Source organism: Lepisma saccharinum, unplaced genomic scaffold (assembly GCF_977018435.1).
Source record: "Lepisma saccharinum unplaced genomic scaffold, izLepSacc3.1 HAP1_SCAFFOLD_129, whole genome shotgun sequence".
NCBI lineage: Eukaryota > Metazoa > Arthropoda > Insecta > Zygentoma > Lepismatidae > Lepisma > Lepisma saccharinum.
In genome coordinates this window covers 893,307-1,037,485 of record NW_028142945.1, presented here as the reverse complement: position 1 = coordinate 1,037,485, position 144,179 = coordinate 893,307, and positions in this window count along the sequence as shown.

Sequence of the window (144,179 nt, the reverse complement as noted above, 5' to 3'; positions counted from 1 at the left end):
GTCGAAAATCTTGATGTCTCCAATCTTTTGTTTTGTACGTTTTTTCCACGTGTCTTGACATCCAATGTATCCCTGCAAAGTTTGGTGAAGATCTGAGTATGTAGTTTTTGACCTTATATGGAACCTCCTATCTGAAAATTTGAAAATTCTTAAAAAATTCGTCCAAAATCTTGATGTCTCCAATCTCTTGTTTTGTACGTTTTTTCCACGTGTCTCGACCTCCAATGGATCCCTGCAAAGTTTGGTGAAGATCTGAGTATGTCGTTTTTGACCTTATCTGGAACCTCCCATCTGAAAATTTGAAAATTCTTAAAAAATTCGTCGAAAATCTTGATGTCTCCGATCTCTTGTTTTGTACGTTTTTTCCACGTGTCTTGACATGCAAAGTATTCCTGCAAAGTTTGGTGAAGATCTGAGTATGTAGTTTTTGACCTCATCTGGAACCTCCTATCTGAAAATTTGAAAATTCTTAAAAAATTCGTCCAAAATCTTGATGTCTCCAATCTCTTGTTCTGTACGTTTTTTCCACGTGTCTTGACATCCAATGTATCCCTGCAATGTTTGGTGAAGATCTGAGTATGTAGTTTTTGACCTTATCTGGAACCTCCCATCTGAAAATTTGAAAATTCCTAAAAAATCCGTCCAAAATCTTGATGACCCCAATCTCTTGTTTTGTACTTTTTTTCCACGTGTCTCGACCTCCAATGTATCCCTGCAAAGTTTGGTGAAGATCTGAGTATGTAGTTTTTGACCTTATATGGAACCTCCTATCTGAAAATTTGAAAATTCTTAAAAAATTCGTCCAAAATCTTGATGTCACCAATCCTATGTTTTGTATGTTTTTTCCACGTGTCTTGACATCCAATGTATCCATGCAAAGTTTGGTGAAGATCTGAGTATGTCGTTTTTGACCTTATCTGGAACCTCCCATCTGAAAATTTGAAAATTCTTAAAAAATTCGTCGAAAATCTTGATGTCTCCGATCTCTTGTTTTGTACGTTTTTTCCACGTGTCTTGACATGCAAAGTATTCCTGCAAAGTTTGGTGAAGATCTGAGTATGTAGTTTTTGACCTCATCTGGAACCTCCTATCTGAAAATTTGAAAATTCTTAAAAAATTCGTCCAAAATTTTGATGTCTCCAATCTCTTGTTTTGTACGTTTTTTCCACGTGTCTTGACATCCAATGTATTCCTGCAATGTTTGGTGGAGATCTGAGTATGTAGTTTTAGACCTTATCTGGAACCTCCTATCTCAAAATTTGAAAATTCTTCAAAAATTCGTCCAAAATCTTGATGTCTCCAATCTCTTGTTTTGTACGTTTTTTCCACGTGTCTCGACCTCCAATGGATCCCTGCAAAGTTTGGTGAAGATCTGAGTATGTCGTTTTTGACCTTATCTGGAACATCCTTTCTGAAAATTTGAAAATTCTTAAAAAATTCGTCCAAAATCTTGATGTCTCCAATCTCTTGTTTTGTACGTTTTTTCCACGTGTCTTGATATCCAATGTATCCCTGCAAAGTTTGGTGAAGATCTGAGTATGTCGTTTTTGACCTTATCTGGAACATCCTTTCTGAAAATTTGAAAATTGTTAAAAAATTCGTCCAAAATCTTGATGTCTCCAATCTCTTTTTTTGTACGTTTTTTCCACGTGTCTTGACATCCAATGTATCCCTGCAAAGTTTGGTGAAGATCTGAGTATGTAGTTTTTGACCTTATCTGGAACCTCCCATCTGAAAATTTGAAAATTCTTAAAAAATTCGACCAAAATCTTGATGTCTCCAATCTTTTGTTTTGTACGTTTTTTCCACGTGTCTTGACACATAATGTATCCATGCAAAGTTTGGTGAAGATCTGAGTATGTAGTTTTTGACCTTATATGGAACCTCCTATCTGAAAATTTGAAAATTCTTAAAAAATTCGTCCAAAATCTTGATGTCTCCAATCTCTTGTTTTGTACGTTTTTTCCACGTGTCTTGACATCCAATGTATCCCTGCAAAGTTTGGTGAAGATCTGAGTATGTAGTTTTTGACCTTATCTGGAACCTCCCATCTGAAAATTTGAAAATTCTTAAAAAATTCGACCAAAATCTTGATGTCTCCAATCTTTTGTTTTGTACGTTTTTTCCACGTGTCTTGACACATAATGTATCCATGCAAAGTTTGGTGAAGATCTGAGTATGTAGTTTTTGACCTTATATGGAACCTCCTATCTGAAAATTTGAAAATTCTTAAAAAATTCGTCCAAAATCTTGATGTCTCCAATCTCTTGTTTTGTACGTTTTTTCCACGTGTCTTGACATCCAATGTATCCCTGCAAAGTTTGGTGAAGATCTGAGTATGTAGTTTGTGACCTTATCTGGAACCTCCCATCTGAAAATTTGAAAATTCCTAAAAAATCCGTGCAAAATCTTGATGACCCCAATCTCTTGTTTTGTACGTTTTTTCCACGTGTCTTGACATCCAATGTATTCCTGCAATGTTTGGTGAAGATCTGAGTATGTAGTTTTTGACCTTATATGGAACCTCCTATCTGAAAATTTGAAAATCCTTAAAAAATTCGACCAAAATCTTGATGTTCCGAATCCTATGTTTTGTATGTTTTTTCCACGTGTCTTGACATCCAATGTATCCATGCAAAGTTTGGTGAAGATCTGAGTATGTAGTTTTTGACCTTATATTGAACCTCCCATCTGAAAATTTGAAAATTCTTAAAAAATTCGTCCAAAATCTTGATGACCCCAATCTCTTGTTTTGTACGTTTTTTCCACGTGTCTTGACATCCAAAGTATCCCTGCAAAGTTTGGTGAAGATCTGAGTATGTAGTTTTTGACCTTATATGGAACCTCCTTTCTGAAAATTTGAGAATTCTTAAAAAATTCGTCCAAAATCTTGATGTCTCCAATCTCTTGTTTTGTACGTTTTTTCCACGTGTCTTGACATCCAATGTATCCATGCAAAGTTTGGTGAAGATCTGAGTATGTCGTTTTTGACCTTATCTGGAACCTCCCATCTGAAAATTTGAAAATTCTTAAAAAATTCGTCGAAAATCTTGATGTCTCCAATCTTTTGTTTTGTACGTTTTTTCCACGTGTCTTGACATGCAAAGTATCCCTGCAACGTTTGGTGAAGATCTGAGTATGTAGTTTTTGACCTTATCTGGAACATCCTTTCTGAAAATTTGAAAATTCTTAAAAAATTCGTCCAAAATCTTGATGTCTCCAATCTCTTGTTTTGTACGTTTTTTCCACGTGTCTTGATATCCAATGTATCCCTGCAAAGTTTGGTGAAGATCTGAGTATGTCGTTTTTGACCTTATCTGGAACATCCTTTCTGAAAATTTGAAAATTGTTAAAAAATTCGTCCAAAATCTTGATGTCTCCAATCTCTTTTTTGTACGTTTTTTCCACGTGTCTTGACATCCAATGTATCCCTGCAAAGTTTGGTGAAGATCTGAGTATGTAGTTTTTGACCTTATCTGGAACCTCCCATCTGAAAATTTGAAAATTCTTAAAAAATTCGACCAAAATCTTGATGTCTCCAATCTTTTGTTTTGTACGTTTTTTCCACGTGTCTTGACACATAATGTATCCATGCAAAGTTTGGTGAAGATCTGAGTATGTAGTTTTTGACCTTATATGGAACCTCCTACCTGAAAATTTGAAAATTCTTAAAAAATTCGTCCAAAATCTTGATGTCTCCAATCTCTTGTTTTGTACGTTTTTTCCACGTGTCTTGACATCCAATGTATCCCTGCAAAGTTTGGTGAAGATCTGAGTATGTAGTTTTTGACCTTATCTGGAACCTCCCATCTGAAAATTTGAAAATTCCTAAAAAATCCGTGCAAAATCTTGATGACCCCAATCTCTTGTTTTGTACGTTTTTTCCACGTGTCTTGACATCCAATGTATCCATGCAAAGTTTGGTGAAGATCTGAGTATGTCGTTTTTGACCTTATCTGGAACCTCCCATCTGAAAATTTGAAAATTCTTCAAAAATTCGTCGAAAATCTTGATGTCTCCAATCTCTTGTTTTGTACGTTTTTTCCACGTGTCTTGACATGCAAAGTATCCCTGCAACGTTTGGTGAAGATCTGAGTATGTAGTTTTTGACCTTATCTGGAACCTCCTATCTGAAAATTTGAAAATTCTTCAAAAATTCGTCGAAAATCTTGATGTCTCCAATCTCTTGTTTTGTACGTTTTTTCCACGTGTCTTGACATCCAATGTATCCCTGCAATGTTTGGTGGAGATCTGAGTATGTAGTTTTTGACCTTATCTGGGACCTCCTATCAGAAAATTTTGAAAATTCTTCAAAAATTCGTCCAAAATCTTGATGTCTCCAATCTCTTGTTTTGTACGTTTTTTCCACGTGTCCCGACCTCCAATGGATCCCTGCAAAGTTTGGTGAAGATCTGAGTATGTCGTTTTTGACCTTATCTGGAACCTCCCATCTGAAAATTTGAAAATTCTTAAAAAATTCGTCGAAAATCTTGATGTCTCCGATCTCTTGTTTTGTACGTTTTTTCCACGTGTCTTGACATGCAAAGTATTCCTGCAAAGTTTGGTGAAGATCTGAGTATGTAGTTTTTGACCTCATCTGGAACCTCCTATCTGAAAATTTGAAAATTCTTAAAAAATTCGTCCAAAATCTTGATGTCTCCAATCTCTTGTTTTGTACGTTTTTTCCACGTGTCTTGACATCCAATGTATCCCTGCAATGTTTGGTGAAGATCTGAGTATGTAGTTTTTGACCTTATCTGGAACCTCCCATCTGAAAATTTGAAAATTCCTAAAAAATCCGTCCAAAATCTTGATGACCCCAATCTCTTGTTTTGTACTTTTTTTCCACGTGTCTCGACCTCCAATGTATCCCTGCAAAGTTTGGTGAAGATCTGAGTATGTAGTTTTTGACCTTATATGGAACCTCCTATCTGAAAATTTGAAAATTCTTAAAAAATTCGTCCAAAATCTTGATGTCACCAATCCTATGTTTTGTATGTTTTTTCCACGTGTCTTGACATCCAATGTATCCATGCAAAGTTTGGTGAAGATCTGAGTATGTCGTTTTTGACCTTATCTGGAACCTCCCATCTGAAAATTTGAAAATTCTTAAAAAATTCGTCGAAAATCTTGATGTCTCCGATCTCTTGTTTTGTACGTTTTTTCCACGTGTCTTGACATGCAAAGTATTCCTGCAAAGTTTGGTGAAGATCTGAGTATGTAGTTTTTGACCTCATCTGGAACCTCCTATCTGAAAATTTGAAAATTCTTAAAAAATTCGTCCAAAATTTTGATGTCTCCAATCTCTTGTTTTGTACGTTTTTTCCACGTGTCTTGACATCCAATGTATCCCTGCAATGTTTGGTGAAGATCTGAGTATGTAGTTTTTGACCTTATCTGGAACCTCCCATCTGAAAATTTGAAAATTCCTAAAAAATCCTTCCAAAATCTTGATGACCCCAATCTCTTGTTTTGTACGTTTTTTCCACGTGTCTTGACATCCAATGTATCCCTGCAAAGTTTGGTGAAGATCTGAGTATGTAGTTTTTGACCTTATCTGGAACCTCCTATCTGAAAATTTGAAAATTCTTAAAAAATTCGTCCAAAATCTTGATGTCTCCAATCTCTTTTTTGTACGTTTTTTCCACGTGTCTTGACATCCAATGTATCCCTGCAAAGTTTGGTGAAGATCTGAGTATGTAGTTTTTGACCTTATCTGGAACCTCCCATCTGAAAATTTGAAAATTCTTAAAAAATTCGACCAAAATCTTGATGACCCCAATCTCTTGTTTTGTACGTTTTTTCCACGTGTCTTGACATCCAATGTATCCATGCAAAGTTTGGTGAAGATCTGAGTATGTCGTTTTTGACCTTATCTGGAACCTCCCATCTGAAAATTTGAAAATTCTTCAAAAATTCGTCGAAAATCTTGATGTCTCCAATCTCTTGTTTTGTACGTTTTTTCCACGTGTCTTGACATGCAAAGTATCCCTGCAACGTTTGGTGAAGATCTGAGTATGTAGTTTTTGACCTTATCTGGAACCTCCTATCTGAAAATTTGAAAATTCTTCAAAAATTCGTCGAAAATCTTGATGTCTCCAATCTCTTGTTTTGTACGTTTTTTCCACGTGTCTTGACATCCAATGTATCCCTGCAATGTTTGGTGGAGATCTGAGTATGTAGTTTTTGACCTTATCTGGGACCTCCTATCAGAAAATTTTGAAAATTCTTCAAAAATTCGTCCAAAATCTTGATGTCTCCAATCTCTTGTTTTGTACGTTTTTTCCACGTGTCCCGACCTCCAATGGATCCCTGCAAAGTTTGGTGAAGATCTGAGTATGTCGTTTTTGACCTTATCTGGAACCTCCCATCTGAAAATTTGAAAATTCTTAAAAAATTCGTCGAAAATCTTGATGTCTCCGATCTCTTGTTTTGTACGTTTTTTCCACGTGTCTTGACATGCAAAGTATTCCTGCAAAGTTTGGTGAAGATCTGAGTATGTAGTTTTTGACCTCATCTGGAACCTCCTATCTGAAAATTTGAAAATTCTTAAAAAATTCGTCCAAAATCTTGATGTCTCCAATCTCTTGTTTTGTACGTTTTTTCCACGTGTCTTGACATCCAATGTATCCCTGCAATGTTTGGTGAAGATCTGAGTATGTAGTTTTTGACCTTATCTGGAACCTCCCATCTGAAAATTTGAAAATTCCTAAAAAATCCGTCCAAAATCTTGATGACCCCAATCTCTTGTTTTGTACTTTTTTTCCACGTGTCTCGACCTCCAATGTATCCCTGCAAAGTTTGGTGAAGATCTGAGTATGTAGTTTTTGACCTTATATGGAACCTCCTATCTGAAAATTTGAAAATTCTTAAAAAATTCGTCCAAAATCTTGATGTCACCAATCCTATGTTTTGTATGTTTTTTCCACGTGTCTTGACATCCAATGTATCCATGCAAAGTTTGGTGAAGATCTGGTATGTCGTTTTTGACCTTATCTGGAACATCCTTTCTGAAAATTTGAAAATTGTTAAAAAATTCGTCCAAAATCTTGATGTCTCCAATCTCTTTTTTGTACGTTTTTTCCACGTGTCTTGACATCCAATGTATCCCTGCAAAGTTTGGTGAAGATCTGAGTATGTAGTTTTTGACCTTATCTGGAACCTCCCATCTGAAAATTTGAAAATTCTTAAAAAATTCGACCAAAATCTTGATGTCTCCAATCTTTTGTTTTGTACGTTTTTTCCACGTGTCTTGACACATAATGTATCCATGCAAAGTTTGGTGAAGATCTGAGTATGTAGTTTTTGACCTTATATGGAACCTCCTACCTGAAAATTTGAAAATTCTTAAAAAATTCGTCCAAAATCTTGATGTCTCCAATCTCTTGTTTTGTACGTTTTTTCCACGTGTCTTGACATCCAATGTATCCCTGCAAAGTTTGGTGAAGATCTGAGTATGTAGTTTTTGACCTTATCTGGAACCTCCCATCTGAAAATTTGAAAATTCCTAAAAAATCCGTGCAAAATCTTGATGACCCCAATCTCTTGTTTTGTACGTTTTTTCCACGTGTCTTGACATCCAATGTATCCATGCAAAGTTTGGTGAAGATCTGAGTATGTCGTTTTTGACCTTATCTGGAACCTCCCATCTGAAAATTTGAAAATTCTTCAAAAATTCGTCGAAAATCTTGATGTCTCCAATCTCTTGTTTTGTACGTTTTTTCCACGTGTCTTGACATGCAAAGTATCCCTGCAACGTTTGGTGAAGATCTGAGTATGTAGTTTTTGACCTTATCTGGAACCTCCTATCTGAAAATTTGAAAATTCTTCAAAAATTCGTCGAAAATCTTGATGTCTCCAATCTCTTGTTTTGTACGTTTTTTCCACGTGTCTTGACATCCAATGTATCCCTGCAATGTTTGGTGGAGATCTGAGTATGTAGTTTTTGACCTTATCTGGGACCTCCTATCAGAAAATTTTGAAAATTCTTCAAAAATTCGTCCAAAATCTTGATGTCTCCAATCTCTTGTTTTGTACGTTTTTTCCACGTGTCCCGACCTCCAATGGATCCCTGCAAAGTTTGGTGAAGATCTGAGTATGTCGTTTTTGACCTTATCTGGAACCTCCCATCTGAAAATTTGAAAATTCTTAAAAAATTCGTCGAAAATCTTGATGTCTCCGATCTCTTGTTTTGTACGTTTTTTCCACGTGTCTTGACATGCAAAGTATTCCTGCAAAGTTTGGTGAAGATCTGAGTATGTAGTTTTTGACCTCATCTGGAACCTCCTATCTGAAAATTTGAAAATTCTTAAAAAATTCGTCCAAAATCTTGATGTCTCCAATCTCTTGTTTTGTACGTTTTTTCCACGTGTCTTGACATCCAATGTATCCCTGCAATGTTTGGTGAAGATCTGAGTATGTAGTTTTTGACCTTATCTGGAACCTCCCATCTGAAAATTTGAAAATTCCTAAAAAATCCGTCCAAAATCTTGATGACCCCAATCTCTTGTTTTGTACTTTTTTTCCACGTGTCTCGACCTCCAATGTATCCCTGCAAAGTTTGGTGAAGATCTGAGTATGTAGTTTTTGACCTTATATGGAACCTCCTATCTGAAAATTTGAAAATTCTTAAAAAATTCGTCCAAAATCTTGATGTCACCAATCCTATGTTTTGTATGTTTTTTCCACGTGTCTTGACATCCAATGTATCCATGCAAAGTTTGGTGAAGATCTGAGTATGTCGTTTTTGACCTTATCTGGAACCTCCCATCTGAAAATTTGAAAATTCTTAAAAAATTCGTCGAAAATCTTGATGTCTCCGATCTCTTGTTTTGTACGTTTTTTCCACGTGTCTTGACATGCAAAGTATTCCTGCAAAGTTTGGTGAAGATCTGAGTATGTAGTTTTTGACCTCATCTGGAACCTCCTATCTGAAAATTTGAAAATTCTTAAAAAATTCGTCCAAAATTTTGATGTCTCCAATCTCTTGTTTTGTACGTTTTTTCCACGTGTCTTGACATCCAATGTATCCCTGCAATGTTTGGTGAAGATCTGAGTATGTAGTTTTTGACCTTATCTGGAACCTCCCATCTGAAAATTTGAAAATTCCTAAAAAATCCTTCCAAAATCTTGATGACCCCAATCTCTTGTTTTGTACGTTTTTTCCACGTGTCTTGACATCCAATGTATCCCTGCAAAGTTTGGTGAAGATCTGAGTATGTAGTTTTTGACCTTATCTGGAACCTCCTATCTGAAAATTTGAAAATTCTTAAAAAATTCGTCCAAAATCTTGATGTCTCCAATCTCTTTTTTGTACGTTTTTTCCACGTGTCTTGACATCCAATGTATCCCTGCAAAGTTTGGTGAAGATCTGAGTATGTAGTTTTTGACCTTATCTGGAACCTCCCATCTGAAAATTTGAAAATTCTTAAAAAATTCGACCAAAATCTTGATGTCTCCAATCTTTTGTTTTGTACGTTTTTTCCACGTGTCTTGACACATAATGTATCCATGCAAAGTTTGGTGAAGATCTGAGTATGTAGTTTTTGACCTTATATGGAACCTCCTATTTGAAAATTTGAAAATTCTTAAAAAATTCGTCCAAAATCTTGATGTCTCCAATCTCTTGTTTTGTACGTTTTTTCCACGTGTCTTAACATCCAATGTATCCCTGCAAAGTTTGGTGAAGATCTGAGTATGTAGTTTTTGACCTTATCTGGAACCTCCCATCTGAAAATTTGAAAATTCCTAAAAAATCCGTGCAAAATCTTGATGACCCCAATCTCTTGTTTTGTACGTTTTTTCCACGTGTCTTGACATCCAATGTATCCATGCAAAGTTTGGTGAAGATCTGAGTATGTCGTTTTTGACCTTATCTGGAACCTCCCATCTGAAAATTTGAAAATTCTTAAAAAATTCGTCGAAAATCTTGATGTCTCCAATCTCTTGTTTTGTACGTTTTTTCCACGTGTCTTGACATGCAAAGTATCCCTGCAACGTTTGGTGAAGATCTGAGTATGTAGTTTTTGACCTTATCTGGAACCTCCTATCTGAAAATTTGAAAATTCTTCAAAAATTCGTCGAAAATCTTGATGTCTCCAATCTCTTGTTTTGTACGTTTTTTCCACGTGTCTTGACATCCAATGTATCCCTGCAATGTTTGGTGGAGATCTGAGTATGTAGTTTTTGACCTTATCTGGGACCTCCTATCAGAAAATTTGAAAATTCTTCAAAAATTCGTCCAAAATCTTGATGTCTCCAATCTCTTGTTTTGTACGTTTTTTCCACGTGTCTCGACCTCCAATGTATCCCTGCAAAGTTTGGTGAAGATCTGAGTATGTCGTTTTTGACCTTATCTGGAACATCCTTTCTGAAAATTTGAAAATTCTTAAAAAATTCGTCGAAAATCTTGATGTCTCCAATCTCTTGTTTTGTACGTTTTTTCCACGTGTCTTGACATCCAATGTATCCCTGCAAAGTTTGGTGAAGATCTGAGTATGTAGTTTTTGACCTTATATGGAACCTCCTTTCTGAAAATTTGAAAATTCTCAAAAAATTCGTCCATAATCTTGATGTCTCCAATCTCTTGTTTTGTACGTTTTTTCCACGTGTCTTGACATCCAATGTATCCCTGCAAAGTTTGGTGAAGATTTGAGTATGTAGTTTTTGACCTTATATGGAACCTCCTATCTGAAAATTTGAAAATTCTTAAAAAATTCGTCCAAAATCTTGATGTCACCAATCCTATGTTTTGTATGTTTTTTCCACGTGTCTTGACATCCAATGTATCCATGCAAAGTTTGGTGAAGATCTGAGTATGTCGTTTTTGACCTTATCTGGAACCTCCCATCTGAAAATTTGAAAATTCTTAAAAAATTCGTCGAAAATCTTGATGTCTCCGATCTCTTGTTTTGTACGTTTTTTCCACGTGTCTTGACATGCAAAGTATTCCTGCAAAGTTTGGTGAAGATCTGAGTATGTAGTTTTTGACCTTATATGGAACCTCCTATCTGAAAATTTGAAAATTCTTAAAAAATTCGTCCAAAATCTTGATGTCTCCAATCTCTTGTTTTGTACGTTTTTTCCACGTGTCTTGACATCCAATGTATCCCTGCAAAGTTTGGTGAAGATCTGAGTATGTAGTTTTTGACCTTATCTGGAACCTCCCATCTGAAAATTTGAAAATTCCTAAAAAATCCGTGCAAAATCTTGATGACCCCAATCTCTTGTTTTGTACGTTTTTTCCACGTGTCTTGACATCCAATGTATTCCTGCAATGTTTGGTGGAGATCTGAGTATGTAGTTTTAGACCTTATCTGGAACCTCCTATCTGAAAATTTGAAAATTCTTCAAAAATTCGTCCAAAATCTTGATGTCTCCAATCTCTTGTTTTGTACGTTTTTTCCACGTGTCTCGACCTCCAATGGATCCCTGCAAAGTTTGGTGAAGATCTGAGTATGTCGTTTTTGACCTTATCTGGAACATCCTTTCTGAAAATTTGAAAATTCTTCAAAAATTCGTCCAAAATCTTGATGTCTCCAATCTCTTGTTTTGTACGTTTTTTCCACGTGTCTCGACCTCCAATGTATCCCTGCAAAGTTAGTGAAGATCTGAGTATGTCGTTTTTGAACTTATCTGGAACATCCTTTCTGAAAATTTGAAAATTCTTAAAAAATTCGTCGAAAATCTTGATGTCTCCAATCTCTTGTTTTGTACGTTTTTTCCACGTTTCTTGACATCCAATGTATCCCTGCAAAGTTTGGTGAAGATCTGAGTATGTAGTTTTTGACCTTATATGGAACCTCCTATCTGAAAATTTGAAAATTCTTAAAAAATTCGTCCAAAATCTTGATGTCTCCAATCTCTTGTTTTGTACGTTTTTTCCACGTGTCCCGACCTCCAATGGATCCCTGCAAAGTTTGGTGAAGATCTGAGTATGTCGTTTTTAACCTTATCTGGAACCTCCCATCTGAAAATTTGAAAATTCTTAAAAAATTCGTCGAAAATCTTGATGTCTCCGATCTCTTGTTTTGTACGTTTTTTCCACGTGTCTTGACATGCAAAGTATTCCTGCAAAGTTTGGTGAAGATCTGAGTATGTAGTTTTTGACCTCATCTGGAACCTCCTATCTGAAAATTTGAAAATTCTTAAAAAATTCGTCCAAAATCTTGATGTCTCCAATCTCTTGTTTTGTACGTTTTTTCCACGTGTCTTGACATCCAATGTATCCCTGCAATGTTTGATGAAGATCTGAGTATGTAGTTTTAGACCTTATCTGGAACCTCCCATCTGAAAATTTGAAAATTCCTAAAAAATCCGTCCAAAATCTTGATGACCCCAATCTCTTGTTTTGTACTTTTTTTCCACGTGTCTCGACCTCCAATGTATCCCTGCAAAGTTTGGTGAAGATCTGAGTATGTAGTTTTTGACCTTATATGGAACCTCCTATCTGAAAATTTGAAAATTCTTAAAAAATTCGTCCAAAATCTTGATGTCACCAATCCTATGTTTTGTATGTTTTTTCCACGTGTCTTGACATCCAATGTATCCATGCAAAGTTTGGTGAAGATCTGAGTATGTCGTTTTTGACCTTATCTGGAACCTCCCATCTGAAAATTTGAAAATTCTTAAAAAATTCGTCGAAAATCTTGATGTCTCCGATCTCTTGTTTTGTACGTTTTTTCCACGTGTCTTGACATGCAAAGTATTCCTGCAAAGTTTGGTGAAGATCTGAGTATGTAGTTTTTGACCTCATCTGGAACCTCCTATCTGAAAATTTGAAAATTCTTAAAAAATTCGTCCAAAATTTTGATGTCTCCAATCTCTTGTTTTGTACGTTTTTTCCACGTGTCTTGACATCCAATGTATCCCTGCAATGTTTGGTGAAGATCTGAGTATGTAGTTTTTGACCTTATCTGGAACCTCCCATCTGAAAATTTGAAAATTCCTAAAAAATCCTTCCAAAATCTTGATGACCCCAATCTCTTGTTTTGTACGTTTTTTCCACGTGTCTTGACATCCAATGTATCCCTGCAAAGTTTGGTGAAGATCTGAGTATGTAGTTTTTGACCTTATCTGGAACCTCCTATCTGAAAATTTGAAAATTCTTAAAAAATTCGTCCAAAATCTTGATGTCTCCAATCTCTTGTTTTGTACGTTTTTTCCACGTGTCTTGATATCCAATGTATCCCTGCAAAGTTTGGTGAAGATCTGAGTATGTCGTTTTTGACCTTATCTGGAACATCCTTTCTGAAAATTTGAAAATTGTTAAAAAATTCGTCCAAAATCTTGATGTCTCCAATCTCTTTTTTGTACGTTTTTTCCACGTGTCTTGACATCCAATGTATCCCTGCAAAGTTTGGTGAAGATCTGAGTATGTAGTTTTTGACCTTATCTGGAACCTCCCATCTGAAAATTTGAAAATTCTTAAAAAATTCGACCAAAATCTTGATGTCTCCAATCTTTTGTTTTGTACGTTTTTTCCACGTGTCTTGACACATAATGTATCCATGCAAAGTTTGGTGAAGATCTGAGTATGTAGTTTTTGACCTTATATGGAACCTCCTATCTGAAAATTTGAAAATTCTTAAAAAATTCGTCCAAAATCTTGATGTCTCCAATCTCTTGTTTTGTACGTTTTTTCCACGTGTCTTGACATCCAATGTATCCCTGCAAAGTTTGGTGAAGATCTGAGTATGTAGTTTTTGACCTTATCTGGAACCTCCCATCTGAAAATTTGAAAATTCCTAAAAAATCCGTGCAAAATCTTGATGACCCCAATCTCTTGTTTTGTACGTTTTTTCCACGTGTCTTGACATCCAATGTATCCATGCAAAGTTTGGTGAAGATCTGAGTATGTCGTTTTTGACCTTATCTGGAACCTCCCATCTGAAAATTTGAAAATTCTTAAAAAATTCGTCGAAAATCTTGATGTCTCCAATCTCTTGTTTTGTACGTTTTTTCCACGTGTCTTGACATGCAAAGTATCCCTGCAACGTTTGGTGAAGATCTGAGTATGTAGTTTTTGACCTTATCTGGAACCTCCTATCTGAAAATTTGAAAATTCTTCAAAAATTCGTCGAAAATCTTGATGTCTCCAATCTCTTGTTTTGTACGTTTTTTCCACGTGTCTTGACATCCAATGTATCCCTGCAATGTTTGGTGGAGATCTGAGTATGTAGTTTTTGACCTTATCTGGGACCTCCTATCAGAAAATTTGAAAATTCTTCAAAAATTCGTCCAAAATCTTGATGTCTCCAATCTCTTGTTTTGTACGTTTTTTGCACGTGTCTCGACCTCCAATGTATCCCTGCAAAGTTTGGTGAAGATCTGAGTATGTCGTTTTTGACCTTATCTGGAACATCCTTTCTGAAAATTTGAAAATTCTTAAAAAATTCGTCGAAAATCTTGATGTCTCCAATCTCTTGTTTTGTACGTTTTTTCCACGTGTCTTGACATCCAATGTATCCCTGCAAAGTTTGGTGAAGATCTGAGTATGTAGTTTTTGACCTTATATGGAACCTCCTTTCTGAAAATTTGAAAATTCTCAAAAAATTCGTCCATAATCTTGATGTCTCCAATCTCTTGTTTTGTACGTTTTTTCCACGTGTCTTGACATCCAATGTATCCCTGCAAAGTTTGGTGAAGATCTGAGTATGTAGTTTTTGACCTTATATGGAACCTCCTATCTGAAAATTTGAAAATTCTTAAAAAATTCGTCCAAAATCTTGATGTCACCAATCCTATGTTTTGTATGTTTTTTCCACGTGTCTTGACATCCAATGTATCCATGCAAAGTTTGGTGAAGATCTGAGTATGTCGTTTTTGACCTTATCTGGAACCTCCCATCTGAAAATTTGAAAATTCTTAAAAAATTCGTCGAAAATCTTGATGTCTCCGATCTCTTGTTTTGTACGTTTTTTCCACGTGTCTTGACATGCAAAGTATTCCTGCAAAGTTTGGTGAAGATCTGAGTATGTAGTTTTTGACCTTATATGGAACCTCCTATCTGAAAATTTGAAAATTCTTAAAAAATTCGTCCAAAATCTTGATGTCTCCAATCTCTTGTTTTGTACGTTTTTTCCACGTGTCTTGACATCCAATGTATCCCTGCAAAGTTTGGTGAAGATCTGAGTATCTAGTTTTTGACCTTATCTGGAACCTCCCATCTGAAAATTTGAAAATTCCTAAAAAATCCGTGCAAAATCTTGATGACCCCAATCTCTTGTTTTGTACGTTTTTTCCACGTGTCTTGACATCCAATGTATTCCTGCAATGTTTGGTGGAGATCTGAGTATGTAGTTTTAGACCTTATCTGGAACCTCCTATCTGAAAATTTGAAAATTCTTCAAAAATTCGTCCAAAATCTTGATGTCTCCAATCTCTTGTTTTGTACGTTTTTTCCACGTGTCTCGACCTCCAATGGATCCCTGCAAAGTTTGGTGAAGATCTGAGTATGTCGTTTTTGACCTTATCTGGAACATCCTTTCTGAAAATTTGAAAATTCTTAAAAAATTCGTCCAAAATCTTGATGTCTCCAATCTCTTGTTTTTTACGTTTTTTCCACGTGTCTTGATATCCAATGTATCCCTGCAAAGTTTGGTGAAGATCTGAGTATGTCGTTTTTGACCTTATCTGGAACATCCTTTCTGAAAATTTGAAAATTGTTAAAAAATTCGTCTAAAATCTTGATGTCTCCAATCTCTTTTTTTGTACGTTTTTTCCACGTGTCTTTACATCCAATGTATCCCTGCAAAGTTTGGTGAAGATCTGAGTATGTAGTTTTTGACCTTATCTGGAACCTCCCATCTGAAAATTTGAAAATTCTTAAAAAATTCGACCAAAATCTTGATGTCTCCAATCTTTTGTTTTGTACGTTTTTTCCACGTGTCTTGACACATAATGTATCCATGCAAAGTTTGGTGAAGATCTGAGTATGTAGTTTTTGACCTTATATGGAACCTCATATCTGAAAATTTGAAAATTCTTAAAAAATTCGTCCAAAATCTTGATGTCTCCAATCTCTTGTTTTGTACGTTTTTTCCACGTGTCTTGACATCCAATGTATCCCTGCAAAGTTTGGTGAAGATCTGAGTATGTAGTTTTTGACCTTATCTGGAACCTCCCATCTGAAAATTTGAAAATTCTTAAAAAATTCGACCAAAATCTTGATGTCTCCAATCTTTTGTTTTGTACGTTTTTTCCACGTTTCTTGACACATAATGTATCCATGCAAAGTTTGGTGAAGATCTGAGTATGTAGTTTTTGACCTTATATGGAACCTCCTATCTGAAAATTTGAAAATTCTTAAAAAATTCGTCCAAAATCTTGATGTCTCCAATCTCTTGTTTTGTACGTTTTTTCCACGTGTCTTGACATCCAATGTATCCCTGCAAAGTTTGGTGAAGATCTGAGTATGTAGTTTTTGACCTTATCTGGAACCTCCCATCTGAAAATTTGAAAATTCCTAAAAAATCCGTGCAAAATCTTGATGACCCCAATCTCTTGTTTTGTACGTTTTTTCCACGTGTCTTGACATCCAATGTATTCCTGCAATGTTTGGTGAAGATCTGAGTATGTAGTTTTTGACCTTATATGGAACCTCCTATCTGAAAATTTGAAAATTCTTAAAAAATTCGACCAAAATCTTGATGTTCCGAATCCTATGTTTTGTATGTTTTTTCCACGTGTCTTGACATCCAATGTATCCATGCAAAGTTTGGTGAAGATCTGAGTATGTAGTTTTTGACCTTATATTGAACCTCCCATCTGAAAATTTGAAAATTCTTAAAAAATTCGTCCAAAATCTTGATGACCCCAATCTCTTGTTTTGTACGTTTTTTCCACTTGTCTTGACATCCAATGTATCCATGCAAAGTTTGGTGAAGATCTGAGTATGTCGTTTTTGACCTTATCTGGAACCTCCCATCTGAAAATTTGAAAATTCTTAAAAAATTCGTCGAAAATCTTGATGTCTCCAATCTTTTGTTTTGTACGTTTTTTCCACGTGTCTTGACATGCAAAGTATCGCTGCAACGTTTGGTGAAGATCTGAGTATGTAGTTTTTGACCTTATCTGGAACATCCTTTCTGAAAATTTGAAAATTCTTAAAAAATTCGTCCAAAATCTTGATGTCTCCAATCTCTTGTTTTGTACGTTTTTTCCACGTGTCTTGATATCCAATGTATCCCTGCAAAGTTTGGTGAAGATCTGAGTATGTCGTTTTTGACCTTATCTGGAACATCCTTTCTGAAAATTTGAAAATTGTTAAAAAATTCGTCCAAAATCTTGATGTCTCCAATCTCTTTTTTGTACGTTTTTTCCACGTGTCTTGACATCCAATGTATCCCTGCAAAGTTTGGTGAAGATCTGAGTATGTAGTTTTTGACCTTATCTGGAACCTAACATCTGAAAATTTGAAAATTCTTAAAAAATTCGACCAAAATCTTGATGTCTCCAATCTTTTGTTTTGTACGTTTTTTCCACGTGTCTTGACACATAATGTATCCATGCAAAGTTTGGTGAAGATCTGAGTATGTAGTTTTTGACCTTATATGGAACCTCCTATCTGAAAATTTGAAAATTCTTAAAAAATTCGTCCAAAATCTTGATGTCTCCAATCTCTTGTTTTGTACGTTTTTTCCACGTGTCTTGACATCCAATGTATCCCTGCAAAGTTTGGTGAAGATCTGAGTATGTAGTTTTTGACCTTATCTGGAACCTCCCATCTGAAAATTTGAAAATTCCTAAAAAATCCGTGCAAAATCTTGATGACCCCAATCTCTTGTTTTGTACGTTTTTTCCACGTGTCTTGACATCCAATGTATCCATGCAAAGTTTGGTGAAGATCTGAGTATGTCGTTTTTGACCTTATCTGGAACCTCCCATCTGAAAATTTGAAAATTCTTAAAAAATTCGTCGAAAATCTTGATGTCTCCAATCTCTTGTTTTGTACGTTTTTTCCACGTGTCTTGACATGCAAAGTATCCCTGCAACGTTTGGTGAAGATCTGAGTATGTAGTTTTTGACCTTATCTGGAACCTCCTATCTGAAAATTTGAAAATTCTTCAAAAATTCGTCGAAAATCTTGATGTCTCCAATCTCTTGTTTTGTACGTTTTTTCCACGTGTCTTGACATCCAATGTATCCCTGCAATGTTTGGTGGAGATCTGAGTATGTAGTTTTTGACCTTATCTGGGACCTCCTATCAGAAAATTTGAAAATTCTTCAAAAATTCGTCCAAAATCTTGATGTCTCCAATCTCTTGTTTTGTACGTTTTTTCCACGTGTCTCGACCTCCAATGTATCCCTGCAAAGTTTGGTGAAGATCTGAGTATGTCGTTTTTGACCTTATCTGGAACATCCTTTCTGAAAATTTGAAAATTCTTAAAAAATTCGTCGAAAATCTTGATGTCTCCAATCTCTTGTTTTGTACGTTTTTTCCACGTTTCTTGACATCCAATGTATCCCTGCAAAGTTTGGTGAAGATCTGAGTATGTAGTTTTTGACCTTATATGGAAACTCCTATCTGAAAATTTGAAAATTCTTAAAAAATTCGTCCAAAATCTTGATGTCTCCAATCTCTTGTTTTGTACGTTTTTTCCACGTGTCCCGACCTCCAATGGATCCCTGCAAAGTTTGGTGAAGATCTGAGTATGTCGTTTTTGACCTTATCTGGAACCTCCCAACTGAAAATTTGAAAATTCTTAAAAAATTCGTCGAAAATCTTGATGTCTCCGATCTCTTGTTTTGTACGTTTTTTCCACGTGTCTTGACATGCAAAGTATTCCTGCAAAGTTTGGTGAAGATCTGAGTATGTAGTTTTTGACCTCATCTGGAACCTCCTATCTGAAAATTTCAAAATTCTTAAAAAATTCGTCCAAAATCTTGATGTCTCCAATCTCTTGTTTTGTACGTTTTTTCCACGTGTCTTGACATCCAATGTATCCCTGCAATGTTTGGTGAAGATCTGAGTATGTAGTTTTTGACCTTATCTGGAACCTCCCATCTGAAAATTTGAAAATTCCTAAAAAATCCGTCCAAAATCTTGATGACCCCAATCTCTTGTTTTGTACTTTTTTTCCACGTGTCTCGACCTCCAATGTATCCCTGCAAAGTTTGGTGAAGATCTGAGTATGTAGTTTTTGACCTTATATGGAACCTCCTATCTGAAAATTTGAAAATTCTTAAAAAATTCGTCCAAAATCTTGATGTCACCAATCCTATGTTTTGTATGTTTTTTCCACGTGTCTTGACATCCAATGTATCCATGCAAAGTTTGGTGAAGATCTGAGTATGTCGTTTTTGACCTTATCTGGAACCTCCCATCTGAAAATTTGAAAATTCTTAAAAAATTCGTCGAAAATCTTGATGTCTCCGATCTCTTGTTTTGTACGTTTTTTCCACGTGTCTTGACATGCAAAGTATTCCTGCAAAGTTTGGTGAAGATCTGAGTATGTAGTTTTTGACCTCATCTGGAACCTCCTATCTGAAAATTTGAAAATTCTTAAAAAATTCGTCCAAAATTTTGATGTCTCCAATCTCTTGTTTTGTACGTTTTTTCCACGTGTCTTGACATCCAATGTATCCCTGCAATGTTTGGTGAAGATCTGAGTATGTAGTTTTTGACCTTATCTGGAACCTCCCATCTGAAAATTTGAAAATTCCTAAAAAATCCGTCCAAAATCTTGATGACCCCAATCTCTTGTTTTGTACGTTTTTTCCACGTGTCTTGACATCCAATGTATCCCTGCAAAGTTTGGTGAAGATCTGAGTATGTAGTTTTTGACCTTATCTGGAACCTCCTATCTGAAAATTTGAAAATTCTTAAAAAATTCGTCCAAAATCTTGATGTCTCCAATCTCTTGTTTTGTACGTTTATTCCACGTGTCTTGATATCCAATGTATCCCTGCAAAGTTTGGTGAAGATCTGAGTATGTAGTTTTTGACCTTATCTGGAACCTCCCATCTGAAAATTTGAAAATTCTTAAAAAATTCGACCAAAATCTTGATGTCTCCAATCTTTTGTTTTGTACGTTTTTTCCACGTGTCTTGACACATAATGTATCCATGCAAAGTTTGGTGAAGATCTGAGTATGTAGTTTTTGACCTTATATGGAACCTCCTATCTGAAAATTTGAAAATTCTTAAAAAATTCGTCCAAAATCTTGATGTCTCCAATCTCTTGTTAAGTACGTTTTTTCCACGTGTCTTGACATCCAATGTATCCCTGCAAAGTTTGGTGAAGATCTGAGTATGTAGTTTTTGACCTTATCTGGAACCTCCCATCTGAAAATTTGAAAATTCCTAAAAAATCCGTGCAAAATCTTGATGACCCCAATCTCTTGTTTTGTACGTTTTTTCCACGTGTCTTGACATCCAATGTATCCATCCAAAGTTTGGTGAAGATCTGAGTATGTCGTTTTTGACCTTATCTGGATCCTCCCATCTGAAAATTTGAAAATTCTTAAAAAATTCGTCGAAAATCTTGATGTCTCCAATCTCTTGTTTTGTACGTTTTTTCCACGTGTCTTGACATGCAAAGTATCCCTGCAACGTTTGGTGAAGATCTGAGTATGTAGTTTTTGACCTTATCTGGAACCTCCTATCTGAAAATTTGAAAATTCTTCAAAAATTCGTCGAAAATCTTGATGTCTCCAATCTCTTGTTTTGTACGTTTTTTCCACGTGTCTCGACCTCCAATGTATCCCTGCAAAGTTTGGTGAAGATCTGAGTATGTCGTTTTTGACCTTATCTGGAACATCCTTTCTGAAAATTTGAAAATTCTTAAAAAATTCGTCGAAAATCTTGATGTCTCCAATCTCTTGTTTTGTACGTTTTTTCCACGTGTCTTGACATCCAATGTATCCCTGCAAAGTTTGGTGAAGATCTGAGTATGTAGTTTTTGACCTTATATGGAACCTCCTTTCTGAAAATTTGAAAATTCTCAAAAAATTCGTCCATAATCTTGATGTCTCCAATCTCTTGTTTTGTACGTTTTTTCCACGTGTCTTGACATCCAATGTATCCCTGCAAAGTTTGGTGAAGATCTGAGTATGTAGTTTTTGACCTTATATGGAACCTCCTATCTGAAAATTTGAAAATTCTTAAAAAATTCGTCCAAAATCTCGATGTCACCAATCCTATGTTTTGTATGTTTTTTCCACGTGTCTTGACATCCAATGTATCCATGCAAAGTTTGGTGAAGATCTGAGTATGTCGTTTTTGACCTTATCTGGAACCTCCCATCTGAAAATTTGAAAATTCTTAAAAAATTCGTCGAAAATCTTGATGTCTCCGATCTCTTGTTTTGTACGTTTTTTCCACGTGTCTTGACATGCAAAGTATTCCTGCAAAGTTTGGTGAAGATCTGAGTATGTAGTTTTTGACCTTATATGGAACCTCCTATCTGAAAATTTGAAAATTCTTAAAAAATTCGTCCAAAATCTTGATGTCTCCAATCTCTTGTTTTGTACGTTTTTTCCACGTGTCTTGACATCCAATGTATCCCTGCAAAGTTTGGTGAAGATCTGAGTATGTAGTTTTTGACCTTATCTGGAACCTCCCATCTGAAAATTTGAAAATTCCTAAAAAATCCGTGCAAAATCTTGATGACCCCAATCTCTTGTTTTGTACGTTTTTTCCACGTGTCTTGACATCCAATGTATCCATGCAAAGTTTGGTGAAGATCTGAGTATGTCGTTTTTGACCTTATCTGGAACCTCCCATCTGAAAATTTGAAAATTCTTAAAAAATTCGTCGAAAATCTTGATGTCTCCAATCTCTTGTTTTGTACGTTTTTTCCACGTGTCTTGACATGCAAAGTATCCCTGCAACGTTTGGTGAAGATCTGAGTATGTAGTTTTTGACCTTATCTGGAACCTCCTATCTGAAAATTTGAAAATTCTTCAAAAATTCGTCGAAAATCTTGATGTCTCCAATCTCTTGTTTTGTACGTTTTTTCCACGTGTCTTGACATCCAATGTATCCCTGCAATGTTTGGTGGAGATCTGAGTATGTAGTTTTTGACCTTATCTGGGACCTCCTATCAGAAAATTTGAAAATTCTTCAAAAATTCGTCCAAAATCTTGATGTCTCCAATCTCTTGTTTTGTACGTTTTTTCCACGTGTCTCGACCTCCAATGTATCCCTGCAAAGTTTGGTGAAGATCTGAGTATGTCGTTTTTGACCTTATCTGGAACATCCTTTCTGAAAATTTGAAAATTCTTAAAAAATTCGTCGAAAATCTTGATGTCTCCAATCTCTTGTTTTGTACGTTTTTTCCACGTGTCTTGACATCCAATGTATCCCTGCAAAGTTTGGTGAAGATCTGAGTATGTAGTTTTTGACCTTATATGGAACCTCCTTTCTGAAAATTTGAAAATTCTCAAAAAATTCGTCCATAATCTTGATGTCTCCAATCTCTTGTTTTGTACGTTTTTTCCACGTGTCTTGACATCCAATGTATCCCTGCAAAGTTTGGTGAAGATCTGAGTATGTAGTTTTTGACCTTATCTGGAACCTCCCATCTGAAAATTTGAAAATTCTTAAAAAATTCGACCAAAATCTTGATGTCTCCAATCTTTTGTTTTGTACGTTTTTTTCCACGTGTCTTGACACATAATGTATCCATGCAAAGTTTGGTGAAGATCTGAGTATGTAGTTTTTGACCTTATATGGAACCTCCTATCTGAAAATTTGAAAATTCTTAAAAAATTCGTCCAAAATCTTGATGTCTCCAATCTCTTGTTTTGTACGTTTTTTCCACGTGTCTTGACATCCAATGTATCCCTGCAAAGTTTGGTGAAGATCTGAGTATGTAGTTTTTGACCTTATCTGGAACCTCCCATCTGAAAATTTGAAAATTCCTAAAAAATCCGTGCAAAATCTTGATGACCCCAATCTCTTGTTTTGTACGTTTTTTCCACGTGTCTTGACATCCAATGTATTCCTGCAATGTTTGGTGAAGATCTGAGTATGTAGTTTTTGACCTTATATGGAACCTCCTATCTGAAAATTTGAAAATTCTTAAAAAATTCGTCGAAAATCTTGATGTCTCCAATCTCTTGTTTTGTACGTTTTTTCCACGTGTCTTGACATGCAAAGTATCCCTGCAACGTTTGGTGAAGATCTGAGTATGTAGTTTTTGACCTTATCTGGAACCTCCTATCTGAAAATTTGAAAATTCTTCAAAAATTCGTCGAAAATCTTGATGTCTCCAATCTCTTGTTTTGTACGTTTTTTCCACGTGTCTTGACATCCAATGTATTCCTGCAATGTTTGGTGAAGATCTGAGTATGTAGTTTTTGACCTTATATGGAACCTCCTATCTGAAAATTTGAAAATTCTTAAAAAATTCGTCGAAAATCTTGATGTCTCCAATCTCTTGTTTTGTACGTTTTTTCCACGTGTCTTGACATGCAAAGTATCCCTGCAACGTTTGGTGAAGATCTGAGTATGTAGTTTTTGACCTTATCTGGAACCTCCTATCTGAAAGTTTGAAAATTCTTAAAAAATTCGTCCAAAATCTTGAAGACCCCAATCTCTTGTTTTGTACGTTTTTTCCACGTGTCTTGACATCCAATGTATCCCTGCAAAGTTTGGTGAAGATCTGAGAAGGTAGTTTTTGACCTTATATGGAACCTCCTTTCTGAAAATTTGAGAATTCTTAAAAAATTCGTCCAAAATCTTGATGTCTCCAATCTCTTGTTTTGTACGTTTTTTCCACGTGTCTTGACATCCAATGTATCCATGCAAAGTTTGGTGAAGATCTGAGTATGTCGTTTTTGACCTTATCTGGAACCTCCCATCCGAAAATTTGAAAATTCTTAAAAAATTCGTCGAAAATCTTGATGTCTCCAATCTCTTGTTTTGTACGTTTTTTCCACGTGTCTTGACATGCAAAGTATCCCTGCAACGTTTGGTGAAGATCTGAGTATGTAGTTTTTGACCTTATCTGGAACCTCCTATCTGAAAATTTGAAAATTCTTCAAAAATTCGTCGAAAATCTTGATGTCTCCAATCTCTTGCTTTGTACGTTTTTTCCACGTGTCTTGACATCCAATGTATCCCTGCAATGTTTGGTGGAGATCTGAGTATGTAGTTTTTGACCTTATCTGGAACCTCCTATCTGAAAATTTGAAAATTCTTCAAAAATTCGTCCAAAATCTTGATGTCTCCAATCTCTTGTTTTGTACGTTTTTTTCCACGTGTCTCGACCTCCAATGTATCCCTGCAAAGTTAGTGAAGATCTGAGTATGTCGTTTTTGACCTTATCTGGAACATCCTTTCTGAAAATTTGAAAATTCTTAAAAAATTCGTCGAAAATCTTGATGTCTCCAATCTCTTGTTTTGTACGTTTTTTCCACGTTTCTTGACATCCAATGTATCCCTGCAAAGTTTGGTGAAGATCTGAGTATGTAGTTTTTGACCTTATATGGAACCTCCTTTCTGAAAATTTGAAAATTCTCAAAAAATTCGTCCATAATCTTGATGTCTCCAATCTCTTGTTTTGTACGTTTTTTCCACGTGTCTTGACATCCAATGTATCCCTGCAAAGTTTGGTGAAGATCTGAGTATGTAGTTTTTGACCTTATATGGAACCTCCTATCTGAAAATTTGAAAATTCTTAAAAAATTCGTCCAAAATCTTGATGTCACCAATCCTATGTTTTGTATGTTTTTTCCACGTGTCTTGACATCCAATGTATCCATGCAAAGTTTGGTGAAGATCTGAGTATGTCGTTTTTGACCTTATCTGGAACCTCCCATCTGAAAATTTGAAAATTCTTAAAAAATTCGTCGAAAATCTTGATGTCTCCGATCTCTTGTTTTGTACGTTTTTTCCACGTGTCTTGACATGCAAAGTATTCCTGCAAAGTTTGGTGAAGATCTGAGTATGTAGTTTTTGACCTCATCTGGAACCTCCTATCTGAAAATTTGAAAATTCTTAAAAAATTCGTCCAAAATTTTGATGTCTCCAATCTCTTGTTTTGTACGTTTTTTCCACGTGTCTTGACATCCAATGTATCCCTGCAATGTTTGGTGAAGATCTGAGTATGTAGTTTTTGACCTTATCTGGAACCTCCCATCTGAAAATTTGAAAATTCCTAAAAAATCCGTCCAAAATCTTGATGACCCCAATCTCTTGTTTTGTACGTTTTTTCCACGTGTCTTGACATCCAATGTATCCCTGCAAAGTTTGGTGAAGATCTGAGTATGTAGTTTTTGACCTTATCTGGAACCTCCTATCTGAAAATTTGAAAATTCTTAAAAAATTCGTCCAAACTCTTGATGTCTCCAATCTCTTGTTTTGTACGTTTTTTCCACGTGTCTTGATATCCAATGTATCCCTGCAAAGTTTGGTGAAGATCTGAGTATGTCGTTTTTGACCTTATCTGGAACATCCTTTCTGAAAATTTGAAAATTGTTAAAAAATTCGTCCAAAATCTTGATGTCTCCAATCTCTTTTTTGTACGTTTTTTCCACGTGTCTTGACATCCAATGTATCCCTGCAAAGTTTGGTGAAGATCTGAGTATGTCGTTTTTGACCTTATCTGGAACCTCCCATCTGAAAATTTGAAAATTCTTAAAAAATTCGACCAAAATCTTGATGTCTCCAATCTTTTGTTTTGTACTTTTTTTCCACGTGTCTTGACACATAATGTATCCATGCAAAGTTTGGTGAAGATCTGAGTATGTAGTTTTTGACCTTATATGGAACCTCCTATCTGAAAATTTGAAAATTCTTAAAAAATTCGTCCAAAATCTTGATGTCTCCAATCTCTTGTTTTGTACGTTTTTTCCACGTGTCTTGACATCCAATGTATCCCTGCAAAGTTTGGTGAAGATCTGAGTATGTAGTTTTTGACCTTATCTGGAACCTCCCATCTGAAAATTTGAAAATTCCTAAAAAATCCGTGCAAAATCTTGATGACCCCAATCTCTTGTTTTGTACGTTTTTTCCACGTGTCTTGACATCCAATGTATTCCTGCAATGTTTGGTGAAGATCTGAGTATGTAGTTTTTGACCTTATATGGAACCTCCTATCTGAAAATTTGAAAATTCTTAAAAAATTCGACCAAAATCTTGATGTTCCGAATCCTATGTTTTGTATGTTTTTTCCACGTGTCTTGACATCCAATGTATCCATGCAAAGTTTGGTGAAGATCTGAGTATGTAGTTTTTGACCTTATATTGAACCTCCCATCTGAAAATTTGAAAATTCTTAAAAAATTCGTCCAAAATCTTGATGACCCCAATCTCTTGTTTTGTACGTTTTTTCCACGTGTCTTGACATCCAAAGTATCCCTGCAAAGTTTGGTGAAGATCTGAGTATGTAGTTTTTGACCTTATATGGATCCTCCTTTCTGAAAATTTGAGAATTCTTAAAAAATTCGTCCAAAATCTTGATGTATCCAATCTCTTGTTTTGTACGTTTTTTCCACGTGTCGTGACATCCAATGTATCCATGCAAAGTTTGGTGAAGATCTGAGTATGTCGTTTTTGACCTTATCTGGAACCTCCCATCTGAAAATTTGAAAATTCTTAAAAAATTCGTCGAAAATCTTGATGTCTCCAATCTTTTGTTTTGTACGTTTTTTCCACTTGTCTTGACATGCAAAGTATCCCTGCAACGTTTGGTGAAGATCTGAGTATGTAGTTTTTGACCTTATCTGGAACCTCCTATCTGAAAATTTGAAAATTCTTCAAAAATTCGTCGAAAATCTTGATGTCTCCAATCTCTTGTTTTGTACGTTTTTTCCACGTGTCTTGACATCCAATGGATCCCTGCAAAGTTTGGTGAAGATCTGAGTATGTCGTTTTTGACCTTATCTGGAACATCCTTTCTGAAAATTTGAAAATTCTTAAAAAATTCGTCGAAAATCTTTATGTCTCCAATCTCTTGTTTTGTACGTTTTTTCCACGTGTCTTGACATCCAATGTATCCCTGCAAAGTTTGGTGAAGATCTGAGTATGTAGTTTTTGACCTTATATGGAACCTCCTATCTGAAAATTTGAAAATTCTTAAAAAATTCGTCCAAAATCTTGATGTCTCCAATCTCTTGTTTTGTACGTTTTTTCCACGTGTCTCGACCTCCAATGGATCCCTGCAAAGTTTGGTGAAGATCTGAGTATGTCGTTTTTGACCTTATCTGGAACCTCCCATCTGAAAATTTGAAAATTCTTAAAAAATTCGTCGAAAATCTTGATGTCTCCGATCTCTTGTTTTGTACGTTTTTTCCACGTGTCTTGACATGCAAAGTATTCCTGCAAAGTTTGGTGAAGATCTGAGTATGTCGTTTTTGACCTCATCTGGAACCTCCCATCTGAAAATTTGAAAATTCTTAAAAAATTCGTCGAAAATCTTGATGTCTCCAATCTTTTGTTTTGTACGTTTTTTCCACGTGTCTTGACATGCAAAGTATCCCTGCAACGTTTGGTGAAGATCTGAGTATGTAGTTTTTGACCTTATCTGGAACCTCCTATCTGAAAATTTGAAAATTCTTAAAAAATTCGTCCAAAATCTTGATGTCTCCAATCTCTTGTTTTGTACGTTTTTTCCACGTGTCTCGACCTCCAATGGATCCCTGCAAAGTTTGGTGAAGATCTGAGTATGTCGTTTTTGACCTTATCTGGAACCTCCCATCTGAAAATTTGAAAATTCTTAAAAAATTCGTCGAAAATCTTGATGTCTCCGATCTCTTGTTTTGTACGTTTTTTCCACGTGTCTTGACATGCAAAGTATTCCTGCAAAGTTTGGTGAAGATCTGAGTATGTCGTTTTTGACCTCATCTGGAACCTCCCATCTGAAAATTTGGAAATTCTTAAAAAATTCGTCGAAAATCTTGATGTCTCCAATCTTTTGTTTTGTACGTTTTTTCCACGTGTCTTGACATGCAAAGTATCCCTGCAACGTTTGGTGAAGATCTGAGTATGTAGTTTTTGACCTTATCTGGAACCTCCTATCTGAAAATTTGAAAATTCTTCAAAAATTCGTCGAAAATCTTGATGTCTCCAATCTCTTGTTTTGTACGTTTTTTCCACGTGTCTTGACATCCAATGTATTCCTGCAATGTTTGGTGGAGATCTGAGTATGTAGTTTTAGACCTTATCTGGAACCTCCTATCTGAAAATTTGAAAATTCTTCAAAAATTCGTCCAAAATCTTGATGTCTCCAATCTCTTGTTTTGTACGTTTTTTCCACGTGTCTCGACCTCCAATGGATCCCTGCAAAGTTTGGTGAAGATCTGAGTATGTCGTTTTTGACCTTATCTGGAACATCCTTTCTGAAAATTTGAAAATTCTTAAAAAATTCGTCGAAAATCTTGATGTCTCCAATCTCTTGTTTTGTACGTTTTTTCCACGTGTCTTGACATCCAATGTATCCCTGCAAAGTTTGGTGAAGATCTGAGTATGTAGTTTTTGACCTTATATGGAACCTCCTATCTGAAAATTTGAAAATTCTTAAAAAATTCGTCCAAAATCTTGATGTCTCCAATCTCTTGTTTTGTACGTTTTTTCCACGTGTCTCGACCTCCAATGGATCCCTGCAAAGTTTGGTGAAGATCTGAGTATGTCGTTTTTGACCTTATCTGGAACCTCCCATCTGAAAATTTGAAAATTCTTAAAAAATTCGTCGAAAATCTTGATGTCTCCGATCTCTTGTTTTGTACGTTTTTTCCACGTGTCTTGACATGCAAAGTATTCCTGCAAAGTTTGGTGAAGATCTGAGTATGTAGTTTTTGACCTCATCTGGAACCTCATATCTGAAAATTTGAAAATTCTTAAAAAATTCGTCCAAAATCTTGATGTCTCCAATCTCTTGTTTTGTACGTTTTTTCCACGTGTCTTGACATCCAATGTATCCCTGCAATGTTTGGTGAAGATCTGAGTATGTAGTTTTTGACCTTATCTGGAACCTCCCATCTGAAAATTTGAAAATTCCTAAAAAATCCGTCCAAAATCTTGATGACCCCAATCTCTTGTTTTGTACTTTTTTTCCACGTGTCTTGACATGCAAAGTATCCCTGCAACGTTTGGTGAAGATCTGAGTATGTAGTTTTTGACCTTATCTGGAACCTCCTATCTGAAAATTTGAAAATTCTTCAAAAATTCGTCGAAAATCTTGATGTCTCCAATCTCTTGTTTTGTACGTTTTTTCCACGTGTCTTGACATCCAATGTATCCCTGCAATGTTTGGTGGAGATCTGAGTATGTAGTTTTTGACCTTATCTGGGACCTCCTATCAGAAAATTTGAAAATTCTTCAAAAATTCGTCCAAAATCTTGATGTCTCCAATCTCTTGTTTTGTACGTTTTTTCCACGTGTCTCGACCTCCAATGTATCCCTGCAAAGTTTGGTGAAGATCTGAGTATGTCGTTTTTGACCTTATCTGGAACATCCTTTCTGAAAATTTGAAAATTCTTAAAAAATTCGTCGAAAATCTTGATGTCTCCAATCTCTTGTTTTGTACGTTTTTTCCACGTTTCTTGACATCCAATGTATCCCTGCAAAGTTTGGTGAAGATCTGAGTATGTAGTTTTTGACCTTATATGGAAACTCCTATCTGAAAATTTGAAAATTCTTAAAAAATTCGTCCAAAATCTTGATGTCTCCAATCTCTTGTTTTGTACGTTTTTTCCACGTGTCCCGACCTCCAATGGATCCCTGCAAAGTTTGGTGAAGATCTGAGTATGTCGTTTTTGACCTTATCTGGAACCTCCCAACTGAAAATTTGAAAATTCTTAAAAAATTCGTCGAAAATCTTGATGTCTCCGATCTCTTGTTTTGTACGTTTTTTCCACGTGTCTTGACATGCAAAGTATTCCTGCAAAGTTTGGTGAAGATCTGAGTATGTAGTTTTTGACCTCATCTGGAACCTCCTATCTGAAAATTTCAAAATTCTTAAAAAATTCGTCCAAAATCTTGATGTCTCCAATCTCTTGTTTTGTACGTTTTTTCCACGTGTCTTGACATCCAATGTATCCCTGCAATGTTTGGTGAAGATCTGAGTATGTAGTTTTTGACCTTATCTGGAACCTCCCATCTGAAAATTTGAAAATTCCTAAAAAATCCGTCCAAAATCTTGATGACCCCAATCTCTTGTTTTGTACTTTTTTTCCACGTGTCTCGACCTCCAATGTATCCCTGCAAAGTTTGGTGAAGATCTGAGTATGTAGTTTTTGACCTTATATGGAACCTCCTATCTGAAAATTTGAAAATTCTTAAAAAATTCGTCCAAAATCTTGATGTCACCAATCCTATGTTTTGTATGTTTTTTCCACGTGTCTTGACATCCAATGTATCCATGCAAAGTTTGGTGAAGATCTGAGTATGTCGTTTTTGACCTTATCTGGAACCTCCCATCTGAAAATTTGAAAATTCTTAAAAAATTCGTCGAAAATCTTGATGTCTCCGATCTCTTGTTTTGTACGTTTTTTCCACGTGTCTTGACATGCAAAGTATTCCTGCAAAGTTTGGTGAAGATCTGAGTATGTAGTTTTTGACCTCATCTGGAACCTCCTATCTGAAAATTTGAAAATTCTTAAAAAATTCGTCCAAAATTTTGATGTCTCCAATCTCTTGTTTTGTACGTTTTTTCCACGTGTCTTGACATCCAATGTATCCCTGCAATGTTTGGTGAAGATCTGAGTATGTAGTTTTTGACCTTATCTGGAACCTCCCATCTGAAAATTTGAAAATTCCTAAAAAATCCGTCCAAAATCTTGATGACCCCAATCTCTTGTTTTGTACGTTTTTTCCACGTGTCTTGACATCCAATGTATCCCTGCAAAGTTTGGTGAAGATCTGAGTATGTAGTTTTTGACCTTATCTGGAACCTCCTATCTGAAAATTTGAAAATTCTTAAAAAATTCGTCCAAAATCTTGATGTCTCCAATCTCTTGTTTTGTACGTTTATTCCACGTGTCTTGATATCCAATGTATCCCTGCAAAGTTTGGTGAAGATCTGAGTATGTAGTTTTTGACCTTATCTGGAACCTCCCATCTGAAAATTTGAAAATTCTTAAAAAATTCGACCAAAATCTTGATGTCTCCAATCTTTTGTTTTGTACGTTTTTTCCACGTGTCTTGACACATAATGTATCCATGCAAAGTTTGGTGAAGATCTGAGTATGTAGTTTTTGACCTTATATGGAACCTCCTATCTGAAAATTTGAAAATTCTTAAAAAATTCGTCCAAAATCTTGATGTCTCCAATCTCTTGTTAAGTACGTTTTTTCCACGTGTCTTGACATCCAATGTATCCCTGCAAAGTTTGGTGAAGATCTGAGTATGTAGTTTTTGACCTTATCTGGAACCTCCCATCTGAAAATTTGAAAATTCCTAAAAAATCCGTGCAAAATCTTGATGACCCCAATCTCTTGTTTTGTACGTTTTTTCCACGTGTCTTGACATCCAATGTATCCATCCAAAGTTTGGTGAAGATCTGAGTATGTCGTTTTTGACCTTATCTGGATCCTCCCATCTGAAAATTTGAAAATTCTTAAAAAATTCGTCGAAAATCTTGATGTCTCCAATCTCTTGTTTTGTACGTTTTTTCCACGTGTCTTGACATGCAAAGTATCCCTGCAACGTTTGGTGAAGATCTGAGTATGTAGTTTTTGACCTTATCTGGAACCTCCTATCTGAAAATTTGAAAATTCTTCAAAAATTCGTCGAAAATCTTGATGTCTCCAATCTCTTGTTTTGTACGTTTTTTCCACGTGTCTTGACATCCAATGTATCCCTGCAAAGTTTGGTGAAGATCTGAGTATGTAGTTTTTGACCTTATATGGAACCTCCTATCTGAAAATTTGAAAATTCTTAAAAAATTCGTCCAAAATCTTGATGTCTCCAATCTCTTGTTAAGTACGTTTTTTCCACGTGTCTTGACATCCAATGTATCCCTGCAAAGTTTGGTGAAGATCTGAGTATGTAGTTTTTGACCTTATCTGGAACCTCCCATCTGAAAATTTGAAAATTCCTAAAAAATCCGTGCAAAATCTTGATGACCCCAATCTCTTGTTTTGTACGTTTTTTCCACGTGTCTTGACATCCAATGTATCCATCCAAAGTTTGGTGAAGATCTGAGTATGTCGTTTTTGACCTTATCTGGATCCTCCCATCTGAAAATTTGAAAATTCTTAAAAAATTCGTCGAAAATCTTGATGTCTCCAATCTCTTGTTTTGTACGTTTTTTCCACGTGTCTTGACATGCAAAGTATCCCTGCAACGTTTGGTGAAGATCTGAGTATGTCGTTTTTGACCTTATCTGGAACATCCTTTCTGAAAATTTGAAAATTCTTAAAAAATTCGTCGAAAATCTTTATGTCTCCAATCTCTTGTTTTGTACGTTTTTTCCACGTGTCTTGACATCCAATGTATCCCTGCAAAGTTTGGTGAAGATCTGAGTATGTAGTTTTTGACCTTATATGGAACCTCCTATCTGAAAATTTGAAAATTCTTAAAAAATTCGTCCAAAATCTTGATGTCTCCAATCTCTTGTTTTGTACGTTTTTTCCACGTGTCTCGACCTCCAATGGATCCCTGCAAAGTTTGGTGAAGATCTGAGTATGTCGTTTTTGACCTTATCTGGAACCTCCCATCTGAAAATTTGAAAATTCTTAAAAAATTCGTCGAAAATCTTGATGTCTCCGATCTCTTGTTTTGTACGTTTTTTCCACGTGTCTTGACATGCAAAGTATTCCTGCAAAGTTTGGTGAAGATCTGAGTATGTCGTTTTTGACCTCATCTGGAACCTCCCATCTGAAAATTTGAAAATTCTTAAAAAATTCGTCGAAAATCTTGATGTCTCCAATCTTTTGTTTTGTACGTTTTTTCCACGTGTCTTGACATGCAAAGTATCCCTGCAACGTTTGGTGAAGATCTGAGTATGTAGTTTTTGACCTTATCTGGAACCTCCTATCTGAAAATTTGAAAATTCTTAAAAAATTCGTCCAAAATCTTGATGTCTCCAATCTCTTGTTTTGTACGTTTTTTCCACGTGTCTCGACCTCCAATGGATCCCTGCAAAGTTTGGTGAAGATCTGAGTATGTCGTTTTTGACCTTATCTGGAACCTCCCATCTGAAAATTTGAAAATTCTTAAAAAATTCGTCGAAAATCTTGATGTCTCCGATCTCTTGTTTTGTACGTTTTTTCCACGTGTCTTGACATGCAAAGTATTCCTGCAAAGTTTGGTGAAGATCTGAGTATGTCGTTTTTGACCTCATCTGGAACCTCCCATCTGAAAATTTGGAAATTCTTAAAAAATTCGTCGAAAATCTTGATGTCTCCAATCTTTTGTTTTGTACGTTTTTTCCACGTGTCTTGACATGCAAAGTATCCCTGCAACGTTTGGTGAAGATCTGAGTATGTAGTTTTTGACCTTATCTGGAACCTCCTATCTGAAAATTTGAAAATTCTTCAAAAATTCGTCGAAAATCTTGATGTCTCCAATCTCTTGTTTTGTACGTTTTTTCCACGTGTCTTGACATCCAATGTATTCCTGCAATGTTTGGTGGAGATCTGAGTATGTAGTTTTAGACCTTATCTGGAACCTCCTATCTGAAAATTTGAAAATTCTTCAAAAATTCGTCCAAAATCTTGATGTCTCCAATCTCTTGTTTTGTACGTTTTTTCCACGTGTCTCGACCTCCAATGGATCCCTGCAAAGTTTGGTGAAGATCTGAGTATGTCGTTTTTGACCTTATCTGGAACATCCTTTCTGAAAATTTGAAAATTCTTAAAAAATTCGTCGAAAATCTTGATGTCTCCAATCTCTTGTTTTGTACGTTTTTTCCACGTGTCTTGACATCCAATGTATCCCTGCAAAGTTTGGTGAAGATCTGAGTATGTAGTTTTTGACCTTATATGGAACCTCCTATCTGAAAATTTGAAAATTCTTAAAAAATTCGTCCAAAATCTTGATGTCTCCAATCTCTTGTTTTGTACGTTTTTTCCACGTGTCTCGACCTCCAATGGATCCCTGCAAAGTTTGGTGAAGATCTGAGTATGTCGTTTTTGACCTTATCTGGAACCTCCCATCTGAAAATTTGAAAATTCTTAAAAAATTCGTCGAAAATCTTGATGTCTCCGATCTCTTGTTTTGTACGTTTTTTCCACGTGTCTTGACATGCAAAGTATTCCTGCAAAGTTTGGTGAAGATCTGAGTATGTAGTTTTTGACCTCATCTGGAACCTCATATCTGAAAATTTGAAAATTCTTAAAAAATTCGTCCAAAATCTTGATGTCTCCAATCTCTTGTTTTGTACGTTTTTTCCACGTGTCTTGACATCCAATGTATCCCTGCAATGTTTGGTGAAGATCTGAGTATGTAGTTTTTGACCTTATCTGGAACCTCCCATCTGAAAATTTGAAAATTCCTAAAAAATCCGTCCAAAATCTTGATGACCCCAATCTCTTGTTTTGTACTTTTTTTCCACGTGTCTTGACATGCAAAGTATCCCTGCAACGTTTGGTGAAGATCTGAGTATGTAGTTTTTGACCTTATCTGGAACCTCCTATCTGAAAATTTGAAAATTCTTCAAAAATTCGTCGAAAATCTTGATGTCTCCAATCTCTTGTTTTGTACGTTTTTTCCACGTGTCTTGACATCCAATGTATCCCTGCAATGTTTGGTGGAGATCTGAGTATGTAGTTTTTGACCTTATCTGGGACCTCCTATCAGAAAATTTGAAAATTCTTCAAAAATTCGTCCAAAATCTTGATGTCTCCAATCTCTTGTTTTGTACGTTTTTTCCACGTGTCTCGACCTCCAATGTATCCCTGCAAAGTTTGGTGAAGATCTGAGTATGTCGTTTTTGACCTTATCTGGAACATCCTTTCTGAAAATTTGAAAATTCTTAAAAAATTCGTCGAAAATCTTGATGTCTCCAATCTCTTGTTTTGTACGTTTTTTCCACGTTTCTTGACATCCAATGTATCCCTGCAAAGTTTGGTGAAGATCTGAGTATGTAGTTTTTGACCTTATATGGAAACTCCTATCTGAAAATTTGAAAATTCTTAAAAAATTCGTCCAAAATCTTGATGTCTCCAATCTCTTGTTTTGTACGTTTTTTCCACGTGTCCCGACCTCCAATGGATCCCTGCAAAGTTTGGTGAAGATCTGAGTATGTCGTTTTTGACCTTATCTGGAACCTCCCAACTGAAAATTTGAAAATTCTTAAAAAATTCGTCGAAAATCTTGATGTCTCCGATCTCTTGTTTTGTACGTTTTTTCCACGTGTCTTGACATGCAAAGTATTCCTGCAAAGTTTGGTGAAGATCTGAGTATGTAGTTTTTGACCTCATCTGGAACCTCCTATCTGAAAATTTCAAAATTCTTAAAAAATTCGTCCAAAATCTTGATGTCTCCAATCTCTTGTTTTGTACGTTTTTTCCACGTGTCTTGACATCCAATGTATCCCTGCAATGTTTGGTGAAGATCTGAGTATGTAGTTTTTGACCTTATCTGGAACCTCCCATCTGAAAATTTGAAAATTCCTAAAAAATCCGTCCAAAATCTTGATGACCCCAATCTCTTGTTTTGTACTTTTTTTCCACGTGTCTCGACCTCCAATGTATCCCTGCAAAGTTTGGTGAAGATCTGAGTATGTAGTTTTTGACCTTATATGGAACCTCCTATCTGAAAATTTGAAAATTCTTAAAAAATTCGTCCAAAATCTTGATGTCACCAATCCTATGTTTTGTATGTTTTTTCCACGTGTCTTGACATCCAATGTATCCATGCAAAGTTTGGTGAAGATCTGAGTATGTCGTTTTTGACCTTATCTGGAACCTCCCATCTGAAAATTTGAAAATTCTTAAAAAATTCGTCGAAAATCTTGATGTCTCCGATCTCTTGTTTTGTACGTTTTTTCCACGTGTCTTGACATGCAAAGTATTCCTGCAAAGTTTGGTGAAGATCTGAGTATGTAGTTTTTGACCTCATCTGGAACCTCCTATCTGAAAATTTGAAAATTCTTAAAAAATTCGTCCAAAATTTTGATGTCTCCAATCTCTTGTTTTGTACGTTTTTTCCACGTGTCTTGACATCCAATGTATCCCTGCAATGTTTGGTGAAGATCTGAGTATGTAGTTTTTGACCTTATCTGGAACCTCCCATCTGAAAATTTGAAAATTCCTAAAAAATCCGTCCAAAATCTTGATGACCCCAATCTCTTGTTTTGTACGTTTTTTCCACGTGTCTTGACATCCAATGTATCCCTGCAAAGTTTGGTGAAGATCTGAGTATGTAGTTTTTGACCTTATCTGGAACCTCCTATCTGAAAATTTGAAAATTCTTAAAAAATTCGTCCAAAATCTTGATGTCTCCAATCTCTTGTTTTGTACGTTTATTCCACGTGTCTTGATATCCAATGTATCCCTGCAAAGTTTGGTGAAGATCTGAGTATGTAGTTTTTGACCTTATCTGGAACCTCCCATCTGAAAATTTGAAAATTCTTAAAAAATTCGACCAAAATCTTGATGTCTCCAATCTTTTGTTTTGTACGTTTTTTCCACGTGTCTTGACACATAATGTATCCATGCAAAGTTTGGTGAAGATCTGAGTATGTAGTTTTTGACCTTATATGGAACCTCCTATCTGAAAATTTGAAAATTCTTAAAAAATTCGTCCAAAATCTTGATGTCTCCAATCTCTTGTTAAGTACGTTTTTTCCACGTGTCTTGACATCCAATGTATCCCTGCAAAGTTTGGTGAAGATCTGAGTATGTAGTTTTTGACCTTATCTGGAACCTCCCATCTGAAAATTTGAAAATTCCTAAAAAATCCGTGCAAAATCTTGATGACCCCAATCTCTTGTTTTGTACGTTTTTTCCACGTGTCTTGACATCCAATGTATCCATCCAAAGTTTGGTGAAGATCTGAGTATGTCGTTTTTGACCTTATCTGGATCCTCCCATCTGAAAATTTGAAAATTCTTAAAAAATTCGTCGAAAATCTTGATGTCTCCAATCTCTTGTTTTGTACGTTTTTTCCACGTGTCTTGACATGCAAAGTATCCCTGCAACGTTTGGTGAAGATCTGAGTATGTAGTTTTTGACCTTATCTGGAACCTCCTATCTGAAAATTTGAAAATTCTTCAAAAATTCGTCGAAAATCTTGATGTCTCCAATCTCTTGTTTTGTACGTTTTTTCCACGTGTCTTGACATCCAATGTATCCCTGCAATGTTTGGTGGAGATCTGAGTATGTAGTTTTTGACCTTATCTGGGACCTCCTATCAGAAAATTTGAAAATTCTTCAAAAATTCGTCCAAAATCTTGATGTCTCCAATCTCTTGTTTTGTACGTTTTTTCCACGTGTCTCGACCTCCAATGTATCCCTGCAAAGTTTGGTGAAGATCTGAGTATGTCGTTTTTGACCTTATCTGGAACATCCTTTCTGAAAATTTGAAAATTCTTAAAAAATTCGTCGAAAATCTTGATGTCTCCAATCTCTTGTTTTGTACGTTTTTTCCACGTTTCTTGACATCCAATGTATCCCTGCAAAGTTTGGTGAAGATCTGAGTATGTAGTTTTTGACCTTATATGGAAACTCCTATCTGAAAATTTGAAAATTCTTAAAAAATTCGTCCAAAATCTTGATGTCTCCAATCTCTTGTTTTGTACGTTTTTTCCACGTGTCCCGACCTCCAATGGATCCCTGCAAAGTTTGGTGAAGATCTGAGTATGTCGTTTTTGACCTTATCTGGAACCTCCCAACTGAAAATTTGAAAATTCTTAAAAAATTCGTCGAAAATCTTGATGTCTCCGATCTCTTGTTTTGTACGTTTTTTCCACGTGTCTTGACATGCAAAGTATTCCTGCAAAGTTTGGTGAAGATCTGAGTATGTAGTTTTTGACCTCATCTGGAACCTCCTATCTGAAAATTTCAAAATTCTTAAAAAATTCGTCCAAAATCTTGATGTCTCCAATCTCTTGTTTTGTACGTTTTTTCCACGTGTCTTGACATCCAATGTATCCCTGCAATGTTTGGTGAAGATCTGAGTATGTAGTTTTTGACCTTATCTGGAACCTCCCATCTGAAAATTTGAAAATTCCTAAAAAATCCGTCCAAAATCTTGATGACCCCAATCTCTTGTTTTGTACTTTTTTTCCACGTGTCTCGACCTCCAATGTATCCCTGCAAAGTTTGGTGAAGATCTGAGTATGTAGTTTTTGACCTTATATGGAACCTCCTATCTGAAAATTTGAAAATTCTTAAAAAAAAATTCGTCCAAAATCTTGATGTCACCAATCCTATGTTTTGTATGTTTTTTCCACGTGTCTTGACATCCAATGTATCCATGCAAAGTTTGGTGAAGATCTGAGTATGTCGTTTTTGACCTTATCTGGAACCTCCCATCTGAAAATTTGAAAATTCTTAAAAAATTCGTCGAAAATCTTGATGTCTCCGATCTCTTGTTTTGTACGTTTTTTCCACGTGTCTTGACATGCAAAGTATTCCTGCAAAGTTTGGTGAAGATCTGAGTATGTAGTTTTTGACCTCATCTGGAACCTCCTATCTGAAAATTTGAAAATTCTTAAAAAATTCGTCCAAAATTTTGATGTCTCCAATCTCTTGTTTTGTACGTTTTTTCCACGTGTCTTGACATCCAATGTATCCCTGCAATGTTTGGTGAAGATCTGAGTATGTAGTTTTTGACCTTATCTGGAACCTCCCATCTGAAAATTTGAAAATTCCTAAAAAATCCGTCCAAAATCTTGATGACCCCAATCTCTTGTTTTGTACGTTTTTTCCACGTGTCTTGACATCCAATGTATCCCTGCAAAGTTTGGTGAAGATCTGAGTATGTAGTTTTTGACCTTATCTGGAACCTCCTATCTGAAAATTTGAAAATTCTTAAAAAATTCGTCCAAAATCTTGATGTCTCCAATCTCTTGTTTTGTACGTTTATTCCACGTGTCTTGATATCCAATGTATCCCTGCAAAGTTTGGTGAAGATCTGAGTATGTAGTTTTTGACCTTATCTGGAACCTCCCATCTGAAAATTTGAAAATTCTTAAAAAATTCGACCAAAATCTTGATGTCTCCAATCTTTTGTTTTGTACGTTTTTTCCACGTGTCTTGACACATAATGTATCCATGCAAAGTTTGGTGAAGATCTGAGTATGTAGTTTTTGACCTTATATGGAACCTCCTATCTGAAAATTTGAAAATTCTTAAAAAATTCGTCCAAAATCTTGATGTCTCCAATCTCTTGTTAAGTACGTTTTTTCCACGTGTCTTGACATCCAATGTATCCCTGCAAAGTTTGGTGAAGATCTGAGTATGTAGTTTTTGACCTTATCTGGAACCTCCCATCTGAAAATTTGAAAATTCCTAAAAAATCCGTGCAAAATCTTGATGACCCCAATCTCTTGTTTTGTACGTTTTTTCCACGTGTCTTGACATCCAATGTATCCATCCAAAGTTTGGTGAAGATCTGAGTATGTCGTTTTTGACCTTATCTGGATCCTCCCATCTGAAAATTTGAAAATTCTTAAAAAATTCGTCGAAAATCTTGATGTCTCCAATCTCTTGTTTTGTACGTTTTTTCCACGTGTCTTGACATGCAAAGTATCCCTGCAACGTTTGGTGAAGATCTGAGTATGTAGTTTTTGACCTTATCTGGAACCTCCTATCTGAAAATTTGAAAATTCTTCAAAAATTCGTCGAAAATCTTGATGTCTCCAATCTCTTGTTTTGTACGTTTTTTCCACGTGTCTTGACATCCAATGTATCCCTGCAATGTTTGGTGGAGATCTGAGTATGTAGTTTTTGACCTTATCTGGGACCTCCTATCAGAAAATTTGAAAATTCTTCAAAAATTCGTCCAAAATCTTGATGTCTCCAATCTCTTGTTTTGTACGTTTTTTCCACGTGTCTCGACCTCCAATGTATCCCTGCAAAGTTTGGTGAAGATCTGAGTATGTCGTTTTTGACCTTATCTGGAACATCCTTTCTGAAAATTTGAAAATTCTTAAAAAATTCGTCGAAAATCTTGATGTCTCCAATCTCTTGTTTTGTACGTTTTTTCCACGTGTCTTGACATCCAATGTATCCCTGCAAAGTTTGGTGAAGATCTGAGTATGTAGTTTTTGACCTTATATGGAACCTCCTTTCTGAAAATTTGAAAATTCTCAAAAAATTCGTCCATAATCTTGATGTCTCCAATCTCTTGTTTTGTACGTTTTTTCCACGTGTCTTGACATCCAATGTATCCCTGCAAAGTTTGGTGAAGATCTGAGTATGTAGTTTTTGACCTTATCTGGAACCTCCCATCTGAAAATTTGAAAATTCCTAAAAAATCCGTGCAAAATCTTGATGACCCCAATCTCTTGTTTTGTACGTTTTTTCCACGTGTCTTGACATCCAATGTATCCATGCAAAGTTTGGTGAAGATCTGAGTATGTCGTTTTTGACCTTATCTGGAACCTCCCATCTGAAAATTTGAAAATTCTTAAAAAATTCGTCGAAAATCTTGATGTCTCCAATCTCTTGTTTTGTACGTTTTTTCCACGTGTCTTGACATGCAAAGTATCCCTGCAACGTTTGGTGAAGATCTGAGTATGTAGTTTTTGACCTTATCTGGAACCTCCTATCTGAAAATTTGAAAATTCTTCAAAAATTCGTCGAAAATCTTGATGTCTCCAATCTCTTGTTTTGTACGTTTTTTCCACGTGTCTTGACATCCAATGTATCCCTGCAATGTTTGGTGGAGATCTGAGTATGTAGTTTTTGACCTTATCTGGGACCTCCTATCAGAAAATTTGAAAATTCTTCAAAAATTCGTCCAAAATCTTGATGTCTCCAATCTCTTGTTTTGTACGTTTTTTCCACGTGTCTCGACCTCCAATGTATCCCTGCAAAGTTTGGTGAAGATCTGAGTATGTCGTTTTTGACCTTATCTGGAACATCCTTTCTGAAAATTTGAAAATTCTTAAAAAATTCGTCGAAAATCTTGATGTCTCCAATCTCTTGTTTTGTACGTTTTTTCCACGTGTCTTGACATCCAATGTATCCCTGCAAAGTTTGGTGAAGATCTGAGTATGTAGTTTTTGACCTTATATGGAACCTCCTTTCTGAAAATTTGAAAATTCTCAAAAAATTCGTCCATAATCTTGATGTCTCCAATCTCTTGTTTTGTACGTTTTTTCCACGTGTCTTGACATCCAATGTATCCCTGCAAAGTTTGGTGAAGATCTGAGTATGTAGTTTTTGACCTTATCTGGAACCTCCCATCTGAAAATTTGAAAATTCTTAAAAAATTCGACCAAAATCTTGATGTCTCCAATCTTTTGTTTTGTACGTTTTTTCCACGTGTCTTGACACATAATGTATCCATGCAAAGTTTGGTGAAGATCTGAGTATGTAGTTTTTGACCTTATATGGAACCTCCTATCTGAAAATTTGAAAATTCTTAAAAAATTCGTCCAAAATCTTGATGTCTCCAATCTCTTGTTTTGTACGTTTTTTCCACGTGTCTTGACATCCAATGTATCCCTGCAAAGTTTGGTGAAGATCTGAGTATGTAGTTTTTGACCTTATCTGGAACCTCCCATCTGAAAATTTGAAAATTCCTAAAAAATCCGTGCAAAATCTTGATGACCCCAATCTCTTGTTTTGTACGTTTTTTCCACGTGTCTTGACATCCAATGTATTCCTGCAATGTTTGGTGAAGATCTGAGTATGTAGTTTTTGACCTTATATGGAACCTCCTATCTGAAAATTTGAAAATTCTTAAAAAATTCGTCGAAAATCTTGATGTCTCCAATCTCTTGTTTTGTACGTTTTTTCCACGTGTCTTGACATGCAAAGTATCCCTGCAACGTTTGGTGAAGATCTGAGTATGTAGTTTTTGACCTTATCTGGAACCTCCTATCTGAAAATTTGAAAATTCTTCAAAAATTCGTCGAAAATCTTGATGTCTCCAATCTCTTGTTTTGTACGTTTTTTCCACGTGTCTTGACATCCAATGTATTCCTGCAATGTTTGGTGAAGATCTGAGTATGTAGTTTTTGACCTTATATGGAACCTCCTATCTGAAAATTTGAAAATTCTTAAAAAATTCGTCGAAAATCTTGATGTCTCCAATCTCTTGTTTTGTACGTTTTTTCCACGTGTCTTGACATGCAAAGTATCCCTGCAACGTTTGGTGAAGATCTGAGTATGTAGTTTTTGACCTTATCTGGAACCTCCTATCTGAAAGTTTGAAAATTCTTAAAAAATTCGTCCAAAATCTTGAAGACCCCAATCTCTTGTTTTGTACGTTTTTTCCACGTGTCTTGACATCCAATGTATCCCTGCAAAGTTTGGTGAAGATCTGAGAAGGTAGTTTTTGACCTTATATGGAACCTCCTTTCTGAAAATTTGAGAATTCTTAAAAAATTCGTCCAAAATCTTGATGTCTCCAATCTCTTGTTTTGTACGTTTTTTCCACGTGTCTTGACATCCAATGTATCCATGCAAAGTTTGGTGAAGATCTGAGTATGTCGTTTTTGACCTTATCTGGAACCTCCCATCCGAAAATTTGAAAATTCTTAAAAAATTCGTCGAAAATCTTGATGTCTCCAATCTCTTGTTTTGTACGTTTTTTCCACGTGTCTTGACATGCAAAGTATCCCTGCAACGTTTGGTGAAGATCTGAGTATGTAGTTTTTGACCTTATCTGGAACCTCCTATCTGAAAATTTGAAAATTCTTCAAAAATTCGTCGAAAATCTTGATGTCTCCAATCTCTTGCTTTGTACGTTTTTTCCACGTGTCTTGACATCCAATGTATCCCTGCAATGTTTGGTGGAGATCTGAGTATGTAGTTTTTGACCTTATCTGGAACCTCCTATCTGAAAATTTGAAAATTCTTCAAAAATTCGTCCAAAATCTTGATGTCTCCAATCTCTTGTTTTGTACGTTTTTTTCCACGTGTCTCGACCTCCAATGTATCCCTGCAAAGTTAGTGAAGATCTGAGTATGTCGTTTTTGACCTTATCTGGAACATCCTTTCTGAAAATTTGAAAATTCTTAAAAAATTCGTCGAAAATCTTGATGTCTCCAATCTCTTGTTTTGTACGTTTTTTCCACGTTTCTTGACATCCAATGTATCCCTGCAAAGTTTGGTGAAGATCTGAGTATGTAGTTTTTGACCTTATATGGAACCTCCTTTCTGAAAATTTGAAAATTCTCAAAAAATTCGTCCATAATCTTGATGTCTCCAATCTCTTGTTTTGTACGTTTTTTCCACGTGTCTTGACATCCAATGTATCCCTGCAAAGTTTGGTGAAGATCTGAGTATGTAGTTTTTGACCTTATATGGAACCTCCTATCTGAAAATTTGAAAATTCTTAAAAAATTCGTCCAAAATCTTGATGTCACCAATCCTATGTTTTGTATGTTTTTTCCACGTGTCTTGACATCCAATGTATCCATGCAAAGTTTGGTGAAGATCTGAGTATGTCGTTTTTGACCTTATCTGGAACCTCCCATCTGAAAATTTGAAAATTCTTAAAAAATTCGTCGAAAATCTTGATGTCTCCGATCTCTTGTTTTGTACGTTTTTTCCACGTGTCTTGACATGCAAAGTATTCCTGCAAAGTTTGGTGAAGATCTGAGTATGTAGTTTTTGACCTCATCTGGAACCTCCTATCTGAAAATTTGAAAATTCTTAAAAAATTCGTCCAAAATTTTGATGTCTCCAATCTCTTGTTTTGTACGTTTTTTCCACGTGTCTTGACATCCAATGTATCCCTGCAATGTTTGGTGAAGATCTGAGTATGTAGTTTTTGACCTTATCTGGAACCTCCCATCTGAAAATTTGAAAATTCCTAAAAAATCCGTCCAAAATCTTGATGACCCCAATCTCTTGTTTTGTACGTTTTTTCCACGTGTCTTGACATCCAATGTATCCCTGCAAAGTTTGGTGAAGATCTGAGTATGTAGTTTTTGACCTTATCTGGAACCTCCTATCTGAAAATTTGAAAATTCTTAAAAAATTCGTCCAAAATCTTGATGTCTCCAATCTCTTGTTTTGTACGTTTTTTCCACGTGTCTTGATATCCAATGTATCCCTGCAAAGTTTGGTGAAGATCTGAGTATGTCGTTTTTGACCTTATCTGGAACATCCTTTCTGAAAATTTGAAAATTGTTAAAAAATTCGTCCAAAATCTTGATGTCTCCAATCTCTTTTTTGTACGTTTTTTCCACGTGTCTTGACATCCAATGTATCCCTGCAAAGTTTGGTGAAGATCTGAGTATGTCGTTTTTGACCTTATCTGGAACCTCCCATCTGAAAATTTGAAAATTCTTAAAAAATTCGACCAAAATCTTGATGTCTCCAATCTTTTGTTTTGTACTTTTTTTCCACGTGTCTTGACACATAATGTATCCATGCAAAGTTTGGTGAAGATCTGAGTATGTAGTTTTTGACCTTATATGGAACCTCCTATCTGAAAATTTGAAAATTCTTAAAAAATTCGTCCAAAATCTTGATGTCTCCAATCTCTTGTTTTGTACGTTTTTTCCACGTGTCTTGACATCCAATGTATCCCTGCAAAGTTTGGTGAAGATCTGAGTATGTAGTTTTTGACCTTATCTGGAACCTCCCATCTGAAAATTTGAAAATTCCTAAAAAATCCGTGCAAAATCTTGATGACCCCAATCTCTTGTTTTGTACGTTTTTTCCACGTGTCTTGACATCCAATGTATTCCTGCAATGTTTGGTGAAGATCTGAGTATGTAGTTTTTGACCTTATATGGAACCTCCTATCTGAAAATTTGAAAATTCTTAAAAAATTCGACCAAAATCTTGATGTTCCGAATCCTATGTTTTGTATGTTTTTTCCACGTGTCTTGACATCCAATGTATCCATGCAAAGTTTGGTGAAGATCTGAGTATGTAGTTTTTGACCTTATATTGAACCTCCCATCTGAAAATTTGAAAATTCTTAAAAAATTCGTCCAAAATCTTGATGACCCCAATCTCTTGTTTTGTACGTTTTTTCCACGTGTCTTGACATCCAAAGTATCCCTGCAAAGTTTGGTGAAGATCTGAGTATGTAGTTTTTGACCTTATATGGAACCTCCTTTCTGAAAATTTGAGAATTCTTAAAAAATTCGTCCAAAATCTTGATGTCTCCAATCTCTTGTTTTGTACGTTTTTTCCACGTGTCGTGACATCCAATGTATCCATGCAAAGTTTGGTGAAGATCTGAGTATGTCGTTTTTGACCTTATCTGGAACCTCCCATCTGAAAATTTGAAAATTCTTAAAAAATTCGTCGAAAATCTTGATGTCTCCAATCTTTTGTTTTGTACGTTTTTTCCACGTGTCTTGACATGCAAAGTATCCCTGCAACGTTTGGTGAAGATCTGAGTATGTAGTTTTTGACCTTATCTGGAACCTCCTATCTGAAAATTTGAAAATTCTTCAAAAATTCGTCGAAAATCTTGATGTCTCCAATCTCTTGTTTTGTACGTTTTTTCCACGTGTCTTGACATCCAATGGATCCCTGCAAAGTTTGGTGAAGATCTGAGTATGTCGTTTTTGACCTTATCTGGAACATCCTTTCTGAAAATTTGAAAATTCTTAAAAAATTCGTCGAAAATCTTTATGTCTCCAATCTCTTGTTTTGTACGTTTTTTCCACGTGTCTTGACATCCAATGTATCCCTGCAAAGTTTGGTGAAGATCTGAGTATGTAGTTTTTGACCTTATATGGAACCTCCTATCTGAAAATTTGAAAATTCTTAAAAAATTCGTCCAAAATCTTGATGTCTCCAATCTCTTGTTTTGTACGTTTTTTCCACGTGTCTCGACCTCCAATGGATCCCTGCAAAGTTTGGTGAAGATCTGAGTATGTCGTTTTTGACCTTATCTGGAACCTCCCATCTGAAAATTTGAAAATTCTTAAAAAATTCGTCGAAAATCTTGATGTCTCCGATCTCTTGTTTTGTACGTTTTTTCCACGTGTCTTGACATGCAAAGTATTCCTGCAAAGTTTGGTGAAGATCTGAGTATGTCGTTTTTGACCTCATCTGGAACCTCCCATCTGAAAATTTGAAAATTCTTAAAAAATTCGTCGAAAATCTTGATGTCTCCAATCTTTTGTTTTGTACGTTTTTTCCACGTGTCTTGACATGCAAAGTATCCCTGCAACGTTTGGTGAAGATCTGAGTATGTAGTTTTTGACCTTATCTGGAACCTCCTATCTGAAAATTTGAAAATTCTTAAAAAATTCGTCCAAAATCTTGATGTCTCCAATCTCTTGTTTTGTACGTTTTTTCCACGTGTCTCGACCTCCAATGGATCCCTGCAAAGTTTGGTGAAGATCTGAGTATGTCGTTTTTGACCTTATCTGGAACCTCCCATCTGAAAATTTGAAAATTCTTAAAAAATTCGTCGAAAATCTTGATGTCTCCGATCTCTTGTTTTGTACGTTTTTTCCACGTGTCTTGACATGCAAAGTATTCCTGCAAAGTTTGGTGAAGATCTGAGTATGTCGTTTTTGACCTCATCTGGAACCTCCCATCTGAAAGTTTGAAAATTCTTAAAAAATTCGTCCAAAATCTTGAAGACCCCAATCTCTTGTTTTGTACGTTTTTTCCACGTGTCTTGACATCCAATGTATCCCTGCAAAGTTTGGTGAAGATCTGAGAAGGTAGTTTTTGACCTTATATGGAACCTCCTTTCTGAAAATTTGAGAATTCTTAAAAAATTCGTCCAAAATCTTGATGTCTCCAATCTCTTGTTTTGTACGTTTTTTCCACGTGTCTTGACATCCAATGTATCCATGCAAAGTTTGGTGAAGATCTGAGTATGTCGTTTTTGACCTTATCTGGAACCTCCCATCCGAAAATTTGAAAATTCTTAAAAAATTCGTCGAAAATCTTGATGTCTCCAATCTCTTGTTTTGTACGTTTTTTCCACGTGTCTTGACATGCAAAGTATCCCTGCAACGTTTGGTGAAGATCTGAGTATGTAGTTTTTGACCTTATCTGGAACCTCCTATCTGAAAATTTGAAAATTCTTCAAAAATTCGTCGAAAATCTTGATGTCTCCAATCTCTTGCTTTGTACGTTTTTTCCACGTGTCTTGACATCCAATGTATCCCTGCAATGTTTGGTGGAGATCTGAGTATGTAGTTTTTGACCTTATCTGGAACCTCCTATCTGAAAATTTGAAAATTCTTCAAAAATTCGTCCAAAATCTTGATGTCTCCAATCTCTTGTTTTGTACGTTTTTTTCCACGTGTCTCGACCTCCAATGTATCCCTGCAAAGTTAGTGAAGATCTGAGTATGTCGTTTTTGACCTTATCTGGAACATCCTTTCTGAAAATTTGAAAATTCTTAAAAAATTCGTCGAAAATCTTGATGTCTCCAATCTCTTGTTTTGTACGTTTTTTCCACGTTTCTTGACATCCAATGTATCCCTGCAAAGTTTGGTGAAGATCTGAGTATGTAGTTTTTGACCTTATATGGAACCTCCTTTCTGAAAATTTGAAAATTCTCAAAAAATTCGTCCATAATCTTGATGTCTCCAATCTCTTGTTTTGTACGTTTTTTCCACGTGTCTTGACATCCAATGTATCCCTGCAAAGTTTGGTGAAGATCTGAGTATGTAGTTTTTGACCTTATATGGAACCTCCTATCTGAAAATTTGAAAATTCTTAAAAAATTCGTCCAAAATCTTGATGTCACCAATCCTATGTTTTGTATGTTTTTTCCACGTGTCTTGACATCCAATGTATCCATGCAAAGTTTGGTGAAGATCTGAGTATGTCGTTTTTGACCTTATCTGGAACCTCCCATCTGAAAATTTGAAAATTCTTAAAAAATTCGTCGAAAATCTTGATGTCTCCGATCTCTTGTTTTGTACGTTTTTTCCACGTGTCTTGACATGCAAAGTATTCCTGCAAAGTTTGGTGAAGATCTGAGTATGTAGTTTTTGACCTCATCTGGAACCTCCTATCTGAAAATTTGAAAATTCTTAAAAAATTCGTCCAAAATTTTGATGTCTCCAATCTCTTGTTTTGTACGTTTTTTCCACGTGTCTTGACATCCAATGTATCCCTGCAATGTTTGGTGAAGATCTGAGTATGTAGTTTTTGACCTTATCTGGAACCTCCCATCTGAAAATTTGAAAATTCCTAAAAAATCCGTCCAAAATCTTGATGACCCCAATCTCTTGTTTTGTACGTTTTTTCCACGTGTCTTGACATCCAATGTATCCCTGCAAAGTTTGGTGAAGATCTGAGTATGTAGTTTTTGACCTTATCTGGAACCTCCTATCTGAAAATTTGAAAATTCTTAAAAAATTCGTCCAAAATCTTGATGTCTCCAATCTCTTGTTTTGTACGTTTTTTCCACGTGTCTTGATATCCAATGTATCCCTGCAAAGTTTGGTGAAGATCTGAGTATGTCGTTTTTGACCTTATCTGGAACATCCTTTCTGAAAATTTGAAAATTGTTAAAAAATTCGTCCAAAATCTTGATGTCTCCAATCTCTTTTTTGTACGTTTTTTCCACGTGTCTTGACATCCAATGTATCCCTGCAAAGTTTGGTGAAGATCTGAGTATGTCGTTTTTGACCTTATCTGGAACCTCCCATCTGAAAATTTGAAAATTCTTAAAAAATTCGACCAAAATCTTGATGTCTCCAATCTTTTGTTTTGTACTTTTTTTCCACGTGTCTTGACACATAATGTATCCATGCAAAGTTTGGTGAAGATCTGAGTATGTAGTTTTTGACCTTATATGGAACCTCCTATCTGAAAATTTGAAAATTCTTAAAAAATTCGTCCAAAATCTTGATGTCTCCAATCTCTTGTTTTGTACGTTTTTTCCACGTGTCTTGACATCCAATGTATCCCTGCAAAGTTTGGTGAAGATCTGAGTATGTAGTTTTTGACCTTATCTGGAACCTCCCATCTGAAAATTTGAAAATTCCTAAAAAATCCGTGCAAAATCTTGATGACCCCAATCTCTTGTTTTGTACGTTTTTTCCACGTGTCTTGACATCCAATGTATTCCTGCAATGTTTGGTGAAGATCTGAGTATGTAGTTTTTGACCTTATATGGAACCTCCTATCTGAAAATTTGAAAATTCTTAAAAAATTCGACCAAAATCTTGATGTTCCGAATCCTATGTTTTGTATGTTTTTTCCACGTGTCTTGACATCCAATGTATCCATGCAAAGTTTGGTGAAGATCTGAGTATGTAGTTTTTGACCTTATATTGAACCTCCCATCTGAAAATTTGAAAATTCTTAAAAAATTCGTCCAAAATCTTGATGACCCCAATCTCTTGTTTTGTACGTTTTTTCCACGTGTCTTGACATCCAAAGTATCCCTGCAAAGTTTGGTGAAGATCTGAGTATGTAGTTTTTGACCTTATATGGAACCTCCTTTCTGAAAATTTGAGAATTCTTAAAAAATTCGTCCAAAATCTTGATGTCTCCAATCTCTTGTTTTGTACGTTTTTTCCACGTGTCGTGACATCCAATGTATCCATGCAAAGTTTGGTGAAGATCTGAGTATGTCGTTTTTGACCTTATCTGGAACCTCCCATCTGAAAATTTGAAAATTCTTAAAAAATTCGTCGAAAATCTTGATGTCTCCAATCTTTTGTTTTGTACGTTTTTTCCACGTGTCTTGACATGCAAAGTATCCCTGCAACGTTTGGTGAAGATCTGAGTATGTAGTTTTTGACCTTATCTGGAACCTCCTATCTGAAAATTTGAAAATTCTTCAAAAATTCGTCGAAAATCTTGATGTCTCCAATCTCTTGTTTTGTACGTTTTTTCCACGTGTCTTGACATCCAATGGATCCCTGCAAAGTTTGGTGAAGATCTGAGTATGTCGTTTTTGACCTTATCTGGAACATCCTTTCTGAAAATTTGAAAATTCTTAAAAAATTCGTCGAAAATCTTTATGTCTCCAATCTCTTGTTTTGTACGTTTTTTCCACGTGTCTTGACATCCAATGTATCCCTGCAAAGTTTGGTGAAGATCTGAGTATGTAGTTTTTGACCTTATATGGAACCTCCTATCTGAAAATTTGAAAATTCTTAAAAAATTCGTCCAAAATCTTGATGTCTCCAATCTCTTGTTTTGTACGTTTTTTCCACGTGTCTCGACCTCCAATGGATCCCTGCAAAGTTTGGTGAAGATCTGAGTATGTCGTTTTTGACCTTATCTGGAACCTCCCATCTGAAAATTTGAAAATTCTTAAAAAATTCGTCGAAAATCTTGATGTCTCCGATCTCTTGTTTTGTACGTTTTTTCCACGTGTCTTGACATGCAAAGTATTCCTGCAAAGTTTGGTGAAGATCTGAGTATGTCGTTTTTGACCTCATCTGGAACCTCCCATCTGAAAATTTGAAAATTCTTAAAAAATTCGTCGAAAATCTTGATGTCTCCAATCTTTTGTTTTGTACGTTTTTTCCACGTGTCTTGACATGCAAAGTATCCCTGCAACGTTTGGTGAAGATCTGAGTATGTAGTTTTTGACCTTATCTGGAACCTCCTATCTGAAAATTTGAAAATTCTTAAAAAATTCGTCCAAAATCTTGATGTCTCCAATCTCTTGTTTTGTACGTTTTTTCCACGTGTCTCGACCTCCAATGGATCCCTGCAAAGTTTGGTGAAGATCTGAGTATGTCGTTTTTGACCTTATCTGGAACCTCCCATCTGAAAATTTGAAAATTCTTAAAAAATTCGTCGAAAATCTTGATGTCTCCGATCTCTTGTTTTGTACGTTTTTTCCACGTGTCTTGACATGCAAAGTATTCCTGCAAAGTTTGGTGAAGATCTGAGTATGTCGTTTTTGACCTCATCTGGAACCTCCCATCTGAAAATTTGAAAATTCTTAAAAAATTCGTCGAAAATCTTGATGTCTCCAATCTTTTGTTTTGTACGTTTTTTCCACGTGTCTTGACATGCAAAGTATCCCTGCAACGTTTGGTGAAGATCTGAGTATGTAGTTTTTGACCTTATCTGGAACCTCCTATCTGAAAATTTGAAAATTCTTCAAAAATTCGTCGAAAATCTTGATGTCTCCAATCTCTTGTTTTGTACGTTTTTTCCACGTGTCTTGACATCCAATGTATTCCTGCAATGTTTGGTGGAGATCTGAGTATGTAGTTTTAGACCTTATCTGGAACCTCCTATCTGAAAATTTGAAAATTCTTCAAAAATTCGTCCAAAATCTTGATGTCTCCAATCTCTTGTTTTGTACGTTTTTTCCACGTGTCTCGACCTCCAATGGATCCCTGCAAAGTTTGGTGAAGATCTGAGTATGTCGTTTTTGACCTTATCTGGAACATCCTTTCTGAAAATTTGAAAATTCTTAAAAAATTCGTCGAAAATCTTGATGTCTCCAATCTCTTGTTTTGTACGTTTTTTCCACGTGTCTTGACATCCAATGTATCCCTGCAAAGTTTGGTGAAGATCTGAGTATGTAGTTTTTTACCTTATATGGAACCTCCTATCTGAAAATTTGAAAATTCTTAAAAAATTCGTCCAAAATCTTGATGTCTCCAATCTCTTGTTTTGTACGTTTTTTCCACGTGTCTCGACCTCCAATGGATCCCTGCAAAGTTTGGTGAAGATCTGAGTATGTCGTTTTTGACCTTATCTGGAACCTCCCATCTGAAAATTTGAAAATTCTTAAAAAATTCGTCGAAAATCTTGATGTCTCCGATCTCTTGTTTTGTACGTTTTTTCCACGTGTCTTGACATGCAAAGTATTCCTGCAAAGTTTGGTGAAGATCTGAGTATGTAGTTTTTGACCTCATCTGGAACCTCATATCTGAAAATTTGAAAATTCTTAAAAAATTCGTCCAAAATCTTGATGTCTCCAATCTCTTGTTTTGTACGTTTTTTCCACGTGTCTTGACATCCAATGTATCCCTGCAATGTTTGGTGAAGATCTGAGTATGTAGTTTTTGACCTTATCTGGAACCTCCCATCTGAAAATTTGAAAATTCCTAAAAAATCCGTCCAAAATCTTGATGACCCCAATCTCTTGTTTTGTACTTTTTTTCCACGTGTCTCGACCTCCAATGTATCCCTGCAAAGTTTGGTGAAGATCTGAGTATGTAGTTTTTGACCTTATATGGAACCTCCTATCTGAAAATTTGAAAATTCTTAAAAAATTCGTCCAAAATCTTGATGTCACCAATCCTATGTTTTGTATGTTTTTTCCACGTGTCTTGACATCCAATGTATCCATGCAAAGTTTGGTGAAGATCTGAGTATGTCGTTTTTGACCTTATCTGGAACCTCCCATCTGAAAATTTGAAAATTTTTAAAAAATTCGTCGAAAATCTTGATGTCTCCGATCTCTTGTTTTGTACGTTTTTTCCACGTGTCTTGACATGCAAAGTATTCCTGCAAAGTTTGGTGAAGATCTGAGTATGTAGTTTTTGACCTCATCTGGAACCTCCTATCTGAAAATTTGAAAATTCTTAAAAAATTCGTCCAAAATTTTGATGTCTCCAATCTCTTGTTTTGTACGTTTTTTCCACGTGTCTTGACATCCAATGTATCCCTGCAATGTTTGGTGAAGATCTGAGTATGTAGTTTTTGACCTTATCTGGAACCTCCCATCTGAAAATTTGAAAATTCCTAAAAAATCCGTCCAAAATCTTGATGACCCCAATCTCTTGTTTTGTACGTTTTTTCCACGTGTCTTGACATCCAATGTATCCCTGCAAAGTTTGGTGAAGATCTGAGTATGTAGTTTTTGACCTTATCTGGAACCTCCTATTTGAAAATTTGAAAATTCTTAAAAAATTCGTCCAAAATCTTGATGTCTCCAATCTCTTGTTTTGTACGTTTTTTCCACGTGTCTTGATATCCAATGTATCCCTGCAAAGTTTGGTGAAGATCTGAGTATGTCGTTTTTGACCTTATCTGGAACATCCTTTCTGAAAATTTGAAAATTGTTAAAAAATTCGTCCAAAATCTTGATGTCTCCAATCTCTTTTTTGTACGTTTTTTCCACGTGTCTTGACATCCAATGTATCCCTGCAAAGTTTGGTGAAGATCTGAGTATGTAGTTTTTGACCTTATCTGGAACCTCCCATCTGAAAATTTGAAAATTCTTAAAAAATTCGACCAAAATCTTGATGTCTCCAATCTTTTGTTTTGTACGTTTTTTCCACGTGTCTTGACACATAATGTATCCATGCAAAGTTTGGTGAAGATCTGAGTATGTAGTTTTTGACCTTATCTGGAACCTCCTATCTGAAAATTTGAAAATTCTTAAAAAATTCGTCCAAAATCTTGATGTCTCCAATCTCTTGTTTTGTACGTTTTTTCCACGTGTCTTGACATCCAATGTATCCCTGCAAAGTTTGGTGAAGATCTGAGTATGTAGTTTTTGACCTTATCTGGAACCTCCCATCTGAAAATTTGAAAATTCCTAAAAAATCCGTGCAAAATCTTGATGACCCCAATCTCTTGTTTTGTACGTTTTTTCCACGTGTCTTGACATCCAATGTATCCATGCAAAGTTTGGTGAAGATCTGAGTATGTCGTTTTTGACCTTATCTGGAACCTCCCATCTGAAAATTTGAAAATTCTTAAAAAATTCGTCGAAAATCTTGATGTCTCCAATCTCTTGTTTTGTACGTTTTTTCCACGTGTCTTGACATGCAAAGTATCCCTGCAATGTTTGGTGGAGATCTGAGTATGTAGTTTTTGACCTTATCTGGGACCTCCTATCAGAAAATTTGAAAATTCTTCAAAAATTCGTCCAAAATCTTGATGTCTCCAATCTCTTGTTTTGTACGTTTTTTCCACGTGTCTCGACCTCCAATGTATCCCTGCAAAGTTTGGTGAAGATCTGAGTATGTCGTTTTTGACCTTATCTGGAACATCCTTTCTGAAAATTTGAAAATTCTTAAAAAATTCGTCGAAAATCTTGATGTCTCCAATCTCTTGTTTTGTACGTTTTTTCCACGTGTCTTGACATCCAATGTATCCCTGCAAAGTTTGGTGAAGATCTGAGTATGTAGTTTTTGACCTTATATGGAACCTCCTTTCTGAAAATTTGAAAATTCTCAAAAAATTCGTCCATAATCTTGATGTCTCCAATCTCTTGTTTTGTACGTTTTTTCCACGTGTCTTGACATCCAATGTATCCATGCAAAGTTTGGTGAAGATCTGAGTATGTCGTTTTTGACCTTATCTGGAACCTCCCATCTGAAAATTTGAAAATTCTTAAAAAATTCGTCGAAAATCTTGATGTCTCCGATCTCTTGTTTTGTACGTTTTTTCCACGTGTCTTGACATGCAAAGTATTCCTGCAAAGTTTGGTGAAGATCTGAGTATGTAGTTTTTGACCTTATATGGAACCTCCTATCTGAAAATTTGAAAATTCTTAAAAAATTCGTCCAAAATCTTGATGTCTCCAATCTCTTGTTTTGTACGTTTTTTCCACGTGTCTTGACATCCAATGTATCCCTGCAAAGTTTGGTGAAGATCTGAGTATGTAGTTTTTGACCTTATCTGGAACCTCCCATGTGAAAATTTGAAAATTCCTAAAAAATCCGTGCAAAATCTTGATGACCCCAATCTCTTGTTTTGTACGTTTTTTCCACGTGTCTTGACATCCAATGTATCCATGCAAAGTTTGGTGAAGATCTGAGTATGTCGTTTTTGACCTTATCTGGAACCTCCCATCTGAAAATTTGAAAATTCTTAAAAAATTCGTCGAAAATCTTGATGTCTCCAATCTCTTGTTTTGTACGTTTTTTCCACGTGTCTTGACATGCAAAGTATCCCTGCAACGTTTGGTGAAGATCTGAGTATGTAGTTTTTGACCTTATCTGGAACCTCCTATCTGAAAATTTGAAAATTCTTCAAAAATTCGTCGAAAATCTTGATGTCTCCAATCTCTTGTTTTGTACGTTTTTTCCACGTGTCTTGACATCCAATGTATCCCTGCAAAGTTTGGTGAAGATCTGAGTATGTAGTTTTTGACCTTATATGGAACCTCCTTTCTGAAAATTTGAAAATTCTCAAAAAATTCGTCCATAATCTTGATGTCTCCAATCTCTTGTTTTGTACGTTTTTTCCACGTGTCTTGACATCCAATGTATCCCTGCAAAGTTTGGTGAAGATCTGAGTATGTAGTTTTTGACCTTATCTGGAACCTCCCATCTGAAAATTTGAAAATTCTTAAAAAATTCGACCAAAATCTTGATGTCTCCAATCTTTTGTTTTGTACGTTTTTTCCACGTGTCTTGACACATAATGTATCCATGCAAAGTTTGGTGAAGATCTGAGTATGTAGTTTTTGACCTTATATGGAACCTCCTATCTGAAAATTTGAAAATTCTTAAAAAATTCGTCCAAAATCTTGATGTCTCCAATCTCTTGTTTTGTACGTTTTTTCCACGTGTCTTGACATCCAATGTATCCCTGCAAAGTTTGGTGAAGATCTGAGTATGTAGTTTTTGACCTTATCTGGAACCTCCCATCTGAAAATTTGAAAATTCCTAAAAAATCCGTGCAAAATCTTGATGACCCCAATCTCTTGTTTTGTACGTTTTTTCCACGTGTCTTGACATCCAATGTATTCCTGCAATGTTTGGTGAAGATCTGAGTATGTAGTTTTTGACCTTATATGGAACCTCCTATCTGAAAATTTGAAAATTCTTAAAAAATTCGTCGAAAATCTTGATGTCTCCAATCTCTTGTTTTGTACGTTTTTTCCACGTGTCTTGACATGCAAAGTATTACTGCAACGTTTGGTGAAGATCTGAGTATGTAGTTTTTGACCTTATCTGGAACCTCCTATCTGAAAATTTGAAAATTCTTCAAAAATTCGTCGAAAATCTTGATGTCTCCAATCTCTTGTTTTGTACGTTTTTTCCACGTGTCTTGACATCCAATGTATTCCTGCAATGTTTGGTGAAGATCTGAGTATGTAGTTTTTGACCTTATATGGAACCTCCTATCTGAAAATTTGAAAATTCTTAAAAAATTCGTCGAAAATCTTGATGTCTCCAATCTCTTGTTTTGTACGTTTTTTCCACGTGTCTTGACATGCAAAGTATCCCTGCAACTTTTGGTGAAGATCTGAGTATGTAGTTTTTGACCTTATCTGGAACCTCCTATCTGAAAATTTGAAAATTCTTAAAAAATTCGTCCAAAATCTTGAAGACCCCAATCTCTTGTTTTGTACGTTTTTTTCCACGTGTCTTGACATCCAATGTATCCCTGCAAAGTTTGGTGAAGATCTGAGTATGTAGTTTTTGACCTTATATGGAACCTCCTTTCTGAAAATTTGAGAATTCTTAAAAAATTCGTCCAAAATCTTGATGTCTCCAATCTCTTGTTTTGTACGTTTTTTCCACGTGTCTTGACATCCAATGTATCCATGCAAAGTTTGGTGAAGATCTGAGTATGTCGTTTTTGACCTTATCTGGAACCTCCCATCCGAAATTTGAAAATTCTTAAAAAATTCGTCGAAAATCTTGATGTCTCCAATCTCTTGTTTTGTACGTTTTTTCCACGTGTCTTGACATGCAAAGTATCCCTGCAACGTTTGGTGAAGATCTGAGTATGTAGTTTTTGACCTTATCTGGAACCTCCTATCTGAAAATTTGAAAATTCTTCAAAAATTCGTCGAAAATCTTGATGTCTCCAATCTCTTGCTTTGTACGTTTTTTCCACGTGTCTTGACATACAATGTATCCCTGCAATGTTTGGTGGAGATCTGAGTATGTAGTTTTTGACCTTATCTGGAACCTCCTATCTGAAAATTTGAAAATTCTTCAAAAATTCGTCGAAAATCTTGATGTCTCCGATCTCTTGTTTTGTACGTTTTTTCCACGTGTCTCGACCTCCAATGGATCACTGCAAAGTTTGGTGAAGATCTGAGTATGTCGTTTTTGACCTTATCTGGAACATCCTTTCTGAAAATTTGAAAATTCTTAAAAAATTCGTCGAAAATCTTGATGTCTCCAATCTCTTGTTTTGTACGTTTTTTCCACGTGTCTTGACATCCAATGTATCCCTGCAAAGTTTGGTGAAGATCTGAGTATGTAGTTTTTGACCTTATATGGAACCTCCTATCTGAAAATTTGAAAATTCTTAAAAAATTCGTCCAAAATCTTGATGTCTCCAATCTCTTGTTTTGTACGTTTTTTCCACGTGTCTCGACCTCCAATGGATCCCTGCAAAGTTTGGTGAAGATCTGAGTATGTCGTTTTTGACCTTATCTGGAACCTCCCATCTGAAAATTTGAAAATTCTTAAAAAATTCGTCGAAAATCTTGATGTCTCCGATCTCTTGTTTTGTACGTTTTTTCCACGTGTCTTGACATGCAAAGTATTCCTGCAAAGTTTGGTGAAGATCTCAGTATGTAGTTTTTGACCTCATCTGGAACCTCCTATCTGAAAATTTGAAAATTCTTAAAAAATTCGTCCAAAATCTTGATGTCTCCAATCTCTTGTTTTGTACGTTTTTTCCACGTGTCTTGACATCCAATGTATCCCTGCAATGTTTGGTGAAGATCTGAGTATGTAGTTTTTGACCTTATCTGGAACCTCCCATCTGAAAATTTGAAAATTCCTAAAAAATCCGTCCAAAATCTTGATGACCCCAATCTCTTGTTTTGTACTTTTTTTCCACGTGTCTCGACCTCCAATGTATCCCTGCAAAGTTTGGTGAAGATCTGAGTATGTAGTTTTTGACCTTATATGGAACCTCCTATCTGAAAATTTGAAAATTCTTAAAAAATTCGTCCAAAATCTTGATGTCACCAATCCTATGTTTTGTATGTTTTTTCCACGTGTCTTGACATCCAATGTATCCATGCAAAGTTTGGTGAAGATCTGAGTATGTCGTTTTTGACCTTATCTGGAACCTCCCATCTGAAAATTTGAAAATTCTTAAAAAATTCGTCGAAAATCTTGATGTCTCCGATCTCTTGTTTTGTACGTTTTTTCCACGTGTCTTGACATGCAAAGTATTCCTGCAAAGTTTGGTGAAGATCTGAGTATGTAGTTTTTGACCTCATCTGGAACCTCCTATCTGAAAATTTGAAAATTCTTAAAAAATTCGTCCAAAATTTTGATATCTCCAATCTCTTGTTTTGTACGTTTTTTCCACGTGTCTTGACATCCAATGTATCCCTGCAATGTTTGGTGAAGATCTGAGTATGTAGTTTTTGACCTTATCTGGAACCTCCCATCTGAAAATTTGAAAATTCCTAAAAAATCCGTCCAAAATCTTGATGACCCCAATCTCTTGTTTTGTACGTTTTTTCCACGTGTCTTGACATCCAATGTATCCCTGCAAAGTTTGGTGAAGATCTGAGTATGTAGTTTTTGACCTTATCTGGAACCTCCTATCTGAAAATTTGAAAATTCTTAAAAAATTCGTCCAAAATCTTGATGTCTCCAATCTCTTGTTTTGTACGTTTTTTCCACGTGTCTTGATATCCAATGTATCCCTGCAAAGTTTGGTGAAGATCTGAGTATGTCGTTTTTGACCTTATCTGGAACATCCTTTCTGAAAATTTGAAAATTGTTAAAAAATTCGTCCAAAATCTTGATGTCTCCAATCTCTTTTTTGTACGTTTTTTCCACGTGTCTTGACATCCAATGTATCCCTGCAAAGTTTGGTGAAGATCTGAGTATGTAGTTTTTGACCTTATCTGGAACCTCCCATCTGAAAATTTGAAAATTCTTAAAAAATTCGACCAAAATCTTGATGTCTCCAATCTTTTGTTTTGTACGTTTTTTCCACGTGTCTTGACACATAATGTATCCATGCAAAGTTTGGTGAAGATCTGAGTATGTAGTTTTTGACCTTATATGGAACCTCCTATCTGAAAATTTGAAAATTCTTAAAAAATTCGTCCAAAATCTTGATGTCTCCAATCTCTTGTTTTGTACGTTTTTTCCACGTGTCTTGACATCCAATGTATCCCTGCAAAGTTTGGTGAAGATCTGAGTATGTAGTTTTTGACCTTATCTGGAACCTACCATCTGAAAATTTGAAAATTCCTAAAAAATCCGTGCAAAATCTTGATGACCCCAATCTCTTGTTTTGTACGTTTTTTCCACGTGTCTTGACATCCAATGTATCCATGCAAAGTTTGGTGAAGATCTGAGTATGTCGTTTTTGACCTTATCTGGAACCTCCTATCTGAAAATTTGAAAATTCTTCAAAAATTCGTCGAAAATCTTGATGTCTCCAATCTCTTGTTTTGTACGTTTTTTCCACGTGTCTTGACATCCAATGTATCCCTGCAATGTTTGGTGGAGATCTGAGTATGTAGTTTTTGACCTTATCTGGGACCTCCTATCAGAAAATTTGAAAATTCTTCAAAAATTCGTCCAAAATCTTGATGTCTCCAATCTCTTGTTTTGTACGTTTTTTCCACGTGTCTCGACCTCCAATGTATCCCTGCAAAGTTTGGTGAAGATCTGAGTATGTCGTTTTTGACCTTATCTGGAACATCCTTTCTGAAAATTTGAAAATTCTTAAAAAATTCGTCGAAAATCTTGATGTCTCCAATCTCTTGTTTTGTACGTTTTTTCCACGTGTCTTGACATCCAATGTATCCCTGCAAAGTTTGGTGAAGATCTGAGTATGTAGTTTTTGACCTTATATGGAACCTCCTATCTGAAAATTTGAAAATTCTCAAAAAATTCGTCCATAATCTTGATGTCTCCAATCTCTTGTTTTGTACGTTTTTTCCACGTGTCTTGACATCCAATGTATCCCTGCAAAGTTTGGTGAAGATCTGAGTATGTAGTTTTTGACCTTATATGGAACCTCCTATCTGAAAATTTGAAAATTCTTAAAAAATTCGTCCAAAATCTTGATGTCACCAATCCTATGTTTTGTATGTTTTTTCCACGTGTCTTGACATCCAATGTATTCATGCAAAGTTTGGTGAAGATCTGAGTATGTCGTTTTTGACCTTATCTGGAACCTCCCATCTGAAAATTTGAAAATTCTTAAAAAATTCGTCGAAAATCTTGATGTCTCCGATCTCTTGTTTTGTACGTTTTTTCCACGTGTCTTGACATGCAAAGTATTCCTGCAAAGTTTGGTGAAGATCTGAGTATGTAGTTTTTGACCTTATATGGAACCTCCTATCTGAAAATTTGAAAATTCTTAAAAAATTCGTCCAAAATCTTGATGTCACCAATCCTATGTTTTGTATGTTTTTTCCACGTGTCTTGACATCCAATGTATCCATGCAAAGTTTGGTGAAGATCTGAGTATGTCGTTTTTGACCTTATCTGGAACCTCCCATCTGAAAATTTGAAAATTCTTAAAAAATTCGTCGAAAATCTTGATGTCTCCGATCTCTTGTTTTGTACGTTTTTCCACGTGTCTTGACATGCAAAGTATTCCTGCAAAGTTTGGTGAAGATCTGAGTATGTAGTTTTTGACCTCATCTGGAACCTCCTATCTGAAAATTTGAAAATTCTTAAAAAATTCGTCCAAAATTTTGATGTCTCCAATCTCTTGTTTTGTACGTTTTTTCCACGTGTCTTGACATCCAATGTATCCCTGCAATGTTTGGTGAAGATCTGAGTATGTAGTTTTTGACCTTATCTGGAACCTCCCATCTGAAAATTTGAAAATTCCTAAAAAATCCGTCCAAAATCTTGATGACCCCAATCTCTTGTTTTGTACGTTTTTTCCACGTGTCTTGACATCCAATGTATCCCTGCAAAGTTTGGTGAAGATCTGAGTATGTAGTTTTTGACCTTATATGGAACCTCCTATCTGAAAATTTGAAAATTCTTAAAAAATTCGTCCAAAATCTTGATGTCACCAATCCTATGTTTTGTATGTTTTTTCCACGTGTCTTGACATCCAATGTATCCATGCAAAGTTTGGTGAAGATCTGAGTATGTCGTTTTTGACCTTATCTGGAACCTCCCATCTGAAAATTTGAAAATTCTTAAAAAATTCGTCGAAAATCTTGATGTCTCCGATCTCTTGTTTTGTACGTTTTTTCCACGTGTCTTGACATGCAAAGTATTCCTGCAAAGTTTGGTGAAGATCTGAGTATGTAGTTTTTGACCTCATCTGGAACCTCCTATCTGAAAATTTGAAAATTCTTAAAAAATTCGTCCAAAATTTTGATGTCTCCAATCTCTTGTTTTGTACGTTTTTTCCACGTGTCTTGACATCCAATGTATCCCTGCAATGTTTGGTGAAGATCTGAGTATGTAGTTTTTGACCTTATCTGGAACCTCCCATCTGAAAATTTGAAAATTCCTAAAAAATCCGTCCAAAATCTTGATGACCCCAATCTCTTGTTTTGTACGTTTTTTCCACGTGTCTTGACATCCAATGTATCCCTGCAAAGTTTGGTGAAGATCTGAGTATGTAGTTTTTGACCTTATCTGGAACCTCCTATCTGAAAATTTGAAAATTCTTAAAAAATTCGTCCAAAATCTTGATGTCTCCAATCTCTTGTTTTGTACGTTTTTTCCACGTGTCTTGACATCCAATGTATCCCTGCAAAGTTTGGTGAAGATCTGAGTATGTAGTTTTTGACCTTATCTGGAACCTCCCATCTGAAAATTTGAAAATTCCTAAAAAATCCGTGCAAAATCTTGATGACCCCAATCTCTTGTTTTGTACGTTTTTTCCACGTGTCTTGACATCCAATGTATCCATGCAAAGTTTGGTGAAGATCTGAGTATGTCGTTTTTGACCTTATCTGGAACCTCCCATCTGAAAATTTGAAAATTCTTAAAAAATTCGTCGAAAATCTTGATGTCTCCAATCTCTTGTTTTGTACGTTTTTTCCACGTGTCTTTACATGCAAAGTATCCCTGCAACGTTTGGTGAAGATCTGAGTATGTAGTTTTTGACCTTATCTGGAACCTCCTATCTGAAAATTTGAAAATTCTTCAAAAATTCGTCGAAAATCTTGATGTCTCCAATCTCTTGTTTTGTACGTTTTTTCCACGTGTCTTGACATCCAATGTATCCCTGCAATGTTTGGTGGAGATCTGAGTATGTAGTTTTTGACCTTATCTGGGACCTCCTATCAGAAAATTTGAAAATTCTTCAAAAATTCGTCCAAAATCTTGATGTCTCCAATCTCTTGTTTTGTACGTTTTTTCCACGTGTCTCGACCTCCAATGTATCCCTGCAAAGTTTGGTGAAGATCTGAGTATGTCGTTTTTGACCTTATCTGGAACATCCTTTCTGAAAATTTGAAAATTCTTAAAAAATTCGTCGAAAATCTTGATGTCTCCAATCTCTTGTTTTGTACGTTTTTTCCACGTGTCTTGACATCCAATGTATCCCTGCAAAGTTTGGTGAAGATCTGAGTATGTAGTTTTTGACCTTATATGGAACCTCCTTTCTGAAAATTTGAAAATTCTCAAAAAATTCGTCCATAATCTTGATGTCTCCAATCTCTTGTTTTGTACGTTTTTTCCACGTGTCTTGACATCCAATGTATCCCTGCAAAGTTTGGTGAAGATCTGAGTATGTAGTTTTTGACCTTATATGGAACCTCCTATCTGAAAATTTGAAAATTCTTAAAAAATTCGTCCAAAATCTTGATGTCACCAATCCTATGTTTTGTATGTTTTTTCCACGTGTCTTGACATCCAATGTATCCATGCAAAGTTTGGTGAAGATCTGAGTATGTCGTTTTTGACCTTATCTGGAACCTCCCATCTGAAAATTTGAAAATTCTTAAAAAATTCGTCGAAAATCTTGATGTCTCCGATCTCTTGTTTTGTACGTTTTTTCCACGTGTCTTGACATGCAAAGTATTCCTGCAAAGTTTGGTGAAGATCTGAGTAAGTAGTTTTTGACCTTATATGGAACCTCCTATCTGAAAATTTGAAAAATTTAAAAAATTCGTCCAAAATCTTGATGTCTCCAATCTCTTGTTTTGTACGTTTTTTCCACGTGTCTTGACATCCAATGTATCCCTGCAAAGTTTGGTGAAGATCTGAGTATGTAGTTTTTGACCTTATCTGGAACCTCCCATCTGAAAATTTGAAAATTCCTAAAAAATCCGTGCAAAATCTTGATGACCCCAATCTCTTGTTTTGTTCCTTTTTTTCCACGTGTCTTGACATCCAATGTATCCCTGCAATGTTTGGTGGAGATCTGAGTATGTAGTTTTTGACCTTATCTGGGACCTCCTATCAGAAAATTTGAAAATTCTTCAAAAATTCGTCCAAAATCTTGATGTCTCCAATCTCTTGTTTTGTACGTTTTTTCCACGTGTCTCGACCTAGAATGTATCCCTGCAAAGTTTGGTGAAGATCTGAGTATGTCGTTTTTGACCTTATCTGGAACAACCTTTCTGAAAATTTGAAAATTCTTAAAAAATTCGTCGAAAATCTTGATGTCTCCAATCTCTTGTTTTGTACGTTTTTTCCACGTGTCTTGACATCCAATGTATCCCTGCAAAGTTTGGTGAAGATCTGAGTATGTAGTTTTTGACCTTATATGGAACCTCCTTTCTGAAAATTTGAAAATTCTCAAAAAATTCGTCCATAATCTTGATGTCTCCAATCTCTTGTTTTGTACGTTTTTTCCACGTGTCTTGACATCCAATGTATCCCTGCAAAGTTTGGTGAAGATCTGAGTATGTAGTTTTTGACCTTATCTGGAACCTCCCATCTGAAAATTTGAAAATTCTTAAAAAATTCGACCAAAATCTTGATGTCTCCAATCTTTTGTTTTGTACGTTTTTTCCACGTGTCTTGACACATAATGTATCCATGCAAAGTTTGGTGAAGATCTGAGTATGTAGTTTTTGACCTTATATGGAACCTCCTATCTGAAAATTTGAAAATTCTTAAAAAATTCGTCCAAAATCTTGATGTCTCCAATCTCTTGTTTTGTACGTTTTTTCCACGTGTCTTGACATCCAATGTATCCCTGCAAAGTTTGGTGAAGATCTGAGTATGTAGTTTTTGACCTTATCTGGAACCTCCCATCTGAAAATTTGAAAATTCCTAAAAAATCCGTGCAAAATCTTGATGACCCCAATCTCTTGTTTTGTACGTTTTTTCCACGTGTCTTGACATCCAATGTATCCCTGCAATGTTTGGTGAAGATCTGAGTATGTAGTTTTTGACCTTATCTGGAACCTCCCATCTGAAAATTTGAAAATTCCTAAAAAATCCGTCCAAAATCTTGATGACCCCAATCTCTTGTTTTGTACGTTTTTTCCACGTGTCTTGACATCCAATGTATCCCTGCAAAGTTTGGTGAAGATCTGAGTATGTAGTTTTTGACCTTATATGGAACCTCCTATCTGAAAATTTGAAAATTCTTAAAAAATTCGTCCAAAATCTTGATGTCACCAATCCTATGTTTTGTATGTTTTTTCCACGTGTCTTGACATCCAATGTATCCATGCAAAGTTTGGTGAAGATCTGAGTATGTCGTTTTTGACCTTATCTGGAACCTCCCATCTGAAAATTTGAAAATTCTTAAAAAATTCGTCGAAAATCTTGATGTCTCCGATCTCTTGTTTTGTACGTTTTTTCCACGTGTCTTGACATGCAAAGTATTCCTGCAAAGTTTGGTGAAGATCTGAGTATGTAGTTTTTGACCTCATCTGGAACCTCCTATCTGAAAATTTGAAAATTCTTAAAAAATTCGTCCAAAATTTTGATGTCTCCAATCTCTTGTTTTGTACGTTTTTTCCACGTGTCTTGACATCCAATGTATCCCTGCAATGTTTGGTGAAGATCTGAGTATGTAGTTTTTGACCTTATCTGGAACCTCCCATCTGAAAATTTGAAAATTCCTAAAAAATCCGTCCAAAATCTTGATGACCCCAATCTCTTGTTTTGTACGTTTTTTCCACGTGTCTTGACATCCAATGTATCCCTGCAAAGTTTGGTGAAGATCTGAGTATGTAGTTTTTGACCTTATCTGGAACCTCCTATCTGAAAATTTGAAAATTCTTAAAAAATTCGTCCAAAATCTTGATGTCTCCAATCTCTTGTTTTGTACGTTTTTTCCACGTGTCTTGATATCCAATGTATCCCTGCAAAGTTTGGTGAAGATCTGAGTATGTCGTTTTTGACCTTATCTGGAACATCCTTTCTGAAAATTTGAAAATTGTTAAAAAATTCTTCCAAAATCTTGATGTCTCCAATCTCTTTTTTGTACGTTTTTTCCACGTGTCTTGACATCCAATGTATCCCTGCAAAGTTTGGTGAAGATCTGAGTATGTAGTTTTTGACCTTATCTGGAACCTCCCATCTGAAAATTTGAAAATTCTTAAAAAATTCGACCAAAATCTTGATGTCTCCAATCTTTTGTTTTGTACGTTTTTTCCACGTGTCTTGACACATAATGTATCCATGCAAAGTTTGGTGAAGATCTGAGTATGTAGTTTTTGACCTTATATGGAACCTCCTATCTGAAAATTTGAAAATTCTTAAAAAATTCGTCCAAAATCTTGATGTCTCCAATCTCTTGTTTTGTACGTTTTTTCCACGTGTCTTGACATCCAATGTATCCCTGCAAAGTTTGGTGAAGATCTGAGTATGTAGTTTTTGACCTTATCTGGAACCTCCCATCTGAAAATTTGAAAATTCCTAAAAAATCCATGCAAAATCTTGATGACCCCAATCTCTTGTTTTGTACGTTTTTTCCACGTGTCTTGACATCCAATGTATCCATGCAAAGTTTGGTGAAGATCTGAGTATGTCGTTTTTGACCTTATCTGGAACCTCCCATCTGAAAATTTGAAAATTCTTAAAAAATTCGTCGAAAATCTTGATGTCTCCAATCTCTTGTTTTGTACGTTTTTTCCACGTGTCTTTACATGCAAAGTATCCCTGCAACGTTTGGTGAAGATCTGAGTATGTAGTTTTTGACCTTATCTGGAACCTCCTATCTGAAAATTTGAAAATTCTTCAAAAATTCGTCGAAAATCTTGATGTCTCCAATCTCTTGTTTTGTACGTTTTTTCCACGTGTCTTGACATCCAATGTATCCCTGCAATGTTTGGTGGAGATCTGAGTATGTAGTTTTTGACCTTATCTGGGACCTCCTATCAGAAAATTTGAAAATTCTTCAAAAATTCGTCCAAAATCTTGATGTCTCCAATCTCTTGTTTTGTACGTTTTTTCCACGTGTCTCGACCTCCAATGTATCCCTGCAAAGTTTGGTGAAGATCTGAGTATGTCGTTTTTGACCTTATCTGGAACATCCTTTCTGAAAATTTGAAAATTCTTAAAAAAATTCGTCGAAAATCTTGATGTCTCCAATCTCTTGTTTTGTACGTTTTTTCCACGTGTCTTGACATCCAATGTATCCCTGCAAAGTTTGGTGAAGATCTGAGTATGTAGTTTTTGACCTTATATGGAACCTCCTTTCTGAAAATTTGAAAATTCTCAAAAAATTCGTCCATAATCTTGATGTCTCCAATCTCTTGTTTTGTACGTTTTTTCCACGTGTCTTGACATCCAATGTATCCCTGCAAAGTTTGGTGAAGATCTGAGTATGTAGTTTTTGACCTTATATGGAACCTCCTATCTGAAAATTTGAAAATTCTTAAAAAATTCGTCCAAAATCTTGATGTCACCAATCCTATGTTTTGTATGTTTTTTCCACGTGTCTTGACATCCAATGTATCCATGCAAAGTTTGGTGAAGATCTGAGTATGTCGTTTTTGACCTTATCTGGAACCTCCCATCTGAAAATTTGAAAATTCTTAAAAAATTCGTCGAAAATCTTGATGTCTCCGATCTCTTGTTTTGTACGTTTTTTCCACGTGTCTTGACATGCAAAGTATTCCTGCAAAGTTTGGTGAAGATCTGAGTAAGTAGTTTTTGACCTTATATGGAACCTCCTATCTGAAAATTTGAAAAATTTAAAAAATTCGTCCAAAATCTTGATGTCTCCAATCTCTTGTTTTGTACGTTTTTTCCACGTGTCTTGACATCCAATGTATCCCTGCAAAGTTTGGTGAAGATCTGAGTATGTAGTTTTTGACCTTATCTGGAACCTCCCATCTGAAAATTTGAAAATTCCTAAAAAATCCGTGCAAAATCTTGATGACCCCAATCTCTTGTTTTGTTCCTTTTTTTCCACGTGTCTTGACATCCAATGTATCCATGCAAAGTTTGGTGAAGATCTGAGTATGTCGTTTTTGACCTTATCTGGAACCTCCCATCTGAAAATTTGAAAATTCTTAAAAAATTCGTCGAAAATCTTGATGTCTCCAATCTCTTGTTTTGTACGTTTTTTCCACGTGTCTTGACATGCAAAGTATCCCTGCAACGTTTGGTGAAGATCTGAGTATGTAGTTTTTGACCTTATCTGGAACCTCCTATCTGAAAATTTGAAAATTCTTCAAAAATTCGTCGAAAATCTTGATGTCTCCAATCTCTTGTTTTGTACGTTTTTTCCACGTGTCTTGACATCCAATGTATCCCTGCAATGTTTGGTGGAGATCTGAGTATGTAGTTTTTGACCTTATCTGGGACCTCCTATCAGAAAATTTGAAAATTCTTCAAAAATTCGTCCAAAATCTTGATGTCTCCAATCTCTTGTTTTGTACGTTTTTTCCACGTGTCTCGACCTCCAATGTATCCCTGCAAAGTTTGGTGAAGATCTGAGTATGTCGTTTTTGACCTTATCTGGAACAACCTTTCTGAAAATTTGAAAATTCTTAAAAAATTCGTCGAAAATCTTGATGTCTCCAATCTCTTGTTTTGTACGTTTTTTCCACGTGTCTTGACATCCAATGTATCCCTGCAAAGTTTGGTGAAGATCTGAGTATGTAGTTTTTGACCTTATATGGAACCTCCTTTCTGAAAATTTGAAAATTCTCAAAAAATTCGTCCATAATCTTGATGTCTCCAATCTCTTGTTTTGTACGTTTTTTCCACGTGTCTTGACATCCAATGTATCCCTGCAAAGTTTGGTGAAGATCTGAGTATGTAGTTTTTGACCTTATCTGGAACCTCCCATCTGAAAATTTGAAAATTCTTAAAAAATTCGACCAAAATCTTGATGTCTCCAATCTTTTGTTTTGTACGTTTTTTCCACGTGTCTTGACACATAATGTATCCATGCAAAGTTTGGTGAAGATCTGAGTATGTAGTTTTTGACCTTATATGGAACCTCCTATCTGAAAATTTGAAAATTCTTAAAAAATTCGTCCAAAATCTTGATGTCTCCAATCTCTTGTTTTGTACGTTTTTTCCACGTGTCTTGACATCCAATGTATCCCTGCAAAGTTTGGTGAAGATCTGAGTATGTAGTTTTTGACCTTATCTGGAACCTCCCATCTGAAAATTTGAAAATTCCTAAAAAATCCGTGCAAAATCTTGATGACCCCAATCTCTTGTTTTGTACGTTTTTTCCACGTGTCTTGACATCCAATGTATTCCTGCAATGTTTGGTGAAGATCTGAGTATGTAGTTTTTGACCTTATATGGAACCTCCTATCTGAAAATTTGAAAATTCTTAAAAAATTCGTCGAAAATCTTGATGTCTCCAATCTCTTGTTTTGTACGTTTTTTCCACGTGTCTTGACATGCAAAGTATCCCTGCAAAGTTTGGTGAAGATCTGAGTATGTAGTTTTTGACCTTATCTGGAACCTCCTATCTGAAAATTTGAAAATTCTTAAAAAATTCGTCGAAAATCTTGATGTCTCCAATCTCTTGTTTTGTACGTTTTTTCCACGTGTCTTGACATCCAATGTATTCCTGCAATGTTTGGTGAAGATCTGAGTATGTAGTTTTTGACCTTATATGGAACCTCCTATCTGAAAATTTGAAAATTCTTAAAAAATTCGTCGAAAATCTTGATGTCTCCAATCTCTTGTTTTGTACGTTTTTTCCACGTGTCCTGACATGCAAAGTATCCCTGCAACTTTTGGTGAAGATCTGAGTATGTAGTTTTTGACCTTATCTGGAACCTCCTATCTGAAAATTTGAAAATTCTTAAAAAATTCGTCCAAAATCTTGAAGACCCCAATCTCTTGTTTTGTACGTTTTTTCCACGTGTCTTGACATCCAATGTATCCCTGCAAAGTTTGGTGAAGATCTGAGTATGTAGTTTTTGACCTTATATGGAACCTCCTTTCTGAAAATTTGAGAATTCTTAAAAAATTCGTCCAAAATCTTGATGTCTCCAATCTCTTGTTTTGTACGTTTTTTCCACGTGTCTTGACATCCAATGTATCCATGCAAAGTTTGGTGAAGATCTGAGTATGTCGTTTTTGACCTTATCTGGAACCTCCCATCCGAAAATTTGAAAATTCTTAAAAAATTCGTCGAAAATCTTGATGTCTCCAATCTCTTGTTTTGTACGTTTTTTCCACGTGTCTTGACATGCAAAGTATCCCTGCAACGTTTGGTGAAGATCTGAGTATGTAGTTTTTGACCTTATCTGGAACCTCCTATCTGAAAATTTGAAAATTCTTCAAAAATTCGTCGAAAATCTTGATGTCTCCAATCTCTTGCTTTGTACGTTTTTTCCACGTGTCTTGACATCCAATGTATCCCTGCAATGTTTGGTGGAGATCTGAGTATGTAGTTTTTGACCTTATCTGGAACCTCCTATCTGAAAATTTGAAAATTCTTCAAAAATTCGTCCAAAATCTTGATGTCTCCAATCTCTTGTTTTGTATGTTTTTTCCACGTGTCTTGACATCCAATGTATCCCTGCAAAGTTTGGTGAAGATCTGAGTATGTAGTTTTTGACCTTATATGGAACCTCCTATCTGAAAATTTGAAAATTCTTAAAAAATTCGTCCAAAATCTTGATGTCACCAATCCTATGTTTTGTATGTTTTTTCCACGTGTCTTGACATCCAATGTATCCATGCAAAGTTTGGTGAAGATCTGAGTATGTCGTTTTTGACCTTATCTGGAACCTCCCATCTGAAAATTTGAAAATTCTTAAAAAATTCGTCGAAAATCTTGATGTCTCCGATCTCTTGTTTTGTACGTTTTTTCCACGTGTCTTGACATGCAAAGTATTCCTGCAAAGTTTGGTGAAGATCTGAGTATGTAGTTTTTGACCTCATCTGGAACCTCCTATCTGAAAATTTGAAAATTTTTAAAAAATTCGTCCAAAATTTTGATGTCTCCAATCTCTTGTTTTGTACGTTTTTTCCACGTGTCTTGACATCCAATGTATCCCTGCAATGTTTGGTGAAGATCTGAGTATGTAGTTTTTGACCTTATCTGGAACCTCCTTTCTGAAAATTTGAAAAATTCCTAAAAAATCCGTCCAAAATCTTGATGACCCCAATCTCTTGTTTTGTACGTTTTTTCCACGTGTCTTGACATCCAATGTATCCCTGCAAAGTTTGGTGAAGATCTGAGTATGTAGATTTTGACCTTATCTGGAACCTCCTATCTGAAAATTTGAAAATTCTTAAAAAATTCGTCCAAAATCTTGATGTCTCCAATCTCTTGTTTTGTACGTTTTTTCCACGTGTCTTGATATCCAATGTATCCCTGCAAATTTTGGTGAAGATCTGAGTATGTCGTTTTTGACCTTATCTGGAACATCCTTTCTGAAAATTTGAAAATTGTTAAAAAATTCGTCCAAAATCTTGATGTCTCCAATCTCTTTTTTGTACGTTTTTTCCACGTGTCTTGACATCCAATGTATCCCTGCAAAGTTTGGTGAAGATCTGAGTATGTAGTTTTTGACCTTATCTGGAACCTCCCATCTGAAAATTTGAAAATTCTTAAAAAATTCGACCAAAATCTTGATGTCTCCAATCTTTTGTTTTGTACGTTTTTTCCACGTGTCTTGACACATAATGTATCCATGCAAAGTTTGGTGAAGATCTGAGTATGTAGTTTTTGACCTTATATGGAACCTCCTATCTGAAAATTTGAAAATTCTTAAAAAATTCGTCCAAAATATTGATGTCTCCAATCTCTTGTTTTGTACGTTTTTTCCACGTGTCTTGACATCCAATCTATCCCTGCAAAGTTTGGTGAAGATCTGAGTATGTAGTTTTTGACCTTATCTGGAACCTCCCATCTGAAAATTTGAAAATTCCTAAAAAATCCGTGCAAAATCTTGATGACCCCAATCTCTTGTTTTGTACGTTTTTTCCACGTGTCTTGACATCCAATGTATTCCTGCAATGTTTGGTGAAGATCTGAGTATGTAGTTTTTGACCTTATATGGAACCTCCTATCTGAAAATTTGAAAATTCTTAAAAAATTCGACCAAAATCTTGATGTTCCGAATCCTATGTTTTGTATGTTTTTTCCACGTGTCTTGACATCCAATGTATCCATGCAAAGTTTGGTGAAGATCTGAGTATGTAGTTTTTGACCTTATATTGAACCTCCCATCTGAAAATTTGAAAATTCTTAAAAAATTCGTCCAAAATCTTGATGACCCCAATCTCTTGTTTTGTACGTTTTTTCCACGTGTCTTGACATCCAAAGTATCCCTGCAAAGTTTGGTGAAGATCTGAGTATGTAGTTTTTGACCTTATATGGAACCTCCTTTCTGAAAATTTGAGAATTCTTAAAAAATTCGTCCAAAATCTTGATGTCTCCAATCTCTTGTTTTGTACGTTTTTTCCACGTGTCTTGACATCCAATGTATCCGTGCAAAGTTTGGTGAAGATCTGAGTATGTCGTTTTTGACCTTATCTGGAACCTCCCATCTGAAAATTTGAAAATTCTTAAAAAAATCGTCGAAAATCTTGATGTCTCCAATCTTTTGTTTTGTACGTTTTTCCACGTGTCTTGACATGCAAAGTATCCCTGCAACGTTTGGTGAAGATCTGAGTATGTAGTTTTTGACCTTATCTGGAACCTCCTATCTGAAAATTTGAAAATTCTTCAAAAATTCGTCGAAAATCTTGATGTCTCCAATCTCTTGTTTTGTACGTTTTTTCCACGTGTCTTGACATCCAATGTATTCCTGCAATGTTTGGTGGAGATCTGAGTATGTAGTTTTAGACCTTATCTGGAACCTCCTATCTGAAAATTTGAAAATTCTTAAAAAATTCGTCGAAAATCTTGATGTCTCCAATCTCTTGTTTTGTACGTTTTTTCCACGTGTCTTGATATCCAATGTATCCCTGCAAAGTTTGGTGAAGATCTGAGTATGTCGTTTTTGACCTTATCTGGAACATCCTTTCTGAAAATTTGAAAATTCTTAAAAAATTCGTCGAAAATCTTGATGTCTCCAATCTCTTGTTTTGTACGTTTTTTCCACGTGTCTTGACATCCAATGTATCCCTGCAAAGTTTGGTGAAGATCTGAGTATGTAGTTTTTGACCTTATATGGAACCTCCTATCTGAAAATTTGAAAATTCTTAAAAAATTCGTCCAAAATCTTGATGTCTCCAATCTCTTGTTTTGTACGTTTTTTCCACGTGTCTCGACCTCCAATGGATCCCTGCAAAGTTTGGTGAAGATCTGAGTATGTCGTTTTTGACCTTATCTGGAACCTCCCATCTGAAAATTTGAAAATTCTTAAAAAATTCGTCGAAAATCTTGATGTCTCCGATCTCTTGTTTTGTACGTTTTTTCCACGTGTCTTGACATGCAAAGTATTCCTGCAAAGTTTGGTGAAGATCTGAGTATGTCGTTTTTGACCTCATCTGGAACCTCCCATCTGAAAATTTGAAAATTCTTAAAAAATTCGTCGAAAATCTTGATGTCTCCAATCTTTTGTTTTGTACGTTTTTTCCACGTGTCTTGACATGCAAAGTATCCCTGCAACGTTTGGTGAAGATCTGAGTATGTAGTTTTTGACCTTATCTGGAACCTCCTATCTGAAAATTTGAAAATTCTTCAAAAATTCGTCGAAAATCTTGATGTCTCCAATCTCTTGTTTTGTACGTTTTTTCCACGTGTCTTGACATCCAATGTATTCCTGCAATGTTTGGTGGAGATCTGAGTATGTAGTTTTAGACCTTATCTGGAACCTCCTATCTGAAAATTTGAAAATTCTTAAAAAATTCGTCCAAAATCTTGATGTCTCCAATCTCTTGTTTTGTACGTTTTTTCCACGTGTCTCGACCTCCAATGGATCCCTGCAAAGTTTGGTGAAGATCTGAGTATGTCGTTTTTGACCTTATCTGGAACATCCTTTCTGAAAATTTGAAAATTCTTAAAAAATTCGTCGAAAATCTTGATGTCTCCAATCTCTTGTTTTGTACGTTTTTTCCACGTGTCTTGACATCCAATGTATCCCTGCAAAGTTTGGTGAAGATCTGAGTATGTAGTTTTTGACCTTATATGGAACCTCCTATCTGAAAATTTGAAAATTCTTAAAAAATTCGTCCAAAATCTTGATGTCTCCAATCTCTTGTTTTGTACGTTTTTTCCACGTGTCTCGACCTCCAATGGATCCCTGCAAAGTTTGGTGAAGATCTGAGTATGTCGTTTTTGACCTTATCTGGAACCTCCCATCTGAAAATTTGAAAATTCTTAAAAAATTCGTCGAAAATCTTGATGTCTCCGATCTCTTGTTTTGTACGTTTTTTCCACGTGTCTTGACATGCAAAGTATTCCTGCAAAGTTTGGTGAAGATCTGAGTATGTAGTTTTTGACCTCATCTGGAACCTCCTATCTGAAAATTTGAAAATTCTTAAAAAATTCGTCCAAAATCTTGATGTCTCCAATCTCTTGTTTTGTACGTTTTTTCCACGTGTCTTGACATCCAATGTATCCCTGCAATGTTTGGTGAAGATCTGAGTAAGTAGTTTTTGACCTTATCTGGAACCTCCCATCTGAAAATTTGAAAATTCCTAAAAAATCCGTCCAAAATCTTGATGACCCCAATCTCTTGTTTTGTACTTTTTTTCCACGTGTCTCGACCTCCAATGTATCCCTGCAAAGTTTGGTGAAGATCTGAGTATGTAGTTTTTGACCTTATATGGAACCTCCTATCTGAAAATTTGAAAATTCTTAAAAAATTCGTCCAAAATCTTGATGTCACCAATCCTATGTTTTGTATGTTTTTTCCACGTGTCTTGACATCCAATGTATCCATCCAAAGTTTGGTGAAGATCTGAGTATGTCGTTTTTGACCTTATCTGGAACCTCCCATCTGAAAATTTGAAAATTCTTAAAAAATTCGTCGAAAATCTTGATGTCTCCGATCTCTTGTTTTGTACGTTTTTTCCACGTGTCTTGACATGCAAAGTATTCCTGCAAAGTTTGGTGAAGATCTGAGTATGTCGTTTTTGACCTCATCTGGAACCTCCCATCTGAAAATTTGAAAATTCTTAAAAAATTCGTCGAAAATCTTGATGTCTCCAATCTTTTGTTTTGTACGTTTTTTCCACGTGTCTTGACATGCAAAGTATCCCTGCAACGTTTGGTGAAGATCTGAGTATGTAGTTTTTGACCTTATCTGGAACCTCCTATCTGAAAATTTGAAAATTCTTCAAAAATTCGTCGAAAATCTTGATGTCTCCAATCTCTTGTTTTGTACGTTTTTTCCACGTGTCTTGACATCCAATGTATTCCTGCAATGTTTGGTGGAGATCTGAGTATGTAGTTTTAGACCTTATCTGGAACCTCCTATCTGAAAATTTGAAAATTCTTAAAAAATTCGTCCAAAATCTTGATGTCTCCAATCTCTTGTTTTGTACGTTTTTTCCACGTGTCTCGACCTCCAATGGATCCCTGCAAAGTTTGGTGAAGATCTGAGTATGTCGTTTTTGACCTTATCTGGAACATCCTTTCTGAAAATTTGAAAATTCTTAAAAAATTCGTCGAAAATCTTGATGTCTCCAATCTCTTGTTTTGTACGTTTTTTCCACGTGTCTTGACATCCAATGTATCCCTGCAAAGTTTGGTGAAGATCTGAGTATGTAGTTTTTGACCTTATATGGAACCTCCTATCTGAAAATTTGAAAATTCTTAAAAAATTCGTCCAAAATCTTGATGTCTCCAATCTCTTGTTTTGTACGTTTTTTCCACGTGTCTCGACCTCCAATGGATCCCTGCAAAGTTTGGTGAAGATCTGAGTATGTCGTTTTTGACCTTATCTGGAACCTCCCATCTGAAAATTTGAAAATTCTTAAAAAATTCGTCGAAAATCTTGATGTCTCCGATCTCTTGTTTTGTACGTTTTTTCCACGTGTCTTGACATGCAAAGTATTCCTGCAAAGTTTGGTGAAGATCTGAGTATGTAGTTTTTGACCTCATCTGGAACCTCCTATCTGAAAATTTGAAAATTCTTAAAAAATTCGTCCAAAATCTTGATGTCTCCAATCTCTTGTTTTGTACGTTTTTTCCACGTGTCTTGACATCCAATGTATCCCTGCAATGTTTGGTGAAGATCTGAGTATGTAGTTTTTGACCTTATCTGGAACCTCCCATCTGAAAATTTGAAAATTCCTAAAAAATCCGTCCAAAATCTTGATGACCCCAATCTCTTGTTTTGTACTTTTTTTCCACGTGTCTCGACCTCCAATGTATCCCTGCAAAGTTTGGTGAAGATCTGAGTATGTAGTTTTTGACCTTATATGGAACCTCCTATCTGAAAATTTGAAAATTCTTAAAAAATTCGTCCAAAATCTTGATGTCACCAATCCTATGTTTTGTATGTTTTTTCCACGTGTCTTGACATCCAATGTATCCATGCAAAGTTTGGTGAAGATCTGAGTATGTCGTTTTTGACCTTATCTGGAACCTCCCATCTGAAAATTTGAAAATTCTTAAAAAATTCGTCGAAAATCTTGATGTCTCCGATCTCTTGTTTTGTACGTTTTTTCCACGTGTCTTGACATGCAAAGTATTCCTGCAAAGTTTGGTGAAGATCTGAGTATGTAGTTTTTGACCTCATCTGGAACCTCCTATCTGAAAATTTGAAAATTCTTAAAAAATTCGTCCAAAATTTTGATGTCTCCAATCTCTTGTTTTGTACGTTTTTTCCACGTGTCTTGACATCCAATGTATCCCTGCAATGTTTGGTGAAGATCTGAGTATGTAGTTTTTGACCTTATCTGGAACCTCCCATCTGAAAATTTGAAAATTCCTAAAAAATCCGTCCAAAATCTTGATGACCCCAATCTCTTGTTTTGTACGTTTTTTCCACGTGTCTTGACATCCAATGTATCCCTGCAAAGTTTGGTGAAGATCTGAGTATGTAGTTTTTGACCTTATCTGGAACCTCCTATCTGAAAATTTGAAAATTCTTAAAAAATTCGTCCAAAATCTTGATGTCTCCAATCTCTTGTTTTGTACGTTTTTTCCACGTGTCTTGATATCCAATGTATCCCTGCAAAGTTTGGTGAAGATCTGAGTATGTCGTTTTTGACCTTATCTCGAACATCCTTTCTGAAAATTTGAAAATTGTTAAAAAATTCGTCCAAAATCTTGATGTCACCAATCCTATGTTTTGTATGTTTTTTCCACGTGTCTTGACATCCAATGTATCCATCCAAAGTTTGGTGAAGATCTGAGTATGTCGTTTTTGACCTTATCTGGAACCTCCCATCTGAAAATTTGAAAATTCTTAAAAAATTCGTCGAAAATCTTGATGTCTCCGATCTCTTGTTTTGTACGTTTTTTCCACGTGTCTTGACATGCAAAGTATTCCTGCAAAGTTTGGTGAAGATCTGAGTATGTCGTTTTTGACCTCATCTGGAACCTCCCATCTGAAAATTTGAAAATTCTTAAAAAATTCGTCGAAAATCTTGATGTCTCCAATCTTTTGTTTTGTACGTTTTTTCCACGTGTCTTGACATGCAAAGTATCCCTGCAACGTTTGGTGAAGATCTGAGTATGTAGTTTTTGACCTTATCTGGAACCTCCTATCTGAAAATTTGAAAATTCTTCAAAAATTCGTCGAAAATCTTGATGTCTCCAATCTCTTGTTTTGTACGTTTTTTCCACGTGTCTTGACATCCAATGTATTCCTGCAATGTTTGGTGGAGATCTGAGTATGTAGTTTTAGACCTTATCTGGAACCTCCTATCTGAAAATTTGAAAATTCTTAAAAAATTCGTCCAAAATCTTGATGTCTCCAATCTCTTGTTTTGTACGTTTTTTCCACGTGTCTCGACCTCCAATGGATCCCTGCAAAGTTTGGTGAAGATCTGAGTATGTCGTTTTTGACCTTATCTGGAACATCCTTTCTGAAAATTTGAAAATTCTTAAAAAATTCGTCGAAAATCTTGATGTCTCCAATCTCTTGTTTTGTACGTTTTTTCCACGTGTCTTGACATCCAATGTATCCCTGCAAAGTTTGGTGAAGATCTGAGTATGTAGTTTTTGACCTTATATGGAACCTCCTATCTGAAAATTTGAAAATTCTTAAAAAATTCGTCCAAAATCTTGATGTCTCCAATCTCTTGTTTTGTACGTTTTTTCCACGTGTCTCGACCTCCAATGGATCCCTGCAAAGTTTGGTGAAGATCTGAGTATGTCGTTTTTGACCTTATCTGGAACCTCCCATCTGAAAATTTGAAAATTCTTAAAAAATTCGTCGAAAATCTTGATGTCTCCGATCTCTTGTTTTGTACGTTTTTTCCACGTGTCTTGACATGCAAAGTATTCCTGCAAAGTTTGGTGAAGATCTGAGTATGTAGTTTTTGACCTCATCTGGAACCTCCTATCTGAAAATTTGAAAATTCTTAAAAAATTCGTCCAAAATCTTGATGTCTCCAATCTCTTGTTTTGTACGTTTTTTCCACGTGTCTTGACATCCAATGTATCCCTGCAATGTTTGGTGAAGATCTGAGTATGTAGTTTTTGACCTTATCTGGAACCTCCCATCTGAAAATTTGAAAATTCCTAAAAAATCCGTCCAAAATCTTGATGACCCCAATCTCTTGTTTTGTACTTTTTTTCCACGTGTCTCGACCTCCAATGTATCCCTGCAAAGTTTGGTGAAGATCTGAGTATGTAGTTTTTGACCTTATATGGAACCTCCTATCTGAAAATTTGAAAATTCTTAAAAAATTCGTCCAAAATCTTGATGTCACCAATCCTATGTTTTGTATGTTTTTTCCACGTGTCTTGACATCCAATGTATCCATGCAAAGTTTGGTGAAGATCTGAGTATGTCGTTTTTGACCTTATCTGGAACCTCCCATCTGAAAATTTGAAAATTCTTAAAAAATTCGTCGAAAATCTTGATGTCTCCGATCTCTTGTTTTGTACGTTTTTTCCACGTGTCTTGACATGCAAAGTATTCCTGCAAAGTTTGGTGAAGATCTGAGTATGTAGTTTTTGACCTCATCTGGAACCTCCTATCTGAAAATTTGAAAATTCTTAAAAAATTCGTCCAAAATTTTGATGTCTCCAATCTCTTGTTTTGTACGTTTTTTCCACGTGTCTTGACATCCAATGTATCCCTGCAATGTTTGGTGAAGATCTGAGTATGTAGTTTTTGACCTTATCTGGAACCTCCCATCTGAAAATTTGAAAATTCCTAAAAAATCCGTCCAAAATCTTGATGACCCCAATCTCTTGTTTTGTACGTTTTTTCCACGTGTCTTGACATCCAATGTATCCCTGCAAAGTTTGGTGAAGATCTGAGTATGTAGTTTTTGACCTTATCTGGAACCTCCTATCTGAAAATTTGAAAATTCTTAAAAAATTCGTCCAAAATCTTGATGTCTCCAATCTCTTGTTTTGTACGTTTTTTCCACGTGTCTTGATATCCAATGTATCCCTGCAAAGTTTGGTGAAGATCTGAGTATGTCGTTTTTGACCTTATCTCGAACATCCTTTCTGAAAATTTGAAAATTGTTAAAAAATTCGTCCAAAATCTTGATGTCTCCAATCTCTTTTTTGTACGTTTTTTCCACGTGTCTTGACATCCAATGTATCCCTGCAAAGTTTGGTGAAGATCTGAGTATGTAGTTTTTGACCTTATCTGGAACCTCCCATCTGAAATTTGAAAATTCTTAAAAAATTCGACCAAAATCTTGATGTCTCCAATCTTTTGTTTTGTACGTTTTTTCCACGTGTCTTGACACATAATGTATCCATGCAAAGTTTGGTGAAGATCTGAGTATGTAGTTTTTGACCTTATATGGAACCTCCTATCTGAAACTTTGAAAATTCTTAAAAAATTCGTCCAAAATCTTGATGTCTCCAATCTCTTGTTTTGTACGTTTTTTCCACGTGTCTTGACATCCAATGTATCCCTGCAAAGTTTGGTGAAGATCTGAGTATGTAGTTTTTGACCTTATCTGGAACCTCCCATCTGAAAATTTGAAAATTCCTAAAAAATTCGTCCAAAATCTTGATGTCTCCAATCTCTTGTTTTGTACGTTTTTTCCACGTGTCTTGATATCCAATGTATCCCTGCAAAGTTTGGTGAAGATCTGAGTATGTCGTTTTTGACCTTATCTGGAACATCCTTTCTGAAAATTTGAAAATTGTTAAAAAATTCGTCCAAAATCTTGATGTCTCCAATCTCTTTTTTGTACGTTTTTTCCACGTGTCTTGACATCCAATGTATCCCTGCAAAGTTTGGTGAAGATCTGAGTATGTAGTTTTTGACCTTATCTGGAACCTCCTATCTGAAAATTTGAAAATTCTTAAAAAATTCGTCCAAAATCTTGATGTCTCCAATCTCTTGTTTTGTACGTTTTTTCCACGTGTCTTGATATCCAATGTATCCCTGCAAAGTTTGGTGAAGATCTGAGTATGTCGTTTTTGACCTTATCTGGAACATCCTTTCTGAAAATTTGAAAATTGTTAAAAAATTCGTCCAAAATCTTGATGTCTCCAATCTCTTTTTTGTACGTTTTTTCCACGTGTCTTGACATCCAATGTATCCCTGCAAAGTTTGGTGAAGATCTGAGTATGTAGTTTTTGACCTTATCTGGAACCTCCCATCTGAAAATTTGAAAATTCTTAAAAAATTCGACCAAAATCTTGATGTCTCCAATCTTTTGTTTTGTACGTTTTTTCCACGTGTCTTGACACATAATGTATCCATGCAAAGTTTGGTGAAGATCTGAGTATGTAGTTTTTGACCTTATATGGAACCTCCTATCTGAAAATTTGAAAATTCTTAAAAAATTCGTCCAAAATCTTGATGTCTCCAATCTCTTGTTTTGTACGTTTTTTCCACGTGTCTTGACATCCAATGTATCCCTGCAAAGTTTGGTGAAGATCTGAGTATGTAGTTTTTGACCTTATCTGGAACCTCCCATCTGAAAATTTGAAAATTCCTAAAAAATCCGTGCAAAATCTTGATGACCCCAATCTCTTGTTTTGTACGTTTTTTCCACGTGTCTTGACATCCAATGTATTCCTGCAATGTTTGGTGAAGATCTGAGTATGTAGTTTTTGACCTTATATGGAACCTCCTATCTGAAAATTTGAAAATTCTTCAAAAATTCGTCGAAAATCTTGATGTCTCCAATCTCTTGCTTTGTACGTTTTTTCCACGTGTCTTGACATCCAATGTATCCCTGCAATGTTTGGTGGAGATCTGAGTATGTAGTTTTTGACCTTATCTGGAATCTAATATCTGAAAATTTGAAAATTCTTCAAAAATTCGTCCAAAATCTTGATGTCTCCAATCTCTTGTTTTGTACGTTTTTTCCACGTGTCTCGACCTCCAATGTATCCCTGCAAAGTTTGGTGAAGATCTGAGTATGTAGTTTTTGACCTTATATGGAACCTCCTTTCTGAAAATTTGAAAATTCTCAAAAAATTCGTCCATAATCTTGATGTCTCCAATCTCTTGTTTTGTACGTTTTTTCCACGTGTCTTGACATCCAATGTATCCCTGCAAAGTTTGGTGAAGATCTGAGTATGTAGTTTTTGACCTTATATGGAACCTCCTATCTGAAAATTTGAAAATTCTTAAAAAATTCGTCCAAAATCTTGATGTCACCAATCCTATGTTTTGTATGATTTTTCCACGTGTCTTGACATCCAATGTATCCATGCAAAGTTTGGTGAAGATCTGAGTATGTCGTTTTTGACCTTATCTGGAACCTCCCATCTGAAAATTTGAAAATTCTTAAAAAATTCGTCGAAAATCTTGATGTCTCCGATCTCTTGTTTTGTACGTTTTTTCCACGTGTCTTGACATGCAAAGTATTCCTGCAAAGTTTGGTGAAGATCTGAGTATGTAGTTTTTGACCTCATCTGGAACCTCCTATCTGAAAATTTGAAAATTCTTAAAAAATTCGTCCAAAATTTTGATGTCTCCAATCTCTTGTTTTGTACGTTTTTTCCACGTGTCTTGACATCCAATGTATCCCTGCAATGTTTGGTGAAGATCTGAGTATGTAGTTTTTGACCTTATCTGGAACCTCCCATCTGAAAATTTGAAAATTCCTAAAAAATCCGTCCAAAATCTTGATGACCCCAATCTCTTGTTTTGTATGTTTTTTCCACGTGTCTTGACATCCAATGTATCCCTGCAAAGTTTGGTGAAGATCTGAGTATGTAGTTTTTGACCTTATCTGGAACCTCCTATCTGAAAATTTGAAAATTCTTAAAAAATTCGTCCAAAATCTTGATGTCTCCAATCTCTTGTTTTGTACGTTTTTTCCACGTGTCTTGATATCCAATGTATCCCTGCAAAGTTTGGTGAAGATCTGAGTATGTCGTTTTTGACCTTATCTGGAACATCCTTTCTGAAAATTTGAAAATTGTTAAAAAATTCGTCCAAAATCTTGATGTCTCCAATCTCTTTTTTGTACGTTTTTTCCACGTGTCTTGACATCCAATGTATCCCTGCAAAGTTTGGTGAAGATCTGAGTATGTAGTTTTTGACCTTATCTGGAACCTCCCATCTGAAAATTTGAAAATTCTTAAAATATTCGACCAAAATCTTGATGTCTCCAATCTTTTGTTTTGTACGTTTTTTCCACGTGTCTTGACACATAATGTATCCATGCAAAGTTTGGTGAAAATCTGAGTATGTAGTTTTTGACCTTATATGGAACCTCCTATCTGAAAATTTGAAAATTCTTAAAAAATTCGTCCAAAATCTTGATGTCTCCAATCTCTTGTTTTGTACGTTTTTTCCACGTGTCTTGACATCCAATGTATCCCTGCAAAGTTTGGTGAAGATCTGAGTATGTAGTTTTTGACCTTATCTGGAACCTCCCATCTGAAAATTTGAAAATTCCTAAAAAATCCGTGCAAAATCTTGATGACCCCAATCTCTTGTTTTGTACGTTTTTTCCACGTGTCTTGACATCCAATGTATTCCTGCAATGTTTGGTGAAGATCTGAGTATGTAGTTTTTGACCTTATATGGAACCTCCTATCTGAAAATTTGAAAATTCTTAAAAAATTCGACCAAAATCTTGATGTTCCGAATCCTATGTTTTGTATGTTTTTTCCACGTGTCTTGACATCCAATGTATCCATGCAAAGTTTGGTGAAGATCTGAGTATGTAGTTTTTGACCTTATATTGAACCTCCCATCTGAAAATTTGAAAATTCTTAAAAAATTCGTCCAAAATCTTGATGACCCTAATCTCTTGTTTTGTACGTTTTTTCCACGTGTCTTGACATCCAAAGTATCCCTGCAAAGTTTGGTGAAGATCTGAGTATGTAGTTTTTGACCTTATATGGAACCTCCTTTCTGAAAATTTGAGAATTCTTAAAAAATTCGTCCAAAATCTTGATGTCTCCAATCTCTTGTTTTGTACGTTTTTTCCACGTGTCTTGACATCCAATGTATCCATGCAAAGTTTGGTGAAGATCTGAGTATGTCGTTTTTGACCTTATCTGGAACCTCCCATCTGAAAATTTGAAAATTCTTAAAAAATTCGTCGAAAATCTTGATGTCTCCAATCTTTTGTTTTGTACGTTTTTTCCACGTGTCTTGACATGCAAAGTAACCCTGCAACGTTTGGTGAAGATCTGAGTATGTTGTTTTTGACCTTATCTGGAACCTCCTATCTGAAAATTTGAAAATTCTTCAAAAATTCGTCGAAAATCTTGATGTCTCCAATCTCTTGTTTTGTACGTTTTTTCCACGTGTCTTGACATCCAATGTATTCCTGCAATGTTTGGTGGAGATCTGAGTATGTAGTTTTAGACCTTATCTGGAACCTCCTATCTGAAAATTTGAAAATTCTTCAAAAATTCGTCCAAAATCTTGATGTCTCCAATCTCTTGTTTTGTACGTTTTTTTAACGTGTCTCGACCTCCAATGGATCCCTGCAAAGTTTGGTGAAGATCTGAGTATGTCGTTTTTGACCTTATCTGGAACATCCTTTCTGAAAATTTGAAAATTCTTAAAAAATTCGTCGAAAATCTTGATGTCTCCAATCTCTTGTTTTGTACGTTTTTTCCACGTGTCTCGACCTCCAATGGATCCCTGCAAAGTTTGGTGAAGATCTGAGTATGTCGTTTTTGATCTTATCTGGAACCTCCCATCTGAAAATTTGAAAATTCTTAAAAAATTCGTCGAAAATCTTGATGTCTCCGATCTCTTGTTTTGTACGTTTTTTCCACGTGTCTTGACATGCAAAGTATTCCTGCAAAGTTTGGTGAAGATCTGAGTATGTCGTTTTTGACCTTATCTGGAACCTCCCATCTGAAAATTTGAAAATTCTTAAAAAATTCGTCGAAAATCTTGATGTCTCCGATCTCTTGTTTTGTACGTTTTTTCCACGTGTCTTGACATGCAAAGTATTCCTGCAAAGTTTGGTGAAGATCTGAGTATGTAGTTTTTGACCTCATCTGGAACCTCCTATCTGAAAATTTGAAAATTCTTAAAAAATTCGTCCAAAATCTTGATGTCTCCAATCTCTTGTTTTGTACGTTTTTTCCACGTGTCTCGACCTCCAATGGATCCCTGCAAAGTTTGGTGAAGATCTGAGTATGTCGTTTTTGACCTTATCTGGAACCTCCCATCTGAAAATTTGAAAATTCTTAAAAAATTCGTCGAAAATCTTGATGTCTCCGATCTCTTGTTTTGTACGTTTTTTCCACGTGTCTTGACATGCAAAGTATTCCTGCAAAGTTTGGTGAAGATCTGAGTATGTAGTTTTTGACCTCATCTGGAACCTCCTATCTGAAAATTTGAAAATTCTTAAAAAATTCGTCCAAAATCTTGATGTCTCCAATCTCTTGTTTTGTACGTTTTTTCCACGTGTCTTGACATCCAATGTATCCCTGCAATGTTTGGTGAAGATCTGAGTATGTAGTTTTTGACCTTATCTGGAACCTCCCATCTGAAAATTTGAAAATTCCTAAAAAATCCGTCCAAAATCTTGATGACCACAATCTCTTGTTTTGTACTTTTTTTCCACGTGTCTCGACCTCCAATGTATCCCTGCAAAGTTTGGTGAAGATCTGAGTATGTAGTTTTTGACCTTATATGGAACCTCCTATCTGAAAATTTGAAAATTCTTAAAAAATTCGTCCAAAATCTTGATGTCACCAATCCTATGTTTTGTATGTTTTTTCCACGTGTCTTGACATCCAATGTATAAATGCAAAGTTTGGTGAAGATCTGAGTATGTCGTTTTTGACCTTATCTGGAAACTCCCATCTGAAAATTTGAAAATTCTTAAAAAATTCGTCGAAAATCTTGATGTCTCCATCTCTTGTTTTGTACGTTTTTTCCACGTGTCTTGACATGCAAAGTATTCCTGCAAAGTTTGGTGAAGATCTGAGTATGTAGTTTTTGACCTCATCTGGAACCTCCTATCTGAAAATTTGAAAATTCTTAAAAAATTCGTCCAAAATTTTGATGTCTCCAATCTCTTGTTTTGTACGTTTTTTCCACGTGTCTTGACATCCAATGTATCCCTGCAATGTTTGGTGAAGATCTGAGTATGTAGTTTTTGACCTTATCTGGAACCTCCCATCTGAAAATTTGAAAATTCCTAAAAAATCCGTCCAAAATCTTGATGACCCCAATCTCTTGTTTTGTACGTTTTTTCCACGTGTCTTGACATCCAATGTATCCCTGCAAAGTTTGGTGAAGATCTGAGTATGTAGTTTTTGACCTTATCTGGAACCTCCTATCTGAAAATTTGAAAATTCTTAAAAAATTCGTCCAAAATCTTGATGTCTCCAATCTCTTGTTTTGTACGTTTTTTCCACGTGTCTTGATATCCAATGTATCCCTGCAAAGTTTGGTGAAGATCTGAGTATGTAGTTTTTGACCTTATCTGGAACCTCCCATCTGAAAATTTGAAAATTCCTAAAAAATTCGTCCAAAATCTTGATGTCTCCAATCTCTTGTTTTGTACGTTTTTTCCACGTGTCTTGATATCCAATGTATCCCTGCAAAGTTTGGTGAAGATCTGAGTATGTCGTTTTTGACCTTATCTGGAACATCCTTTCTGAAAATTTGAAAATTGTTAAAAAATTCGTCCAAAATCTTGATGTCTCCAATCTCTTTTTTGTACGTTTTTTCCACGTGTCTTGACATCCAATATATCCCTGCAAAGTTTGGTGAAGATCTGAGTATGTAGTTTTTGACCTTATCTGGAAACTCCTATCTGAAAATTTGAAAATTCTTAAAAAAATCGTCCAAAATCTTGATGTCTCCAATCTCTTGTTTTGTACGTTTTTTCCACGTGTCTTGATATCCAATGTATCCCTGCAAAGTTTGGTGAAGATCTGAGTATGTCGTTTTTGACCTTATCTGGAACATCCTTTCTGAAAATTTGAAAATTGTTAAAAAATTCGTCCAAAATCTTGATGTCTCCAATCTCTTTTTTGTACGTTTTTTCCACGTGTCTTGACATCCAATGTATCCCTGCAAAGTTTGGTGAAGATCTGAGTATGTAGTTTTTGACCTTATCTGGAACCTCCCATCTGAAAATTTGAAAATTCTTAAAAAATTCGACCAAAATCTTGATGTCTCCAATCTTTTGTTTTGTACGTTTTTTCCACGTGTCTTGACACATAATGTATCCATGCAAAGTTTGGTGAAGATCTGAGTATGTAGTTTTTGACCTTATATGGAACCTCCTATCTGAAAATTTGAAAATTCTTAAAAAATTCGTCCAAAATCTTGATGTCTCCAATCTCTTGTTTTGTACGTTTTTTCCACGTGTCTTGACATCCAATGTATCCCTGCAAAGTTTGGTGAAGATCTGAGTATGTAGTTTTTGACCTTATCTGGAACCTCCCATCTGAAAATTTGAAAATTCCTAAAAAATCCGTGCAAAATCTTGATGACCCCAATCTCTTGTTTTGTACGTTTTTTCCACGTGTCTTGACATCCAATGTATTCCTGCAATGTTTGGTGAAGATCTGAGTATGTAGTTTTTGACCTTATATGGAACCTCCTATCTGAAAATTTGAAAATTCTTAAAAAATTCGACCAAAATCTTGATGTTCCGAATCCTATGTTTTGTATGTTTTTTCCACGTGTCTTGACATCCAATGTATCCATGCAAAGTTTGGTGAAGATCTGAGTATGTAGTTTTTGACCTTATATTGAACCTCCCATCTGAAAATTTGAAAATTCTTAAAAAATTCGTCCAAAATCTTGATGACCCCAATCTCTTGTTTTGTACGTTTTTTCCACGTGTCTTGACATCCAAAGTATCCCTGCAAAGTTTGGTGAAGATCTGAGTATGTAGTTTTTGACCTTATATGGAACCTCCTTTCTGAAAATTTGAGAATTCTTAAAAAATTCGTCCAAAATCTTGATGTCTCCAATCTCTTGTTTTGTACGTTTTTTCCACGTGTCTTGACATCCAATGTATCCATGCAAAGTTTGGTGAAGATCTGAGTATGTCGTTTTTGACCTTATCTGGAACCTCCCATCTGAAAATTTGAAAATTCTTAAAAAATTCGTCGAAAATCTTGATGTCTCCAATCTTTTGTTTTGTACGTTTTTTCCACGTGTCTTGACATGCAAAGTATCCCTGCAACGTTTGGTGAAGATCTGAGTATGTAGTTTTTGACCTTATCTGGAACCTCCTATCTGAAAATTTGAAAATTCTTCAAAAATTCGTCGAAAATCTTGATGTCTCCAATCTCTTGTTTTGTACGTTTTTTCCACGTGTCTTGACATCCAATGTATTCCTGCAATGTTTGGTGGAGATCTGAGTATGTAGTTTTAGACCTTATCTGGAACCTCCTATCTGAAAATTTGAAAATTCTTCAAAAATTCGTCCAAAATCTTGATGTCTCCAATCTCTTGTTTTGTACGTTTTTTCCACGTGTCTCGACCTCCAATGGATCCCTGCAAAGTTTGGTGAAGATCTGAGTATGTCGTTTTTGACCTTATCTGGAACATCCTTTCTGAAAATTTGAAAATTCTTAAAAAATTCGTCGAAAATCTTGATGTCTCCAATCTCTTGTTTTGTACGTTTTTCCACGTGTCTTGACATCCAATGTATCCCTGCAAAGTTTGGTGAAGATCTGAGTATGTAGTTTTTGACCTTATATGGAACCTCCTATCTGAAAATTTGAAAATTCTTAAAAAATTCGTCCAAAATCTTGATGTCTCCAATCTCTTGTTTTGTACGTTTTTTCCACGTGTCTCGACCTCCAATGGATCCCTGCAAAGTTTGGTGAAGATCTGAGTATGTCGTTTTTGATCTTATCTGGAACCTCCCATCTGAAAATTTGAAAATTCTTAAAAAATTCGTCGAAAATCTTGATGTCTCCGATCTCTTGTTTTGTACGTTTTTTCCACGTGTCTTGACATGCAAAGTATTCCTGCAAAGTTTGGTGAAGATCTGAGTATGTCGTTTTTGACCTTATCTGGAACCTCCCATCTGAAAATTTGAAAATTCTTAAAAAATTCGTCGAAAATCTTGATGTCTCCGATCTCTTGTTTTGTACGTTTTTTCCACGTGTCTTGACATGCAAAGTATTCCTGCAAAGTTTGGTGAAGATCTGAGTATGTAGTTTTTGACCTCATCTGGAACCTCCTATCTGAAAATTTGAAAATTCTTAAAAAATTCGTCCAAAATCTTGATGTCTCCAATCTCTTGTTTTGTACGTTTTTTCCACGTGTCTCGACCTCCAATGGATCCCTGCAAAGTTTGGTGAAGATCTGAGTATGTCGTTTTTGACCTTATCTGGAACCTCCCATCTGAAAATTTGAAAATTCTTAAAAAATTCGTCGAAAATCTTGATGTCTCCGATCTCTTGTTTTGTACGTTTTTTCCACGTGTCTTGACATGCAAAGTATTCCTGCAAAGTTTGGTGAAGATCTGAGTATGTAGTTTTTGACCTCATCTGGAACCTCCTATCTGAAAATTTGAAAATTCTTAAAAAATTCGTCCAAAATCTTGATGTCTCCAATCTCTTGTTTTGTACGTTTTTTCCACGTGTCTTGACATCCAATGTATCCCTGCAATGTTTGGTGAAGATCTGAGTATGTAGTTTTTGACCTTATCTGGAACTTCCCATCTGAAAATTTGAAAATTCCTAAAAAATCCGTCCAAAATCTTGATGACCCCAATCTCTTGTTTTGTACTTTTTTTCCACGTGTCTCGACCTCCAATGTATCCCTGCAAAGTTTGGTGAAGATCTGAGTATGTAGTTTTTGACCTTATATGGAACCTCCTATCTGAAAATTTGAAAATTCTTAAAAAATTCGTCCAAAATCTTGATGTCACCAATCCTATGTTTTGTATGTTTTTTCCACGTGTCTTGACATTCAATGTATCCATGCAAAGTTTGGTGAAGATCTGAGTATGTCGTTTTTGACCTTATCTGGAACCTCCCATCTGAAAATTTGAAAATTCTTAAAAAATTCGTCGAAAATCTTGATGTCTCCGATCTCTTGTTTTGTACGTTTTTTCCACGTGTCTTGACATGCAAAGTATTCCTGCAAAGTTTGGTGAAGATCTGAGTATGTAGTTTTTGACCTCATCTGGAACCTCCTATCTGAAAATTTGAAAATTCTTAAAAAATTCGTCCAAAATTTTGATGTCTCCAATCTCTTGTTTTGTACGTTTTTTCCACGTGTCTTGACATCCAATGTATCCCTGCAATGTTTGGTGAAGATCTGAGTATGTAGTTTTTGACCTTATCTGGAACCTCCCATCTGAAAATTTGAAAATTCCTAAAAAATCCGTCCAAAATCTTGATGACCCCAATCTCTTGTTTTGTACGTTTTTTCCACGTGTCTTGACATCCAATGTATCCCTGCAAAGTTTGGTGAAGATCTGAGTATGTAGTTTTTGACCTTATCTGGAACCTCCTATCTGAAAATTTGAAAATTCTTAAAAAATTCGTCCAAAATCTTGATGTCTCCAATCTCTTGTTTTGTACGTTTTTTCCACGTGTCTTGATATCCAATGTATCCCTGCAAAGTTTGGTGAAGATCTGAGTATGTCGTTTTTGACCTTATCTGGAACATCCTTTCTGAAAATTTGAAAATTGTTAAAAAATTCGTCCAAAATCTTGATGTCTCCAATCTCTTTTTTGTACGTTTTTTCCACGTGTCTTGACATCCAATGTATCCCTGCAAAGTTTGGTGAAGATCTGAGTATGTAGTTTTTGACCTTATCTGGAACCTCCCATCTGAAAATTTGAAAATTCTTAAAAAATTCGACCAAAATCTTGATGTCTCCAATCTTTTGTTTTGTACGTTTTTTCCACGTGTCTTGACACATAATGTATCCATGCAAAGTTTGGTGAAGATCTGAGTATGTAGTTTTTGACCTTATATGGAACCTCCTATCTGAAAATTTGAAAATTCTTAAAAAATTCGTCCAAAATCTTGATGTCTCCAATCTCTTGTTTTGTACGTTTTTTCCACGTGTCTTGACATCCAATGTATCCCTGCAAAGTTTGGTGAAGATCTGAGTATGTAGTTTTTGACCTTATCTGGAACCTCCCATCTGAAAATTTGAAAATTCCTAAAAAATCCGTGCAAAATCTTGATGACCCCAATCTCTTGTTTTGTACGTTTTTTCCACGTGTCTTGACATCCAATGTATTCCTGCAATGTTTGGTGAAGATCTGAGTATGTAGTTTTTGACCATATATGGAACCTCCTATCTGAAAATTTGAAAATTCTTAAAAAATTCGACCAAAATCTTGATGTTCCGAATCCTATGTTTTGTATGTTTTTTCCACGTGTCTTGACATCCAATGTATCCATGCAAAGTTTGGTGAAGATCTGAGTATGTAGTTTTTGACCTTATATTGAACCTCCCATCTGAAAATTTGAAAATTCTTAAAAAATTCGTCCAAAATCTTGATGACCCCAATCTCTTGTTTTGTACGTTTTTTCCACGTGTCTTGACATCCAAAGTATCCCTGCAAAGTTTGGTGAAGATCTGAGTATGTAGTTTTTGACCTTATATGGAACCTCCTTTCTGAAAATTTGAGAATTCTTAAAAAATTCGTCCAAAATCTTGATGTCTCCAATCTCTTGTTTTGTACGTTTTTTCCACGTGTCTTGACAATCAATGTATCCATGCAAAGTTTGGTGAAGATCTGAGTATGTCGTTTTTGACCTTATCTGGAACCTCCCATCTGAAAATTTGAAAATTCTTAAAAAATTCGTCGAAAATCTTGATGTCTCCAATCTTTTGTTTTGTACGTTTTTTCCACGTGTCTTGACATGCAAAGTATCCCTGCAACGTTTGGTGAAGATCTGTGTATGTAGTTTTTGACCTTATCTGGAACCTCCTATCTGAAAATTTGAAAATTCTTCAAAAATTCGTCGAAAATCTTGATGTCTCCAATCTCTTGTTTTGTACGTTTTTTCCACGTTTCTTGACATCCAATGTATCCCTGCAAAGTTTGGTGAAGATCTGAGTATGTAGTTTTTGACCTTATATGGAACCTCCTTTCTGAAAATTTGAAAATTCTCAAAAAATTCGTCCATAATCTTGATGTCTCCAATCTCTTGTTTTGTACGTTTTTTCCACGTGTCTTGACATCCAATGTATCCCTGCAAAGTTTGGTGAAGATCTGAGTATGTAGTTTTTGACCTTATATGGAACCTCCTATCTGAAAATTTGAAAATTCTTAAAAAATTCGTCCAAAATCTTGATGTCACCAATCCTATGTTTTGTATGTTTTTTCCACGTGTCTTGACATCCAATGTATCCATGCAAAGTTTGGTGAAGATCTGAGTATGTCGTTTTTGACCTTATCTGGAACCTCCCATCTGAAAATTTGAAAATTCTTAAAAAATTCGTCGAAAATCTTGATGTCTCCGATCTCTTGTTTTGTACGTTTTTTCCACGTGTCTTGACATGCAAAGTATTCCTGCAAAGTTTGGTGAAGATCTGAGTATGTAGTTTTTGACCTCATCTGGAACCTCCTATCTGAAAATTTGAAAATTCTTAAAAAATTCGTCCAAAATTTTGATGTCTCCAATCTCTTGTTTTGTACGTTTTTTCCACGTGTCTTGACATCCAATGTATCCCTGCAATGTTTGGTGAAGATCTGAGTATGTAGTTTTTGACCTTATCTGGAACCTCCCATCTGAAAATTTGAAAATTCCTAAAAAATCCGTCCAAAATCTTGATGACCCCAATCTCTTGTTTTGTACGTTTTTTCCACGTGTCTTGACATCCAATGTATCCCTGCAAAGTTTGGTGAAGATCTGAGTATGTAGTTTTTGACCTTATCTGGAACCTCCTATCTGAAAATTTGAAAATTCTTAAAAAATTCGTCCAAAATCTTGATGTCTCCAATCTCTTGTTTTGTACGTTTTTTCCACGTGTCTTGATATCCAATGTATCCCTGCAAAGTTTGGTGAAGATCTGAGTATGTCGTTTTTGACCTTATCTGGAACATCCTTTCTGAAAATTTGAAAATTGTTAAAAAATTCGTCCAAAATCTTGATGTCTCCAATCTCTTTTTTGTACGTTTTTTCCACGTGTCTTGACATCCAATGTATCCCTGCAAAGTTTGGTGAAGATCTGAGTATGTAGTTTTTGACCTTATCTGGAACCTCCCATCTGAAAATTTGAAAATTCTTAAAAAATTCGACCAAAATCTTGATGTCTCCAATCTTTTGTTTTGTACGTTTTTTCCACGTGTCTTGACACATAATGTATCCATGCAAAGTTTGGTGAAGATCTGAGTATGTAGTTTTTGACCTTATATGGAACCTCCTATCTGAAAATTTGAAAATTCTTAAAAAATTCGTCCAAAATCTTGATGTCTCCAATCTCTTGTTTTGTACGTTTTTTCCACGTGTCTTGCCATCCAATGTATCCCTGCAAAGTTTGGTGAAGATCTGAGTATGTAGTTTTTGACCTTATCTGGAACCTCCCATCTGAAAATTTGAAAATTCCTAAAAAATCCGTGCAAAATCTTGATGACCCCAATCTCTTGTTTTGTACGTTTTTTCCACGTGTCTTGACATCCAATGTATTCCTGCAATGTTTGGTGAAGATCTGAGTATGTAGTTTTTGACCTTATATGGAACCTCCTATCTGAAAATTTGAAAATTCTTAAAAAATTCGACCAAAATCTTGATGTTCCGAATCCTATGTTTTGTATGTTTTTTCCACGTGTCTTGACATCCAATGTATCCATGCAAAGTTTGGTGAAGATCTGAGTATGTAGTTTTTGACCTTATATTGAACCTCCCATCTGAAAATTTGAAAATTCTTAAAAAATTCGTCCAAAATCTTGATGACCCCAATCTCTTGTTTTGTACGTTTTTTCCACGTGTCTTGACATCCAAAGTATCCCTGCAAAGTTTGGTGAAGATCTGAGTATGTAGTTTTTGACCTTATATGGAACCTCCTTTCTGAAAATTTGAGAATTCTTAAAAAATTCGTCCAAAATCTTGATGTCTCCAATCTCTTCTTTTGTACGTTTTTTCCACGTGTCTTGACATCCAATGTATCCATGCAAAGTTTGGTGAAGATCTGAGTATGTCGTTTTTGACCTTATCTGGAACCTCCCATCTGAAAATTTGAAAATTCTTAAAAAATTCGTCGAAAATCTTGATGTCTCCGATCTCTTGTTTTGTACGTTTTTTCCACGTGTCTTGACATGCAAAGTATTCCTGCAAAGTTTGGTGAAGATCTGAGTATGTCGTTTTTGACCTCATCTGGAACCTCCCATCTGAAAATTTGAAAATTCTTAAAAAATTCGTCGAAAATCTTGATGTCTCCAATCTTTTGTTTTGTACGTTTTTTCCACGTGTCTTGACATGCAAAGTATCCCTGCAACGTTTGGTGAAGATCTGAGTATGTAGTTTTTGACCTTATCTGGAACCTCCTATCTGAAAATTTGAAAATTCTTCAAAAATTCGTCGAAAATCTTGATGTCTCCAATCTCTTGTTTTGTACGTTTTTTCCACGTGTCTTGACATCCAATGTATTCCTGCAATGTTTGGTGGAGATCTGAGTATGTAGTTTTAGACCTTATCTGGAACCTCCTATCTGAAAATTTGAAAATTCTTCAAAAATTCGTCCAAAATCTTGATGTCTCCAATCTGTTGTTTTGTACGTTTTTTCCACGTGTCTCGACCTCCAATGGATCCCTGCAAAGTTTGGTGAAGATCTGAGTATGTCGTTTTTGACCTTATCTGGAACATCCTTTCTGAAAATTTGAAAATTCTTAAAAAATTCGTCGAAAATCTTGATGTCTCCAATCTCTTGTTTTGTACGTTTTTTCCACGTGTCTTGACATCCAATGTATCCCTGCAAAGTTTGGTGAAGATCTGAGTATGTAGTTTTTGACCTTATATGGAACCTCCTATCTGAAAATTTGAAAATTCTTCAAAAATTCGTCCAAAATCTTGATGTCTCCAATCTCTTGTTTTGTACGTTTTTTCCACGTGTCTCGACCTCCAATGGATCCCTGCAAAGTTTGGTGAAGATCTGAGTATGTCGTTTTTGACCTTATCTGGAACCTCCCATCTGAAAATTTGAAAATTCTTAAAAAATTCGTCGAAAATCTTGATGTCTCCGATCTCTTGTTTTGTACGTTTTTTCCACGTGTCTTGACATGCAAAGTATTCCTGCAAAGTTTGGTGAAGATCTGAGTATGTCGTTTTTGACCTTATCTGGAACATCCTTTCTGAAAATTTGAAAATTGTTAAAAAATTCGTCCAAAATCTTGATGTCTCCAATCTCTTTTTTGTACGTTTTTTCCACGTGTCTTGACATCCAATGTATCCCTGCAAAGTTTGGTGAAGATCTGAGTATGTAGTTTTTGACCTTATCTGGAACCTCCCATCTGAAAATTTGAAAATTCTTAAAAAATTCGACCAAAATCTTGATGTCTCCAATCTTTTGTTTTGTACGTTTTTTCCACGTGTCTTGACACATAATGTATCCATGCAAAGTTTGGTGAAGATCTGAGTATGTAGTTTTTGACCTTATATGGAACCTCCTATCTGAAAATTTGAAAATTCTTAAAAAATTCGTCCAAAATCTTGATGTCTCCAATCTCTTGTTTTGTACGTTTTTTCCACGTGTCTTGCCATCCAATGTATCCCTGCAAAGTTTGGTGAAGATCTGAGTATGTAGTTTTTGACCTTATCTGGAACCTCCCATCTGAAAATTTGAAAATTCCTAAAAAATCCGTGCAAAATCTTGATGACCCCAATCTCTTGTTTTGTACGTTTTTTCCACGTGTCTTGACATCCAATGTATTCCTGCAATGTTTGGTGAAGATCTGAGTATGTAGTTTTTGACCTTATATGGAACCTCCTATCTGAAAATTTGAAAATTCTTAAAAAATTCGACCAAAATCTTGATGTTCCGAATCCTATGTTTTGTATGTTTTTTCCACGTGTCTTGACATCCAATGTATCCATGCAAAGTTTGGTGAAGATCTGAGTATGTAGTTTTTGACCTTATATTGAACCTCCCATCTGAAAATTTGAAAATTCTTAAAAAATTCGTCCAAAATCTAGATGACCCCAATCTCTTGTTTTGTACGTTTTTTCCACGTGTCTTGACATCCAAAGTATCCCTGCAAAGTTTGGTGAAGATCTGAGTATGTAGTTTTTGACCTTATATGGAACCTCCTTTCTGAAAATTTGAGAATTCTTAAAAAATTCGTCCAAAATCTTGATGTCTCCAATCTCTTCTTTTGTACGTTTTTTCCACGTGTCTTGACATCCAATGTATCCATGCAAAGTTTGGTGAAGATCTGAGTATGTCGTTTTTGACCTTATCTGGAACCTCCCATCTGAAAATTTGAAAATTCTTAAAAAATTCGTCGAAAATCTTGATGTCTCCAATCTTTTGTTTTGTACGTTTTTTCCACGTGTCTTGACATGCAAAGTATCCCTGCAACGTTTGGTGAAGATCTGAGTATGTAGTTTTTGACCTTATCTGGAACCTCCTATCTGAAAATTTGAAAATTCTTCAAAAATTCGTCGAAAATCTTGATGTCTCCAATCTCTTGTTTTGTACGTTTTTTCCACGTGTCTTGACATCCAATGTATTCCTGCAATGTTTGGTGGAGATCTGAGTATGTAGTTTTAGACCTTATCTGGAACCTCCTATCTGAAAATTTGAAAATTCTTCAAAAATTCGTCCAAAATCTTGATGTCTCCAATCTCTTGTTTTGTACGTTTTTTCCACGTGTCTCGACCTCCAATGGATCCCTGCAAAGTTTGGTGAAGATCTGAGTATGTCGTTTTTGACCTTATCTGGAACATCCTTTCTGAAAATTTGAAAATTCTTAAAAAATTCGTCGAAAATCTTGATGTCTCCAATCTCTTGTTTTGTACGTTTTTTCCACGTGTCTTGACATCCAATGTATCCCTGCAAAGTTTGGTGAAGATCTGAGTATGTAGTTTTTGACCTTATATGGAACCTCCTATCTGAAAATTTGAAAATTCTTAAAAAATTCGTCCAAAATCTTGATGTCTCCAATCTCTTGTTTTGTACGTTTTTTCCACGTGTCTCGACCTCCAATGGATCCCTGCAAAGTTTGGTGAAGATCTGAGTATGTCGTTTTTGACCTTATCTGGAACCTCCCATCTGAAAATTTGAAAATTCTTAAAAAATTCGTCGAAAATCTTGATGTCTCCGATCTCTTGTTTTGTACGTTTTTTCCACGTGTCTTGACATGCAAAGTATTCCTGCAAAGTTTGGTGAAGATCTGAGTATGTCGTTTTTGACCTCATCTGGAACCTCCCATCTGAAAATTTGAAAATTCTTAAAAAATTCGTCGAAAATCTTGATGTCTCCAATCTTTTGTTTTGTACGTTTTTTCCACGTGTCTTGACATGCAAAGTATCCCTGCAACGTTTGGTGAAGATCTGAGTATGTAGTTTTTGACCTTATCTGGAACCTCCTATCTGAAAATTTGAAAATTCTTCAAAAATTCGTCGAAAATCTTGATGTCTCCAATCTCTTGTTTTGTACGTTTTTTCCACGTGTCTTGACATCCAATGTATTCCTGCAATGTTTGGTGGAGATCTGAGTATGTAGTTTTAGACCTTATCTGGAACCTCCTATCTGAAAATTTGAAAATTCTTCAAAAATTCGTCCAAAATCTTGATGTCTCCAATCTGTTGTTTTGTACGTTTTTTCCACGTGTCTCGACCTCCAATGGATCCCTGCAAAGTTTGGTGAAGATCTGAGTATGTCGTTTTTGACCTTATCTGGAACATCCTTTCTGAAAATTTGAAAATTCTTAAAAAATTCGTCGAAAATCTTGATGTCTCCAATCTCTTGTTTTGTACGTTTTTTCCACGTGTCTTGACATCCAATGTATCCCTGCAAAGTTTGGTGAAGATCTGAGTATGTAGTTTTTGACCTTATATGGAACCTCCTATCTGAAAATTTGAAAATTCTTCAAAAATTCGTCCAAAATCTTGATGTCTCCAATCTCTTGTTTTGTACGTTTTTTCCACGTGTCTCGACCTCCAATGGATCCCTGCAAAGTTTGGTGAAGATCTGAGTATGTCGTTTTTGACCTTATCTGGAACCTCCCATCTGAAAATTTGAAAATTCTTAAAAAATTCGTCGAAAATCTTGATGTCTCCGATCTCTTGTTTTGTACGTTTTTTCCACGTGTCTTGACATGCAAAGTATTCCTGCAAAGTTTGGTGAAGATCTGAGTATGTAGTTTTTGACCTCATCTGGAACCTCCTATCTGAAAATTTGAAAATTCTTAAAAAATTCGTCCAAAATCTTGATGTCTCCAATCTCTTGTTTTGTACGTTTTTTCCACGTGTCTTGACATCCAATGTATCCCTGCAATGTTTGGTGAAGATCTGAGTATGTAGTTTTTGACCTTATCTGGAACCTCCCATCTGAAAATTTGAAAATTCCTAAAAAATCCGTCCAAAATCTTGATGACCCCAATCTCTTGTTTTGTACTTTTTTTCCACGTGTCTCGACCTCCAATGTATCCCTGCAAAGTTTGGTGAAGATCTGAGTATGTAGTTTTTGACCTTATATGGAACCTCCTATCTGAAAATTTGAAAATTCTTAAAAAATTCGTCCAAAATCTTGATGTCACCAATCCTATGTTTTGTATGTTTTTTCCACGTGTCTTGACATCCAATGTATCCATGCAAAGTTTGGTGAAGATCTGAGTATGTCGTTTTTGACCTTATCTGGAACCTCCCATCTGAAAATTTGAAAATTCTTAAAAAATTCGTCGAAAATCTTGATGTCTCCGATCTCTTGTTTTGTACGTTTTTTCCACGTGTCTTGACATGCAAAGTATTCCTGCAAAGTTTGGTGAAGATCTGAGTATGTAGTTTTTGACCTCATCTGGAACCTCCTATCTGAAAATTTGAAAATTCTTAAAAAATTCGTCCAAAATTTTGATGTCTCCAATCTCTTGTTTTGTACGTTTTTTCCACGTGTCTTGACATCCAATGTATTCCTGCAATGTTTGGTGGAGATCTGAGTATGTAGTTTTAGACCTTATCTGGAACCTCCTATCTGAAAATTTGAAAATTCTTCAAAAATTCGTCCAAAATCTTGATGTCTCCAATCTCTTGTTTTGTACGTTTTTTCCACGTGTCTCGACCTCCAATGGATCCCTGCAAAGTTTGGTGAAGATCTGAGTATGTCGTTTTTGACCTTATCTGGGACATCCTTTCTGAAAATTTGAAAATTCTTAAAAAATTCGTCCAAAATCTTGATGTCTCCAATCTCTTGTTTTGTACGTTTTTTCCACGTGTCTTGATATCCAATGTATCCCTGCAAAGTTTGGTGAAGATCTGAGTATGTCGTTTTTGACCTTATCTGGAACATCCTTTCTGAAAATTTGAAAATTGTTAAAAAATTCGTCCAAAATCTTGATGTCTCCAATCTCTTTTTTGTACGTTTTTTCCACGTGTCTTGACATCCAATGTATCCCTGCGAAGTTTGGTGAAGATCTGAGTATGTAGTTTTTGACCTTATCTGGAACCTCCCATCTGAAAATTTGAAAATTCTTAAAAAATTCGACCAAAATCTTGATGTCTCCAATCTTTTGTTTTGTACGTTTTTTCCACGTTTCTTGACACATAATGTATCCATGCAAAGTTTGGTGAAGATCTGAGTATGTAGTTTTTGACCTTATATGGAACCTCCTATCTGAAAATTTGAAAATTCTTAAAAAATTCGTCCAAAATCTTGATGTCTCCAATCTCTTGTTTTGTACGTTTTTTCCACGTGTCTTGACATCCAATGTATCCCTGCAAAGTTTTGTGAAGATCTGAGTATGTAGTTTTTGACCTTATCTGGAACCTCCCATCTGAAAATTTGAAAATTCCTAAAAAATTCGTCCAAAACCTTGATGTCTCCAATCTCTTGTTTTGTACGTTTTTTCCACGTGTCATGATATCCAATGTATCCCTGCAAAGTTTGGTGAAGATCTGAGTATGTCGTTTTTGACCTTATCTGGAACATCGTTTCTGAAAATTTGAAAATTGTTAAAAAATTCGTCCAAAATCTTGATGTCTCCAATCTCTTTTTTGTACGTTTTTTCCACGTGTCTTGACATCCAATGTATCCCTGCAAAGTTTGGTGAAGATCTGAGTATGTAGTTTTTGACCTTATCTGGAACCTCCTATCTGAAAATTTGAAAATTCTTAAAAAATTCGTCCAAAATCTTGATGTCTCCAATCTCTTGTTTTGTACGTTTTTTCCACGTGTCTTGATATCCAATGTATCCCTGCAAAGTTTGGTGAAGATCTGAGTATGTCGTTTTTGACCTTATCTGGAACATCCTTTCTGAAAATTTGAAAATTGTTAAAAAATTCGTCCAAAATCTTGATGTCTCCAATCTCTTTTTTGTACGTTTTTTCCACGTGTCTTGACATCCAATGTATCCCTGCAAAGTTTGGTGAAGATCTGAGTATGTAGTTTTTGACCTTATCTGGAACCTCCCATCTGAAAATTTGAAAATTCTTAAAAAATTCGACCAAAATCTTGATGTCTCCAATCTTTTGTTTTGTACGTTTTTTCCACGTGTCTTGACACATAATGTATCCATGCAAAGTTTGGTGAAGATCTGAGTATGTAGTTTTTGACCTTATATGGAACCTCCTATCTGAAAATTTGAAAATTCTTAAAAAATTCGTCCAAAATCTTGATGTCTCCAATCTCTTGTTTTGTACGTTTTTTCCACGTGTCTTGACATCCAATGTATAACTGCAAAGTTTGGTGAAGATCTGAGTATGTAGTTTTTGACCTTATCTGGAACCTCCCATCTGAAAATTTGAAAATTCCTAAAAAATCCGTGCAAAATCTTGATGACCCCAATCTCTTGTTTTGTACGTTTTTTCCACGTGTCTTGACATCCAATGTATCCATGCAAAGTTTGGTGAAGATCTGAGTATGTCGTTTTTGACCTTATCTGGAACCTCCCATCCGAAAATTTGAAAATTCTTAAAAAATTCGTCGAAAATCTTGATGTCTCCAATCTCTTGTTTTGTACGTTTTTTCCACGTGTCTTGACATCCAATGTATCCATGCAAAGTTTGTTGAAGATCTGAGTATGTCGTTTTTGACCTTATCTGGAACCTCCCATCCGAAAATTTGAAAATTCTTAAAAAATTCGTCGAAAATCTTGATGTCTCCAATCTCTTGTTTTGTACGTTTTTTCCACGTGTCTTGACATGCAAAGTATACCTGCAACGTTTGGTGAAGATCTGAGTATGTAGTTTTTGACCTTATCTGGAACCTCCTATCTGAAAATTTGAAAATTCTTCAAAAATTCGTCGAAAATCTTGATGTCTCCAATCTCTTGCTTTGTACGTTTTTTCCACGTGTCTTGACATCCAATGTATCCCTGCAACGTTTGGTGGAGATCTGAGTATGTAGTTTTTGACCTTATCTGGAACCTCCTATCTGAAAATTTGAAAATTCTTCAAAAATTCGTCCAAAATCTTGATGTCTCCAATCTCTTGTTTTGTAAGTTTTTTCCACGTGTCTCGACCTCCAATGTATCCCTGCAAAGTTAGTGGAGATCTGAGTATGTCGTTTTTGACCTTATCTGGAACATCCTTTCTGAAAATTTGAAAATTCTTAAAAAATTCGTCGAAAATCTTGATGTCTCCAATCTCTTGTTTTGTACGTTTTTTCCACGTTTCTTGACATCCAATGTATCCCTGCAAAGTTTGGTGAAGATCTGAGTATGTAGTTTTTGACCTTATATGGAACCTCCTATCTGAAAATTTGAAAATTCTTAAAAAATTCGTCCAAAATCTTGATGTCACCAATCCTATGTTTTGTATGTTTTTTCCACGTGTCTTGACTTCCAATGTATCCATGCAAAGATTGGTGAAGATCTGAGTATGTCGTTTTTGACCTTATCTGGAACCTCCCATCTGAAAATTTGAAAATTCTTAAAAAATTCGTCGAAAATCTTGATGTCTCCGATCTCTTGTTTTGTACGTTTTTTCCACGTGTCTTGACATGCAAAGTATTCCTGCAAAGTTTGGTGAAGATCTGAGTATGTAGTTTTTGACCTCATCTGGAACCTCCTATCTGAAAATTTGAAAATTCTTAAAAAATTCGTCCAAAATTTTGATGTCTCCAATCTCTTGTTTTGTACGTTTTTTCCACGTGTCTTGACATCCAATGTATCCCTGCAATGTTTGGTGAAGATCTGAGTATGTAGTTTTTGACCTTATCTGGAACCTCCCATCTGAAAATTTGAAAATTCCTAAAAAATCCGTCCAAAATCTTGATGACCCCAATCTCTTGTTTTGTACGTTTTTTCCACGTGTCTTGACATCCAATGTATCCCTGCAAAGTTTGGTGAAGATCTGAGTATGTAGTTTTTGACCTTATCTGGAACCTCCTATCTGAAAATTTGAAAATTCTTAAAAAATTCGTCCAAAATCTTGATGTCTCCAATCTCTTGTTTTGTACGTTTTTTCCACGTGTCTTGATATCCAATGTATCCCTGCAAAGTTTGGTGAAGATCTGAGTATGTCGTTTTTGACCTTATCTGGAACATCCTTTCTGAAAATTTGAAAATTGTTAAAAAATTCGTCCAAAATCTTGATGTCTCCAATCTCTTTTTTGTACGTTTTTTCCACGTGTCTTGACATCCAATGTATCCCTGCAAAGTTTGGTGAAGATCTGAGTATGTAGTTTTTGACCTTATCTGGAACCTCCCATCTGAAAATTTGAAAATTCCTAAAAAATCCGTGCAAAATCTTGATGACCCCAATCTCTTGTTTTGTACGTTTTTTCCACGTGTCTTGACATCCAATGTATTCCTGCAATGTTTGGTGAAGATCTGAGTATGTAGTTTTTGACCTTATATGGAACCTCCTATCTGAAAATTTGAAAATTCTTAAAAAATTCGACCAAAATCTTGATGTTCCGAATCCTATGTTTTGTATGTTTTTTCCACGTGTCTTGACATCCAATGTATCCATGCAAAGTTTGGTGAAGATCTGAGTATGTAGTTTTTGACCTTATATTGAACTTCCCATCTGAAAATTTGAAAATTCTTAAAAAATTCGTCCAAAATCTTGATGACCCCAATCTCTTGTTTTGTACGTTTTTTCCACGTGTCTTGACATCCAAAGTATCCCTGCAAAGTTTGGTGAAGATCTGAGTATGTAGTTTTTGACCTTATATGGAACCTCCTTTCTGAAAATTTGAGAATTCTTAAAAAATTCGTCCAAAATCTTGATGTCTCCAATCTCTTGTTTTGTACGTTTTTTCCACGTGTCTTGACATCCAATGTATCCCTGCAAAGTTTGGTGAAGATCTGAGTATGTAGTTTTTGACCTTATATGGAACCTCCTATCTGAAAATTTGAAAATTCTTAAAAAATTCGTCCAAAATCTTGATGTCTCCAATCTCTTGTTTTGTACGTTTTTTCCACGTGTCTCGACCTCCAATGGATCCCTGCAAAGTTTGGTGAAGATCTGAGTATGTCGTTTTTGACCTTATCTGGAACCTCCCATCTGAAAATTTGAAAATTCTTAAAAAATTCGTCGAAAATCTTGATGTCTCCGATCTCTTGTTTTGTACGTTTTTTCCACGTGTCTTGACATGCAAAGTATTCCTGCAAAGTTTGGTGAAGATCTGAGTATGTAGTTTTTGACCTCATCTGGAACTTCCTATCTGAAAATTTGAAAATTCTTAAAAAATTCGTCCAAAATCTTGATGTCTCCAATCTCTTGTTTTGTACGTTTTTTCCACGTGTCTTGACATCCAATGTATCCCTGCAATGTTTGGTGAAGATCTGAGTAGGTAGTTTTTGACCTTATCTGGAACCTCCCATCTGAAAATTTGAAAATTCCTAAAAAATCCGTCCAAAATCTTGATGACCCCAATCTCTTGTTTTGTACTTTTTTTCCACGTGTCTCGACCTCCAATGTATCCCTGCAAAGTTTGGTGAAGATCTGAGTATGTAGTTTTTGACCTTATATGGAACCTCCTATCTGAAAATTTGAAAATTCTTAAAAAATTCGTCCAAAATCTTGATGTCACCAATCCTATGTTTTGTATGTTTTTTCCACGTGTCTTGACATCCAATGTATCCATGCAAAGTTTCGTGAAGATCTGAGTATGTCGTTTTTGGCCTTATCTGGAACCTCCCATCTGAAAATTTGAAAATTCTTAAAAAATTCGTCGAAAATCTTGATGTCTCCGATCTCTTGTTTTGTACGTTTTTTCCACGTGTCTTGACATGCAAAGTATTCCTGCAAAGTTTGGTGAAGATCTGAGTATGTAGTTTTTGACCTCATCTGGAACCTCCTATCTGAAAATTTGAAAATTCTTAAAAAATTCGTCCAAAATTTTGATGTCTCCAATCTCTTGTTTTGTACGTTTTTTCCACGTGTCTTGACATCCAATGTATTCCTGCAATGTTTGGTGGAGATCTGAGTATGTAGTTTTAGACCTTATCTGGAACCTCCTATCTGAAAATTTGAAAATTCTTCAAAAATTCGTCCAAAATCTTGATGTCTCCAATCTCTTGTTTTGTACGTTTTTTCCACGTGTCTCGACCTCCAATGGATCCCTGCAAAGTTTGGTGAAGATCTGAGTATGTCGTTTTTGACCTTATCTGGAACATCCTTTCTGAAAATTTGAAAATTCTTAAAAAATTCGTCCAAAATCTTGATGTCTCCAATCTCTTGTTTTGTACGTTTTTTCCACGTGTCTTGATATCCAATGTATCCCTGCAAAGTTTGGTGAAGATCTGAGTATGTCGTTTTTGACCTTATCTGGAACATCCTTTCTGAAAATTTGAAAATTGTTAAAAAATTCGTCCAAAATCTTGATGTCTCCAATCTCTTTTTTGTACGTTTTTTCCACGTGTCTTGACATCCAATGTATCCCTGTAAAGTTTGGTGAAGATCTGAGTTTGTATTTTTTGACCTTATCTGGAACCTCCCATCTGAAAATTTGAAAATTCTTAAAAAATTCGACCAAAATCTTGATGTCTCCAATCTTTTGTTTTGTACGTTTTTTCCACGTGTCTTGACACATAATGTATCCATGCAAAGTTTGGTGAAGATCTGAGTATGTAGTTTTTGACCTTATATGGAACCTCCTATCTGAAAATTTGAAAATTCTTAAAAAATTCGTCCAAAATCTTGATGTCTCCAATCTCTTGTTTTGTACGTTTTTTCCACGTGTCTTGACATCCAATGTATCCCTTCAAAGTTTGGTGAAGATCTGAGTATGTAGTTTTTGACCTTATCTGGAACCTCCCATCTGAAAATTTGAAAATTCCTAAAAAATCCGTGCAAAATCTTGATGACCCCAATCTCTTGTTTTGTACGTTTTTTCCACGTGTCTTGACATCCAATGTATTCCTGCAATGTTTGGTGAAGATCTGAGTATGTAGTTTTTGACCTTATATGGAACCTCCTATCTGAAAATTTGAAAATTCTTAAAAAATTCGACCAAAATCTTGATGTTCCGAATCCTATGTTTTGTATGTTTTTTCCACGTGTCTTGACATCCAATGTATCCATGCAAAGTTTGGTGAAGATCTGAGTATGTAGTTTTTGACCTTATATTGAACCTCCCATCTGAAAATTTGAAAATTCTTAAAAAATTCGTCCAAAATCTTGATGACCCCAATCTCTTGTTTTGTACGTTTTTTCCACGTGTCTTGACATCCAAAGTATCCCTGCAAAGTTTGGTGAAGATCTGAGTATGTAGTTTTTGACCTTATATGGAACATCCTTTCTGAAAATTTGAAAATTCTTAAAAAATTCGTCCAAAATCTTGATGTCTCCAATCTCTTGTTTTGTACGTTTTTTCCACGTGTCTTGACATCCAAAGTATCCCTGCAAAGTTTGGTGAAGATCTGAGTATGTAGTTTTTGACCTTATATGGAACATCCTTTCTGAAAATTTGAAAATTCTTAAAAAATTCGTCCAAAATCTTGATGTCTCCAATCTCTTGTTTTGTACGTTTTTTCCACGTGTCTTGATATCCAATGTATCCCTGCAAAGTTTGGTGAAGATCTGAGTATGTCGTTTTTGACCTTATCTGGAACATCCTTTCTGAAAATTTGAAAAATGTTAAAAAATTCGTCCAAAATCTTGATGACCCCAATCTCTTGTTTTGTACGTTTTTTCCACGTGTCTTGACATCCAATGTATCCCTGCAAAGTTTGGTGAAGATCTGAGTATGTAGTTTTTGACTTTATCTGGAACCTCCCATCTGAAAATTTGAAAATTCTTAAAAAATTCGACCAAAATCTTGATGTCTCCAATCTTTTGTTTTGTACGTTTTTTCCACGTGTCTTGACATGCAAAGTATTCCTGCAAAGTTTGGTGAAGATCTGAGTATGTAGTTTTTGACCTCATCTGGAACCTCCTATCTGAAAATTTGAAAATTCTTAAAAAATTCGTCCTAAATCTTGATGTCTCCAATCTCTTGTTTTGTACGTTTTTTCCACGTGTCTTGACATCCAATGTATCCCTGCAATGTTTGGTGAAGATCTGAGTATGTAGTTTTTGACCTTATCTGGAACCTCCCATCTGAAAATTTGAAAATTCCTAAAAAATCCGTCCAAAATCTTGATGACCTCAATCTTTTGTTTTGTACTTTTTTTCCACGTGTCTCGACCTCCAATGTATCCCTGCAAAGTTTGGTGAAGATCTGAGTATGTAGTTTTTGACCTTATATGGAACCTCCTATCTGAAAATTTGAAAATTCTTAAAAAATTCGTCCAAAATCTTGATGTCACCAATCCTATGTTTTGTATGTTTTTTCCACGTGTCTTGACATCCAATGTATCCATGCAAAGTTTGGTGAAGATCTGAGTATGTCGTTTTTGACCTTATCTGGAACCTCCCATCTGAAAATTTGAAAATTCTTAAAAAATTCGTCGAAAATCTTGATGTCTCCGATCTCTTGTTTTGTACGTTTTTTCCACGTGTCTTGACATGCAAAGTATTCCTGCAAAGTTTGGTGAAGATCTGAGTATGTAGTTTTTGACCTCATCTGGAACCTCCTATCTGAAAATTTGAAAATTCTTAAAAAATTCGTCCAAAATTTTGATGTCTCCAATCTCTTGTTTTGTACGTTTTTTCCACGTGTCTTGACATCCAATGTATCCCTGCAATGTTTGGTGAAGATCTGAGTATGTAGTTTTTGACCTTATCTGGAACCTCCCATCTGAAAATTTGAAAATTCCTAAAAAATCCGTCCAAAATCTTGATGACCCCAATCTCTTGTTTTGTACGTTTTTTCCACGTGTCTTGACATCCAATGTATCCCTGCAAAGTTTGGTGAAGATCTGAGTATGTAGTTTTTGACCTTATCTGGAACCTCCTATCTGAAAATTTGAAAATTCTTAAAAAATTCGTCCAAAATCTTGATGTCTCCAATCTCTTGTTTTGTACGTTTTTTCCACGTGTCTTGATATCCAATGTATCCCTGCAAAGTTTGGTGAAGATCTGAGTATGTCGTTTTTGACCTTATCTGGAACATCCTTTCTGAAAATTTGAAAATTCTTAAAAAATTCGTCCAAAATCTTGATGTCTCCAATCTCTTTTTTGTACGTTTTTTCCACGTGTCTTGACATCCAATGTATCCCTGCAAAGTTTGGTGAAGATCTGAGTATGTAGTTTTTGACCTTATCTGGAACCTCCCATCTGAAAATTTGAAAATTCTTAAAAAATTCGACCAAAATCTTGATGTCTCCAATCTTTTGTTTTGTACGTTTTTTCCACGTGTCTTGACACATAATGTATCCATGCAAAGTTTGGTGAAGATCTGAGTATGTAGTTTTTGACCTTATATGGAACCTCCTATCTGAAAATTTGAAAATTCTTAAAAAATTCGTCCAAAATCTTGATGTCTCCAATCTCTTGTTTTGTACGTTTTTTCCACGTGTCTTGACATCCAATGTATCCCTGCAAAGTTTGGTGAAGATCTGAGTATGTAGTTTTTGACCTTATCTGGAACCTCCCATCTGAAAATTTGAAAATTCCTAAAAAATCCGTGCAAAATCTTGATGACCCCAATCTCTTGTTTTGTACGTTTTTTCCACGTGTCTTGACATCCAATGTATCCATGCAAAGTTTGGTGAAGATCTGAGTATGTCGTTTTTGACCTTATCTGGAACCTCCCATCTGAAAATTTGAAAATTCTTAAAAAATTCGTCGAAAATCTTGATGTCTCCAATCTCTTGTTTTGTACGTTTTTTCCACGTGTCTTGACATGCAAAGTATCCCTGCAACGTTTGGTGAAGATCTGAGTATGTAGTTTTTGACCTTATCTGGAACCTCCTATCTGAAAATTTGAAAATTCTTCAAAAATTCGTCGAAAATCTTGATGTCTCTAATCTCTTGTTTTGTACGTTTTTTCCACGTGTCTCGACCTCCAATGGATCCCTGCAAAGTTTGGTGAAGATCTGAGTATGTCGTTTTTGACCTTATATTGAACCTCCCATCTGAAAATTTGAAAATTCTTAAAAAATTCGTCGAAAATCTTGATGTCTCCAATCTCTTGTTTTGTACGTTTTTTCCACGTGTCTTGACATCCAATGAATCCCTGCAAAGTTTGGTGAAGATCTGAGTATGTAGTTTTTGACCTTATATGGAACCTCCTATCTGAAAATTTGAAAATTCTTAAAAAATTCGTCCAAAATCTTGATGTCTCCAATCTCTTGTTTTGTACGTTTTTTCCACGTGTCTCGACCTCCAATGGATCAATGCAAAGTTTGGTGAAGATCTGAGTATGTCGTTTTTGACCTTATCTGGAACCTCCCATCTGAAAATTTGAAAATTCTTAAAAAATTCGTCGAAAATCTTGATGTCTCCGATCTCTTGTTTTGTACGTTTTTTCCACGTGTCTTGACATGCAAAGTATTCCTGCAAAGTTTGGTGAAGATCTGAGTATGTAGTTTTTGACCTCATCTGGAACCTCCTATCTGAAAATTTGAAAATTCTTAAAAAATTCGTCCAAAATCTTGATGTCTCCAATCTCGTGTTTTGTACGTTTTTTCCACGTGTCTTGACATCCAATGTATCCCTGCAATGTTTGGTGAAGATCTGAGTATGTACTTTTTGACCTTATCTGGAACCTCCCATCTGAAAATTTGAAAATTCCTAAAAAATCCGTCCAAAATCTTGATGACCCCAATCTCTTGTTTTGTACTTTTTTTTCCACGTGTCTCGACCTCCAATGTATCCCTGCAAAGTTTGGTGAAGATCTGAGTATGTAGTTTTTGACCTTATATGGAACCTCCTATCTGAAAATTTGAAAATTCTTAAAAAATTCGTCCAAAATCTTGATGTCACCAATCCTATGTTTTGTATGTTTTTTCCACGTGCCTTGACATCCAATGTATCCATGCAAAGTTTGGTGAAGATCTGAGTATGTCGTTTTTGACCTTATCTGGAACCTCCCATCTGAAAATTTGTAAATTCTTAAAAAATTCGTCGAAAATCTTGATGTCTCCGATCTCTTGTTTTGTACGTTTTTTCCACGTGTCTTGACATGCAAAGTATTCCTGCAAAGTTTGGTGAAGATCTGAGTATGTAGTTTTTGACCTTATATGGAACCTCCTATCTGAAAATTTGAAAATTCTTAAAAAATTCGTCCAAAATCTTGATGTCTCCAATCTCTTGTTTTGTACGTTTTTTCCACGTGTCTTGACATCCAATGTATCCCTGCAAAGTTTGGTGAAGATCTGAGTATGTAGTTTTTGACCTTATCTGGAACCTCCCATCTGAAAATTTGAAAATTCCTAAAAAATCCGTGCAAAATCTTGATGACCCCAATCTCTTGTTTTGTACGTTTTTTCCACGTGTCTTGACATCCAATGTATCCATGCAAAGTTTGGTGAAGATCTGAGTATGTCGTTTTTGACCTTATCTGGAACCTCCCATCTGAAAATTTGAAAATTCTTAAAAAATTCGTCGAAAATCTTGATGTCTCCAATCTCTTGTTTTGTACGTTTTTTCCACGTGTCTTGACATGCAAAGTATCCCTGCAACGTTTGGTGAAGATCTGAGTATGTAGTTTTTGACCTTATCTGGAACCTCCTATCTGAAAATTTGAAAATTCTTCAAAAATTCGTCGAAAATCTTGATGTCTCCAATCTCTTGTTTTGTACGTTTTTTCCACGTGTCTTGACATCCAATGTATCCCTGCAATGTTTGGTGGAGATCTGAGTATGTAGTTTTTGACCTTATCTGGGATCTCCTATCAGGAAATTTGAAAATTCTTCAAAAATTCGTCCAAAATCTTGATGTCTCCAATCTCTTGTTTTGTACGTTTTTTCCACGTGTCTCGACCTCCAATGTATCCCTGCAAAGTTTGGTGAAGATCTGAGTATGTCGTTTTTGACCTTATCTGGAACATCCTTTCTGAAAATTTGAAAATTCTTAAAAAATTCGTCGAAAATCTTGATGTCTCCAATCTCTTGTTTTGTACGTTTTTTCCACGTGTCTTGACATCCAATGTATCCCTGCAAAGTTTGGTGAAGATCTGAGTATGTAGTTTTTGACCTTATATGGAACCTCCTTTCTGAAAATTTGAAAATTCTCAAAAAATTCGTCCATAATCTTGATGTCTCCAATCTCTTGTTTTGTACGTTTTTTCCACGTGTCTTGACATCCAATGTATCCCTGCAAAGTTTGGTGAAGATCTGAGTATGTAGTTTTTGACCTTATCTGGAACCTCCCATCTGAAAATTTGAAAATTCTTAAAAAATTCGACCAAAATCTTGATGTCTCCAATCTTTTGTTTTGTACGTTTTTTCCACGTGTCTTGACACATAATGTATCCATGCAAAGTTTGGTGAAGATCTGAGTATGTAGTTTTTGACCTTATATGGAACCTCCTATCTGAAAATTTGAAAATTCTTAAAAAATTCGTCGAAAATCTTGATGTCTCCGATCTCTTGTTTTGTACGTTTTTTCCACGTGTCTGGACATGCAAAGTATTCCTGCAAAGTTTGGTGAAGATCTGAGTATGTAGTTTTTGACCTCATCTGGAACCTCCTATCTGAAAATTTGAAAATTCTTAAAAAATTCGTCCAAAATCTTGATGTCACCAATCCTATGTTTTGTATGTTTTTTCCACGTGTCTTGACATCCAATGTATCCATGCAAAGTTTGGTGAAGATCTGAGTATGTCGTTTTTGACCTTATCTGGAACCTCCCATCTGAAAATTTGAAAATTCTTAAAAAATTCGTCGAAAATCTTGATGTCTCCGATCTCTTGTTTTGTACGTTTTTTCCACGTGTCTTGACATGCAAAGTATTCCTGCAAAGTTTGGTGAAGATCTGAGTATGTAGTTTTTGACCTCATCTGGAACCTCCTATCTGAAAATTTGAAAATTCTTAAAAAATTCGTCCAAAATTTTGATGTCTCCAATCTCTTGTTTTGTACGTTTTTTCCACGTGTCTTGACATCCAATGTATTCCTGCAATGTTTGGTGGAGATCTGAGTATGTAGTTTTAGACCTTATCTGGAACCTCCTATCTGAAAATTTGAAAATTCTTCAAAAATTCGTCCAAAATCTTGATGTCTCCAATCTCTTGTTTTGTACGTTTTTTCCACGTGTCTCGACCTCCAATGGATCCCTGCAAAGTTTGGTGAAGATCTGAGTATGTCGTTTTTGACCTTATCTGGAACCTCCCATCTGAAAATTTGAAAATTCTTAAAAAATTCGTCGAAAATCTTGATGTCTCCGATCTCTTGTTTTGTACGTTTTTTCCACGTGTCTTGACATGCAAAGTATTCCTGCAAAGTTTGGTGAAGATCTGAGTATGTAGTTTTTGACCTTATATTGAACCTCCCATCTGAAAATTTGAAAATTCTTAAAAAATTCGTCCAAAATCTTGATGACCCCAATCTCTTGTTTTGTACGTTTTTTCCACGTGTCTTGACATCCAAAGTATCCCTGCAAAGTTTGGTGAAGATCTGAGTATGTAGTTTTTGACCTTATATGGAACCTCCTTTCTGAAAATTTGAGAATTCTTAAAAAATTCGTCCAAAATCTTGATGTCTCCAATCTCTTCTTTTGTACGTTTTTTCCACGTGTCTTGACATCCAATGTATCCATGCAAAGTTTGGTGAAGATCTGAGTATGTCGTTTTTGACCTTATCTGGAACCTCCCATCTGAAAATTTGAAAATTCTTAAAAAATTCGTCGAAAATCTTGATGTCTCCAATCTTTTGTTTTGTACGTTTTTTCCACGTGTCTTGACATGCAAAGTATCCCTGCAACGTTTGGTGAAGATCTGAGTATGTAGTTTTTGACCTTATCTGGAACCTCCTATCTGAAAATTTGAAAATTCTTCAAAAATTCGTCGAAAATCTTGATGTCTCCAATCTCTTGTTTTGTACGTTTTTTCCACGTGTCTTGACATCCAATGTATTCCTGCAATGTTTGGTGGAGATCTGAGTATGTAGTTTTAGACCTTATCTGGAACCTCCTATCTGAAAATTTGAAAATTCTTCAAAAATTCGTCCAAAATCTTGATGTCTCCAATCTCTTGTTTTGTACGTTTTTTCCACGTGTCTCGACCTCCAATGGATCCCTGCAAAGTTTGGTGAAGATCTGAGTATGTCGTTTTTGACCTTATCTGGAACATCCTTTCTGAAAATTTGAAAATTCTTAAAAAATTCGTCGAAAATCTTGATGTCTCCAATCTCTTGTTTTGTACGTTTTTTCCACGTGTCTTGACATCCAATGTATCCCTGCAAAGTTTGGTGAAGATCTGAGTATGTAGTTTTTGACCTTATATGGAACCTCCTATCTGAAAATTTGAAAATTCTTAAAAAATTCGTCCAAAATCTTGATGTCTCCAATCTCTTGTTTTGTACGTTTTTTCCACGTGTCTCGACCTCCAATGGATCCCTGCAAAGTTTGGTGAAGATCTGAGTATGTCGTTTTTGACCTTATCTGGAACCTCCCATCTGAAAATTTGAAAATTCTTAAAAAATTCGTCGAAAATCTTGATGTCTCCGATCTCTTGTTTTGTACGTTTTTTCCACGTGTCTTGACATGCAAAGTATTCCTGCAAAGTTTGGTGAAGATCTGAGTATGTCGTTTTTGACCTCATCTGGAACCTCCCATCTGAAAATTTGAAAATTCTTAAAAAATTCGTCGAAAATCTTGATGTCTCCAATCTTTTGTTTTGTACGTTTTTTCCACGTGTCTTGACATGCAAAGTATCCCTGCAACGTTTGGTGAAGATCTGAGTATGTAGTTTTTGACCTTATCTGGAACCTCCTATCTGAAAATTTGAAAATTCTTCAAAAATTCGTCGAAAATCTTGATGTCTCCAATCTCTTGTTTTGTACGTTTTTTCCACGTGTCTTGACATCCAATGTATTCCTGCAATGTTTGGTGGAGATCTGAGTATGTAGTTTTAGACCTTATCTGGAACCTCCTATCTGAAAATTTGAAAATTCTTCAAAAATTCGTCCAAAATCTTGATGTCTCCAATCTGTTGTTTTGTACGTTTTTTCCACGTGTCTCGACCTCCAATGGATCCCTGCAAAGTTTGGTGAAGATCTGAGTATGTCGTTTTTGACCTTATCTGGAACATCCTTTCTGAAAATTTGAAAATTCTTAAAAAATTCGTCGAAAATCTTGATGTCTCCAATCTCTTGTTTTGTACGTTTTTTCCACGTGTCTTGACATCCAATGTATCCCTGCAAAGTTTGGTGAAGATCTGAGTATGTAGTTTTTGACCTTATATGGAACCTCCTATCTGAAAATTTGAAAATTCTTCAAAAATTCGTCCAAAATCTTGATGTCTCCAATCTCTTGTTTTGTACGTTTTTTCCACGTGTCTCGACCTCCAATGGATCCCTGCAAAGTTTGGTGAAGATCTGAGTATGTCGTTTTTGACCTTATCTGGAACCTCCCATCTGAAAATTTGAAAATTCTTAAAAAATTCGTCGAAAATCTTGATGTCTCCGATCTCTTGTTTTGTACGTTTTTTCCACGTGTCTTGACATGCAAAGTATTCCTGCAAAGTTTGGTGAAGATCTGAGTATGTAGTTTTTGACCTCATCTGGAACCTCCTATCTGAAAATTTGAAAATTCTTAAAAAATTCGTCCAAAATCTTGATGTCTCCAATCTCTTGTTTTGTACGTTTTTTCCACGTGTCTTGACATCCAATGTATCCCTGCAATGTTTGGTGAAGATCTGAGTATGTAGTTTTTGACCTTATCTGGAACCTCCCATCTGAAAATTTGAAAATTCCTAAAAAATCCGTCCAAAATCTTGATGACCCCAATCTCTTGTTTTGTACTTTTTTTCCACGTGTCTCGACCTCCAATGTATCCCTGCAAAGTTTGGTGAAGATCTGAGTATGTAGTTTTTGACCTTATATGGAACCTCCTATCTGAAAATTTGAAAATTCTTAAAAAATTCGTCCAAAATCTTGATGTCACCAATCCTATGTTTTGTATGTTTTTTCCACGTGTCTTGACATCCAATGTATCCATGCAAAGTTTGGTGAAGATCTGAGTATGTCGTTTTTGACCTTATCTGGAACCTCCCATCTGAAAATTTGAAAATTCTTAAAAAATTCGTCGAAAATCTTGATGTCTCCGATCTCTTGTTTTGTACGTTTTTTCCACGTGTCTTGACATGCAAAGTATTCCTGCAAAGTTTGGTGAAGATCTGAGTATGTAGTTTTTGACCTCATCTGGAACCTCCTATCTGAAAATTTGAAAATTCTTAAAAAATTCGTCCAAAATTTTGATGTCTCCAATCTCTTGTTTTGTACGTTTTTTCCACGTGTCTTGACATCCAATGTATTCCTGCAATGTTTGGTGGAGATCTGAGTATGTAGTTTTAGACCTTATCTGGAACCTCCTATCTGAAAATTTGAAAATTCTTCAAAAATTCGTCCAAAATCTTGATGTCTCCAATCTCTTGTTTTGTACGTTTTTTCCACGTGTCTCGACCTCCAATGGATCCCTGCAAAGTTTGGTGAAGATCTGAGTATGTCGTTTTTGACCTTATCTGGGACATCCTTTCTGAAAATTTGAAAATTCTTAAAAAATTCGTCCAAAATCTTGATGTCTCCAATCTCTTGTTTTGTACGTTTTTTCCACGTGTCTTGATATCCAATGTATCCCTGCAAAGTTTGGTGAAGATCTGAGTATGTCGTTTTTGACCTTATCTGGAACATCCTTTCTGAAAATTTGAAAATTGTTAAAAAATTCGTCCAAAATCTTGATGTCTCCAATCTCTTTTTTGTACGTTTTTTCCACGTGTCTTGACATCCAATGTATCCCTGCGAAGTTTGGTGAAGATCTGAGTATGTAGTTTTTGACCTTATCTGGAACCTCCCATCTGAAAATTTGAAAATTCTTAAAAAATTCGACCAAAATCTTGATGTCTCCAATCTTTTGTTTTGTACGTTTTTTCCACGTTTCTTGACACATAATGTATCCATGCAAAGTTTGGTGAAGATCTGAGTATGTAGTTTTTGACCTTATATGGAACCTCCTATCTGAAAATTTGAAAATTCTTAAAAAATTCGTCCAAAATCTTGATGTCTCCAATCTCTTGTTTTGTACGTTTTTTCCACGTGTCTTGACATCCAATGTATCCCTGCAAAGTTTGGTGAAGATCTGAGTATGTAGTTTTTGACCTTATCTGGAACCTCCCATCTGAAAATTTGAAAATTCCTAAAAAATTCGTCCAAAACCTTGATGTCTCCAATCTCTTGTTTTGTACGTTTTTTCCACGTGTCATGATATCCAATGTATCCCTGCAAAGTTTGGTGAAGATCTGAGTATGTCGTTTTTGACCTTATCTGGAACATCGTTTCTGAAAATTTGAAAATTGTTAAAAAATTCGTCCAAAATCTTGATGTCTCCAATCTCTTTTTTGTACGTTTTTTCCACGTGTCTTGACATCCAATGTATCCCTGCAAAGTTTGGTGAAGATCTGAGTATGTAGTTTTTGACCTTATCTGGAACCTCCTATCTGAAAATTTGAAAATTCTTAAAAAATTCGTCCAAAATCTTGATGTCTCCAATCTCTTGTTTTGTACGTTTTTTCCACGTGTCTTGATATCCAATGTATCCCTGCAAAGTTTGGTGAAGATCTGAGTATGTCGTTTTTGACCTTATCTGGAACATCCTTTCTGAAAATTTGAAAATTGTTAAAAAATTCGTCCAAAATCTTGATGTCTCCAATCTCTTTTTTGTACGTTTTTTCCACGTGTCTTGACATCCAATGTATCCCTGCAAAGTTTGGTGAAGATCTGAGTATGTAGTTTTTGACCTTATCTGGAACCTCCCATCTGAAAATTTGAAAATTCTTAAAAAATTCGACCAAAATCTTGATGTCTCCAATCTTTTGTTTTGTACGTTTTTTCCACGTGTCTTGACACATAATGTATCCATGCAAAGTTTGGTGAAGATCTGAGTATGTAGTTTTTGACCTTATATGGAACCTCCTATCTGAAAATTTGAAAATTCTTAAAAAATTCGTCCAAAATCTTGATGTCTCCAATCTCTTGTTTTGTACGTTTTTTCCACGTGTCTTGACATCCAATGTATAACTGCAAAGTTTGGTGAAGATCTGAGTATGTAGTTTTTGACCTTATCTGGAACCTCCCATCTGAAAATTTGAAAATTCCTAAAAAATCCGTGCAAAATCTTGATGACCCCAATCTCTTGTTTTGTACGTTTTTTCCACGTGTCTTGACATCCAATGTATCCATGCAAAGTTTGGTGAAGATCTGAGTATGTCGTTTTTGACCTTATCTGGAACCTCCCATCCGAAAATTTGAAAATTCTTAAAAAATTCGTCGAAAATCTTGATGTCTCCAATCTCTTGTTTTGTACGTTTTTTCCACGTGTCTTGACATCCAATGTATCCATGCAAAGTTTGTTGAAGATCTGAGTATGTCGTTTTTGACCTTATCTGGAACCTCCCATCCGAAAATTTGAAAATTCTTAAAAAATTCGTCGAAAATCTTGATGTCTCCAATCTCTTGTTTTGTACGTTTTTTCCACGTGTCTTGACATGCAAAGTATACCTGCAACGTTTGGTGAAGATCTGAGTATGTAGTTTTTGACCTTATCTGGAACCTCCTATCTGAAAATTTGAAAATTCTTCAAAAATTCGTCGAAAATCTTGATGTCTCCAATCTCTTGCTTTGTACGTTTTTTCCACGTGTCTTGACATCCAATGTATCCCTGCAACGTTTGGTGGAGATCTGAGTATGTAGTTTTTGACCTTATCTGGAACCTCCTATCTGAAAATTTGAAAATTCTTCAAAAATTCGTCCAAAATCTTGATGTCTCCAATCTCTTGTTTTGTAAGTTTTTTCCACGTGTCTCGACCTCCAATGTATCCCTGCAAAGTTAGTGAAGATCTGAGTATGTCGTTTTTGACCTTATCTGGAACATCCTTTCTGAAAATTTGAAAATTCTTAAAAAATTCGTCGAAAATCTTGATGTCTCCAATCTCTTGTTTTGTACGTTTTTTCCACGTTTCTTGACATCCAATGTATCCCTGCAAAGTTTGGTGAAGATCTGAGTATGTAGTTTTTGACCTTATATGGAACCTCCTATCTGAAAATTTGAAAATTCTTAAAAAATTCGTCCAAAATCTTGATGTCACCAATCCTATGTTTTGTATGTTTTTTCCACGTGTCTTGACTTCCAATGTATCCATGCAAAGATTGGTGAAGATCTGAGTATGTCGTTTTTGACCTTATCTGGAACCTCCCATCTGAAAATTTGAAAATTCTTAAAGAATTCGTCGAAAATCTTGATGTCTCCGATCTCTTGTTTTGTACGTTTTTTCCACGTGTCTTGACATGCAAAGTATTCCTGCAAAGTTTGGTGAAGATCTGAGTATGTAGTTTTTGACCTCATCTGGAACCTCCTATCTGAAAATTTGAAAATTCTTAAAAAATTCGTCCAAAATTTTGATGTCTCCAATCTCTTGTTTTGTACGTTTTTTCCACGTGTCTTGACATCCAATGTATCCCTGCAATGTTTGGTGAAGATCTGAGTATGTAGTTTTTGACCTTATCTGGAACCTCCCATCTGAAAATTTGAAAATTCCTAAAAAATCCGTCCAAAATCTTGATGACCCCAATCTCTTGTTTTGTACGTTTTTTCCACGTGTCTTGACATCCAATGTATCCCTGCAAAGTTTGGTGAAGATCTGAGTATGTAGTTTTTGACCTTATCTGGAACCTCCTATCTGAAAATTTGAAAATTCTTAAAAAATTCGTCCAAAATCTTGATGTCTCCAATCTCTTGTTTTGTACGTTTTTTCCACGTGTCTTGATATCCAATGTATCCCTGCAAAGTTTGGTGAAGATCTGAGTATGTCGTTTTTGACCTTATCTGGAACATCCTTTCTGAAAATTTGAAAATTGTTAAAAAATTCGTCCAAAATCTTGATGTCTCCAATCTCTTTTTTGTACGTTTTTTCCACGTGTCTTGACATCCAATGTATCCCTGCAAAGTTTGGTGAAGATCTGAGTATGTAGTTTTTGACCTTATCTGGAACCTCCCATCTGAAAATTTGAAAATTCCTAAAAAATCCGTGCAAAATCTTGATGACCCCAATCTCTTGTTTTGTACGTTTTTTCCACGTGTCTTGACATCCAATGTATTCCTGCAATGTTTGGTGAAGATCTGAGTATGTAGTTTTTGACCTTATATGGAACCTCCTATCTGAAAATTTGAAAATTCTTAAAAAATTCGACCAAAATCTTGATGTTCCGAATCCTATGTTTTGTATGTTTTTTCCACGTGTCTTGACATCCAATGTATCCATGCAAAGTTTGGTGAAGATGTGAGTATGTAGTTTTTGACCTTATATTGAACTTCCCATCTGAAAATTTGAAAATTCTTAAAAAATTCGTCCAAAATCTTGATGACCCCAATCTCTTGTTTTGTACGTTTTTTCCACGTGTCTTGACATCCAAAGTATCCCTGCAAAGTTTGGTGAAGATCTGAGTATGTAGTTTTTGACCTTATATGGAACCTCCTTTCTGAAAATTTGAGAATTCTTAAAAAATTCGTCCAAAATCTTGATGTCTCCAATCTCTTGTTTTGTACGTTTTTTCCACGTGTCTTGACATCCAATGTATCCCTGCAAAGTTTGGTGAAGATCTGAGTATGTAGTTTTTGACCTTATATGGAACCTCCTATCTGAAAATTTGAAAATTCTTAAAAAATTCGTCCAAAATCTTGATGTCTCCAATCTCTTGTTTTGTACGTTTTTTCCACGTGTCTCGACCTCCAATGGATCCCTGCAAAGTTTGGTGAAGATCTGAGTATGTCGTTTTTGACCTTATCTGGAACCTCCCATCTGAAAATTTGAAAATTCTTAAAAAATTCGTCGAAAATCTTGATGTCTCCGATCTCTTGTTTTGTACGTTTTTTCCACGTGTCTTGACATGCAAAGTATTCCTGCAAAGTTTGGTGAAGATCTGAGTATGTAGTTTTTGACCTCATCTGGAACTTCCTATCTGAAAATTTGAAAATTCTTAAAAAATTCGTCCAAAATCTTGATGTCTCCAATCTCTTGTTTTGTACGTTTTTTCCACGTGTCTTGACATCCAATGTATCCCTGCAATGTTTGGTGAAGATCTGAGTATGTAGTTTTTGACCTTATCTGGAACCTCCCATCTGAAAATTTGAAAATTCCTAAAAAATCCGTCCAAAATCTTGATGACCCCAATCTCTTGTTTTGTACTTTTTTTCCACGTGTCTCGACCTCCAATGTATCCCTGCAAAGTTTGGTGAAGATCTGAGTATGTAGTTTTTGACCTTATATGGAACCTCCTATCTGAAAATTTGAAAATTCTTAAAAAATTCGTCCAAAATCTTGATGTCACCAATCCTATGTTTTGTATGTTTTTTCCACGTGTCTTGACATCCAATGTATCCATGCAAAGTTTCGTGAAGATCTGAGTATGTCGTTTTTGACCTTATCTGGAACCTCCCATCTGAAAATTTGAAAATTCTTAAAAAATTCGTCGAAAATCTTGATGTCTCCGATCTCTTGTTTTGTACGTTTTTTCCACGTGTCTTGACATGCAAAGTATTCCTGCAAAGTTTGGTGAAGATCTGAGTATGTAGTTTTTGACCTCATCTGGAACCTCCTATCTGAAAATTTGAAAATTCTTAAAAAATTCGTCCAAAATTTTGATGTCTCCAATCTCTTGTTTTGTACGTTTTTTCCACGTGTCTTGACATCCAATGTATTCCTGCAATGTTTGGTGGAGATCTGAGTATGTAGTTTTAGACCTTATCTGGAACCTCCTATCTGAAAATTTGAAAATTCTTCAAAAATTCGTCCAAAATCTTGATGTCTCCAATCTCTTGTTTTGTACGTTTTTTCCACGTGTCTCGACCTCCAATGGATCCCTGCAAAGTTTGGTGAAGATCTGAGTATGTCGTTTTTGACCTTATCTGGAACATCCTTTCTGAAAATTTGAAAATTCTTAAAAAATTCGTCCAAAATCTTGATGTCTCCAATCTCTTGTTTTGTACGTTTTTTCCACGTGTCTTGATATCCAATGTATCCCTGCAAAGTTTGGTGAAGATCTGAGTATGTCGTTTTTGACCTTATCTGGAACATCCTTTCTGAAAATTTGAAAATTGTTAAAAAATTCGTCCAAAATCTTGATGTCTCCAATCTCTTTTTTGTACGTTTTTTCCACGTGTCTTGACATCCAATGTATCCCTGTAAAGTTTGGTGAAGATCTGAGTTTGTATTTTTTGACCTTATCTGGAACCTCCCATCTGAAAATTTGAAAATTCTTAAAAAATTCGACCAAAATCTTGATGTCTCCAATCTTTTGTTTTGTACGTTTTTTCCACGTGTCTTGACACATAATGTATCCATGCAAAGTTTGGTGAAGATCTGAGTATGTAGTTTTTGACCTTATATGGAACCTCCTATCTGAAAATTTGAAAATTCTTAAAAAATTCGTCCAAAATCTTGATGTCTCCAATCTCTTGTTTTGTACGTTTTTTCCACGTGTCTTGACATCCAATGTATCCCTTCAAAGTTTGGTGAAGATCTGAGTATGTAGTTTTTGACCTTATCTGGAACCTCCCATCTGAAAATTTGAAAATTCCTAAAAAATCCGTGCAAAATCTTGATGACCCCAATCTCTTGTTTTGTACGTTTTTTCCACGTGTCTTGACATCCAATGTATTCCTGCAATGTTTGGTGAAGATCTGAGTATGTAGTTTTTGACCTTATATGGAACCTCCTATCTGAAAATTTGAAAATTCTTAAAAAATTCGACCAAAATCTTGATGTTCCGAATCCTATGTTTTGTATGTTTTTTCCACGTGTCTTGACATCCAATGTATCCATGCAAAGTTTGGTGAAGATCTGAGTATGTAGTTTTTGACCTTATATTGAACCTCCCATCTGAAAATTTGAAAATTCTTAAAAAATTCGTCCAAAATCTTGATGACCCCAATCTCTTGTTTTGTACGTTTTTTCCACGTGTCTTGACATCCAAAGTATCCCTGCAAAGTTTGGTGAAGATCTGAGTATGTAGTTTTTGACCTTATATGGAACATCCTTTCTGAAAATTTGAAAATTCTTAAAAAATTCGTCCAAAATCTTGATGTCTCCAATCTCTTGTTTTGTACGTTTTTTCCACGTGTCTTGACATCCAAAGTATCCCTGCAAAGTTTGGTGAAGATCTGAGTATGTAGTTTTTGACCTTTTATGGAACATCCTTTCTGAAAATTTGAAAATTCTTAAAAAATTCGTCCAAAATCTTGATGTCTCCAATCTCTTGTTTTGTACGTTTTTTCCACGTGTCTTGATATCCAATGTATCCCTGCAAAGTTTGGTGAAGATCTGAGTATGTCGTTTTTGACCTTATCTGGAACATCCTTTCTGAAAATTTGAAAAATGTTAAAAAATTCGTCCAAAATCTTGATGACCCCAATCTCTTGTTTTGTACGTTTTTTCCACGTGTCTTGACATCCAATGTATCCCTGCAAAGTTTGGTGAAGATCTGAGTATGTAGTTTTTGACTTTATCTGGAACCTCCCATCTGAAAATTTGAAAATTCTTAAAAAATTCGACCAAAATCTTGATGTCTCCAATCTTTTGTTTTGTACGTTTTTTCCACGTGTCTTGACATGCAAAGTATTCCTGCAAAGTTTGGTGAAGATCTGAGTATGTAGTTTTTGACCTCATCTGGAACCTCCTATCTGAAAATTTGAAAATTCTTAAAAAATTCGTCCTAAATCTTGATGTCTCCAATCTCTTGTTTTGTACGTTTTTTCCACGTGTCTTGACATCCAATGTATCCCTGCAATGTTTGGTGAAGATCTGAGTATGTAGTTTTTGACCTTATCTGGAACCTCCCATCTGAAAATTTGAAAATTCCTAAAAAATCCGTCCAAAATCTTGATGACCTCAATCTCTTGTTTTGTACTTTTTTTCCACGTGTCTCGACCTCCAATGTATCCCTGCAAAGTTTGGTGAAGATCTGAGTATGTAGTTTTTGACCTTATATGGAACCTCCTATCTGAAAATTTGAAAATTCTTAAAAAATTCGTCCAAAATCTTGATGTCACCAATCCTATGTTTTGTATGTTTTTTCCACGTGTCTTGACATCCAATGTATCCATGCAAAGTTTGGTGAAGATCTGAGTATGTCGTTTTTGACCTTATCTGGAACCTCCCATCTGAAAATTTGAAAATTCTTAAAAAATTCGTCGAAAATCTTGATGTCTCCGATCTCTTGTTTTGTACGTTTTTTCCACGTGTCTTGACATGCAAAGTATTCCTGCAAAGTTTGGTGAAGATCTGAGTATGTAGTTTTTGACCTCATCTGGAACCTCCTATCTGAAAATTTGAAAATTCTTAAAAAATTCGTCCAAAATTTTGATGTCTCCAATCTCTTGTTTTGTACGTTTTTTCCACGTGTCTTGACATCCAATGTATCCCTGCAATGTTTGGTGAAGATCTGAGTATGTAGTTTTTGACCTTATCTGGAACCTCCCATCTGAAAATTTGAAAATTCCTAAAAAATCCGTCCAAAATCTTGATGACCCCAATCTCTTGTTTTGTACGTTTTTTCCACGTGTCTTGACATCCAATGTATCCCTGCAAAGTTTGGTGAAGATCTGAGTATGTAGTTTTTGACCTTATCTGGAACCTCCTATCTGAAAATTTGAAAATTCTTAAAAAATTCGTCCAAAATCTTGATGTCTCCAATCTCTTGTTTTGTACGTTTTTTCCACGTGTCTTGATATCCAATGTATCCCTGCAAAGTTTGGTGAAGATCTGAAGTAGTAAGACCCCCCCGTCTGTTCCACCTAAACCGGAAATGAGATAAGATAAGAGCGGAAATGAGATAAGATAAGGGGTAGGCGTTTTCTGAGTTAATGAGTGTGTTTGGAGCCGACAGGAAGTGATAAGATAAGAGGTGGGCGTTAAGTGTTTTTCTTGGAAGTGTGGAGATAAAGGGGAACAGAAGGAAACATGTTTGGGAGATTGGTAGTAATGAGATAATATGTTGTAAAAACGGAAATGCTAAGATAAGGGGTAGGCGTTTTCTGCGTTAATTAGTGTGTTTCGAGCCGTCTCTGACCGGAAATGATAAGATAAGAGGTGGGCGTTAACTGTTTTTCTTGGAACTCTGGAGATAAAGGGGAACAGAAGGAAACATGTTTGGGGAGATTGTTAGTAATGAGATAATATGTTGTAAAAAGGATATTGAACACGTGTTAGGAAATGTCAGGAGAATGAGGTGACGTTAGAGTGTGGAGGAAACGGATGTGGGCGAGTGTTTTCTGGGAAGTGGGTAGATAAATAAAGATTAGAAGTTCGTGGGAACGTTGATAAGGTATGACTGTGTGCAGGATACGTTAGTAGGCGGTGGAATGGAGAGCGGGCAAAAAGGAAAAAAAGTTTCCGAGAGGCAGCATGTGAATAGAATAAAAAAAGTTGTGTTCTCGGAGGAGGTGGAGATTCATAGTATACCGGGAAAAGAGGAGGACCGACGAGGCACGTGGGCGTTGGATGCCTTGCGCGAGAGAATGCGCAGAGAATATCAGGGAATTTGAGGAGGGGTAGGTAGGTATATAAAAGGTTTTGCCGTGTTTCACTTACACAGTTCGGCAGACTGTACGCTATCAGGTAGTAATCATCTGCGATTTTGCTGACACTTGTTCCTGGACACCCTTGCTGACACTTGTTCCTGGACGAGCTAGGTATAAAACCAGTATTCCGAGGTGAGTACTATAGGTTTCGTACGCCTATATGTGAGTAAAATGTAAATAGAACCAATGTTCGGAAATCCAAAATGGCGACCGGAAGTGGGGTTATCTTGGAAACGGTAAGACTTAGGAAAAATCTGTTTGCGGATTCATCACGTACGCCTATATATGAGTAAAATGTAAATAGAACCTATGCTCGGAAATCCAAAATGGCGACCGGAAGTGGGGTTATCTTGGAAACGGTAAGACTTATGAAAAATCTGTTTGCGGATTCATCATGTACACCTATACGTGAGTAAAATGTAAATAGAACCTATGCTCGGAAATCCAAAATGGCGACCGGAAGTGGGGTTATTTTGGAAACGGTAAGACTTAGGAAAAATCTGTTTGCGGATTCATCATGTACGCCTATATGTGAGTAAAATGTAAATAGAACCTATGCTCGGAAATCCAAAATGGCGACCGGAAGTGGGGTTATCTTGGAAACGGTAAGACTTAGGAAAAATCTATTTGCGGATTCATCACGTATGCCTATATGTGAGTAAAATGTAAATAGAACCTATGCTCGGAAATCCAAAATGGCGACCGGAAGTGGGGTTATCTTGGAAACGGTAAGACTTATGAAAAATCTGTTTGCGGATTCATCATGTACACCTATACGTGAGTAAAATGTAAATAGAACCTATGCTCGGAAATCCAAAATGGCGACCGGAAGTGGGGTTATCTTGGAAACGGTAAAACTTAGAAAAAATCTGATTGCGGATTCATCACGTATGCCTATATGTGAGTAAAATGTAAATAGAACCTATGCTCGGAAATCCAAAATGGCGACCGGAAGTGGGGTTATCTTGGAAACGGTAAGACTTAGGAAAAATTTGTTTGCGGATTCATCATGTACACCTATACGTGAGTAAAATGTAAATAGAACCTATGCTCGGAAATCCAAAATGGCGACCGGAAGTGGGGTTATTTTGGAAACGGTAAGACTTAGGAAAAATCTGTTTGCGGATTCATCATGTACGCCTATATGTGAGTAAAATGTAAATAGAACCTATGCTCGGAAATCCAAAATGGCGACCGGAAGTGGGGTTATCTTGGAAACGGTAAGACTTAGGAAAAATCTGTTTGCGGATTCATCACGTATGCCTATATGTGAGTAAAATGTAAATAGAACCTATGGTCGGAAATCCAAAATGGCGACCGGAAGTGGGGTTATCTTGGAAACGGTAAGACTTAGGAAAAATCTGTTTGCGGATTCATCATGTACACCTATACGTGAGTAAAATGTAAATAGAACCTATGCTCGGAAATCCAAAATGGCGACCGGAAGTGGGGTTATCTTGGAAACGGTAAGACTTATGAAAAATCTGTTTGCGGATTCATCACGTATGCCTATATGTGAGTAAAATGTAAATAGAACCTATGCTCGGAAATCCAAAATGGCGACCGGAAGTGGGGTTATCTTGGAAACGGTAAAACTTAGAAAAAATCTGTTTGCGGATTCATCACGTACGCCTATATGTGAGTAAAATGTGAATAGAACCTATGCTTATAATACTGACGTGTGCATAAATAACAGTTTTTCTTTTATTTTCAGATGACATTGTTACCTTTTGATTTCGACCTTTTGTATGCTGACCTTAAGAACGAGAATCAGAAGGGAGAAAGAAGAAACCTATGGAATAAGAACCAGGCTAAACATGCGGAGAAACATATTGCGTGTTACGTCGACTTTTGCGAAGAAAACAACTTAGCGGAAGATCTGTTAAAAAATCTGGAAGAAGTGTGCAAAGATATGGAAGTGAGAATCGACAATCTGATAAAAATGTTTTCATGTATAATCGGGAAAAAAGAAAAATCTGCGGTATTCGGGGATTTCGTCGAAAATATAAAACGTGGGCAGTATGTACCTTCCCATCTATCTCTTCGAGTGTGCTTTGAATTGATGGAGTTATTTAAAGGTGTCAGACAGCAGAAAGAAGAGGAGAAAATGGGGGACGAGGAGAAAGGAATGGAGAAGAGAATGGTGGAGCTTCTGAAAAAGAGAAAATTGAACAGCTAGAACTAACATTACTAATACACTAACACACTGTTCAATTTTCTGCGGTTGCATTCGAAGAGATAGATGGGAAGTTTATTGATTTGTTGCAATACAATTATTCACCTGTAGAGTTTCATTATGTGTAACAATTTCTGTGTATATATTTTGTAAACTGATGATCGGCACTATTGATTTGTTACAACACTGATATTATATAATTACTCACCTGTAGAGTTTCATTACGTGTAAAAATTTCTGTGTATATATTTTGTAAACTGATGATCGACACCAATAAAGATTGCGATGTGTAAATATGAACTTATTATTTGACAAAATGAAATTAATATAAGGTACTTACATCGTCCCCGTTCTCCATTCTGATCCTTCGTTAACAATTTGAAATGATCGTAGAGAAACATATGCAGCTGCCGCAAACACAGATTCCAGTATCATACCGTCTTTCAAGATAGTAAGTTGATTGCTGAATCTGGCTAATTGGTATATCCGGTAAACTCTGATTGCAGTATCATATCAAATCCGGTCTAGCTCAATTAGGAGCCGAGCTATTTCCTTATCTACGTCCTTCTTCCTTTGTCGATAGATAAACATTTCGGACGTTCCTTCGTTAAGAATTTATCTACATCCTGTGTTTACAGATAAACATGAAAACCCTTACATAGCGATATCTAGGAGGAAAACATGTGGTGAAGACGGTTAACCATTTCCAGGATAATTACATAGGGTCAGTAGAACCGTTAGGATCGGAGATAAATGTTGCGTCATGTTTGCGTATATAAAGAACGGCGTTCTCTCCACAAAACAGTCTTCGTGAAATAATCATTGTACGATCATGGACGTACAGTTATCCGCTGACGAATTACTGGCGTTATACAGGGATGGGTATTTCAAGACACCCGAACAGTTACGTGAAGTGTTAGCATACGTCGCCCAAAAAATCATTTTAGGGGAAAGTGTCTCGTTAATTGGCGAGTATGACCGATTACTACAATCAGTGACAACGTCCGTACCAGAACTTTCCGGACGAGGACGGACATCCTTGGAACAGACTGTACCAGCATCGACATCGAATCCTGTAACATCGAATCTAGTTTTATCACCACAAACTTCGGGAAATGTTTTATCCAGACCAGATACGGAGTCTCGTTCAGGACCGTCTTGGAGCTTTGATTCATCCGGACCAACATGGAGGATAGATCAAGCAGGATCGCCATGGGGGACTGAGGAACCAGGACCATCGTGGAGGACGGATCAACCAGGATTATCGTCGAGGACTGACCAGTCGAGATCATCATGGAGCACAAACCAACCAGGGCCATCTCGAAGAAACAGTGCTGAATTATTGGCAGACTCAACAACAGAAGAAAATCCTACAGTTGTAGAAAATAAAGGTAGGAAATCTCGTAAAAGAAAATATGTTTTACCAAATACTGAGTCTATCGGTAACATTACTGTACATAATATTAAAGATATGCAGTATCCTAGATTTAGATCTACAGGTCATCGTATAGAATTTAGTTTTGAACCTCCTTCGGAAAATATTGATCCTCATGAATGGATTCGAGAGGGGCTCACAAACCTTCTTAACTTTATCAAAAGACATGCTAAAGATGAAGATAAAATTGGTTTGAGAATATCTAATTTATCAGATGTAAAGGTAGATGACATCTATGTAGCATGGCACAGAAGTGACCAATTACATGCAGATATGTTATGGGATATTGTAGGCAGAATACTCCAAAGTGCAAAGACATTTTTGATTACTGATCATCTAGTTCTACGTGCTGATCATGTAAGTATTCCTGTGGGGGGTGGAGGACTACGTGCTTACAGTGCACCAAACCATATATTGGTTGCACAGAAAAAGAGTATAGTTTCAGTGAAGAGTTTAAAACAACCTCTATGTCTAGCAGAGAGTTTAGTTATTGGTAAAGCTTGTGCTGACAATGATCCAAATTATAAATCATATGTAAAGGGAAGAAATTTGCAGAAACCTGTATTTGAACTCATGAGTAAAGCAGGAGTGAATTTAGGAATTAACGGAGGAGGAATTCCAGAACTTCGAAAATTCCAGCAGTATCTGGTGGATTACAAAATTATTGTCCATAATAATCTTCGTGACCCAAAAGATATTTTATTCGAAGGTCAGATACAGAACGCATCGAAACATATATATCTTTTGTATGACAGTACAAGGCAACATTTTGATGTCATTGTAAACAGAGTGGGTGCATTTGCAGCAAAAGACGTGTGTGTAGGGTGTAATGAACTTATCTTTGATAAACCACACACCCACAGGTGTAAAGAAATGTGTCCAATGTGTCGTGGAATACCACCATGTATACAGGAAAGTAATTTTAGAAAAACATGTGAAATATGCCATCGTTTATTCAAAAACAGTCAATGCTTTACAAAACATATGTCTACAACTTTTAGAAAGGGAACTGTGTGTAAAGAGATTCAGCAGTGTGAAAAGTGCCACAGAATAATTCTAACAAATAACCGACGTGAAAAAGTGCACAATTGTGAGAAGAAATATTGTACAGTATGTAGTCTGGTAAAACCTATAAACCATTTATGTTATATGGGTGTTCCAAAACCGAAAGGTGGTTCTAAATTTCTTTTCATATTTTACGATTTTGAGTGTTATACAGATATTCCTAATACTGATAAAGAAAACTCATTCATCCATGTACCTAATTTAATCGTGTTACAAACAGCATGTCATAAATGTTATCTTTCGGAAGATCTATCTACACCGTGTAAGGTTTGCGGAATTAGACAACATATATTTTGGGAGGATCCTGTTGACACATTCCTATCCTATTTGCAACTACAGAATAAATTTCCACACATCATCATCTGTGCACATAATGCACGAGGGTACGATTGCACGTTTATTTTACGAAGAATGTTGGAGACCAAAATGAATCCGAGGGTTATTCTCAATGGGACGAAAATTATGAGTATGAGATATGAAAACTTGTATTTTATCGACAGCCTGAATTTTGTTCATTCGGCATTGTCAGAGTTTTCTAAAATTTTTGGATTACCTACCCAGAAGGGACATTATCCCCACTTGTGGAATACAGAACAAAACAAGAATTATGTCGGAGAAATACCACCACCGTCAGCATATGGCTATGATCGCATGAAAAATGTAGATGAACAGAAAACATTTCTATTGTGGTACAACGAAGAGAAAAATACTAACAGAATATTTGATAACAGAAAAGAACTTTTAGCATATTGTATCAAGGATGTTACTGTTTTGAGGCAGGGGTGTTTGAAATTGAGATCGGATTTCATAGAAATCTGTAAGATAGACATCTTTAGAGAATGTATCACCATAGCCTCTGTCTGTTCTCTGATATACAGGTCCAAATTCATGTCTGCCAACACGATTGGAATAATTCCAAAAGGAGGATACCACCATGCTGATACAATGTCGAAATTTGCTCTAAAATGGTTGACACACATTGAGAAGGAGAAAAATATCATTCTTATTCACGGGGGACGAACTCGTGAGAAATATGTATTAGGTGGGCGATACAAAGTAGATGGGTATCATGAAGAGACTAACACAGTATATGAAGCATTAGGATGTTTTTGGCATGGTTGTCAACGATGTATGCCCGTCAGAAGAAATACACACCCCCAATACACAGATGTAGATGGTGATGAACAGAGTGGGAAAGAAGATAATGAACAAGATTTATTGAATACTGCAGGATTTCGATATGAGATGACATGTCGTAAGTTAGCAGCACTCAGGATTGAAGGGTATAATGTTGAAGTAATGTGGGAATGTGATTTCAACAGATTCCTCAAAGAAAATCCTGCTATAAATGTGCATCTTTCATCTCATCCTATTGTAGAATGCACACCCTTAAACCCTCGAGATGCTCTCTACGGTGGTAGAGTAGAGACTGTCAGAACCTATTACCAAACAAAGGAAAATGAATCCATCTGTTATAGGGATTTCACCAGTCTATACCCTTATGTAAACAAATACTGCTGTTATCCTGTTGGACACCCTAAAATATTTCTTGGTGAAGATATTCCTGTCGTAGATGAAATTCTGAAAATGGAAGGTCTCATCAAATGTAGAATATTACCTCCAAGACATCTTCTACACCCCGTTCTACCGGCAAAAATTAACCAGAAATTAATGTTCGTTTTGTGTAAAAAATGTGCTCTTCAAACACAGTGTGAAGAAAGGTGTGAACATTCTCCAGACGAACGTGCACTAGATGGAACTTGGGTTATAGCCGAAGTTAGAAAAGCATGCAGTTTAGGTTATAATGTTCTAGCTGTTTTGGAAGTGTGGCAGTATGAAACTGTGCAGTATGATCCATCATCTAAGACAGGAGGATTATTTACAGGATATGTAAATACTTTCCTTAAGATTAAACAAGAAGCAAGTGGGTGGCCTGCATGGTGCCTCACTGAAGAAGATAAAGAACGTTACATACAAAACTATTTCAGCAAAGAAGGAATTCTTCTAGATAAATCCAAAATAGAGATAAACCCTGGAAAACGTACCCTTGCAAAACTATGTCTAAATTCTTTGTGGGGAAAATTCTGTCAACGGGAAAATCTGTCCCAAACAAGTATCATTACAGAAACAAAAGATTTTCTAGACAAAATGACCGATCCTAACATAACAATTAACAGTGTACTATATCTGAATCAGGAGACTGTTATAGTGCATTGGAAATATATCCAGGAAGTTCTCAAACAAAACACGAAAATTAATGTTCCTATAGCAGCCTTTACTACATGTCATGCACGTCTAAAATTGTATGAACTGTTGGAGAAATTAGGGGACAGAGCATGTTATTGTGATACTGATTCAGTCATATATATAGATGCCCCTGATATGATCTACCATCCTGAAATAGGTGATGCACTCGGTGAACTGACAGATGAGCTAGAATCTTTTGGTAACGAAGCAGTTTGTAGGGAATTTGTTTCAACAGGACCAAAATGTTACAGTCTTAAGGTATGTAAACCAGAATGTGCACCCGAATATATATGTAAAATTAAAGGAATCACATTGAATGTAGGAGCCTCACAGGTAGTAAATTTCGACACCATGTGTCGTATGATTAAAGGTGAAGAATTAGAAGTTGTGGTGAAAAATATTTTTCGTATAAGAAGAACCAAAGAACTCAGAGTAATCACCACAAACGAACAAAAAATTTTTCAAGCTGTGTTGTTAAAACGTAGGTTTTCTGAAGACTTCCTCTCCTACCCATTCGGGTATTATTAAATGTACAGGCAGATAATTCTGTAATATCCACAATGGTGAACAATGTTGTGTGAAATATAACATTTTTTGTTTTGTATATATAATATTTTTTGTATATAATACATACTATGTGTATAGACAGATAATTTTCTAAATTGTCATTGGTCAATAATTTTATGTTTAAAATATAACATTTTGTGGTTTTGTATGTAATAAATATGTGTTCTTGTAGAAATGTAGTATGTAAATATGTTTCACATTTTGTAAAAAAAGTAATGCTATGTAGATATATTGTCAATTTATGTATATATTATGGTAACAGAGTCAGAAACTACTGTGTTATCTTCTACCCATTTGCGTATTACTAAATGTACAGACAAATAATTTTCTAATATTGCCAATGGTGATTTTTATATAAATATATATTATGGTAACAGAATCAAAAACTATCATTTGTCTTTCGAATTCCTCCAATTCACTATCGTAAAAATTCTAAAACATGGTGTTTCCTAAACTTGTTCATCCTTTTACAATGATGGTCTGTGGAGCATCAGGGAGTGGTAAAACTACTTTCGTGACAAACCTTGTCGATTCTATTGCTCATCTTGTAGAAGGGTCTGTTAAAAAAATAGTATGGTGTTACGATCAGGAAAACAGTACCCCCAAAAATATTGGTAATGTAGAATACCATAAAGGAATTGTTGATTGGCAATCGTGGAACGGTAAAACACCCACGCTTGTAATTTTAGATGATCTTATGATGGTTGCTCAAGGAGAAAAAGTTGCCGATCTTTTCACAAAAGGTAGTCACCACAAGAATATTTCGGTAGTCTTCATAACACAGAATCTTTTCCACCAGGGAAAAAATTGTAGAGATATCTCTTTAAACGTAAAACATTTTGTCATATTCAAAAATCCACGAGATATGAACCAATTCACCGTGTTCGCACGACAACTTCATCCTCACCGTATGAAAGAACTCGAAAAAGTATATATAGATGCAACAAAACACCCTTTCAGTTATTTGTATATTGATCTTTCCCAGTCAACACCTGATCCTCTACGTTATCAAACAGATATTTTTAACAAGGATTATTCGACAGCATATCTTCCTCACGAATGTCTAAAACATCGAGATGAAGAGAACGAGGAAGAGACGTACCAGTTCACATTCTAAACATAATATTTCGTTGAAGAAACACTCACCTTTTTTACACTTGCTGAAAAATTCTCCAACAAAAGTTCGTAAATCCTTGCTAAAGAGTGCTCCTAAGAAATCAATTCGTTTCATAAGCGAGTGCTGTCTAAATGTTTTAAAAGGTAACGTAAAACTTAAACCTTCTGTAAAACGTCGTCTGACACCTTACAAGAAGGTTTTACGTAATCTTGTAAAACCCAAAGTGAACATCGAAAAACGAAGAAACATTCTCGTCCAGAAAGGAGGGTTTCTACCTTTACTTCTAGGTTCCTTGTTATCGGGACTTCTGGGAACTCTTCTCCCACACTAAAATGTCATCTGCTTTCAAAAAAATGATTGTTTTATCACCAGAACAGTTAGAACGTATTCGAAATATCGAATCGTCTGTGCACCACAAATTATCAATTTTAGATAAAAAAATGAGTGATATCCTAAAAATGAAAAACATATCGGACGATCAAAAATGGCGTCTTTACAGAAAAGAACTGGACGAGTATTTATGGCTGAGTCGAAAATCCAAAGAACCATTACAGATTCCCATTGTTCAAGATAACGACGGTTCTTCTACTATTTCACCAGAATCGACGTATTTTCCTCAGAATCTGGCAGAGACGTTACCCCGTAATACACGTCATCAGTTACAGAATATCATCGATGAGTACCAATCCACGGCACAACATTTGATAGACGAACGTCAGGAAAAAACACTTCCGGATCCGAAAACATTGAACTTCTCATCGTCGCCAACGGAAAGCCCTGGACCGTCTCATCGACAGAAGAAGAAGAAGAAGAAAGTGACCGTCCGTGTTTCCAGGAAAACTACACCTTTTCTGAGAACACCTGACGCTTACAAACTGGTTCCTCTGAGAAAAAGCCGTAGACAGAGAGATCGGTCATGGGAGTCTCTAAGTTGAAACACGATAAAATTCTCACCAAAATATATTACGATCCCCGACACCACGCTTCATTCTCATCTGTAGATCGTCTGTGGAAAGCGGTACGGGATAAAAATATATCCCGCGATACGGTGAAAAAATGGCTGATGCATCAGGAAACCTACACTCTCCACAAACCGGCGAGAAAAAGGTTCCCTCGAAATCGTTACAATGTGTGGAACATAGACATGCTTTGGGAAGCTGATCTCAACGACATGGCATCGATACAAAAACATAACGACGGGTACAAATATCTTCTGACAGTGATCGACGTATTTTCAAAATATGCCTTTGCATTACCGCTAAAAAATAAAACAAGCAATTCGGTAACCGAAGCTTTCAAAACTATTTTCGAACAAAACAGACGGAAACCTGTAACACTGCAGACCGACCAAGGAACGGAATTTACAAATTCTACATTCCAGAAATTTTTAAAAAACGAACATGTACAATTTTCGACAGCTACAAATTATCCTGTGAAAGCTAGTGTAGTGGAACGTTTCAACAGAACATTAAAAGAACGGATGTGGAAATATTTCACCTCAAAACAGACAAGACGCTATGTAGATATTTTACCGCAACTTCTCGAAGGTTACAATACAGCAATCCACAGTTCCATAGGAATGGCCCCTCGAGATGTCAACGAAACAAACGTTTACATTGTGTGGAAACGTCTCAACAAACCTGACAAACATGTCTCGCAACCGTCTTCAGATCTTAATGTAGGTGATATCGTACGAATTTCTGTTGTCAAAGGACATTTCGAGAAAGGGTACGAACAATCGTGGTCACGAGAACTTTTCAAAATCCATTCCCTTGTTCAGAGAACACCTGTACCTGTATACATATTAGACGACTTAAATGAAGAACCAGTAAAAGGTACATTTTACAAACATGAACTGCAGAAAGTTTATTCGGATCCTGAAGAAGAGTATAAAATTGATAAGATTTTGAACACCCGGGGAAAAGGTAAAAATTTGGAATACCTGGTTCGTTGGCTCGGATATCCACCTAGTTTCGATTCGTGGATCAAGGCATCTTCCGTAAAACAGTTGTCTGAAAAATAACATATTTATATCAAAATATAACGTTGCTGCGATCCAGTGAGTCCTCTGTGTTCGGCGAGAATGGACGAAAATTTCTACGTTTACCTCCTATCATCTGCATCGGAGGAATATTTTCCAGACAACACACTCACCCATTTCACCGTAAAACTTGCTAAACGGATCGATCTGTCTCCAGAATTGTGGGAAGTCGGATTGGCAGAACTACATTATTCAACTCTATACGACAATGTTTTGGAAACTGATTCTGGAATGTTAACTCTTCCTGTTCGGACATATGCAAGTGCTGAGGACCTAGTCTCTACCATCATCGAATCTCTCCCCGACGACCTGGAAATAAGGAGATCCGTTCTCGAGAAATTTTGGCATTTTTTGACGGAACCGCAATGGGGAACATTTGGATCTACTATCTGTACGGATAACACACTCTATATTAACGAACAACCATTTTATTTTCCTGCAACAACATATACGATAGAGGATCTGATTTATTTCCTGAAAACAGACCCTGCTAATGTAGCTGTTCCTACTCATCTCAGGTTTTTCTTCAAGCAGGCCGTGTACAAACATCTATCCGTGATAGGGGTTCCGAAGCCTGAACCTGACGATGCTCCAACAAATACCGTTACACCCATAGACGAAACTGATGACTATGCTAAATTTCGATATGACATATTGAAATCTATTTATTCTACGCACGCAATGTCCAATAGTGTTGTGGATAAAAACCCATACATATTTATTTACTCTGATCTGGTGAAACAACAATTGGTCGGGGGAGAAATGGTACGTCTCTTGCGTCTTACCCGAAAACAGTGTTCGGACACAAATACGTCTTGCACAGTACCCGTAGCCCATCAAACATTCGACCCGATTCATTACGTTCCTCTGGATAAAGCCTCTTTCGAAACAATAGAAATTGCGTTGTACGATAGAAAAGGAAATTTCTTACCTTTGAGAACTGGGTCCGTACCCACAATTGCTGTTTTACATTTTCGTAGAAAAGCAAAGTCCTTTTAAAAAACAGTACACAGCTATTTCTCTCAGTCTTTGTCGAAAAGCGAATGAATCACCATGAATTCGCAGACCGAATATTATAGTAACCAAATCCGTGGAGGAATTGGGCCCATCTACCGTTCAACTAGAAATCAAAAAGGGAGAGGATTGGGGTCACTTTTCGCAGGACTGTTTAGAATGGTGAAACCTCTACTCTGGAGCGGTGCAAAGACGATCGGAAGAGAAGCTTTAAAAACAGGAGCTAACATTATCACCGACATTGCAACAACCCAACAAACTCCGAAAACTATTGTTCGTCAACGGGTACGTGAAGCAGGTCAAAATCTTCAAAGTAAAGCACAACGGAAAATCGACTCTCTGGTAGGTTCTGGTATAAGAACCAAACCTGCAACAAGAATTGCTCAGTTGATGTTAAAACGTTCAGCCACCCGTATTGGAACATCTACGATCCGTAAAAAACAAGCATCCAAAAAACGAAAGAAAACATCTGCAAAATCTAGCAGAACACGTAAAAGAAAAATCAAACAGAAGGTCTCAGGGAAAGATATTTTTGGATAATGATGGAGGATAACATGTGCATGATCTCGCAGTTCGACCTCTTCCGGAAAAAACCTATTCAGCAAAATGTGGAGAAAACGTACACAGCCACCTACAAACCTATCGCTTCCATCGATAATCAGAATATAATTCAGTTTGTCATACCGGCGGCAGGAACTGATTTTCTCGATCTTTCATCTGCCTATCTTCGTCTACAAACGCAAATGGTTAAACAGGATGGAAGTCCCATGAGTGCTTCCGAAACAGAAAATGCCCTCACAAAAAACTGCGGGGTCGTGAATTATCTTCTCCATTCACTCTTTTCCCAATGTACAGTGACTCTCAACGGCATTGCTGTAACAACCGCCGATAACAATTACGCATATAAAGCAATCTTCGAAGCAGCTATCAATTACGGAAGCGATGCCGCAAACACGCATCTCACGAATGCCCTGTGGTATTTGGACACACCTGAACATCAAGATCAAATCACTGCCGACAACACAGGTTTCACCACAAGAAAAAAATTTTTCCAGTATGTTCCGACGACCGGAAATCCTACGGAAGTGACAGCCGTGGTCGACCTTATGGGGAAACTTCACATAGATTTCTTCCACCAGTCTAAATACCTGCTCAACGGTGTTGAAGTACGCATAGATCTAGCTAGATCACGTGACGCTTTTTACATCTGGGGAGACCAGACATCACCTACAGTAAGAATAAAAATTTTAAAGGCTGTTCTCGAAATAAATCACATCATTCCTACTCCTACCACCAGTTTGGCCATAGACAGAGCACTCACTTACGCTCCTGCTCATTATCCGTTCACCAGAAGCGTCATCAAAGCTTATTCTTACGTCGCCGGAACGCAGCAGATTTCGATCGATAATGCTTTTCAAGGTCCTTTTCCGAATGTTGTTCTTTTTGCTATGGTATCCACCGCCAGCTTTCTCGGAGACAGTAAGAAAAATCCGTTCGACTTTAGAAGTTTTAACCTATCTTCTTTCCATCTTGTGAAAAATGGAGAACTCGTACCTTCCGAACCTTTACAAATCACCACAGGAGGAAACAGCGGATTGATAACACGTGCCTATCAAACTCTATTTTCCGGTACAGGCATTCACCACGCCAATTACGGACACCAGATCACACGGAAAATGTTCGAGAACGGATTCTTTTTCCTGATTTACGACATAACACCAGACTCTTCAGGAAACGACACGCACACCAGTCTCCAGGAACAAGGCATCATCGGAGCCGAGATGCAGTTTTCTCCTCAGCTGTCGGAAAATATAACATGCCTTTTGTATGCTGAATTTGAATCTGCAGTAGATATACCTAAAGATAGAAGTGTCATCCTCCATCAGTGAGACCGAATTTTCCATAAATATGTGTGCCTGTGTTTCTGACTCCCAGTGTTACCGAAATAGCTCTTATGTAAACATTATACTGCTTGTGATGGAAAAACTCACCAAAGTGATAACCCGTACTATTAAGCATAGTAGTGTTTCTTCGAAAGTGACAACTTCAAAACCTGTGAACATACAATTGTTTCCCGAACTATTTGACAACAGCCCAGGAAGCATAGAAATGACCAAAAACAGACACATTATTATACATTATTGAAAACATAAGCAGCATGAACACGTCGCAGATCAGACAGATTCTATCTCGAAACTGTTCCACCAGAAACATTTTTTACGGTGTTTACCCGAGAGATCTTTTACCTCGGACGTTTCCTAAGCCGGCCTTGGTCATCGCAAACACTGACAAGTCCGACTCCCGGGGTACACACTGGGTGGCCTTCTATTTCGACAAAAACAATGTGGCCGAGTATTTCGATTCATACGGATTTCATCCTTTCTATCAAGAATTCGTAACTTTCCTGAACAGTCATTCCTCGGTCTGGACTTACAACAGCATTCCCTTACAGGGGATATTGGCCACAACATGCGGTCATTACTGTTGCGTGTATGCTTATTACAAAGCACGTCACGTTACAACCAAGGATTTCATCCAGACATTTCCACCAGGTATCAGTAAAGATGGATATATCCTGCACCGTTTTCGTCAGATCTTCAGATGTTTACCACATTCCAAGTGTCCCAGAGGGGAACAAACGTGTTGTTCTATCCACACGATCCAGGCTCGTGTCATGAAGAAATCTATTTAAAATGTGTGCTGCGTATCTTTCTCTCAGTGCCATCGAGACAGTTCTAGTGAACACATCATGGAACCTCCTGCTGTTTCTATAATGGAGAAACACGACAAACTTGTGACGCGCATGACTAATCAGGATGATGTTTCCAAACGTAAACCTCGAAAACGTGTGCAACCCATTAAATTAGAAACCGTTACTATCAAGAACGAGGCGGCTGACGAAGGAATGGATGTGACTACGGACTGTGATTTCATAAAGAGACGTAGGGAAATTGGTTTTTCCACAGACAAAATCGAGTGTGCTAAACTACATGACGTAGATGCATGTTTAGATCTCTATCTTGCAAACACATATTTTCTGAACAAGGAAAAAAACAAGTACGTAGCCATAGGATTCGAAAAGGAATCCCCTTTCAATTTGGTGTGGGAGTTTTCGCAACAGGGGAGATCACCCGTACGCATCCATTCTAAACAGATTAGAGAACTGTGTGCTTCAAAATCTGACTTACTGAATTACGTCGACACTGGTCGACGATTCAATTATTTGGTTACTGGAGATATCACCGTTAGTGGTGTAAATTTTTTCGGGAAACGTTGCATCTCGATGTATCAACATCATTCACCGGATGCTTTCATTTTCACAGCCTCTGAACTACATTTATTTATGTGTAATCTTTTCAGACCTCTGCAAAAATTAATGAACGAACGTTATCATAAATTACAACCCGAAATGGAGGCTTTTGTATATTGTATAAAGAAGAATATGGTTTCAGAAAAAAAAGAAGTACCCGATGTATTGAACTATTTTTATGTACTTTGGTACAACGAACTGATGATTGAAATATATCTTGAGAACAATCTTGGACACACATTGGTATTGTAAATAAAATCTGTTATATATTTGCTGTTGTAAACTATCCATTGTATTTCATATTGTAAATAAACCATTGTTACTTTTATGTATTATGTAAAATTACCATTATCGATGTCCATATGTAAATATATTTCACACCGTGATCGAATCATATTGTTAACCTATATCTACAATTATAAATAAAACATTTGTAAATGTTCAAAAAATCTTTTATTTCTCGTATTTATTACAATAGAAACTGTACATCTTCCAGACATTTTCAACTGCACAATTTTTTTTCACGTTCTCACATTTACTATGTTCTCTGCATTTTCCTGCAGTCTTTTTCACACTATCCAACTTTGGACATTCAAGTTCTTCGATGTTGCGCACAGATATTTTACCCATACGTTTTTCTCCAAGTAATTTTTCCAACCATTTAATTTTCTCCATACCTTTGACGTACACTTCCTGATTCACAAGCATAAAATATAAAACGTCTCCTAATTTCTCATACGGTAGCCACCCATCTCCCCAGTTCAGACCGTGTTTGTTGGTACGGAGCCAGTAATTCACCCGGCGATACTTTTCACTCAACAAGTGAAAACCATATGGAGATTTCACTAAACAGTCAAATGCGCTGTCGAAAGGAAATTTTAAAATCCCTACTTCTTTCCACACAAATTCTCCTCCTGCTCCGCGAAGACCTTGAATGTCCAAAAAACAGGCATCCATTTTGTTCAACAGGTGAAAACAGTTAAGGTATCTTCAATGCTGCCCCGGCATACGGCACACTTGTCCAATTGAGAGGCACAGAGACCACAGGCTACAAAATGTCGACACGGAAGAATTACCACACTGCAAGCGTTTTCAAAACATATTTTACAGAGTAGCACAGAATCCACACTCTGATTATCGGATGTTTTTTCAGTAGTTTCCACACTGTCGCGATATTTGCAACTTTTTGAATCACTGTGTAACGCTGCAACACTCTGTATGTAACTACAGGCTGGTATTGCCCGGTAATGTTCTAGAATCGGGCAATCTTCGGATGTCCAATCACACACTCCGTACCCACAATGGAAACATATTACCCTATCACTGAATCCTGAATAATAAAAACCTGCAGTGACTAATTCTTCAGCAGTCTGACGTAATCCTATTGGCCACTTTCTGTAAGTCTTGTATCTCGCATTCACCGACATATAATCGGCGGTAAAAGGACCGCCTGCTATCAGACGAGTATGGTAAGTATACACTCTCATATGTCGAACAAAAAAAACTCGTCTGATACTGTAGGTATCGGGTATGAAGGTTCAGCCAGAATATTCTCAAAATCAGATACTGTAGCTGACGGGGTCCTCGGTATCGGCGATAAAGGTTCAGCCAGAATATCCTCAGGATCGCCGGGGAACAGCCGTCTGCGAAAATCGAAACCTTCGGGAGGAACCACAGGGAAACAAGGATGACCTTCTAAGTTAAGTAACAATGGACGATCACAGCCAGAACACCACACGGAATTTCTGTCTGCCAACAAAGAAAGCCACTCTTTCACTCTCTTCTTCAAAGCTTCGCCCAACTCTTCCTTCCTGCGACGTAGTTCGCAGATACACCCGTGACTCGGAAATCCTGTTCTCTCGTCACCTCTTCTTTTCCTCTCTTCTATCTCCTTCAAAGTCTCGCAGCGACGGTGAATTCTTTTTCCTGAACCGTTGACCACGTGACATCCACACCAGGGAGATTCAGGTATCGCTACATACATAAACGGGAAATAACTCAGCAACCGATCCAGGGCCGTTCGATCGCTGTCCAGATCGCCGCAAGACCGAACAAGTTCCCAGAACTCTTCGTAGCTGATCTCGTAGAAATTCACACCATTATCAGACAAACGTGTACCACTTACATCCATCCTCACATGATACTAAGATCCTCCATCCTTTCTATTTATACCCTTTTCCCTCCTACGTCACCATTTTCGTTAAACAAACTTCAAACTACAAGGCTACGCCCAAAACATGTTCGCGCATGTTCACACAGAACCGTTACACCACCCAGAAATTGCAAATTCATACAAACCTACGCCCAAAACATGTTCGGGCATGTTCTATTCAGACAGAAAAACGTTACACACATTTCCAGGAATATCAGACTCATCAACGGTCTCAAACGGGAAACGCCCCCCAAAAATAACCACCTATCTCATCAACACCGGAAACCCTTATCAAGTCCTCATTAACAACAGCTCAACTCCAGATTCAAACACAGGTGACGTTACGGTAACACCCACTACAAAACAAAAAACCAGACACATTTAAAAACTTTCATTCCACGAACAAGTTTCCTCCTGTTCCCCTTTATCTCCACACTTCCAAGAAAAACACTTAACGCCCACCTCTTATCTTATCACTTCCTGTCGGCTCGCCACCTCTTATCTTATCACTTCCTGTCGGCTCGAAACACACTCTAATTAACTCACAAAAAACGCCTACCCCTTATCTTAGCATTTCCGCTCTTATCTTATCTCATTTCCGGTTTAGGTGGAACAGACGGGGGGGTCTTACTACTTCTGAGTATGTCGTTTTTGACCTTATCTGGAACATCCTTTCTGAAAATTTGAAAATTGTTAAAAAATTCGTCCAAAATCTTGATGTCTCCAATCTCTTTTTTGTACGTTTTTTCCACGTGTCTTGACATCCAATGTATCCCTGCAAAGTTTGGTGAAGATCTGAGTATGTAGTTTTTGACCTTATCTGGAACCTCCCATCTGAAAATTTGAAAATTCTTAAAAAATTCGACCAAAATCTTGATGTCTCCAATCTTTTGTTTTGTACGTTTTTTCCACGTGTCTTGACACATAATGTATCCATGCAAAGTTTGGTGAAGATCTGAGTATGTAGTTTTTGACCTTATATGGAACCTCCTATCTGAAAATTTGAAAATTCTTAAAAAATTCGTCCAAAATCTTGATGTCTCCAATCTCTTGTTTTGTACGTTTTTTCCACGTGTCTTGACATCCAATGTATCCCTGCAAAGTTTGGTGAAGATCTGAGTATGTAGTTTTTGACCTTATCTGGAACCTCCCATCTGAAAATTTGAAAATTCCTAAAAAATCCGTGCAAAATCTTGATGACCCCAATCTCTTGTTTTGTACGTTTTTTCCACGTGTCTTGACATCCAATGTATCCATGCAAAGTTTGGTGAAGATCTGAGTATGTCGTTTTTGACCTTATCTGGAACCTCCCATCTGAAAATTTGAAAATTCTTAAAAAATTCGTCGAAAATCTTGATGTCTCCAATCTCTTGTTTTGTACGTTTTTTCCACGTGTCTTGACATGCAAAGTATCCCTGCAACGTTTGGTGAAGATCTGAGTATGTAGTTTTTGACCTTATCTGGAACCTCCTATCTGAAAATTTGAAAATTCTTCAAAAATTCGTCGAAAATCTTGATGTCTCTAATCTCTTGTTTTGTACGTTTTTTCCACGTGTCTCGACCTCCAATGGATCCCTGCAAAGTTTGGTGAAGATCTGAGTATGTCGTTTTTGACCTTATATTGAACCTCCCATCTGAAAATTTGAAAATTCTTAAAAAATTCGTCGAAAATCTTGATGTCTCCAATCTCTTGTTTTGTACGTTTTTTCCACGTGTCTTGACATCCAATGAATCCCTGCAAAGTTTGGTGAAGATCTGAGTATGTAGTTTTTGACCTTATATGGAACCTCCTATCTGAAAATTTGAAAATTCTTAAAAAATTCGTCCAAAATCTTGATGTCTCCAATCTCTTGTTTTGTACGTTTTTTCCACGTGTCTCGACCTCCAATGGATCAATGCAAAGTTTGGTGAAGATCTGAGTATGTCGTTTTTGACCTTATCTGGAACCTCCCATCTGAAAATTTGAAAATTCTTAAAAAATTCGTCGAAAATCTTGATGTCTCCGATCTCTTGTTTTGTACGTTTTTTCCACGTGTCTTGACATGCAAAGTATTCCTGCAAAGTTTGGTGAAGATCTGAGTATGTAGTTTTTGACCTCATCTGGAACCTCCTATCTGAAAATTTGAAAATTCTTAAAAAATTCGTCCAAAATCTTGATGTCTCCAATCTCTTGTTTTGTACGTTTTTTCCACGTGTCTTGACATCCAATGTATCCCTGCAATGTTTGGTGAAGATCTGAGTATGTACTTTTTGACCTTATCTGGAACCTCCCATCTGAAAATTTGAAAATTCCTAAAAAATCCGTCCAAAATCTTGATGACCCCAATCTCTTGTTTTGTACTTTTTTTTCCACGTGTCTCGACCTCCAATGTATCCCTGCAAAGTTTGGTGAAGATCTGAGTATGTAGTTTTTGACCTTATATGGAACCTCCTATCTGAAAATTTGAAAATTCTTAAAAAATTCGTCCAAAATCTTGATGTCACCAATCCTATGTTTTGTATGTTTTTTCCACGTGCCTTGACATCCAATGTATCCATGCAAAGTTTGGTGAAGATCTGAGTATGTCGTTTTTGACCTTATCTGGAACCTCCCATCTGAAAATTTGTAAATTCTTAAAAAATTCGTCGAAAATCTTGATGTCTCCGATCTCTTGTTTTGTACGTTTTTTCCACGTGTCTTGACATGCAAAGTATTCCTGCAAAGTTTGGTGAAGATCTGAGTATGTAGTTTTTGACCTTATATGGAACCTCCTATCTGAAAATTTGAAAATTCTTAAAAAATTCGTCCAAAATCTTGATGTCTCCAATCTCTTGTTTTGTACGTTTTTTCCACGTGTCTTGACATCCAATGTATCCCTGCAAAGTTTGGTGAAGATCTGAGTATGTAGTTTTTGACCTTATCTGGAACCTCCCATCTGAAAATTTGAAAATTCCTAAAAAATCCGTGCAAAATCTTGATGACCCCAATCTCTTGTTTTGTACGTTTTTTCCACGTGTCTTGACATCCAATGTATCCATGCAAAGTTTGGTGAAGATCTGAGTATGTCGTTTTTGACCTTATCTGGAACCTCCCATCTGAAAATTTGAAAATTCTTAAAAAATTCGTCGAAAATCTTGATGTCTCCAATCTCTTGTTTTGTACGTTTTTTCCACGTGTCTTGACATGCAAAGTATCCCTGCAACGTTTGGTGAAGATCTGAGTATGTAGTTTTTGACCTTATCTGGAACCTCCTATCTGAAAATTTGAAAATTCTTCAAAAATTCGTCGAAAATCTTGATGTCTCCAATCTCTTGTTTTGTACGTTTTTTCCACGTGTCTTGACATCCAATGTATCCCTGCAATGTTTGGTGGAGATCTGAGTATGTAGTTTTTGACCTTATCTGGGATCTCCTATCAGGAAATTTGAAAATTCTTCAAAAATTCGTCCAAAATCTTGATGTCTCCAATCTCTTGTTTTGTACGTTTTTTCCACGTGTCTCGACCTCCAATGTATCCCTGCAAAGTTTGGTGAAGATCTGAGTATGTCGTTTTTGACCTTATCTGGAACATCCTTTCTGAAAATTTGAAAATTCTTAAAAAATTCGTCGAAAATCTTGATGTCTCCAATCTCTTGTTTTGTACGTTTTTTCCACGTGTCTTGACATCCAATGTATCCCTGCAAAGTTTGGTGAAGATCTGAGTATGTAGTTTTTGACCTTATATGGAACCTCCTTTCTGAAAATTTGAAAATTCTCAAAAAATTCGTCCATAATCTTGATGTCTCCAATCTCTTGTTTTGTACGTTTTTTCCACGTGTCTTGACATCCAATGTATCCCTGCAAAGTTTGGTGAAGATCTGAGTATGTAGTTTTTGACCTTATCTGGAACCTCCCATCTGAAAATTTGAAAATTCTTAAAAAATTCGACCAAAATCTTGATGTCTCCAATCTTTTGTTTTGTACGTTTTTTCCACGTGTCTTGACACATAATGTATCCATGCAAAGTTTGGTGAAGATCTGAGTATGTAGTTTTTGACCTTATATGGAACCTCCTATCTGAAAATTTGAAAATTCTTAAAAAATTCGTCGAAAATCTTGATGTCTCCGATCTCTTGTTTTGTACGTTTTTTCCACGTGTCTGGACATGCAAAGTATTCCTGCAAAGTTTGGTGAAGATCTGAGTATGTAGTTTTTGACCTCATCTGGAACCTCCTATCTGAAAATTTGAAAATTCTTAAAAAATTCGTCCAAAATCTTGATGTCACCAATCCTATGTTT